This window comes from Eretmochelys imbricata, chromosome 8, assembly GCF_965152235.1.
Source record: "Eretmochelys imbricata isolate rEreImb1 chromosome 8, rEreImb1.hap1, whole genome shotgun sequence".
NCBI classification, from domain to species: domain Eukaryota; kingdom Metazoa; phylum Chordata; order Testudines; family Cheloniidae; genus Eretmochelys; species Eretmochelys imbricata.
The window spans coordinates 86,009,225-86,153,403 of NC_135579.1; positions in this window are offsets into that span (position 1 = coordinate 86,009,225).

Below are 144,179 nucleotides of genomic sequence, written 5' to 3' on the forward strand. Positions count from 1 at the left end.
TTAACAGAGAGGTTTTGTTTTAAATTATCATAGACCCAGGCACTTGCTTTAGGCTCACAGATTTATTCTCCAAACTACTGAAGATTTTTTTTACCTCAGCTGCATTCTGGTATCTAATGCAGAAACTTTACTACAAAATAAACACATTTTTGCTTTGATGTTTTCTAATTTAGATGTAACTGTGCCCAGCAGGGACCTAATGTCTGACCTATTTTTCTGTCTAAAGTTTTTCAAGTTGTCTAATAGTTCACACAGTTAAATTGGCTGTTAGACGTTAATTGAGGAGTGTACAAACTTGTGAATTCTGCTTCCCTGGATGCTGAGGTAAATAGGCTTCTGAAATGATTTTGAATCCATCTCAGGAATTCTGTCAGTACTGGCCAGCATTCATCCCTGTGAAGCATTTAATCTATCGTAATTCTGGTTGTGGAATTCCTTCCTTAGTACTTTTCCCAACCATGGAATTTCTGATTTGGAGGAAGGATACAGATAAGCTGGATGGGAGTTGGATCAGGCTCCGATAAAAGGCTTCACTGACATGTGGAGGCTTCTTAACCTTTTTAAATAAGTATTTGTGTTACTGCCTTTTATTCTTCGATGCTATAAATCAATCTGAAAAATAAAAAGAAGTCTACATAAAATGTCACTCTCTTCTGCTTGGGCTACAAGAAAAGCTGTTCTGAACAAACAAAGCTCAGAAACTCAGGTGCTCAACACTGAAGGAATGCCTGAAAGTCCGGGTCTATAACTCTGTGCACAACTCCCATTGTTTTTAAAGAGGTTTCCTGCTGCTGCAGCTACAGAATAGGGTCCTGAAAAATCTCTCTAGACTTCTTGTATCTCTAAAGTGTAATGAATCTAACAGAACCATGTCATGTGTAATGTAAGCCAATATAGGAAAAGCAGAACTCAGCCATTTTAGGCCTTTTCCTCTTCCATTGAAGTGAAAGGAAGTAGGACAAAAGCCTTAAAAATGGGATGTCTGGAAAACTTTAAAACAGAAATATTATAAAAAGTTTAGCCGATTAAACAAAGGGCAGGCTCTAGCAGAATGCACACCCTGCCACTACCCTGAGTTGGGAAGGGACCCTCCAGGAGTGGAGTGGGAAAGAGACTGTGCTGAGCATCTGTGTTTCACTCCAAATACAAATGGGAGTGAGCTGCTTAGCTGAAGACCTAGGCTTCATCAAGTGACAAGTTCCCAGCAGTTGGATACTCCACATTTCCCAACTGAAACATAATCATCATCAGTCATCAAGCAAGACATTGTCTACTGAGGACTGTTGCTCCAGCCACAGTGACCATTGTTGATGGTGTCACACCAGGCATCAGGTAGTGAAGTTCTAAGATCTGTCTCAGTGAATTCTTGTGAATTCATGAATCTATAGGGTAGCCCTGTGGGAGTCATAATGGGATAGGGATGTGAAGATGTGGTATTGGTGCCCCAGCAGAGGGTCTTCCTACTCTCACCCAGGCCACAGTGCCTTAGCAGGAGGCTTTCTTTAGACAATGCTCCCAAGAGGATATCCCTGTTCCATAGATGATGAATCCTCTGGCAGCAGAGGATTCTGAGAATTCTATCCTCAGAAAATGGTGCCCCAGAGGGTTCTGGGTTCTGAGGGCGTCTGCAGATGCTTCTCCTCAGAGAGGGAGATACTAGGGGCCTTTTCTCCCAGGATAATGGAGGTGGCTTTCTGAGGGATTCTCTTCTCCACAAGGGATGATGGTGGAGCAGATACATGTACCGTGGGCTTACACTGTGTGAGTCCAGCTGAGTGGGTCCACAGGTAACCCACAATGAGCTTAAGTCAGCTCTGCCTATTTAAATGAAACCACTACATCTGGGCTGGAATTTTCTAGTGAGCCTCAGGGCACCTACCTCCTAATCCCACTTCTAACTTTTCCCAAAAAAGGAATTTTTGTTTTGGGGAAAGGGACAGACACAAATTGGCTTTGGTGGGAGATGGATCAGACTCTGATTAAATGCTTCATTGCCACTTGGAGGCTTACAATATGCACTAAACTTTGCTTTAAAAACATATTTCTTAAAAAAGGGGAGAAAAAAAACCAGTCACCATCAAAATAAAGACATATAAACCACTCCCTGCACAGTTATATGCAGGTCAGTATTCCAAAACATGATACAAATTGTAATTAAATTAAGCATCACAACACTGAGGTGGGGAATCACAGGCACCGAGATTGTAAATTTGCCCAAAGTTAAACAGTCAGTGGCAGTAGTGGAACTGGAACATGGGGTTTCTGATTCTCAGTACCCAGTTATCCTAGGTGACACTGACATTTAAGAATGGTGGCATTGTGCACTATTTCAAAGATGCTGTCAATCAGGTGCAAAAAATACCCAAGCTATTCACAAGCCTCTTAACATTTTAATCCCTTCAAGTTCAGAGTTACTTTCATCTCTATGGTATATTTGAGAGTTCATGCCACACTGAAGACTTCCAGGATGGATTCTTCCTCTTCTCCCTTGTTCAAAGTTAGGTGGTATTTGAAAGGCCTTGGGATATGTCTCAATGAGCATAGGTCTGAACTCAGGTGCCTCACTGGGTTTCCATCTGCTTCCGCATTTTGAGTTGACAATGTATCCCTCCTTTTTGTTATCATATTTGCCTCTTTCAAGCTCCTGCCACTGCCAGATGTTTAGCTCTGGCCAAAAGGCAGCACAACCAGCCTTATCAATGGTCTTTATGAATATTTTCTGTGAATCTGACAGCAGCGAATCTCCTCGAAAGGAGCAGCAGAAAGATACCTTCTCCCTGGAGACTGCATTATCTAATTTCAGAAACAAGCTCAAGTTTTTACTAGATGGTCACATAAGAGTTTCCAATCACCCCTAATTCTCTGGTCTCCTATGCCAAACAAACAAAAATGTTAGTTGTCTTAACAAATCAGCAGGAAAATGCATGGTTTAAATTAAACTAACACATGGAATTACAGGAGCAGAGAGTGCATTTTAAATACACTTATTAAATTATGCCATAGAAAAATAACTTGGCATTTTAAACAAACTGGAACTGTTTGTTTTTTAAAAAAACTAGTGTGCCTATAAAACAAATATCTATTTCATATTACATTACATTGCTGAATTATTTCCTTACAGTTCAAAATATCTGAGTTGTTTGTGTTAGCCTACTAATACAAATACCAAATAATTATTCATTTAGCTCTCCATTTTTGTGGTGGGGATTACATTTGGACTTTATCAAGTGTCCTGCTTTTTTTTTTTTTTTTTTGCAAAGAAAGGTATTTGAATCCAATTTTTATGTCATGTTACAGATAAATGAAAGCAAAGACACCCCCAACATGCTGTATGTGAAATCTGTAATACCAGGGCTTTAGTGTAATACCTTAAACAATCAGGCTAAATATGTCAAGGGACTTTTTAATACGCTGCACTGATGAAGCAAGAGTATTAAATTTATTCAGCCATGAAGAAGACTTTGATTATCACACACCTTAGCTGTGCTGGTATGTGTTGACCATGAGAAGAAAAAATAAAATAGAAAATGAAATGTGATTAGTTCCTGATGGGTTGAAATTCCTTTAATACACTTAGCATGGAGTGAATTCATATTAACAACTCCCATCAAGAATTTTTTTCATATCTACTCCACAACACAATGAATAGGTGTCTCCAAAGTATGATAACATTCTTATCAATATCTGAATAGAAACATATGGTACAATTATTGGCATTTTATTGTTTGCTCAGTTAAGTGAGACATGCATTGTGCATCACTGAAGTCCTGTAAATAGCTGCGCCAATTATTACTTTTGACAACAGTGGCTGTGATTGGTGATTTATTTTTTTCTGTCAATAGACAGATTGTGAAAACTGATAAGTTACAAGATTTTTAAAATTATTTTGCAGCTGAAGCTTAACAAAAGCCTTCTTTTAAAAGCTTAGTTAAGGAAAAATAAAGCATAATGCATTTGAGTGAGGTGTGATTTTAATATGCTTAAGCCATTGTCAGTAAATGGAAAACTTATGAGAAAGTTAAAAAGGCTGATAATTATAGAGTCATCTAGTTTTGGCAGCACTATAATATTCATTTTCCTGTTTCTCAGACAGCTGCTGGATTCTGTAGCACTATGGTAGATCTGAATGCAAAAAATAAAATAAATCTTATTACCTGTGTACATTGTACAGACTTTTTCAGTTGAATTATTACAGCTTCATGTTTTGCTTCTCTACTTTCACTGCTGCCTCCACAGTTATTTCACACATACTCTTTGTGAGTAACTGTAAATGATGAAGCATAGAAATTTCACAGAATTTGCTGAGAGGTGTGAAATCAAATTTAAAATGTTAAACATTGTTAATTTGTGTGCATCATTTGTAAAGGTAAGGCAGTGTGATTGCAGTGGGAATGTGAAGCTGGAGGGAAAAAATGCATTCAAGGACGCACTGTACCAGAGATAAGACCTTCCCCAGCTTAGAGAGAGATTTAAAAACTTGGAGTGATAAAATGTACCCTGGCATTTATATATAGTTCTCCTCATCCAACTGGATCCTACACCACTTTTCAAACTTCATTGACGTGGTGTTTGTCCTCAAGAAGAATGCCTCCAGGAGCTCCTGAGCATGCATACAAAAGCTAACATGCCCACTGCTGCACCCTTGTCTAGGTCTACTAGCCAGTTTATGGCAGGGTCCCAGAGCCATGGCCATGCTTCTCCAGGAAGCGAGTCCTCCAGCCACCACCACTCTGATTGAGGGAGTGAGGCTCAAGTGCAGAAGAGGGCTCATAGGTGGCCCCACATCATGGTGCACCTAAGCCCCAGATTGCCTTAAGCTGGTCCTGGGCACTTGGCTGGGGACAGAAGGGTGGCCAAAGCTACTGTGCTTTGTACTTTTTGGCTGTTGAAACAAGCATGAGATTGCAGCTGCCTCAGCTTAAAGCGCCCTCTAAACTGCTGTTTGGGACGAGACTAGCAGCCTGAGGATACCTGAGTCACAAATATAGCTCACAGTCCAGCCAATTTTACACCACTCCTCTTCCCCCAAACTACCCTGGACATAGAAGAACAAGTCTCCTGAATCGGGACCCTTTTTCCTTCATAACCATGTCTTAACTTTTGGACTCAAATATTATGCTGACAAATGTATAACTGTGAGATCTGTCAGAACGTGTAGTAATCTTCCAGAGGAAGTAGTGAAACCACACTGGAGAATATACTGTAAGCAACAAACCTGTGTTGGTGGGAGGATGGACGAGATGGCCTTTAAAGGTGGCCATATCTAATTTCTGTGGTTCCATGTACTGGTACACAGGCAATTATAACAACTGTCTGGAAGTGCACTCTGAAAGTACACAGTTGAGGTTGCCGGCAAACAATGTTTATTTCAGCCAAGATATTGTATTTCAGATCATGCTGCTGTGACACATCAAATGAAGGTTGTGCTTTATGAAATCTAATTGCATGTAACAGTGATACCAACAAAACACACTTCCTAAAATAGTTTAAATTCTTTTCAAATGTTTGATTTCACTACTGGAGCTGCTTCTTTTATGGAAAAAGGCACACTGTATTTTATTATTAGTTATATATGACACTGTATAATGATAGGGTATGCCCATGCCGCAAAGCTCTTTCAATCAAAAGGCAGGAGCAAAGACAACATAGTGAGTGGGGTGTAGCCATTGTATCCAGAAGAGAACAGAACCCTGACAGTATTCATAGATTTTAAGGCCAGAAGAGACCATTGTGATCTAATCTGACCTTCTGTAGAGCACAGGCCATAGAACTTACCCAAAATAATTCCTAGAGAAGCTCTTTTAGAAACACATCGAATCTTGATTTTAAAATTATCAGTGATGAAGAATCCACCCTGATCCTTGGTAAATTGTTCCTGTGGGTAATTATTCTCACCGTTAAAAATTTATGCTTTAGGGATGTTACTTTTTCCGACAGATAAGCAACTACAAAAGGCAGAAAGCCAAAGATCAAGCGTCTATAAAAATGTGCCTTGCATTTTACCTACGTAAAGTCAGAAAAAGTAATTGAAACCTAAAGAAAAACTGTTGTTTGATACTATAAACAAAATGTGGCCTAAGTGGTTTGGTTTATACGCTGTTTAAAAAACCTATATGACCGTTTCCTGCCCAAGACAAATGAAAGTAGTTGTCATAAGGGCTGCTAAGACAGAGTAACGGTATAATGAAAATGTTTGCAGACCCTTAACTATAGGGGCCCTGGTAGACATGGTTATAGTGAACTGCAGTAAATTAAAGCACTCAGTATTTGTGATTTGTAATCTTAATGTCTGTTTAAAGGTAGAGCAGGAGGGTTCATGAAAGATTTAATGTTCTAGGAAATATGTTTGGTCAGTACAGTAAGATTTTTATCGCCCGACATTAAAATTTGAAAGTTGAACTGTACAGTTTATGCTTTGAATGCAAATCATGTAACAGCATGCTGGCTCTACTCTGAGAACACTGAGTGTGACATATGAAAAAGACAGCTTGAGAAGTCTTCTATTTTAATGATGTTTGTGTTGAACACGATAAATACAGTCTGTATCTTTGAGGTTCATAATTGTTTTAAAAATTCTCTAGGGGGAAGTGGCTAAAATATGGTTAAAATACTTTGCCACACTAAAGGATTGTCTCCATGAACAATGAAGAAGGGCAATCTGGGAAACTATAGACCGATCAGCCTTACCCCAGTCCCTGGAAAAAATCATGGAGCAGGTCCTCAAGGAATCCATTCTGAAGCACTTGGAGAAGAGGAAGGTGATCAGGAACAGTCAATATAGATTCACCAAGGGCAAGTCATGCCTAACCAACCTGATTGCCTTCTATGATGAGATAATTGGCTCTGTGGATATGGGGAAAGCCGCGGACATGATATATCTTAACTTTAGCAAAGCTTTTGATATTGTCTCCCACAGTAAACTTGCCAGCAAGTTAAAAAAAGAATGGATTGGATGAATGGACTATAAGGTGTATAGAAAGCTGGCTAGTTCATAGGGCTCAACGGGTAGTGATCAATGGCTCGATGTCTAGTCGGCAGCCAGTATCAAGCAGAGTGCCCCATGGGTCTGTTCTGGAGACAGTTTTGTTGAACATCTTCTTAATGATCTGGATGATGGGATGGATTGCACCCTCAGCAAGTTCATGGATGACACTAAGCTGAAGGGAGAGGTAGATTCACTGGAGGGTAGGGATAGGGTCCAACTATACAAGTTGAAGGATTGGGCCAAAAGAAATCTGATGAGGTTCAACAAGGACAAGTGCAAAGTCCTGCACTTAGGATGTAAGAATCCCATGCACTGCTACAGGCTGGGGACTGACTGGCTAAGCGGCAGTTCTGCAGAAAAGGACCTGGGGATTACAGTGGACGAGAAGCTGGATATGAGTCAACAGTGTGCCCTGGTTGCCAAGAAGGCTAACGGCATATTGGGCTGCATTAGTAGAAGCATTGCCAGCAGATAGAGGGAAGTGATTATTCCTCTCTATTCTGCACTGGTGAGGCCACATCTGGAGTACTGCATCCAGTTTTGGGCTCCTCACTACAGAAAGGATGTGGACAAATTGGAGAATGTCCAGTGGAGGGCAACAAAAATGACTAGGGGGTTGGGGTACATGATTTATGAAGAGAGGCTGAGGGAACTAGTCTTCAGAAGAGAAGAGTGAGGGGGGATTTGATAGCAGCCTTCAAATACCTGAAGAGGGGTTCCAAAGAGAATGGAGCTAGGCTGTTCTCAGTGGTGGCAGATGACAGAACAAGAAGCAATGGTCTCAGGTTGCAGTGGTGGAGGTCTAGGTTGGATATTAGGAGAAACTGTTTCACTAGGAGGGTGTGAAGCACTGGAATGGGTTACCTAGGGAGGTGGTGGACTCTCCATCCATAGAGGTTTCTAAGGCCCGGCTTGACAAAACCCTGACTGGGATGATTTAATTGGGGTTGGTTCTGCTTTGAGCAGGGGGTTGGACTAGATGACTTCCTGAGGTCTCTTCCAACCCTAATCTTCTATGATTCTATGATTGCTGAGTCTGACCAGTGTAAGAAAGGTGTTGTACACAGGTCTGCCGGTAAGAGAGTGATCTTTATTTCCTTGCCCCAGTCACCCAACATAAGCCAAGGTTACAAGGGGTTGTACAAGGTCCAGCTTCTCTCCATGAGCTACCTACACACACCACTTGGGAGATCCCATTCCCTCTTGCTGCCCTCTGTGATTCTAACACCTCAGGAGCATCTGGCAGGGCCTTGTCCGTGTTTGGTTGTGCTGAAGACTCTGCCCACATCTTCAGCAGGGGTTGACATGCTGTTGGTAGAGGAGCCAGTGGAAGGAATGCTGAATCTCCACTCCTATTAGGTTTATGTCCTCTGAACTGGGCAGTTGTGCCAGAGGATCCACCTAGCTATTATTGCACAAGAAACTTCCTACCATTAGAGAGTTGCCTTAAACTTCCCTTGCAAGTTGTCGATCTGCGATAGAGCACCAATATACTCTTCCAATATTTCCCCAATTTTGGTAGTATACCTTTAAAAAGTATGGTACAGAACCTGTGACAATAACAGGAATAATAGAACAACAAGTAAAAGACAGTCATACAAGATTTGAAGCATTTTCCTGCCAGATCTCTTTAGTTCTAAAAGAAAAAACAGTCTTTCTTTGCACTATAACTTTGCATCAACACTCTAATGTCATGTGTTGTACCCACAGTAGCTAATATTTTTATGGCATGGTCTGCTTACTTCAGAGGAGTAAACTAAGCTCTCCTGTTTTCTACAGGTGTTTGCTTGTTACACATCATGCCTTTTCCCCCAGGCTTATACAGACTGTTTTGGCACCCAAAGAATGGTTGGATTGAGGGGGATCATCTTGAGAGCATAGTTTGTTTAACATTCAGACTCTGAAGATATAATGGTTGACATGAGCTTTTATCTTTCATATTCTCTCCACTCATCTACTTGTTCTCAAAAAATGGTCTCAAGGAAGCTCTCTAGACTCTCCTTACTATTAACATGGCTTTTCCAGTTCCTAAGGTTACTTTAGTGGGGAAGGATAATCTAATGCTTAAAGCAAATATTGAGAATTGGGATATATGGGTTCAGTTGTTTCGTCTGTCACTGATTTATGGTTCTGGCACGTCACTTAAATTTTCTTTGTCTTAAGGTGCCCATTTGTAAAATGGGGATTGTAATATATTTCTACTCAGCCTGTGGTGCTATTTCATCAGTATTTGTGACACACCTGAGGTCCTTGGATAGCAGGTGCTGTGACCTTATGACATGTTGTTATACATAAAGGTGAAAAGCAAATGACTTTAAAAAAAAAAGACCTGTATGTTGATAGGGTTCATTTTTTAAGTTAAATTAACTAAATTTTGAGTTAAATTTAGCTATGCACTAAAGCCGTCCATGAAAAAAATCAGGGAACACTTTTGAGGGAGTGTGATTGGGCATCTGTCCCACACTGACAGAAGGAGGAGGAGGCTGTGCAAGAGGCAGCCAATTAGGAAAGGGCTTGTAGAGACAGCCAATTGGAGAAGGGTTAGAGATTCAGCCAATCAGGTCCAGGCTGGGCCATATAAAAAGAGCTGCTGAACAGAGAAGCTTTAGTCACTCCCTGGAGTTTGAGAAGGGAGGACTGGCTGCCCTGAAAGAGGGAGAAGAGACAGCACTATGGTCAGAGCATCATGAGTGAGCTCCTGGCTGACCGCTGCCAGACTGGGGCCCTTATACAAGGTCAGAGAAGGTGCCAGGGGCTGCAGGGAAATGGCCCAGGGAAACAGATGGTGGGGGTTGGGGGTGACACACTGTGTGACTGCCCCCCCACACACACACATACCTTGGCCCCAGTTGCCACTGATGCAGGTGGCTAGACCCTGGACTGCAGCCTGCCACCGGGGCAAGTAGCTGGACAGAGGACTGCTGACCTCCCTCCTCCCCCCACCCGCAGAAGGGGAGTGGGGAGAGAACCGAGTGGGGCACAGCCAGAGGGCTGTGTCCAGAAGAGGACACTGCGGTCCTGAGAGTGACACGGGTCATGACGACAGAAGTGATGCCAGCGAGACACCACTAGATGAGAGCGCACCGATGAACCGGAGCTAATTCCCAGGATGGCCGCAGTGGTGAGTCATGCCCCATCACAGGGAGTTATTTCAGGAGTTAAAAATGACAGGAACAGTTATAATGGGTAAAGAGGATAAGGCATCTTCTTTCAGGCATACCATGAGCAGTAATAGCTGTAAGGTCTTTCATTCTGGTGGAAGAATGACAGCATCCGCAATAAGACATTCCTTAATATCAGAAAGAGTTAATCATCCCCGTCACGTTTGTTAAATTACAGTGCCAAATATTTGTTTTTAAATAACAGCTGCAGACATTTTCCTCTTTGGGGATCTTGCAAACAAGGTCTTTTCAGCAAAACCTTTGCAATTCACCTTTAAAATCTATTACGTTCTTAAATGTGAAAATGGATGGGCCTGGCCTTTAAAGAGATGGACCTTGGTTCAGTTGGGACACATTTGTACTCTCTCCATATTCTGGAACCCTGTTTTTTGCAAATTATCATAGGATGTATTTTTACAAGCAGTTTAAAATTGATTATATGGGTTGGGAGAGCCGAAACCTTATGACAAGAGCATCCTTATGAAACAAGTCTCAAAGTAAGGGCTCAGCAAATACTGTCTGTGCTATGCTACCTAAGAACCTGTAGTTAGTTATTCTCTTAAATTTCTCAGTGACTTTGCTGATTTATTCTAATGTAAATGAGAGTAATAGCTGGCTCAGAATCATTTTCAATGGGATGATAGCCCACAGCTGGTTGAGACCAGGACAGCTGTTTTAGGAAACCTGCAATAGAGCAATACTTCTGTCAGAAAGAGACAAGAACTCTATGGGGGTGACATTCCAAAATAAAAGACCATTGGAAACTAGAGAAGCCACATTAGGATAAATATTAATAAAGATGTGCAGAACAAACACTGTATTTGCAATGTCATATGTAAGGAATCTAGTTAATATTTCAGTAGAACTCAGTCAAAAGCTGAGATAAAATATGACAGATTCATAGTATCATGGAATAATATTTGTTGATTGAGAGGCAAGCAGCTTTTTAAGAACATGGGGACATAATTTGCAACTTATTCTTTGTGAAGGGAGAAGCCCCATGACAGATTTCAAGTCTTTGGCACAGCTTTATAACTTTATCAAAGAAAAGCATCAAAGTAAGAACTTTATTCTGGGGAAGAGAAAAGCCAGAAAAAATAATCAATAGAAATCACAATAAAATATAAGATCAGGATAATCATGTTGTACCATCAAAAGGTACATCTTTGTGTGATGTTTTCTTCATGACAGTTTGGTCTCAATGGCACAGTGAGAAACAACTTTCCTGCCTTCAGAGTGACACGGAATTTAAATGTCAGCAAGCAAATGACAATAGGAAAATATCTTAGATTGCATAATGTCTACCAACACGGAATCCACTTCGTATCCTTTTAAGTTCATGGCATAATTGGCCCCACATGGTACCTGAAAAGTACAGATTTTGGTTTTCAGTACCAGAAGAAATTACCTGAGAAACAATTGTATGTGATGACTCATCAATACTCAGTGCCTCTGCCAAAGCAAGATAAAGGAGAAAAATGGAAACTCAAGAAGAGAAGATAAAAGCAGGCCAATAAGAACAAAAAGTTTTTTAACTGTATAATGCATTTTCTTTATACTGAACTCCCATTCTGCCCATCATAATGTAAGCAACTATTATGGCATTGTTTTGCCATTGCCATTGGAACGTGGCCATTGATAATTTCCAGTCTGCTTAGCAGTGGAAGAAAAAAGAAAAGGAATACTCAAGCCTGGGTGGTGGTTAACAGCAGATGTTCTTTACTCCAGTTCGCAAAAAGAAAAGGAGTACTTGTGGCACCTTAGAGACTAACCAATTTATTTGAGCATGAGCTTTCGTGAGCTACAGCTCACTTCATCAGATGATGAATCTGTAGCTCACGAAAGCTCATGCTCAAATAAATTGGTTAGTCTCTAAGGTGCCACAAGTACTCCTTTTCTTTTTGCGAATACAGACTAACACGGCTGTTACTCTGAAACCTGTCTTTACTCCAGTTGTGAGCCACCGGTGACATCCTCTGCAGGAGACAGTATTGACACTGATGGTACCCAATGGTTGCTAAGTAAATATTGGACTTAGCAACAGCAGCTGAAGTGGTAACGTGCACTTATTCTGGTTTGTTGATAAATCATAAAAAAATAGAGTGCGAGATCTGGTCATTGGCATAAGATTCCCCTCCCCCGCAATCATCTATAGGAATGGCCAAAATAGCTTGCAGATGAGTTATCCATCCCTTTATAAAATAGTTATATTCTTATCTATATTGTTCTGTTTGCTTTAGTTTAAGGATAGGAAGTTATATTTCATGTGTGTTATGTTGTCCCTACTTCTGTATACCATCAAACATCTTTCATTAATGACACAATGGCTATAACTAATGTATTGGCAACATGCATTTTCATGCTTTAGTCCTTTTTATCTATAAAATAATGGAAACCTTTAATAATAAAAAAGGAAATGCTAGCATTCTCCTTTAGGGATACAGATTTTTCCCTTTTTATTCAGTCTGAGATTGAGAATGGGTATTAAGAAATACTGGTTTATTGCAGTGGGCTGGGAGATAAGAGTTTAATAGTGAACACACACACCAGCAGAATGTGTGAAAAATTGAAATAAGGTTTTTGAAGTAGGTTGCTGTTAAGGTGATTGGGGTACAGCACTTTTTTCTGGGGAAGTTGAGGAAAATTGTGATGTAATCAATTAAAATGGATGCCAATGTTCCTAGAACTGTCTAAAAGCTAAATACTAAGTGTGTTTGTGTGTGTGCGTGTGCACATATAATATCCTTTTTTTTTCTTTTTTACTTTATGTCAAGGTTATGTGACTTTGCAGCATGCCTTAAAAAAAAAAAAAAAAGAAAAAGAAAAAAAGAAATATGGGCCAAATCAGAGTTACTCTTTTATAGGCAACTGGAAACTCAGGGAGCTTGAATTCATTCCCTACAGGGAAGGGATTTGTTCCCTGAAGAATACCCATGGCAGCTGTACATTTCCCAAAACCTGCTGGAGTCCTTGGCCATTTGTGTGAGGCCCCTGTAGGTCTATGCTGTATCTAAGTCTGGCCTCCATAGTAGCCCCTAGGTGTTGTGTTATGAGGGAACTAGAATACATCAGTGCTGACCTTAACAGTGACAGATTCTCAAGTACCCTGCAGCTGTGCAAAGTAGCCCTATAACCGGCACAGCTTATTCTCAAATTCCAAATGATTGAGCAGAGTTAAACAGCCACTTTTGCTTAAAATAAAACGGCCTGGGAAATGTTTCCTCATTCTCCCCACCAAAGTTCAATTCCCTCCCCAGCCTCCTGAAAAATGTACATCTGCCTCAGGCCCAGCACCAACAAGGCCTCAAACATCCTTCTTAGACTGTATGCTCCTCAGGTCTAGGAGCACATGTTTCTGTATGGTGTTACAGTGCCTAGCACAACAGGGCTGACGTGGGGGGGGGCTATGGGACCTACTAGAGTAGTGGTTCTCAACCAGGGGTATGCATATCCCTGGGGGTACATCAACTTACATAGATATTTGCCTACTTTTAAAACAGGCTGCATAAAAGGCACTAGCAAAGTCAGTACAAACTAAAATTTCACACAGAGAATGACTTGTTTATACTGCTTTATGTACTATACACTGAAATGTAAGCACAATATTTATATTCCAATTGATTTATTTTATAATTATATGGTAAAAATGAGAAAGTAAGCAATTTTTCAGTAATCGTGTGCTGTGACACTTTTGTATTTTTATGTCTGATTTTGTAAGCAAGTAGTTTTTAAGTGAGGTGAAACTTGGGCGTACACAAGACAAATCAGACTCCTGAAAGGGATACAGTAGCCTGGAAAGGTTGAGAGCCACTGTATTAGAGCATAAATAACAAATAATATTAATAATGATGGCTTTTTTATACATAAAAGTCTCACAATTCCAATGTCTGATATCTCACAGCCCAGCAAGGCTAGAAATGGAGGATTTGCACCACTGGAAGTGAAGATTCCGTGCTTTGCAATGAGACTTAGTAATTGTTTCTAGTTCAAATATAGAAAAGCTATGCATTTTAGAGCTCCGGGTCCTGTACAATTAAACATATCCGGCCAGAACTTCAGACAGCATCAATCATCGTATATCCAGCAGAGCTATACTGATTTACATCAGCTGAGGATCTGGCCACTGCTATCCAAGGCACAAGTGTTTATAGGCAAAGGGATACAAAACCCAGTCTCAATAAATGCATATAAAACTCTTCATTCCTAAAGATGTCTTTCTGTAATCCATGTGTGATACACAAAACAAAGGGTGGTGTAAAAAAATTAATCAGCACTCGTTAAGGGTAATGTGATTCTCATGCAGCAATGTGTGCCGCCCAAATTCATACCATCCTGTATTCCATATCTCTATATTAAACATGATAATATCTTCTTTTGTTATTTTTAGCTCATAAAGTGAACTGGCATTCTAACTCTTGTTTTTTGTGGCAAAATTAATTAGATGCTTTAGTTAATACAGCCATTGTGCCGGAACAGAAATTCCACACAATAATGCCTCTCTCCACCACCACACCAATGTTCTCTCTCAATTACCTTTTTGTTAAGCAAATACGTACGGTGCTTTAGGTGCTGCATCCAATAATTACACGGAACATGTCACTATTGTGTGATGGCTTTCTTACAAGCCCTGTCATTATAAGTGTCAGATGAACTTTAAACACTTGGCATACAGTAAGACTACATTTATAAAAACACTGGGAAGATTATTTTTATACATACTACCTGTTGTCAGATGAATATTCGGGAGTGCAAAATTAAGTGAAATCTGGGCACTCCAAATGAAAAAGCCGGTACATAGGGTGGCTTTTCTAAACTCCATGCCATTTTTTTATAAAAAAGACACAAATACAATTGTTTCTAGATATACATTTATATATGATATATCTACGTTCTCTCTCTCTCTCTCTCTCTCTCACACACACACACACACACACACACACACACACTTTAGAAACTATTGTTCATTGAAACTGCTGTGATTCACATGCCAAGGGTGGCTAATGTTGCAACAAATTGTACCTGAGGAATGCATAGCCCAAGGTTCCTGGGTAAACATAGTTTTATATACAATATTAACAAATAAATGGCATTTCTCAGTTGTTTGTATCTAATTCTGCATTTCAGCAAATAGCTCTATGATGTTTGAATTTTCTCTATAGAACGCTGATTCATCATGAAGTTTATGTTGCGATTATCTGTATTCCTCACCGTATTTATTAAGCTTCTGTAGATAATTGGAAATTTTCAACTCAAGCTGTCAAAATTCCAAAACATCCATGAAGGGACTTAGGCATTGCAACACTGAGTGTAGTGGTATCTAGAATCACAGGAACAACACTCGGATCCATGAAGCCAAGTTAAGCACTCTAGGTTCCCTATACAGTGAATGAGGAGAGAGAATATGATCCACAAAAACCAGCACAGTAAGTGGGGAGCAGCCTAAGCTTGCCAGTGGGAGATGCCAAGCAGAGGGGGGTGAGTTCAAGCTGCAGGGAGGTGCCTAGCTTTCTTTAACAATTCACAAATGGGAACCCTATAGACTTAGGAGGCTTAAGTGCCAAAGCAGTTTCTTGCAGGAATGAGTTATACGCCTGCCTCATCCAGCACAAAACACTTAGAGGAGGAGATGATAGTGGTGCCACCTTATAATTGTTGTCCCAGTGGACAAAGCACTTGCCTGGGATGTGAGAGACCCAGGTTCAAGTCTGCCCTCTCTGCAACAGGAAGACAAAAGGATTTGAACAGGAGTCTCCTACCTCTCAGCAGAATGCACTAACTGATACGCTATGCAAAATTCTGCTGATATTCCTCAGTCTCTCCTCTTGAAGCTGTTGCACCCTGGATACAAAATGAGAGTGATTAGAGCAGGGGGACTGAACCTAGGATGCCCCACCTCCCAAGTGGGTGCCCCAACCACTGGACAATAGAGTCATTCTTTCTCCCTGGCCCAATGACTGTTTAAGTAGTTATCCACAGTTGTACAGTCATTGAGCCAGGAGGGAAAGTGAGTGAGAATAATTCTGTAGCCCATGTACTAGAAGTTATTAATGTGCCCTCAGTGTTCTGGATAGAGACCTCTCTTCTTCAGGAATCCGCCCCATAGTAATTAAGACATATGAAAACACAGTACAGGAAAACTATTTAAATGGAATGTCTCTGAATGAGATTATTTGAGTTTAATGATTAATGGTAAGTATTGCTGCTTAATTGGGTCAGTAATTCTGCTTAATTGAGGTGCCTTTAGGCTATTAAATTATGCATTGGTCTTTTGTGTGTGTCACTCTCATTCTGTGTGTTTGCTTCTTTTTACAGAGTCCAGTACACATAAAGATCCATCTATATCACAATTATAACCTAGTCAGAGGATCCAGACTCTCCAAGGCTTTAGCTTGGTTATACACATTTCAGTCAGGTTGCCAGGCCAGGAAAGAACCATGTTGCAAATGGGCTATTCAAAATATTTGCAGTTAAACTCCAAAACCTAAGTCTTATGATTTAACCATTCACCACCAATTCACAAAAATTGGTGTCAGTTGGTGAAAGATTTGTGAGACTCAGTTTGGGCTCAAAATGGGGTAATTTTTGAGTGGAAATTTTACTCACAAATATTATATTATATATTATCTAGCACCTCTGCCTTTAAAATTTTATGAAGACAAGGATCTGTTTTTGAATTCTAATGTTCTAATTTCTGCATGTTTAAATGATAAAATAACTATTTGTTTTGATGGGGGTTTTTTTGGATGGGGGAGGATAAAAAATAGGAACTGACTTTACCCTCAAAGCAAACCTAACCCCCAACCTTTTTCGAGGTTCAGAAAAGTTTAGATTTTTTTTTTCAGTAGGTGTTGTGACCGATATCCATACAGTATGTTTGTATTAAATTTATGAGTGCTTTATGTATGATTCTTTTCTACTCTATTTGGGAGGGTTACTACAACTCCTCCGGGAACTAAAAATTGTGTGTGTGGAGGGGCAGGTGAGTAAGGTGGGTCACTGAGACTAGACAACTCTAGAGATGAACTACCCCATGGACAGGTTTCAGAGTGGTAGCCGTGTTAGTCTGAATCAGAAAAAAGAACGAGGAGTACTTGTGGCACTAACAAATTTATTTGAGCATAAGCTTTCATGGGCTACAGCTCACTTCATCGGATGCATGCAGTGGAAGATAGATATATACAGACACACACAGAGAACATGAAAAAATGGGTGTTGCCATACATACTATAATGAAAGTGATCAATTAGGGTGAGCTATGATCAGCAGGAGGAAAAAAACCTTTTGTAGTGGTAATCAGGATGGCCCATTTCCAACAGTTTACAAGAAGGTGAGAGTAACAGGGGCAGGGAGGGGCGGAAATAAGCATGGGGAAATCGTTTTACTTTGTGTAATGACCCATCCGCTCCCAGTCTTTATTCAAACCTAATTTTATGGTGTCCAGTTTGCAAATTAATTCCAATTCAGCAGTCTCTTGTTGGAATCTGTTTTTGGAGCTTTTGTTCTAATATTGCGACTTTTAGGACTATAATTGAGTGACGAGGGAGATTGAAGTGTTCTCTGACTGGATTTTGAATGTTATAATTCTTGACGTCTGATTTGTGTCCATTTATTCTTTTATGTGGAGACTGTCTGGTTTGGCCAATGTACATGGCAGAGGGGCATTGCTGGCACATGATGGCATATATCACATTGGTAGATGTGCAGGTGAATAAGCCTCTGATAGTGTGGAGTGGTTTGCCTATACAGGCTGGGTTTTCCAGACTGCAAAAAAAAAGGGGGGGTTGATATAAAAGGATGAACTTGAACTGACTTGCAGCCTTCATATTGATTCAGCAAATGGACAGGTTCTTCTGTCCAATGGGAAGTTGGAAAGGCTTTGACTTACTAGGGCCCTATAGTGTGTGTTTAAATCTTTTAATTATTTTTTGTTTTCTCTGTAATGCTTTTACCTTAATAATAAATGTGCTTGCTTAGAAAGAGCTGTGTGATAGCTTGTAATTGTGGCCAATACATTGTTCAGAGCCCTCAGAAGGAAAGCAAAGCACAAGTGCTGGCCTATGGTCAGAGTGGCTTGCAGGGGATATCAGGGAGCTGTACAGACTTAAAAACCCCCTGATCAGAAAGGAGTGGAACAAGGGTCTCTGTGCAGAGACAGGTGATGGCAGGAGTCCTGAGACCTGACTGGACACTCCTGGAATGGACTGTGGAGGAGAGGATACAGGGGCAGTTACCCTGAAATTATTACAGTCATTTTCACATGTTTCTGAAGTTCCTGGTTCCCACCATGATCAGAAACAAAGCACCAAAATGGGGGAGCTGTTGTGATATTTCTGTCCTAGGAAGAAGGAAGGTGGAATTATCATAATAGAATGCTTATTTTAAGTGAGATCTCTTGCCACTTTTTCTAATCCAAGTGATATAGATCAAACATTCATACATTTGAGTGTTATGCAAACTGAACCAAACTTCTGAAAATGTTCAGGTTCACCCATCAGAAACTACTACCACACTTGCAGTGTCTACCAAAGAAAGTGATTGACTTGAAGTATTTGATCAGTACAGCATGCTACCTTTAACTGTGTGTGTCTATGAAAACGATAGGCATACAGAATATAGCCATTAAATCAGTAAAACTGTTAAAGAGAATGGGGAAGAAGCTTATAACAACATAAGTGGCAAAATTATGTCTAGAAGATAAAGGACCATAGCACTAAAACTGAATCTGTTGATTCAGTGATCAGCAGCAACAGAAGAACAGGAAAGAGATATTACAGAAGCAATTTCTGCACCTGTGACAATAAAACCAATGGCATTTGCATTTCCTCACAGGATGTTGTGCTAAAAGGACTACCCTGAGGATGCATGGCTAATGACAGTGAAAAGCGGACAGCAATTTCTTCCACTCAATCACATGAACTCTTAAGAGATGGTCATCAAAATCCTGTTTTGAGTTTGATCATTCAGTTCTGTCTTCTGGGGGTGGGTAAGACAGAGGAGAGAGAGAGAAAAGTAAAATTTAAGTGAATGTCATTGTCCCTTATATTCCACTGGTGTAATAAATAGATAAAGTACAATGTTCTTTGCACAGAACCTTTAGATTGTGACTCCTCAGGATTAAGTTCATGAGCTTTGGAAGCCAACTCATCCATGGTCATACAGGAGTAAGTTAGCCTACCATGGAAAGATCTGTCACTTACTATCTGTATAATCACACACACAAAAGCTATGGTAAAGTAACATTAAGATTACAAAGTCAAGCACTCAAAAGTTAGGAAATGCCATGTGTAGCATTCATGCAGGGTTCATGCACTTGGCAACATTCAGGGCACACCCGGAGTGTTGTGTAGGAGCTCCTCTCAAGGGCATGAACCTTGGAATCTCACCCAGATGACATGAACCGTGGGAAGCCTCCCAGGACTGGGCTCAAGGACCGAGAGCAAGGAATGTGGTAGATAGATATTGGTAAATAAGAATATTAAAAGCCAGTGTGTTCCTTTTATCTGTTGGAGTATGTAATGCGCGGGGGGAGAGAAAGAATAAAAGAAAGGGTGGAAAGCTGACAGGAGACCAGCCCGTCAGCAGACCAGCCTGCTTGCTTGCTTAAAGCCATGTTCTGTCTTGTATTTGGACCGCAACAACTGGTGCCCAACGTGGGGCCCTCAGCACTCGCCTCGCCCGGCAAGGGTTTCAGATGCGTCACTCATCCGCTTCGCGGATCCCGGTGAGTATTTTTCATTGTGGTAAGTATGGGAAGCTCCCTCTCTGCTTTGCAAGTGCAACACCGCAATGAGCTACAGTATTTGCTGCGTAAGGCTCAGCATGACTGCCCCACTCGAGAACTCACTCTCCTGCTACAGGAGGTGAGTGCCCAATGCCCGTGGTACCCTGAAGCCCGAACCCTTAAGCTAGCAGACTGGGAGCGGTTGGGCCAGACATTGCACAAAGAGCCTCAGGCCCCAGTGCAGGCTTTACATGCCTGGCACCTCTGCCATGACGCGATACAGCGTGTCGCCTCAGAAAGGCCCTCCCTCGCACCAATAGAGAGGCTGGTGATCTCGCCACTCCCGTCTGCTCCTGCAGCTATCCCCCCTCCTGGTGATGCGACACAGCGTGTCACCTCGGAAAGACCCTCTCCCGTGCCAATAGAGGGGCTGCCGATCTCGCCACCCCCGTCCGCTCCTGCAGCCATCCCTCCCCCTGCTTCGCCCCCAGTGCCTCAATTACTGCCGCCTCCTTTGTCTTCCCCTCTGGAGCCGGTGAGTGGTCACCGTCCCCCCTTGGGGCCCCATGCTCCGGGGCCCCCAGGGGGGTCATCCGCGTCTGCTCAGGGGCTTTTGCTGGTGCAACAAATGGTTCACGCAGCGAAGACTCGCCCAGATCTTACAGCAGAGGAATTAGCTGATCTGGTCTCAGTTTGCCTGGTGACCTGGCAGGATGATGGCCAAGGCAACCAGCTTGCAAACTGGGTCAGTTTGCCTTACTCGGTGATCAGAGAGGTAAAGAAAGCGATTCGTGAGTTCAGCCTCGCTAGCATGTATGTACGTGGTCTCCTTGAAGGGCTAGGTACTGGGTACACCCTGGTCCCTGAAGATTGGAAAGCGCTGTTGCGCATGATGCTGACGCCCAGTCAGTATGTTATTTGGCTTAGTGAGTATCGGCAGACGGCGGAACGCCAAGCCCAGGTGTATATATAGCGCAAGGTGTCACTTATGAGCAGTTAGCAGGGGAGGGCCCGTTTGCTACCGTTCAGATGCAGTCTCAACTCCAGCAGGCTGTCTTCCCCATTATTTCTGCCTGCGCCCAGCATGCTTTCCGGAAGGTCCCGGATTCAGGCAAGCCTATCAAAAGCTTTGCCAGTATCCGTCAGGGTGCATCAGAGTCCTTTATGGATTTTACCAACAGATTGCAGGAGGCTATCCTCCAACAGGTGGATAACCCTGCGCAGCTCAGGAGATTCTGTTAAAAATGGCAACTGAAAATGCGAATGAGGATTGCCGCCGTGCTCTCTAGTGTTCTAGAGCTGGTGTTCTAGAGCTGTCGGACGTGCTGCGGGCGTGCCAAAACATTGGCACACAAGCACATAAAGCTGGGGTTCTGGCTGCCGCCCTGCGGAAAAGCAGGAAAGAGGGGAAACGTTGTTATCGCTGTGGTAAGGAGGGTCACTTTCAGCGGGAGTGCCGCTCATCGACGGCGCCCACCCGCCCCTCAAAGAAGTGCCCCAAGTGTCGGAAGGGCTATCACTGGGCTAATCAGTGTTGTAGCGGGTCGGGAAACTGCACGACGGGTCCCCCCCGAACCCAGGACCAAACAGGGGTGTTCCCCGCTCAGACAACTGTTCCTCTGCGTTACAATCCATAGACTCCATGAGGGCGGCGGCTGCTGGAAGTGCAGGGCTTGATTTGATTATGCAGGAGGACGCTGATTTTCAGTTGCCGGGGGAGGTTTGCGCCATATCTACGCAGGTGACGGGACCTCTCCCTGCCGGATTTGTGGGTCTGGTTCTCCCTCACTCACACGCTGGGAAACAGGGTTTTTTTGTCATCCCAGGGGTCATTGACGCCGATTACACCGGCGTTATTAAGGTTCAGGTGTGGACCCATCTTCCCCAGTTGCTCCCGTGTGGACAGTCAATTGCACAGTTGATTTTAGTCCCCTATCAGGTGCCAGCCGCAGAGGATCGAGCCCGGGGCAGAGGCGGCTTTGGATCGACGCTGTCTCAGTCGCTGCCTCACGACACGTCCTCTCAATTTGTTGCTTTAACAATGTCGCTCTGCCCCTTGAAACCTCAGTTAACACTTCTTTTAAATAATTTTCCTTTTACAGGGCTGGTGGACACTGGAGCTGACGTTACGGTGATTTGTGATAAGGACTGGCCGGTCAGTTGGCCAACAGTTCCTTCTAAAGAGTTGTGGGGGATCGGGGGTAGCAAACCCGGGCGCCAAAGTTTGTCTTGGGTCACGGTCTCTAAACCAGGAGGCTGTGCCCTTGCTACAATCCGCCCTTTTGTGCTCCCTGTCCACCTCAATATTTGGGGCCGTGACTTACTTGTAAAGCTGGACACCACCCTCGATATTAATATATAATGGCCCAATACCCTCCCCCATCCACCTTGCCCTCCACATTACCATTGGTATGGCAATCCTTAGAGCCCGTATGGATTGACCAGTGGTCTCTCCCCCTAGAAAAGCTGAAAGTGCTTCATTCACTTGTACAACAACATTTGCATGCACAGCACTTGGAGAGCTCCACTAGTCCTTGGAACACCCTGGTGTTCGTTATTAAGAAAAAATCTGGTGCATGGAGGCTGTTACACGATTTAAGGGAAATAAATAAACGCATCCAACCCATGGGCCCCTTGCAGTTTGGGTTGCCAAACCGGAATTTAATTCCTCAAACCAATCAGCTTTGTGTGTTAGATATAAAAGATTGCTTTTTCACAATCCCCCTTTGCCCACAAGATCACGAAAAATTCGCATTTACGGTGCCAGAATATAATAATCAGCGACCCTCTCAAAGATATCAGTGGAAGGTCTTGCCCCAGGGAATGCAAAATAGTCCAACCTTGTGTCAACTTTTTGTGGATCAGGCCCTTACCCCTTTTCGTGCCCGATACCCCACACTAAAGGTCTACAATTATATAGATGATATTTTGCTTAGTGATCCCCAGGTCACGGCACAACAGCTTGAATATTTGTCTTCCACTCCTCCTCGGAATATTTATCCTTATTTAGACGCCCTCTCTGACCTTGTTCGTAAAGCCCGCCACCGTGCAGTGCAATTCACGGGCACTGATTTAGTTGCCATTGTGTTCCCCTTATCACGTAGTGAATTTTGATTCCTTGTATCACACCTCCTTGGCCTGGCAGGTTGCTCTTTGTGATTATGTGGGAGAGATCTTTTATAATCCCCTGAAAGATCCTCGGTTGGAGATTACGCAAAAGGTGCCACTAATCGTACATCGTTTTAGCCGCTCTCGACCTATTGTTTCAGCCGTCACTCTTTTTACTGATGGCTCTCCACATCGCGGTGTTGTCACCTATCAATTAGGTGGCCCCCCTCGTTAGCATTCTCGTTTTAGGCTGCCTCAGCGTTCCGCGCAGCGCTCAGAACTGGCTGCTGTTATTTTGGCCTTTCAATTTTTTGCTGATTGTCCCTTTAATTTAATTGTGGACACCCATTATGTTTATTAGGTAATTGATTATTTACCCCTTGCCCTCATTACCCCTCAGCTCAATGCAGACCTTCTTTGCCTGTTTTTGTCTCATCACCACTCGTAATTTCCCTTATTTTGTTGCTCATATTCGCAGTCATACCCCTCTGCCTGCGCTACTCACTGAAGGCAATGCGCGCGCCAATCGCGCATTACGTGGTCAGGTAAATTCCCTCTTTTCTGACCCCATTGAAAGCCATTCTTTTTTTCATCAGTCTGCCTCTGTTTTGGCCGGACAGTTTCACATTCCTGCTGATCATGCATGTTCTATTGTTCGTTCCTGCCCCCATTGTGCCGCTGCTGCCCCTACCTTTTCTTATGCCGTTAACCCCAGAGGTACCACAGCAAATCAGCTGTGGCAAATGGATGTCACTCACGTGCCACAATTCCGCCCCTATTCGTTTTTACATGTTTCCATTGATACCTATTCGGGATTCCTCTGGGCGGAGGAAATTTGGGGAAGCCACTCCCAAAGTTATTCATCATTTGCTAGCCTGTTTTGCTGTTATGGGTCGCCCGAGCCAGATAAAAATGGATAATGCCCCAGCCTATTGCTCCACAGCCCTCTCCACCTTTTGTGCCCAGTGGGACGTCCATCTCAAACACGGAATCCCTTATAATTCCACAGGCCAAGCTATTGTTGAACGTGCAAATCGCACGCTAAAAACCTTGCTTGACAAACAATTAAAACAAGGGGAGCTGCGTCTCCGAACCTTAGGAGACATTCAGCAACAATTGCATGTCCTTTTGTTTATTTTAAATAATATTGAATACAGATCAGAAGACCCCCGCGGATTGGCATTTTCATAAGTCCGAGGTACTGGAAAGACCGCGTGTCTATTACCGTCAGCTGCCCGATCCGCAATGGTTGGGCCCAGTACCTTTAATCACTTGGGGTCGGGGATATGCTGCTGTGTCTCTCCCTGCAGGACCGTTGTGGGTTCCAGCCTGGTATGTGTGACCGGCACTGAAACAACATGGCGTGGCACCAGGGGCTGTCGAACCCCATACCGGAGTTTCAGCTGACCTTGGAAGAGAACGCGGTGCCTCCCGGGTCAACAAGGGCGGGATGGAGACAGAGGAGACGTAGCGTCCCAAGCCAGCCCGTGACATGGGGAGCAGTGAAAGCATTGGTTGCCGCGGCCCAACGAAGACTGGCAGCAAACCAACAGCCAGAGACTCCTGAGACTCTGTTTGTGGCCATTCTCGCCCAAATCACTGCTAATTCTGTATTGATTGTGTGCCTTATGTGCCTGCTATTTCCTGTAGGGGTTGACTCAGGAGCACCTCCTCCGTTACGGGCCCAAATGACATATAACCTATGGGAAAGATTGGCTTCAATAGCAAATGTTACCCACTTTTGTTTATTTGATTTTGTAGCAGCTGAAGAATTGTTAGGTACGTGCCTTATTCCAGTATGTCATCACCCTGAGGAAATGGGGAATGAGACGATGCTCGCTGCTTACGCGAACCTCTCTTCCCAGTACTCTAGGATGGCTAATTGGGGCCCGGCCAACTACATTTTACCTTCTTGGGCTTATTTCTTGCTGTTGCTGTGTGCAGTGTATTTCCTTTTTGTTAAGGCTTTGTCGAGAACCGCCCTGGCAGGCTCCACGAGTTATGACCTTGTCTGTCCGGGAGTTAATTGGCTTGCAAAAGCAAATTGATGGCTACCATGAGATGGCCGAGCACAAATAAATAAAAAAGGAGGGGATGTAGCATTCATGCAGGGTTCATGCACTTGGCAACATTCAGGGCACACCCGGAGTGTTGTGTAGGAGCAGAACACACACGGCTCCTCTCAAGGGCATGAACCTTGGAATCTCGCCCAGACGACATGAACCGTGGGAAGCCTCCCAGGACTGGGCTCAAGGCCTGAGAGCAAGGAATGCGGTAGATAGATATTGGTAAACAAGAATATTAAACAAAGACAATGTATTCCTTTTATCTGTTGGAGTATGTAATGCGCGGGGGGAGAGAAAGAATAAAAGAGAGGGTGGAAAGCTGACAGGAGACCAGCCCGTCGGCAGACCAGCCTGCTTGCTTGCTTAAAGCCTTGTTCTGTCTTGTATTTGAACCGCAACAGCCATGGTTAAGGTTGCCTGTGCAACTGAAGAAACAGAAATTATGTCCTATGGCACCATATTGACACTCACATGGTTCACTGGTAGGGTTGGAATTTTCAATTCACCACACAGACCTCTGTCACCTGAACTAATGAAGTAACCAATAGCAGTAGTAGCTTTTTAGCCTCTAAGTGGACCAGCAATAGAGGGGGATGAAATGCACGCTTTGCCATTGGGATTCATAGATATTTGCTGACAGCAGAGGAATGATGAGACTAAGGAATCTTGAGTTCCATTCCTGGCTCTGGAAGGGATTGTGCTCAAGGAGTCAGACCATTTTGCCCCTGTTCAGACTAAACCTGTCCTGTTCTGTCTCTGTGTCTTCCCGCCTGTCCCTGTTCCAGTGCTGTCTTTCCCCTACCCCCATCTTCTCGTCCAAGTCCCAGACTCCGCATTCCATCACAGTTTCTTTGCTTATGCAGTCTTATTCTCTGCCCCTGGGCTCCCCATCCTAGTCCCAGTCTTCTCCTCACCTCAATTCCCAGCTGTAGGCTCCCTGCAAGTTTCTACTGAGCATGTGCACATTGCAATTTTTCAAAGGCTTATAACTTGGCCAAATGAGGGCATTGTTTCACATTAACAGCAAAAGTCACATCCCTGACACAAAGGCCACCTTCCGGTGCTCAGTAACAGCACTGAAGCCAGCTGCCCTCACTCTGCCCGCTCCCCCACTATTGGCAGGCCTGGGTTGCCTCTGCCTTTTCCCTCCCCCATTTGCAACATGCCCCTATACCAAGTGGTGGGAGATGGGTGACATAAAACCATCTGCACTGACTTTGTATCACTTAAGATTGTCCTGTGTCAAGGTAAATGCTCATCAGCCCCTTTAGGGGTTGAGCCTACTGTGTATATGAAAAGAGATAAAGGGTCCTGAAGCGGGTCATGCTCTCAGAAGTCACTGAGATACTAAAGCATTGGTGACTGTATGCAGTACCATTCCAGCATACCTTAGTTTTATTTGACTTTGCTTTGATGGATTTTGCTGCCTCCCTTTTCACTGCAGAACTGATGAAAATGTTAAATACTAAAAGCCTAATAGATCCTCAGCTGGTGTAAATTGGCAGAGCTCTACTGAAGTCAATGAATCAGTTGAAGATCTATCCCAATATCTTCACTCTGATTTTTCTCTGACAAACAGATTGTTTGTTTGCTTTAATTTTTGCATCTCCACTGAAAGGAAAACCTAAATCAGTAAAAGCCTGGGCCTGGTGAAAATAAGGGGACTTATAGGCCATTCTCCTGCAGCTTGTGCAGGCATTTAAACCTGTACAAAATGTGTGTACAAAGCTAGTAAATCAATATGGAGGAATTTCACATCCACTTTCCTGTACTTTGCATGCTATAAAAAGCTACACAGAGTGCAGGGCAGGGAAGAATCAGGCCCATTATTTTTGAGAAACCTTCTACAAAAGCAACATCCTCCCACAACTTGGTCCTAGCTTGCCTATTGTGTGAGCTCCCAAATCACTGGTGTGTTTCTGAATTGCAATTCAATGAACAACTCTCAATACACTTTCTCTGCATTGCAGTCTTAATGAACTTAATTTAAACAAATGTTTCCAAGAAATTTCATGGCAGGAAGGGGCATTGCTCAGCCAAATGTTCTAAATAAATGAACTGTTGCTTTGGGTTTGTAGTGTAGCAATCCTCTATAAATCTGTTCAGGGGGTGCTGGATAATGCTGTATAAAACTGGAGGTGGACAATACCTGCCCACCCAATAGCTTTTAACAGATCTACTCAAACTATAGTTTCAAATATAGTTTAGAATGTTCTGTAAATCTTAGAAGAATGTATTTGGCAGCAGAAGCGGTGCCATCACAATGCATAAGTAGTTCAAGTACAGCAAGATATTCATTTTAAGTGAATTAATTTTGGCAACCCAACTGACATAAAGCTTTTTTAATCTGGATTTCTCTGTTGCCAATTTACTTAGAAAATGGAGAATAATTTATTTTTAAACATAAAGCCTGATCCTCTCAAATCTTACTCATGTGAGTCATCCTTATCCATCAAAGTAGACCCAGTGCAGGTAATGTGGACTACTCACATTACTCATGCGAGTAAGGTTTTGCAGGACTCAGTCTGTGTTTTGTGTTAACAAAAATATAATTATAAAGCTCTATTGCAGGCTCTACAGAACGTTCTCAATTATATGACCGTTGATTTGGAAGCCTGAGGTTTCTCTTCAGTGATTAATATACATGTAAGGGTCGCCACTGAGTTTATTGATGGGGATTTGAACAGTGGCTTAATAAATAGCATAGATAATGGTGATGGACGTGAGCACCATGGAGGGTTGGCAATTTCAGCTGTTAAAGAGTGGCTAAGATTTGCCTTGGTGATAGGGGCCATATATGAACTGAAATAGAATTTCCTCCTGGAGGATATGTGAGCAATGCCAAGAGTCATGACTCCCTAAAGGAGTTCTGTGGTCTGTAGCGTGGTTCAGAATACATCAGAGCTGTCTGTTGAATAGGACTGATAGGAAATTTTCTATGAAAACATTTTTTTCAATGGTTTTTCAGCTAGGTGAAATGATGGAAAGTGCCTACTTACTTGAACATTTTTGATTTTTCAATGGAAAACCAAAGCCCAGTAAAAGTTCAGGGTTTTGCTTTTTTCTATTAAAAACCCTAATTTTCCACTGCAAACTTTGACAAAAATGGTGGGGGAAAAGTTTATTGACTTGGAAAATTTCCCAGGTGCAGGGGAGGGGAATTCCAATCAGCTCTTCCGTTGAATACATTTTTAGGGGCAAATTTTTAGCCAGGCTTTGAGCACATGGAAAACTGCAAGCATACATTTTGGCATGCACACGTTCTGGTACATACCATAGTTTGTTGATGTAAGCACCTGCATTCCCACAAGTGCCACAATCACAGCCATAAACTCATTTGTCCCCATAGATACAAATTCTAACACTTCTGTGGAAATAGATGTTTACACTTGCAAAGAGTAAGCATGTATATGTGTACATGTAAGTGAAGGCTGGGCCCTGGATATTTACTCATTACTGTTTAGAATGACTATTAAAATCTAGTCACCATTGGCCATGTAATGCTATGAATAAGGATCCTGGACCGCCTATGGAAGAACTGCACTAAAGTTCTTGTCATCAGAGGTATTTAGCAGAGCCAGACTGATACTGTACTAGAAATTGATCTCCAACTTTCCATTAAGACATATGTGCCATTGTGGAACTCCCTTACTTAATTAATGGCTTGAACTTTGAATTCTTAGAGCCACATTGATTGTGAGAAAATGTATTCTGTCAGTTTGGAGAATACAAATCACACCAAGCTGCACAGTTTTATTAGATATCACCAGCCTCAAAATATATCTTATCTCTTTTATGAAGTAAGTAAGAAATGTCTACATGAGAGTGGTATGTGTGAAGGGGGGGGTACAAATGAATGTCCCCAGTTTGCCTGCCAGTATAAATATACCATGTACATGTAATTGTCAACATTAGAATTCTGCTGTAATGTGCTTTCAGCTACAATTGTTCTGGTACATTTCTGTGACTCAATTGTCCACTTTCCCTGTTTTCTAGCTTTTAAAAATAGAAACAGATTTATTTGTAAATATCTTCATCTTCTGCATCCACACTCCTCTTCATTCCCTATTCATATGCTTCCTTTCTGTCATTATACCTTCTACTAATAGGCTTTGTTGAAATTAAATCCAGTCATTTCAAATATGAAATGCAGAGATGGGTCCAGACTGTAACCCAAGATCCAGATATTCAACACGGAGTGTAGGGCTTGAATTGGAATGGCTTGTGGCAGCTTAGTCAGCCCACACTCTTTTGGAAGCTGTTATCTGGTGCTTCAGAATTTAAACTGTCCTATAAAAAATGTGTAGATGGTATGGTTGAAGAAATAACCCTAAAAATGTGAAAGAAAGGTAACAGCCTGAAATAATAGCTCTAAGAAATGTGTGAGCTGCCCCATTTATCTCAATAGAAGTGTTATCTCAGAGGCCCAGTGACAATGCTATCACGCAACTTTGTTAATTATTTTGCCAAAAATCCAAGATCACAAATAAGGAGAGGGAAGGACATATTCAGATTTGCACAATCAATGATTGACATCAAAGTTTGCCACCACCGGCAGGTGTCAGTGAAGAACTGCACGAACACATATTTTTCCCAATATGTCTCATATAGCCAACAAGAAAGAGGGTAGAGCTGGTGTCTGAGTCCCATCAAGGAGGAGCCAAGTTCACAGAGACCAGTGGGGCATCCAAGTCTTATCAAAGGGAGCTGAGTTTAAGGCATTTAGCAGGACATCTGATGGTAAATTGAGACTGAGGAACACAGTGGGGTCCAAGTCTAAGTTCAGCACACTATGCATGATATTAGAACATTTGCACTATTTATTACCAGTATCATCTCATTTGGTTGTATCAGACAGAGGCTAAGCTTGGGAGATTACCATTGCTTTTGTATTTCCCAATTCAACCCCTGAATGAGAGGTTTCCAAAGCCAGAGCTAGATCTCAATGTTGTGGCATGGGACTCCCTCTACTATTGCATTTAACAATGCACTGAGTTGTGCTGGCTTGTGGTTTCAGTCTACTTCCCATTAAGTAGCACCCCAACTAGCACCCTCAGCAGAGCTGCCCGGGATTGAATTCGCAGGAAAACCACTAACCTGTCATCCCTAAAATGAAGCACATAGGGAAGAGGCCCAGCAGTAGCCATGCTGCCGCAACTCTACTCTCTAATCAGATAGTGTACAGGGGAGATGTTACTGTTTGCAGTAGCATTAGTATCTCACAGCTTCTAGGGTGGTTCTTCCAATTAGTTTTCAGAGTAGCAGCCGTGTTAGTCTGTATTCCCAAAAAGAAAAGGAGGACTTGTGGCACCTTTGAGACTAACCAATTTATTTGAGTGTAAGCTTTCGTGAGCTACTCACGAAAGCTTATGCTCAAATAAATTTGCTAGTCTCTAAGGTGCCACAAGGACTCCTTTTCTTTTATTCCAATTAGTGAAGCTCCTCCCTTCCCTCCCAAACCTTAGCCATACCCCCCTTCTTGTTTATCTGAATTTTATGCAGTCAAGGAAAAGATTGCTTCACAGAGCGGGAACTGCCTGAAGAGCTTCTTCTCCCCTCTCCATTGCCCCATCGTGGCTTTTCCCACAATTTCACAACCTTTTGTGTTGTGCAATAGAAACATTTGTTAATGCTGAGTTTAGCAGCCGGATTTAATTGTCTAGATCAAATGCTTGACCTCTCTGGGTTACCGAAAGAAGGTTAGCTAAAACTGCCCTCGTTTTCGTATTATTTCTCAGACATTTGGATGCGTGTGAACGCATTTTGGAAGCACTGCTCTTGTACAGAATTACTATTGCACATGTTAATCAGTATATCCTGCATATAGTGGTTCACAAATAAAATCTGTCTCATTTGCCCTCAGCACCTGTAAAAATCTTACATTGCAGTCATGAGGAATATATTGCTTACCGTCGTGAGGAATATGCAGTACGTTGCAGATCAAGATAGGTATCCTAACACTATTCACCTTCTCAAAGAAACCTCATCTTGAAACAATTATAATTTGTCACTTAATAGCATCTCCAATGAAAAAACCCCAAATGGGTATCCTACTTTTTAAAGCTCTGACAGTGCCATTTTATAAGGAACAAGGAAAATCCCATTTATATTAATGACACTAATTTAAGCCTATTGACCAGATAAGGACATATTAGTTATACTGCCATAGGCACCAGCATTACCAAGGAGGAAAACAAACAGAACCCACCAAACCTATTCCTGACAACTGTGGAAACAAGGACTGAAACCTTGGCCCAGTGAAGTCAGTGGCAAAACTCCAGTGGCCAGGATTTCCAGTGGCCAGCATGTTTAGATAACACATCCTTAGGGGCTCCCAGTTTGACAAAGGGAGACATACAAGATGCAAATTGATGTATTACAGTGTTTGGAACACTGCCTTACTGTGTACTACTATTGTCAATCAGTTCAGAGAGTCCAAAACCAATCAGAGAAATGACAAAAGGCCTAGAGACTAGAAGTAATGAGCAACACTAAACCCTAAGGAGTTAGTTATCAGAAACAATAATTAATAATATATTAAATGAGCCAACTATCATTAATTGCAGGATTCATCTCAGATCTTGGATGCCTTGCTGCCAAACTTCCCACACAAACGCTCTCCCTTCCACCTCATTTCTATTGACAGCCGCCCACCATCCTCAGTATTGCCCATTCCTGCAAGTCTTCTACCTGGGAGAAATCTATTTCCCATAAGGTCACTGTGTCTTTAGAATTCCCTCTCCTCAGTCCCAATTATCCTGATGCCATTTCAGCAGTTGGGAGAGGGCCAAGGTGTTGTGGTTCATGTTGTTGTTTGGTACCTGTGTTGCAGGGGATTTTGCATTGTAGTGTTTCCTGGTGATTGGCTGGCTTATGTTGGTGGGAAGGGGAGAGGAAACTGCTGCTGCATTTGTGGGTTTGTTTTCCTTGAATGCTCAAGGTTGAATTTCCCATGGTTAACAGGGTACCCAGAGCCAAAGTTCAAGATCCTTATCCTCCCTTTCATCACTCAGCAGTCTACATCTCCATAGCTTCTCTCTGCTTCATTCTCACTCTTAACAGCTCCCTTTCTTTTAATTCTTGGTTTTGCATCTTTTCTCATGCTGTCCCGGTATATGAAACAGTCAAGAATTTCAGAGGCATAAAATACATCCACCCCATCTCTTTGTCAGTGCATGGTTATCGCTAACAGTATGTTCATTAGTGCTGCAGCTTGCTCAGCCCATTTAAAAAAGTTCCAAGTGATGGTTCACCACCTCCCCAGGCTGTGTTAGCTGGATACTCAGCCTAAATGTCTCCTCTTCATTTCAGCCCATTACTCCTACTAATTCCTCCACAGTGAACAAGTCTTCTTCATCCTTGGTGTTTACACCCTGCAAATACATTTATAGGCAGTTACCCTGATTAGGCATATTTTTCAAATAGCTGTTCCTTCTTTATTTTCATGGTTAAGCAAAGAGTGAGCGATGACTGAGAATAATGCAGCCTGTTGTGAAGTATATTGAAGATTATTCTAATTACTGCACAGAGACATCATATTGGAAGCAGAAGAGTTCAAGTCATACTAACATATTTCCTTCCACTGTATTTCCTTGAACACAAATTTGCAGCTCCACATGCCCATCAAAGGGTGCCTGAAGTATACCGTGTGCTGCGCTCCATAGAACAGAGGGTCCAATCTCCATCAATATCACTATGTGTGTTCACGTAAATGATGAACTGATAAAATGTAGCTTTTCATTACGAATCCATATAGATCTGAAACATGCCCTGGCCAGCACAGTGAAAAGGAACAAAGACACATCTTCTGTAAAAGGACTCTTGTCAGGGGAGATTTATTATAACTGGCCTGAAGGGTAGTCTAGGAAGTACACTTTTCTACTCCTTGGAACAAAAGTGATGTATATTCCTGCCTAGCAGCTCCTGCTGTCTGCAGCAGTCAGTACATTTCCCCTACCCACAGGCTATGCTCCCCTCAATACATGGGCCCTGATTCTGCAATCCCATAATCCTTACCCCCAAAACAGCTGCAGGGGATTCAGTGCTACTGTAATATAAATAAATATTAATAATGATAATAATACAGTAGGGAATAGTCATGTGAATAACGACTATAGACCTGAGTTAAGGGTTTGCAGGAACAGACCCCAGTATGCATGTCAGCACATTAGCAGGCAGTCCAATTTAGCATTCCGTACAGGGCTCGGAAAAGATCCAGCCCTGATACATACGCAGGGAATAATGCTCCTTAAGTCCTCTTACCCATCCTTCTCCAATCCTTCCATGCACCAGGTCAGTAGAGAGCAACATTTAGCTCTGAGCTTCTCTAAACTTAAGGTTGGCAAAAACTTTTATGTTTTGTCATGCATTGACTTGGACTTGAAAGGGATTTTGTACAGATGTCAGGCTTCAGGAATACCCAAAGGGAAAGTACAGAAATGGAGGTGCAATAGGTTCACAGCTGACAGCACATGAAATGCTAAGAAAGAGCCACGGAGAGAAAATATCAAACACAATTATATGGTCAGATCCTGAGTTCGCTGACTTCATTTGGCCTCCAGGTGGACAAACTCCAATTAATTTCAACCAGAGTAAAAATGGAGGTGATATCTCAGGATTTGACCTCGAAATTAAATGCAAAACCAAGGAAACAAACCATTGTTTTAAAAATAATGACAGAGCTACCTGCTAACATGTAGAATTAAATGTGAATAAAGTACAAACACGCTATGTGTTTCGTCATTACAGTAATAAAATAAAATATTTATTTTGTAAAAAAGCAGCAAGAAGAGAAAAGAAAAACATTGAGCTGAGCACGTATAGTCACAAACAAAATCCCAATTGTCCTTGGCAGATATCTGGAATTGGGGCAGAAAGTGAGAGCTTTGCTATTTCAGATCCATAACAAAAATACGTTTTTTAAACTCATTTTGCTCTTAGGGCCTATTTACACTGTTAAAAGCCTGCAGTAGCTGGTGCACACTAGCTACTCCGAATTAACTCTCCTTGTGGACACTTACTGCACACTAAGACTGCCTTTGTGCCCATTATCTTAATTCACTTTGCAAGTGTACTAAGCTAAACCTCCCAAGGGCACTCTTAATGTGCAGTAAGAGTGTCTACATGGGGAGATATAGCGTGGAGTAGCTGATATGCTCTAAATTCACTCCCTAACTTAGTGCCTGCTAGCTTATCTGTATAGGCAAGTCCTAGTGAATTAAAGTAAACTGAAGAAAGGCTACCTTCATTCTGAATGTGAGTGTCTACAACGGAGTTTAATGCAGTTTAACTAATCCACTTTAAATTCACATCTTTAGTTCATTCAGATTAATTTTTCTGAACTTCCTCATGTAGATGAAGCCCGGACATAGTTCTGAATCACAATTCCTTCTTACTCTGAAGGTGTAGTGAGTGAAACACCCTCCATGCCTGCTCAACTGTTCTGGCCAATGAATAGATTGGGGTTGGGGCCACAATGCTGCCCATTCCCCACCCTTCTCACCCCTCCCACCCGCTTTTAGGAACGGGTAAGCAGATGCAGAGCACCTGTATAATCCCATATGCCAAGTCTGGGTAGGCCATGCAGGGGTGCTCAGAGAGTTTTACTTGCTCTTACACCTTAGCAGGGGAGTGTAGTCCAAGTCAGAGTGTAGCCTTTTACGCAGCCCCACTTTCATATATGTGTTCATAGCTTTTAAACAAACAGCTGGATATTGGATTCCTTATGCACCCAAACACTAGACGTTTTGGGTTAAAATGTATTGCAGGAGAAAGCTTGTATTTGCCTTAGTATTGCATATACATCATGACCATGACTCAAAATAGAATAATAGAGCAATGAGGAGAGAGTGGATCTACTATCTGCTTTACATTAATGTTCATTATAGAAGGATAACAGTAGCTCTCTTCTCAGCCATGTAATCAGGGAATTGTACTAGAGAGACCAGTCGTGTTATGCCTGTATTTTCTTTCCAAAGTCTATTCCAATCTTTCAGTGCTTCACAGTTTGCTCTGTTTACACTCCACTCATTTTCATCTCTTCCAAGAGTGCATTAGCAGAATGAATGATCCGGAACATGAATGCTTTATCATCATGGGACACTGAGTTTGGTCGGGTACAAAATCATGGCTTCTGCTCTTTCAATGGCAAATTGTTTCCTCACTCTTTTAATCTGTATTGCTGGGCAGATGCTAGGAAATAATAATCTTGTAGGTGCCTTGTACAGTGCTTGTTGGCTTTGTTAATCTTAATATTTAATAGCTTTCAATACTCTCTCTTTGCTGTTCCCATGTGAAAAAGTTACTATCATGGTAACTGCTGCCTTTCTACTATCAGATGACTCTCTCAGGAGCAATTTAACGACACCGCTCAATTACTCTTGAGTAATTATTTTGTACATAACATTAGTAGTTAAAATCATCTGGCCAAATTCTGTTCTTCTTACACCACTGTAAATCTGGAGTAAATTTCTACTCACAAGCATGATTTGGCCTCTGTTTTCTTTGCTGATATGTGTGAACATTTGTATACATTAAGCAGGTGGTCAATAACTACATTATTCTTAAAATATGTTTTTAAAAGTATTAGAAATGGAATGTGCTAAGCAATTGTCACCCCAAGTTGATTTAAATCATAGGTGTGTAGAAGACAGCCACACAAGCCAAACCATTTCTAGAATTTGTCTGTTTTCACTGGGACTTCACACAAAGCAGATGTTCAGAAATGAGGCTGTCTGGATTGCAAATGAGGCAGCAGTTCAAGTTGAAATTAAAGCTCATCTGACATCATGGGTGGGGCTAATTTTCCTGTACTGAGGAATGATGGCATGTACTCATCCTTCAAATCCATCCCCTGGACCCAACTACAGAAATTAGCCAACCAAAGATGACCCAGATGTGTGACAGGCACAGCTGATTCTATTTATTTTTTTAAAAGGGAACTATTAGGAACCATCAAGGTGAATAGAAGCTAGCCTATTAAAACAAAAACAAAAAATGTGATGATGCTTGACCTCCTTTCCCCTTTGAGTCTTGTCTCAAATTGGATTGCAATTTCTGGGACAGGGGCACTCTTTTCCTTTTGTGTCTCTACAATGCCTGCATACTGGGTCCCCACTCTTGATATGGATCTGTAACAATGCAATGGGATTATTTAATCCCTGAGAAGGCAGTGAAATTTGATTGTGAGTGGCTCTAGAATCCCTTTCTTGCCAAACTCAGGTTCATTCAGAATATAATCAACTGTCAGATACAGAATGAACATCATGGGCAGAGATTACCAAAATTGTGAGCCTAAATGACATATTTTGCAATATTTTATAACAATAACTACAGGCAAACTTAGGTGCAAATTCACCATCCTCATGCTGTTACTAATAAAGTACAATCATGCTTTTGATTTGGAAATATGTGAGCAGCCACTTATCTTCATTTGATTAAAGTGATGTCATATAGAGCTGTGTTAGAAAAAGCTTTGTGTAATATTGTTCAGATATAAACTGCAGATGTGAAGCTTGTGTGGTTTCTAGGTTTTGCAGGAAGAAAGGCTTTTGAAACACAGCAGCCAATGATCAGGAGGTTCTGGACAGAGAGCTATGCAGTATTTGTGACTTTGGCACAGGAACATTTCCCCCTGGTGTTTGGAACTCATTTCCCCTCTTTATTTTTCTCATTTGTAATTGTTTACATGCTGTGGTGTTAGAACGAGAGCTAACTGTGACCTGAAAGTGATTGGGGCATGTACATTGTAAACAATTTTCCCTTAAACTGTGGAGAGTACCTGTTTGATTAGTTTCTCTCTCTCTCTCTCTCTCCCCCCCCCCTTTCATTACTAAATAGCTTTAAACTTAAAATGATGACTGTATTAGTAAATAACTTTGATGTGGGGTGACTCTTACCTCCACTAGGGTGACCAGATGTCCCGATTTTATAGGGACAGTCCCAATTTTGGTGGCTTTTTCTTATATAGGCACCTATTACCCCCCACCCCTGTCCCGATTGTTCACACTTGCTATCTGGTCACCCTAACCTCCACACTGGTAAGTGGATGCACACAGGACAAACCCTGCTTTTATGCACAGCCAGCGTATATAATCTGCTCTGTGACTGCCTTTCAACAAATAAAAACAAGAATCTTTGCAAGGACCAAGCATGATGTTTTCCATCAGGCTGGACATTAAAACCCTATTTCCTGTGGAGCCACCAGACAATATTTTCCCATTTTGAGATTACATCAGTCAGAAATTAATTATTTATGCCTTTTTTAAAGAAATGTGCCAAGAACATCAAAACATTCCACTAACACAGATGAAAGATAATTGAAATCCTAAAGAAATGGGGACCTGATCCTGACAAGCTTTTAGCACCCAAACTTCTACTGGGAACATCTCTGAGGATCATAAACTCTTTTGTGAAAGCTCTTTTTCAAATGCACAACCCAGAATATGAGTTTGGGTTTAGATGGGCTTGACATATTGACTACACCAACATAAGCACATGTGGTTATAGACATCAGTACACTTCTACACAGGTATATGGCTATTTACACATCATTATACATACTCATAAATCTTTTATACCCCTTCATGTTTCACTTGATTTCATTTCTCAGGTGCAAATAATCCAGTGGCTAAAGAGGTATATTGACATTAGTAAACTGCCTGAAGGACAGACTGGGGAGAAAATGGATCTTTCCAGGCTGTTTTCTTAGTGCAGATTTGTAGTGTGGTGCTTATAAATGCAAGTTTAAAAGTGATTAACAGAACAGGAAGTGCACTGGGACCCTACATAATGAAAGCACTGCTGCAAGGCTGTCATCTTATTCCTGTCTAGTGGCAAGAGTAAGGCCAGTGGAGAGCAGCTGGCATCGCAGTGATGCAGGTGCATGCAGAGGATGACAGTTCCTCCACCTACTGATCAACCCTTTTTTACATTCTGAACTCTTGAGACTTACTTCTGCTTGAGTTGGAGAACTCTGCTTAACACTTAGTCATACCTACACGCACACATAATTTCCAATTATACTACAAAGCAACAGCCTTGCCTCCCTACTACCCATTCCACAAGGCCTTGCAGGAATAAGATATTGATTCATAATATATCTTAGATTCCTTGGTAGTGCCAAAGAGCAATCTGAGAGCTGAATTGTTTGAACTGGGAGTGGCAGATGAACATTCCGTGTTCTGTCTTGGAGAGGCAAATTAGGGCTTGCTGCCTTCTCATTGGGCACCTGGGGAGAAGGGCTAATTATTGCTTATTTCTATTCCTCTGCAACGCAAAGTAACCTGTGCCCTTTCCATAACAAGAAAAAAGACCTCTCTAAAACACACATTCAACAAATATGTTGGCTTTACTTGTATTAGTACCTTAAATCTTGGACACTATTCAGGAGCATATTCATTTTCCTACCACAGCACCAGCAGAAAATAAAAAGAGGCTTCTAAGCCATTGTGGATTTACCTGCAACTGGAAGAAATTAGCAGGCAGGTTGTATGTGCTACTAAAAAAGTGAATGCTAATGTTTTCACTAACTACAGTATCTCAGCTCTCCTTTGTGTTGAATATATTTTCAAGTTGTCACCAATCAGTCAAGTGCTGAAAATGTAGTCAGGCATCTCCAGCTGTCTAGTGGATAAATGTGTTTCCAGAATGCTTGCTCTTAACAGTAGTTTAATGAGTGTTAATTTTATGTGTTGATGTATGTTGTAGGGAATATGAGAGATCAGCTGAAGGCGTATTTATTGACACCATATGGCAATCCCATAAATCATGGCCAGTTGCAATTCTGCGTTTTCTTCCCCAGGTGTAAGCTAATTGAATAATATGTATGCATCAGGTGTGTGGTGAATTCGCTTGTAAAATGTAAATAAGTGGTGGAGTGATTTTTGGAAGAGGATCCTACACTTTCCCTGCCTGCTGCGGAGGGCAAAAGGGGAGAAATGATCTCAAGTCCATTTGCAAAGAGGTATTTGATGGTTCAGTGGGCTCACCTTCTAGCCACAAGTTTGGTAACAGGTGTTTAGGTGGAGCAGGTATTTAATAATTCAAAATTGATTAATGGTAGATAACTACAAGGGTCCAGATCCTCACCTTGTATAAGCCAATATAGCTGCACTCCACTCAGTGGAGCTGCACCAATATACATCATCTGAGGATCTTGTCCATTGTATTTAGATGAGTTTGATTACTCATGTGTATTGATGTTTTGGTAACGTATGGACAGTGATTGTGTCTATTTAAATACATTAATTAAATATACAGTTGTGATAAAACTGGCTTTTATTCCTCTCTATTTGTATTTTGACTCAGCTCAGATCTGTCATATCCTAGAGAATAGTAGGTTTCAGAGGAGCAGCCGTGTTAGTCTGTATTCGCAAAAAGAACTGGAGTACTTGTGGCACCTTAGAGACTAACAAATTTATTTGAGCATAAGCTTTCGTGAGCTACAGCTCAAAGTGAGCTGTAGCTCACGAAAGCTTATGCTCAAATAAATTTGTTAGTCTCTAAGGTGCCACAAGTACTCCTTTTCTTTTTAGAGAATAGTAGTTTCATAATATTTGCTTTTCTTCCTGACAGATCCCAAGTCAGTGCTGTACCCTGGCTACAGCAGATTTTAATATTTAATGAGATTTATCTGCACCAATATTTCTTATTCTTTGGGTTAAAATTGATTTTCATTCTCCTTGGCACAGAATGGACTGTTTGCTCTTGGATTTTCCCTAGATTGTGACTGAGGCCAGATGGGCCACAGAGTGTCAGAAGTGCAGTTCCCAGTTCAGCTGAAGGATAATTGCAAAGGGAATTACAAAACAGAATCCCATCAGTAATGTTCAGACTTTCAGCGGGGGACTTTCCTCATTCATCCTAAGAGTGTTCCATTATTCCCTTCGTAGTGGATGCATATTTACATGGTGTAGATTAAAATCCGATTTTAATTAAACACATGCTTGTGCTTTGCCCTTTATTAGGTGAAAAACCATTTGTAATCCTATGGACTTTATAATTTATGACCTAGAGCTAAACCATTGTATGACTATGCCTTTTAAACTCTGGAAGGATATAATTCTACACAAAATAAACATAACTTTAGAAAACCTGCACCGAATGTGGCTCTCTTTGCCTAGGTACCTAGATGGCCGCTAATACGGCAGCATTTGAATACCTCCCCCACACATGCAAAATAGAAATAAGAAGAAGACAGTTACATACCATGGTATCAATACGGTTCCTCATGAAAACTGCCTCTGCCTGTTCCCGATTATGGAATGACCTGTTTCCCTTGATTACATTGAGCCTTGGGAACCTTCTGGAAACCAGTGCCACACAAGTGTCCTTTCTTGACACCAAATGTCAGCAGTTGAGTTTATAAAAGAGACCGATCTAATATTTCTGGGGACTGGGCATGTAAGGCCTTCTCAGAAAGGAAAGCACAGAGCCTTTGCAGCCCATTAGCAATTATCTTTAAAAAGTCATGGAAGATGGAAGAAATTCCAGAGGACTGGAAAAGGGCAAATATAGTGCCAATCTATAGAAAGGGGAATGAGGACAACCTGGGGAATTACATACCAGTCAGCTTAACTTCAGTACCCGGAAAGCTAAGGGAGTAAATAATTAAGCAGTCATTGATATTAGAAAGAAATGTTTCCTCCAGGAACTAAAACTATACTCTACAGCATATCATGTGGCAGATTTCTTTAAATCACAAATCCAAACTTTCCCAACCTTTTGGCCAAGCAGAGATTGAGTGAATAGCAACTGTATATGCCTCACCAGGCACATTTAGAGTAGTTCTACAATACTATCCTAATACATGATCCTCCAGGATTACCTTTTAAGAGCAGCATATTTGTTGCAATGATTCTGCCTATGTGACTTTGTAGATAGTTAAGCCGGTCCTGATAGCTTCTATTTCTTTTGTCTGTGCTTTGTAAGGAGGCTGGAGACTAAGTGTAAAGCCATTTCCAGTTCTATATTTTTGTATACCACCGGTGCTTTCCAAAGAACACAATAAGCTATTTTATTTAAGCTAAGGCATGGGTCTGAAGTTCTGCCATTAGTTATTTGTTGTACTACAATAGTGTGCTTGATGCTGAACTGAACTAGTAGAAGTCATGGGGTCCTGACTTCAAGCAATTTATGGTCAAAGATCCACCACCTACACAGTGCATGGTGTCTACAGGGAGATGCTGAGTGCTTTCAGCTCCCAGTGAGATGAGGGCACACAGCACCTTGCCACTTTAGACTCAGAGCTCAATGCCATAAGGTGCTCAGCATTCTTGTGTGGTACTGAGCACCCTCAACTCCCACTGTCTCCAATGGAGTTCAATGTACTTAGCATGCATTGTGGGGTGGAATTTGCATAATCCGATTCTATAAAACCTTTTTCATCTTTACACATGAGAGTAACAGCTGAAATATTGGGTCCTAAATCCTGTGTATCTGCCATAAAACCTCTTATTTTGGAGTGGCGCATGGTAGGAAACAAAATCTTGTGCTTCTTGGGGAGCAGGGGGAATACAGCTGATGCATTTGTCTCAGGAGATTTGTAGTTATGACAATATAAATTGTGAGGAATGAAAAAAAATCACTTTGGTGAGTAAAATTAATAGTTCACCTTTTAAAGTCATCTTTTTACATAGTCTCCACAAATGCAATTGAAATGCTAATCTTAAGAATTTAAATACCACAAAGAAACAGTAGCTAAACTATTGAATTATAAAGAAAGATCACTTCCTTTGTTTTAACCTTTATAATGAAAATTATTTTCTTATTAAAAAAATCAGTGCTATTACTATATTCTTGGGTTTTTAAAGAGGTAATGAGCAGTAAACATGGCAATTACTCACATACATTACTAAATGTCATTTGTTAAACAATTGCATACTACGAAGAGGAAGAGATATCTATTCAAGGAAGAAACTTTCGTCCGATTTCATACTCTGTGAATTCTAATTCTTTAATGTGATGCTTGAATAATTTTATGCACAGCACTGCAAATAAAGGTAGAATTTGCTTGATGTCTGTTTGACTATGGGCTTAATTGAAATGCTTCTTACACCATCCTGTGTGCTAAGTCAACCAGCAAAAAACCCCAATGTGCTTTTAAACTATACAAAGCTAGATAGTATATCACACTTTAAACATGATATATAGTAATATCAAATAATTTGTGTTGCTTTTACCAAACCACTAGCCCAGAGTTTTGCAGATCTTTTTATCTGCAATAATAATTACTCTAGCAAGAACAGTTTTAATTAAATGTCTCTCTTTAAAATCAAGAAACATGTACTAGGTCAAGTATTCTAGGTGAAACTTGCCAGACTATTTTGGGTGATTATTTCAAAGTTTTCTTTCACACTCTTTAATATTTCTGATGTTATTTAAAGGATAATAAATGTTGTACAATGTTTATTATTTTTGTCATCAGTATTGTATTTTATTGATTGCTCTTTTTGATTAGAATTTGGTCATAGTAAGATCTTCAAATACATTTGTAATGAGGAACTGTATTCGCTGTATAATGTTCACCTGTGCAAAGTATTTAAAATCAACATAAAATGGTTGCTATTAAAAAGTCAGTATAGTTTAGCTGTAGGTTCTGATTCTGCAATAACTCAGATCTTGCAGATTAATTTACATCTATGCAAAACAGCAACCATTGTGATTTGGTAACATTTTGTACTCCCTTTGTACAGGTGTAAATCACTGCACAACATTGAAAGCAGGAAAGAATTGGGGCTCTGGTATTTATAGGAGGCCAATCACTATAGTACATGGGACTCATTATCCGGATTTACATAAGCATAAAAGTGATTCAAAATGAACTCTGCTCATGCCCATGCTCAGATATCACTGCTTGTACTTAGATTCATTCTTTCTTTCTATTTCTCCTGTCTCCAATGTTGAAAGACTTGATCCTGCACTCATTGAAGTCAATGGCAAAAACTCCCATTGATTTTAATGGTGTAGGATCAGACCTTCAGCCTGCGCTATAGTGCTCGCTTAAAAATAAGAGTGTTGCTCAAGACTTTGAAGACATCATGTTGGAGTCATAGAAGTGGCAATGAGGCCCTGGAAAGTTGGGTCCGAGTCCTCTTGTGATGGAGGATGACAATACTCCTTTTCTATGGTTATTTTCCTGCTCTTCCAAAGGCGCCAGTGCTGTCCTTCCAGGCACTCTCCATTCCAGTCAGCTTGCCATCTTCCTTGATGTCTGGACTCACTAGGCTTGGAAGAATTCCTGCCACTCTTGAATCCACTCTGGTGGCCAGCACATCCAGCATGTTTCTGACATTTTTGATTTGCTCCTTGACTCAAGAATATAGAAGTCTATTTTCTCTTGGTAGGTTGTGGGCCTCCTTCATCATCAATGCATGAGTATTAGAACCAGTGACGGTGTAACAGATGTTATTAGCGTTGGTATAAATGTTAGGGTCTGGGCCAAATAGCTCCCTATAGTCACACATGCAGACTCACTGCCTCCCACCAAAGTCTGTACTTACAAGGAAAAATCACGTTAGATTGGCTATTGCAATAGTGGTACTGTAGAGCTTCCTTTAGACATTTGAAATAAAAACAGGTATTGAGCAAATTGTGAGTTGTTCCTTATATTGGGATATTCACATGAAAGGGATTTTTTCCTAGGTGAAGAAATACAGAATACAAAAGTGTATTCAGTAATGTAGAATTGTGTACATGAGAAAGATATAATGTGGCAGTTATTCTTTTACACAATGATCCGAAGTCTAAATGCAGTCCACATCCACTATATCTCCTGTGCTTTTCATATTGTAGAGGCTATTATAATTGATAATGCATAATATGTATCAGTAAAACATCTACAGTGATGCACTGCATTGCATTTGGAATTGGCTAATATTAATTTATTTCACTTGCATGCCACACATTTTCCTTATTTTGCATATGAACCTGATTAAATTAGTGTGGCAACTGATTAGATGTTGTTCATCTCATCTGTGTTTCTATGTCAACTATTTCTGTGGGTTTATATATTGGTCCCTGATTCTGCAAACTCATGCACACACTTTAACTTTACTACCATGAATAGTCCCTTTGAAGTAATTGGGACTACTCATAATAGTAAAGTAAACTTACATGTAAGCGTTTGCAGGATTGGGCCTTGGTTCCTGTAGTAGCTCCAGCTAAGGCCAACCTAAGAAAAAGTAAGGAATATTTGGAATATCTCAGTAATGCTTCATCTCTGTGTCAAATGCCTCATATGGATCTTGGCAACAATCTTGTTTAAGGAAAGCTCTGTGCTGTACTGTGGGGCTAGGAAGGTTATGCAAGTAGAACGGGGATTCTTATACAATGCATTCAATAACTATGTTTTACCAACATACAATTTACATCCAGGAGCAACTTTTTGTTGTAATAAAAATAAACACTTAGCCCATGATTTTCAAAAGTGAGTGGTAATTTTGCTTCAGTGTTTTGATGCCCAACTTGAGACTCCTCCAGGATGGGTGCTCACCACTTTCTGAAAATCAGGCCCCTGGAGTCATCTCAAATGGGCAACAGAAAGTGGAATAATCCAAAATCACTACTTGCATTTAAAAATCTTGCCTCTAAGCCTGTAGAGAACACGAAGTATAGTGTGAGGGGCTAACAGACACCCGACTTTCTGAAAGACAGTAGAAATAAATGGTAACCAGGAGCAGCTGCTGTAAAGAGGCAGGAGAAGAGACTCTAGTGATCCTGTGCGGACTGAATTGTACAGTGTGAAGATATTTCCATTCCCGAAAACTTGCAGATGGATAGAGACTAGAAAGACTTGCTAGGTAAGTAAAGGGATAGCAATGAGATTAAACAAATTACATTGATCTGAAAAGGGGGAAAGTGCTTTGATTGGAAAGAATTAAAATAATTAAGGAAATAAAGGACAATTAAAAGACCCCCCCCAAAAAAAATCCTTGAAAGTGTCAATGATGTGGTCTGGTAAAATGGAGGGAAATCATGTTTCGTAAAATAATTATTAGAAGTTATAAAATTAAAAACAAACCTGAAGCACCTTTACCAATGAGAATGCTATCTAATGAATTTTAACTACTAACAGTGAAAGAGAAGTTTCTGAGTAACAGCCGTGTTAGTCTGTATTCGCAAAAAGAAAAGGAGTACTTGTGGCACCTTAGAGACTAACCAATTTATTTGAGCATAGCTTTCGTAGCTCACGAAAGCTTATGCTCAAATAAATTGGTTAGTCTCTAAGGTGCCACTAGTACTCCTTTTCTTTTAGTGAAAGAGAACTGAGTTATTCTCTGCTCCTTGAGGTCTTTAAACTACAATTTGAGGACTTCAATAGCACAGATATAGGTGTGAGGTTTTTTTTGTAGGAGTGGTGGGTGAAATTCTGTGGCCTGCGTTGTGCAGGAGGTCAGACTAGATGATCATAATGGTCCCTTCTGACCTAAATATCTATGAATCTATGAATCTATTCCAGGAGCACAAAGGATCAGCAGAATTCTTTGATTAGGACGAGGGCACACAAGGCAGGTTTACCTCTGGCTTCAGTTGGCCACAGCCAGAGTGCTAGCATCTGGCCCCGTAGCATCTGAAACCATGTTTGCTTGGTCTTGGTTCTGCAGCTCTACAGTATTTACTTGGGATTCAGACATAACCTCCCATCTATTGCAGCCCATTTAACTTCTACAATCATACAAATTGTGCAGATAAGGACAGAGAAAACATGGCCGTTTGCTGTATCAAAAGTGATCAGCTGCGTTGCCCTGGCTGAATTTAGAAAAAAAGGGTGATTACATGGGGAGCCGTGGTATCTAGCTTAATGGTGCTTATTAGGCCTAGGGGAAGTATGATCTCTACCTTCTGGCAACTGCCAAACCCTGATAAAACTAGATTTTGAGATGAATGATGAATATTGGGTATCCCAACTTCTGCAACATATTTAAACGGAAAGACCAAAAGCAGGTAGGGTTGCAAACCCTCCCAGTTTGGCCGGGAGTCCCCCAGAATCAGGCTTGATCTCCCAGGGGCTATTGAAGCCAATCCAGGAGATTTTGGGCAGCTAAAAGTCTTGTGGCGCAGCGGGGCTAAGGCAGGCTCCTTACCTGCCCTGGCTCCGGGTGGCCCAGAAGCGACCAGCATGTCTGGAGTAGTTCCTAGGCAGAGGCGCAGCCAGGGGGTCTCCATACACTGCCCCAACTCCAAGCACCTACTCCGCAGCTCCTATTGGCTGGGAATGGGGAACTGCAGCCAAGAGGAGCTGCAGGGGCGGTGCTTGCAGACAGGGGCAGTGTGCAGAGCCACCTGGCTGCCCCGAGCATAGGAGCTGCTGCTGGACATGCTGCTGCTTCCAGGAGCCACCCGAGGTAAGTGCTGCCCAGCTGGAGCCTGCACTCTGCACCCTCAACCCCTGCCCCAGCCCCCTCCCACACCCAAACTCCCTCCCAGAGCCCATACCCCAAATCCCCTCCTGCACCCCAACCCCCTGGTGCAGCCCTGAGCCCCCTTTCACACCCAAACTCCCTACCGGATCCTGCACCTCTCACCCCCTCCTGCACCCCTGCCCCAGGCTCAGCCCAGAGCCCCCTCCCACACTCTGAACCCCTCGGCCCCAGCCCAGAGCCTGCACCCCATCCTACGCCCCAACCCCCTGCCCCAGCCCGGTGAAAGTGAGTGAGAGTGAGCAACAGCGGGGCTGACATGAGAAAGGGTGGGGCCTCAGAAGGGGAGGGGTCTTGGAAAAGGGACGGGGCAGGGGTGGGGCAAGGGTATTTGCATTATTAGACAGTTGGCAACCCTAAAAGCAAGCAGGATTTCCATATCTGACCAGTAAAATGTCTGCTGTAAACCTGATGGTCTACAATAGGTACATTTACAGTCCTAATAGGACATTTAACTGGCTCTTGGTTTCCTGTTGTGTTGTAGGCAGTAGAAAGAATTCCCAAACAATACCCTATTCATGTCTTTTTGACATCTCAGTGGAGTATTTTATTTAGTACCAGTCTTCTGTTACAGCATTATATCTTACCCAGAGAAACTTCCCCTTTGCTATTATTTAGACTAGACCTATGGTTTCCATTTCTCATGTTTAAAAGGTTTAACAGAAACTTTTCTGCTATCTTTAGACCTCCCCCAGGACCAGCTTCTTGCATGGAGGTGATTATGATTTGAAGGGAAGTATTTTCATTGCAAATTTCAGCATCAGGATTACAAATATTTTGTACCACACTATACCATAGCAACAGCACCATGTCTGCTGCAGATGTTTGCATAAGAATCGTGTAACACTTTGTTCGACGAGTTAGAAGTGAGGGGACTAATAACTAGGCTTTTTGAAGTATCGCTATTTATTATGAATTGAAAAAAGAGGAAAGAGGGATGAAGTCAGGCTTTAGAAAAGGCTAAAGGTCCTGAAGGTCCGATTGTGGGGAATTATAAATTAAACATTGCATTTCCACAAATTACACAGGACTGCCCGACAATTTTACCAGTAACTACAAAATTGCCTCATGCCATGCTATATCAGAGAGACTAGGCTCCTTGGGAAAGAGAAATGCTTTTTTCAACAGGTCATTAAACATCTTTGGTCATTTTACAGAAACATAGATTACTTTAAATGGATGTGGTGGTTTTAGTACATTTCAAAAGCTTAACTGTTTCTTTTAGTGTTTTATGTATTTATTTTCTTTCATCAACCAGTTGATTTGGGGCTTGAGTCTGCACTTGTTGAGAAGTACTTTATTTCATTGTAGTCCCATTGAAGAGTGTAAGTTGGCATGAATTACATCTTCTTGTGGCCTCCACAGTGTCTAAGCTGCACATGAGTTAGGTCTGTATCCATTTTCCAAAGTGTAAATTACACCTACCTCTGATCTCTCTGAATTTAGCCCACTGAGACTGAGATAGTCTAAGATGATATAACTTACAACCCGAGGGTCTGAGAAAGAGGGAGTAATATGGAAAGAAACTACAAGGAGGGTGTAAGATAATGAACGCCAACTGCTTTAACTTACAACGTTTTTTGGTCCTAGATGTGTAAATTACACTAAGTATTCTTGTTACATTTCACCTCTTTTTGTTTTACTTTGCAAGATTATATGTAATAAAGAATAATTCCAGTTACTTCAATGTGTTCTGATGGATTCAGAATGACATGTGGCCTTGTGGAGGGTGTGGACTAGACAGGCCAGATCTAGGAGTCTGAAAAACCCCTTTTCTATAGTTAAGAAATGTTAAGTTTGCTAAATTACAGAGGCTATATGTATTGCTTTGATTTTAAATTAGAGAATTGATTCTTGCATGCTCAAATGCAATCTGGATATGAAGTCTAAACAGTCATCACAGTAGTAAATATCTGCCAAGTCTCATGTGTTCAGTCTCTCACAGGAATTCCTTATGCATTGAACAGGCATATACTTAACTCTGCTTTTCAAATGGGCACTACAACCCATGGGTACACTTTTATGAGCTCTCTGGGGTCACGCACTGCTTTAGCTTGTTTCAGTCTGATTTCACACACAGGGTAGCAGCAGAATGGTTTCAACCTCTCCAAAAGAAGTGGTTAAATTTAACAGCCTTTATGGGGGCCACAAAGATAATGTACACTCTACAAAAACTTTTTTAAATTGATTTTCTTTTTAAAATTTTTGACAGGAAATTGCTGAAATGATTTCATTGTTGGGTCCCCCAAAATGCAATAACTCTAACATGCCTTGTAAATTAACTATTATGACTTTAATTGGGTCAGAATAACAAGAAGAAAGAAACATGAAGTCATGGCATAAAACATATAGGTTCTTTATAACAAACTTCAGCATAGGTTCCTTCACCAGCTAACTCCTACTGCATTTAATCCATCTTTTAAGTGTGCTACGTAGAAATTGCTTTGCCTTAACATGGAAATTACTTTGGGAAAACGTTCCCTTTTGTCACCTACCTATAATGAAGAGGTGAGGGTGAGAGGTAGAGAACATTTCCATTTTGGGAAGCCTGCTTTGTATCTTCTGCTCCTATGGTAATATTTGCAAAATTCCTACAGCTTATTAGAACTGGTCAGAAAGTTCCCATCAATATGGTTTTGAACAGAAAAGGCTTTTCAACAAAAGGGGATTTTTTACAAATAATTTCCATTATTGTCAAAATTTGGGGGGAAGGTTGTAAAGAAAACCCAAACTAAACCCCATTTTTTTCAGTTTTCAATTGCTAAAACCTTAAAAATATTTGGTATTTACTTTTTTGACAAAGATCTATACATTTTGATGAAAATAAACCTTTATTTTCATCAAAATATTTTGTAGGAAAAAAGTAGTTTACAACTAGGTCTACTTCTTATCACTTTCATTCTCTAGTTTATGCACTTTAGATAAAATGGCTAACATAACAAGGGTCCCATAGAAGATACGTTCCTCTTGCCTTTTAAGAAATGTCTCATATTTTAGATCATAAGGAGACACTGTCTAGAAAATTCCTCTGGAAAAATGAGAAGTGAACAAGAGTGGAAAGAGCAAAGCAAATGCAAATGACTTGCAACTTGCTCTATGATAAAAACAGTGGGTTTCAGTTCTGCGTGAACAGGATAACTGATACAAGTTGTTCAACTGGAGCATCTTATGCTTTCTCTTTCGGTACCGCAGATTCCATTTTTGACAATGTAAACCTCATTCCTCATTCTCTCAATGCAGATGCAGTCAAATTAGCTGTGAACTGCTGGTCGCTGTATCACTGACATACAGTTCAATGAAAGGTGAACCTAATATACAGATATCCTTTCCTTACACTAAGAGCACCCATATGGATGCTTTCTGTCAATATATAATAATGCATCATCATACCTGATGGTGTGTACAGAAGAGATAACACCGAAATATCCCCCCCAAAAGTGTTTCTACATAATGTAGCCCTTCCCTGAGGTGTGGCTCAAGCCTCCTCCTTGCTGATTGCCTGTTGAAGTGATTTCTCCCCTCTCCATATATGGGTTTGGTCCTCGGTTCTTTCTTGTGGCACCTGGTGCCACCACCCAACGTGATGCCTCACTGTGTCCAGGACACAAGGGGTGCTGTCCCTTAGAAAACTGAATAAGGCGACTACTGCTGGCAAGCAGTATTAAAAAAAAACAGTACACAAGAAACAATAAAGTACATTAACACAAACCCCAGCAAAGAAAAGTCACACCAAAAAATATAACAAGAGGGAACTATACTGGGAGCAGGAAAATAGGATATGGAGAAGGAGAGAGTTATGATTAACTAATAAATACTACATTAATAAATCAACAGATTCCACACCTCCAAACTTTCATGATTTTTCCCAATCTCAAGGTCGCTCCCTGGCACCTTCCCAGGCAGATGGTACACTGAGGATGAGTCTGGAGGTGATTGCTGTAGTGCTGTGAATATTGACCGGCTCTAACAAAAAAAAGGGTCCTCTTACAGTGTCTTTGCCTCTGGGTAGGATAAGTTCCTCTCCTACCTTTCTGGTCTGGAGCCATGTGGAGGTCTTGGCTGGCTCTCGGTAGTCAGCACCGGCTCAAATCTCTGCCATCCAAACACGTTATCTCCACAGGGCTGGAACTGCCTGACCCCACACTAGATCCCACAGCAGTTCAGACTCCCTTTGTTGGGAGAGGAATTAATAAGAGACTCCCTGAACTGTTCTGCATCTCTCTCAGCTCCAAATTCAAAGCTCAAAACTGAAGGAAACTAAACCTACCCTCTTTGTCTCTGGGTCAGGCTGTCTCTTCCCATGGAGGGGTCGAGCACCCTATCTCATCATTGGCCCAGCAAACTATTTGTCCATATCACCCCTTGCAGAAGCTGCCCCACTGGCCTCAGCTGTAGTTTCCAGTCTGTTCTGTTTCCATCCCAACTCCAAGCATGCTGGTAAATGGTGTCAGAGGACTCTGGTGGCCATTATGGTTGTAGTGATAGGGTAGGAACCCCTAGGAGCTGTACAGAGTTCCAGGAGCTGAGAAACTTCAAGTGTGCCACAACTGTATGTATTATAATTTTGTTTATTTATTTGAACAGCACCATAAACTGGATTATTGGACTGACTGAGTTTTGGAATGTTGGATACGTCTACTCTAGAAGTTGGAACAGAGGATGAAATATACTTTTTCTTTTTTTCCAAATGCTGTGTAAAAAAAGCTTTGTAAAGGGAGATTCACTCTGTAGGGCTTCTGCCTTGACACCTACTTATTTATGGGAGTGTGGTGTAAATTCCAGTATTCCTTTGTCTTTAAGGTCTTGTGCTGTATTCAAGCACAACAGGCTGAGGGAGAATATGAGATTTTCAGTTTGTGGAATATTTGAAATTAAAGATATTTCTATTGTTTCTTGGCAATGCTGAAGCAATTGTCTAACAAGGAAATTTGCTTGCCCGTGCACTTTGGAGACAATAATGAAGAGCTTCTTCTAACCTTACAGAGCCATTTATCATTGTCTGAAGTAGGGATGTCCTTGGGGAAGCTTTGTAAGTTGATATAATATTAGTGGACCTCAGTGCTGGCTTGGGCAAGTTCAAGAATAATACTTACTATTATAATAATGATGCCCGTTCTTAATTTCCCAGCCACAAGATGATAAAAATCTCCCTTTTTCTTGTCTCATCACTAAGGCTACAATTTAGTCATGGAGGTCCTGGCACTTCCAGATGGCGTGACTTTACTAGGCCTCTGTGACTTAGTCAGCTTCAGCTGTCAGCAGCTGAAGCTGGGGCTGGAGCTGGGATTGTGCACCCCCTCTTCAGCTTCAGCTGGGCCCATATGCCCTCCCCCACAGCAACCAGGGCTAGGGCCTGGACTGTGTGGCATGCATGGTGGTGGGGTTCAGGCTGCCAGTCCCCCCCAAGTGGCTCCAGCTGTCATTTCTCCCCCCCCAGCTCTCTCCCCCTCCCCCAGTTATTTTTAGTAAAGTCACAGGCAGATTATGGGCTCCCGTGAATTTTTGTTTATTACCTGTGACCTGTCCATGACTTTTACTAAAAATAATCATGATAAAATCTTAACCTTCCTCCTGACCAATGAAGACGTGGTTGAAATGGCAAATGACTGTACTGTACAAGGGATAACGCATGCCTTAGTGTAGTTTCTATCAGCTGTAATTAAAATGTTATATTAGTCTTGTGGTACATATTGATGTTGATCAGCAGAGATCACTGTAAAATAAATATATAAACCTATCTTACAAAATTACACAAACCTGTAATTAACTACTCTTAGTAACTATTTTAATCACACTTCTCTCATCTTCCCTCTTCCACTCACTCCCATCTGGTACCCCAACTTGTTGTATCTTGCCTTAATTCTCTCTTGTCTCTTCTGGACAGTGATTGTACAGTGCCTAACACAATGGGCCCCTGACCAATCTGGGGCCTCTGCAAATACCTTAATAACAATCATTAATAGTGACAGTGTAATTCCAAGTCTTCTATCACCTGAAGGTGTGACAGTATGTTCAGCGACTGAAATAGCCTTACTGCTCCTCTGGCACTTTTTTGCTCAAATTTCCAAGCATGTCTTCTAAAAGTGCTATTCCACTTTAGGGCTGTGCATTCAAAGCTGCACCTATCTCTGTTTCTATACATGTTTATATGTTTTCCTGACTTTTGAATGCCCGAGGAAGATGTTTAAGGTGTCAAAATAACATATCTGATCTTCTCATGACAGTTTCCGTATCTCGTGCCCTATAAATATTTTCCTGTGTCATTAAAAAAAAAAGGAAAAATAAACATAAAAAATACTCGCAAACAAATACTGACACCTAGGAAAGCCCCATATACCAGTTCTTAGCGTTCTTGTTTTGGTTTATACTTACATATTCTTTGTTTATATACAATAACCACAACATTACCCCAAAAAACCATTCCATTAGAGTCTGCAGATGATGTGCCTCTGACTTTGACATAGCAAACTAATTTTCAATAAACAGAACATTTGTATCTAAGAGCCATACAACTAGATATTGATTTATTAGGTCCGGGGCTTCTTTGCACATTCTTGGCAAAATTTCATCCCAAAATGTAGAAGCCAAGCTGACGTGCCTGTGCCTATCTCATTATATTAAGAGAGTCTGAGTGTAGCTGACGTAACTTAACAGAAGACCTAGCATAGAGCCCCATTATCATTTCTGGAAGTGGAGTCAGTTCTATTTCCCACCTCATGCATGCTCATGTAGGACAATCTCTAATCATTTCCATTTTAGAAATGAACTATGAAGGGCCTGATTCTCCTCTGCCAGGTGCTTAATGAGTTCCTTTACACCAGAGTAATTTGGATGCAAAACGCTACTAAATCAGAAAGCTCCACTCATTCACATTGCTGCTTGCTTTTTACTATGACTTTGTATAGGTGTAAATGGCTATATAACTGGAAAGTCAAAGGAGAATAAGTCCTAATGTCTCTTATACATCTTGATCCTTTTATAATACAGCTCCTAGATCATGAATTGCTTTGTCTGGCTTGTTTAGGTTCTGATAATAATACATAACAATATTCTGACATGGAATGTAACATCCCATGGTTTCTGCACATTTTGGGTGCATTTTTAAGACCTGATATAATGTATTTCAAAATTAATAACTCTGATTTATGAATGAGAATTTTCTTTTTGCAAATTAAGCTAGCATTCTTTTGTGTGTGTGCTTTCAATTATTATCAGATTTAATAAAAAGATTCTGACCAAAAAGAGGCTTTCCTGCCACGAAAGCATTATGAAGGCTTCTGAATTTATGCTCAAAACACATTTTGAACAAAGACAGAAAAAATAGATATACAGGAAAATAATAGTTTATAGTCTAAATGTGGGGGACACCACATTTTTCATACAGCTCCAATTATTGAATTCCATTCACTATTATCTTTGCAATACCTGTGGTCAATTTCACATTAGGGCCCTGATCCTGCAGTGGGTAAACCTTCATGCTTGCATGGAATCCCACTGATTTCAGTGGGACTTCATGCTGGAATAAAGACCCATGTAAATCCCATTGTAGAACTGGGGGTTAGTTGCTGATGAGGTGGCCTGGAAAAATGCCTATATGTGTTCAAAAAATAGTAGGTCTTTTAACATTATATTTTCTGGAAAAATATTCCCCTGGATAATATATCTCTGAAGACAAGAAGCCCTGGGAGCTAATAAATCAATATTTATTTGTATGGCTCTTTGCAAAAAATGTTCTGTTTATTGAAAATTAGTTTGCAATGTCAAAGTCAGAGACACATGATCTCCAGAATCTAATGGAATTGTTTTTGGAGGTGTTTTGTTCGTTTGTTTGTTTTTGGTTATTGTACATAAAGAAACAATATGTAAGTATAAACCAAAACAAAGAACTGGTACATGGGGATTTCCTAGGAGTGAGTTAAATAGTCCCCCCCACACTTCTTTTTTCTGTTAGTCATAGCAAATTCCTGATTTGAACTATAAGCTTGAACTAAACTAAACAAAATAAGCTAACGTTAGAAATGGGACATTCATTTCCTAAACAACATATAGCTGACAAAATGGGACTGCTCAGATGAGTAAAGATTGCAGAACTAGGCTGAGATATTTTCGTAATGTTAATTGGCTGACTTTCAGTATGTTTAATTGTAATATTGCCAGTATTGTTTTCATTTCCAAACTAAAGGTCTCTCCTAGATGTAAGAGTAAAAGTAGTTACTAAAGTTATAATTAATGGCTAGGACAAATCAATAAGCAAATATACTCTTTCTTGAAGAGTAAACAGATACAAGAAACATAAAGACAAATGAATAGGGAGAGATGTTCAGCTGGTATGAACTGAAGCCAATGGGCTCATGCTGATTTACACCAGCCCATGACATCCACCTATTTTAATTAAATATTTAATATTTAATTTTCTTTGGATTTTTTTTTCTTGATCTCTGCCATTCACCTCTGGGTGTGGGCTCACTGATGTTACTGCTATAATAATTCTGAATTTATTAATGCTTTTTATCTTGAATGATCCCAAACTGATTTATGCATTAAAAAGGATCGGTCACCTTGCCACTGAAATGGAACATGGAATGTGGCTGCCATTCAGCCCCAACAACATTATTCACAACAAGGTTTTTTCAGGAGATGTAGAGAAGATTATCTTCTCCAAATAACATTATAGCAGGAATTTAGGTACTCAGAAAGTAATTATACAAGTTGGAATCTGGCCAGGACACCAAGATTAGCCTAACACCCTTACCTTTACGAAAAGTGACATAGGATCTTTAATGACCGCAGCTGCTCTGGGCCTCTGTTTTACATCTCATCCAGAAGACAGGTCATTGATGGTAATATGGGTTAGACTCAGACCAAGAGTAAATGATGCAACAAGCTAAATTTAGGTTTGACCCTCTCCCCTTTCGATTGTGATGCTCTACTTTGAGTTTAACTAAATGAAAAGAAGTTTCATTTGCAAAAATTGCTTTATATTATAAGCTGCTGTCTTAGAACTGCGTCCAATAAAAATAATGCTCTTTTCCCTGTCACTAAATAAATACAAACATAAATACTATTAGCTGTTTCAATCCATTTAATTTCATTTCATATGTGGCCTTTTTTGGCTGTTGATGGTAAACTGTTATAGGTTGAATAACCTAGCACATTCACGGAAACTGCTTGCCTTTTAAAGTTTCAAATACTGACTTGTCTGTCTGATATGAAACTAGCCAAACACATACGCATTTATTCCACTTTAAACATGCAAGTAGTCCCACTGATATCAATGGATCTATTTATGTTAAAGTGACCATATAGTCCTGTTTTATTGGGATTTTCCTGCATTTTTCATAGGACAGCCCAGTGTCTTCTTTCAGGACCTGAAATTAATTTTTTGCACCTGGAATGTCCTTGTTTTTCATTTAATCAATCAAAACATTTGATTGTTTTATAAGCACAAATGGTTCAAGATGTATTGCTATTCACAGTAGAATTTAGCAGGACAGTCCAGTGGAATAAGTGTTTAGTGTGATGAACATTGTTTGGAGCAAACAGAAAAATCATTATTAAAGTTGTTTCTTTTCTGAAAAGTGAATGCTAATGACAGTTGTTCAGTGTTTCAGAATAAATTCATTCAGAACGCTAAATTAGTGGGAAAAAATCCTTCATTGAGAAATGCATAAATACATTGCTGTTGACTCAGCAGTTGACAGCAGCAACATGAACACACTTCTTTTAGAAAATGGGCACTTTTTTTTGTCTTTTGTAGGAGTGTTAGGTGACTCTGAAAATATTGCCCACACAAAAGTATCTCAGGTTTTAGTTTTGAAAATAATGTCACTGTAATTCATATGCTTAATTTTAGGTACATTCTTAAGTTCCTAGCTAACGAACTAAGAGCACTCGGTATTCAAGGCCAATGTGTCAACTCATCACTGTCTGAAATGTTGATGCCATAGATCCATAATATGGCAAGAGACCACCTAGCTTAGCCAGGAGATCTTCAATGATCTGAAACTCAAAAAAGTGTCCTACAAAAAGTGGAAACTAGGTAAAATTACAAAGGATGAATATAAACAAATAACACAAGTATGTAGGGACAAAATTAGAAAGGCCAAGGCACAAAATAAGACTAAACTAGCTAGAGACATTAAGGGTAACAAGAAAACATTCTTTGAATATATGAGAAGCAAGAGAAAGACCAAGGACAGGGTAGGCCCATTACTCAATGTGGGGGGAGGAGGGGGGAGAGAACAATATCAGAAAATTTGGAAATGGCAGAAGTGCTAAATGATTTTTTTGTTCTGGTTTTCACCAAAAAGGTTTATAGAGATTGGATGTCTAACATAGTGAATGCCCATGAAAATGAAGTAAATTCACAGGAAAAATAGGAGAAGAACAAGTTAAAAATTACTTGGACAAGTTAGATGTCTTTGTGTCACCAGGGCCAATGAAATGCATCCTAGAATACTCAAGGAGCTGACTGAGGAGAGATCTGAGCCATTAGTGGTTATCTTTGAAAAGTCATGGAAGACAGGAGAGATTCCAGAGGTCTGGAAAAGGGTAAATATAGTGCCAATGTATAAAAAAGGAAATAAGGACAACCCAGGGAATTACAGACCAGTCAGCTTCACTTAAGTACCTGGAAAGATAATGGAGCAAATAATTAAGCAAACTTGATAGGCCCTCAAAATTAGGGTCTTACTAAAGACACTGGATTTATGGCTTATTACAACAATCTGTAACCCACTAGTCCGCCCCCCCCCATTTTGACCTATGACTGCAGAGATGTTAACAGCCCAATTCACCTTGTATGGTCTAGTACAATATGCGTTAACTACTTGAGATAAACAATCTGTTCCACTTTGTATTTAGCTGTGACACTCTGAGTACCTTTCCCAGAGCTAAAGAAGAGCTCTGTAGTTTGAAAGCTTGTTAGTTTCACCAACAGATGTTGGTCCAATAAAAGATATTACATCACCCACCTTGTCTCTCTGATACCATAGAAAACAGTTAAAGCTCATGCTCAAATAAATTGGTTAGTCTCTAAGGTGCCACAAGTACTCCTTTTCTTTTTGCGAATACAGACTAACACGGCTGTTACTCTGAAACCAGTTAAATCCTTTAATCTATAGCAGTTTAACACCAAAAACATGGAGAGACCACATATGAAGTTAGCATTAGTGACTGATCAAAGGGTAACAAATTAGCCATCACTTCCTGTTAGGAAGCAAACTGTTGTTTAATAGGGTGAATGGTTTTCACTTCACTTCAGTGACTTCCAAATAGAAAACGTTGGAAGAATAAGAATCAGAGCTGTACAATAAAGATCAATAGAAATGCTTTTATTTCCTTTCATGCAATTGTGGGATTTTTTAAAACTATATTACATAAGCTTATGAATTAATCTTTAAAGCCAATTCTGTATGTGGAATATCCATTAAATATAGTTCGTTAATATTTACCAGTAGTAGAATGCATTTTGTACAATGTTTGCTAAATAGTCTTTATGCACATACTTACTGGTATTTATTAACATATGAATAATTTATGTGTGTGTATGTGTGTGTGTGTGTGTGTGTGTATATATATATATATATATATAGTGGTGTTATATTGTATAACGTTGGAATTGGACCAGGTGGAAGAAAGATCTGACAGCAGAATGTGGTGTAAACATAACCTCAACTTTATTGCATACATACAACTGGTATAATACAGTTCCAGTACACAGCTACAATACCAAACCTATTAAATTAAGGTTTCCTGCCGCTTAAATCAGACTTATTTGGAGTCAGTACATGAACTACATTTCATGTAGTCTCCTGCAATGGAATCCTGGCCATGTTGAAGTCAATGAAATTTTTGCCCACCTGACCCAAGGTGTTTAAAGATAAAACAGCACGGACAAAATCAGTTAAGGCTGAAATTTTCAAAACTGCCTAAGGGTTTTGGATATCAAGTTTCCTTTAGAAATTAATAGAAATTTGGAATCAGCAGCTTTAAAAATCCCACTGAACGCCATTGCATTTCCATTGGTGTCAAAGCTGAAGAAAAAGTCTTGCATTATGCAAAGATGTGAATTGCAACACCCGTATTTCATGGCGTGTATCATTTTCAGAGATTTACCACTCCCGTTTGAATACATTATATGCAGAAATCTATAGTGTCCGGGGGGAAATTTCGGTAAACTCATTTAAAATATACCACACATAATATAATGTATATACTTGTAAGTAATCAATCAATAAACATACAGTTTAGTTAAGCACTCAGTTGTTTTATGCTTTATGATTTTTCACCTTTCCGTTTCCTCGCCTTTCCTTAGTTTCTCTCTGATCTCCTCTCCTCTCATATCCCATTCACATTCCGGAAGAGCTAATTTTGCACAGTCAGGTGTCTGTGGGATGAGTGGAGTGAAAATCAAAAAGACAGTTATAGAGATGGGGAGTTATATAAATCCAGTATGTAATAACTATACTTAAAATGTCTCTACAGTCAATGGGGAGTGACCTGCATCACTGAGTTATGGCTATGCTCCTTGTAGGGATGGGGCCGGCCCATCCCATCGAAATGAATCCCAGTATCTTATTATACAGTGGCTGATGCAAACTACACCTGATGCATATGACACTTGAAAAAAATAACAATAACTGTGAGGAAACGGTTTGACTGAAACTGAGAGAAGCAAGGAAATTCCATATTCAGGCATGCTGTCTTCTTTTTCACCACAGTATTGCAGCAGGTCCTCAGGGAACTGCAATTAATTGCCTGGCTTTGGTTTGTTCCACGTCGAACCCCTGGAGTGTTATGTCAGTATCTTTTTATTTATTTATTTAAACTGATGTTTAACACCACAGTTAGACACTAGTATGACAATAAACTGCCACCGATATATTATTGAATATGTGGCTCCTTTGGATCAGTTTTGACATAAACTGAAACCTTTTTTTCTTTTCAAATTTCCATTGAAATCAAGGGATAATTTTTGTAAAAGGGTGGGATTATCAAAAGCACTCAGCATTGGCCTAGTCCTGCTTTCACCTAGGTCGGTGGAAAATCTCCCATTGACTTGAGAGGGAGTAGAGTTAAGGTAAAGATGACTACTTTTGAAAAATGCTATCCTAAATAGCTAGGCATCAAATGCCTGGAGCTTCATTTCAAAGAAGTTACATCTGCATAACTCCGGTCTATTGTAGTGGTGAATTAGGCGCATAGTATTGGATATTTCTGTTAATGTTGTATTGAATCTGTGCATGACACAGCTCTAATTAGAAGTGAGTTGTAAATTCTCTTATAATTCAGCAATTTTCAAGGGAGGGGTTTTTAAAGAAGACCAACGGACTTAGCACTCCGAATCCCATAGAATATCTGATTGAGAGGACCATGGGCACCGGAACAATTTTATATAGAGGGGGGTACTGAAAACCGTTGAACAAAACTATAAAACTTGAATATGATGGAAGCCGCTATTATTACATCAAACCTGGTGCCACACCCCCAGGACCTCTAGTTCTAGTAACCCTGCCAAGGAGCCGCAAATCCAATATGTCAGTCCCAGTTTATTGGCATGCTACTTTCTAACATCCCAGCCCCAATTCTTACTACTTATTATTTGATACAGCAAATGGGATACAATCCTGGCCCAGCTGAAGTCAACGGTAAAACTCCCATTGACTTCAACAGTCAGGATTTGCCTTAGTGAGCTAATCATTCTACAAGAGACAAATATTTACAGTCCTGACCTTAAAATCTATAGGGCATGTCAATGGGATTTTACATAATAAAAGACAACAAATAGTTGGGCAAATAGTTTTAATAAAAAAATGAACTAATTCAAACCCTGTGAGTATGTGTTATCCAAATGGCATATGAACTTTATAGGCAATGCTCATGGAACTTGCAAAGTTAAAATTACTTCTCAATTTAGCAACCCCAGCGTACACTGTGAAGGCCCAGAGATGTAATAATAATATGCTCTGAATGTTACTGCAGTAAAATGCTGTTATAGTATCATCCCATTTTGGTTACAAACCTGGACTGTGCTCCCATTGAGGTCTTCAGTGGAGCAAGAATGGGTCTCTCTATGATGAATAAAGGTCAAACAAAGGTTCTTCCAATTTCCTCTGCTGACATGACTGCTCTAAGTGATTGCTAATCTTTACATGGTACTGAGTGCCCACTGTAATTCAAAGCAAATTTGAAAAAGCAGACACAAAAGCACAGCACGAGAAGAAAGGCATTTATGTTATGATGGATGAAATTAAGCTTCCATTTCCATTGCAAATGGTTGGACATATGGACTGTAATTGGGGAACTTTTAAGCAGAGATTTCAGCTCTATCTCACTACAGCAGTTAGTGCAGCTGAAATGCCTGACAAATGAAAAATGGCATTGCTTCTCACAACTGCAAGGTCACCAGCAATTGATAGCTTGAATACATTTACATACATTTTTCAGCTTCTCTGTAAGGAGAAGCAAGGAGAAAACATACTAAAATGGAGGTGATTTTTGCAAATATTTGATGTATGCTGCTCCCCATAGAGAAACGAGGCATATACAAAGCTGTGTCTTCAGTAGTAGAACAAAGCAACAAAGAGATGCAGCCATTTGATGCTTTCGTCACAGATCAAAGATTTATCATGTAAGTCTAGTGAAGGCCAAATATCCTAAGGCAAAAGTACAAAGCTTAATGCTACCACTACAAGCAGGGCCACCATCGCAGGGACAGGTGTGAATGTTGTCCTGGGCCTAGCATTAGCATGGGTCTGGGACATCTGCTGAGCTGACTAAATGACACTTTTTAAGGCTGCTGGTTGCCATTCAATTCAAACATGAGCACAGTGCATGGGACTGACTCCTTTTAGCACCGAATATCTGTGTCTTCATCTCTCCCGTTGGATCCTGCCCCAGATTCAGGCAAATAGGGAAAGGACCCAGGGGATGATAGGGGTATCTTTCCATCACGCTCAAGAAGAGGAGATAGGAAATCAGAACTCTCAGCACGGTCTTCCATGGGGAGGAAAAGAACATGTTACTCCAATGACCATCCTTGAACGGGACAAGATGATCCTAGCTCCCACTCCTATTGCCTGTGGGGAAATGGAGTGGAGATTTCCCCACTCAGACTACAGAGGAAAAGATTTCTACCGAGTAAATGGGGTGGATGGTCATGTGCACGTGCATGTGACTGGCTGAGGGCATGATCAGTGTACAATGGATGTACAGACGTTTTGCTGTAAAACCATTACATGGGATTTTGAAAATCTAGTTCATTATCTAGTCCAAAATCTATTATGTAGCATCTATAAATCATGATTTAAAAAATTAGAGCCCAGTAATGGGGATCAGGTATCATGTCTGAAGGAATAACTGTTCTTCCAATGTTGTGGTACTTGTCACGCTGTCAAACACAATGAGCTAAACTCTGGCTTCACTTCCCCCATGGAGCAGTGCTCCATTTGAAATCTGCAAGAGTCCGGTGCATAGGTCTCTGGTAGAAGTAGGCCTCATAACATGTAGGATTATATTTCTCATGAAATACATATTGTGTAATCATTGAACTTTAGCAGTCATATCTGGTGATTTATTCCAGAAAAAGCATCCCTGTCAACTAATTAATTCACACATGTCACATAATGGAGTTCTGACTATGACATAATTTATGTAGCACTATATTTGTGCATGCTGCTGTACAGTAATTAAAAAGATACAGGCTGGCATTTTCAAAGGACACATCATGGCGAATTTTGGTGGTGTTTGGGTGCCTTAAGCCCCTTAGGATGATTGAAAATCCCAGCCACAGTCTCTTACCCAAGGACTTTATGTTCCAAGTTACAGGAACAGAATAATTGAATATAGTTGGAAGGGAATACTGCTCTTGGGAAGTATAGGTTGCCCACAGTTGGCATATAACATGCATCAATTGTTTATCATGGTTTTGTCAGTTACACTGGGACAGGATTTGTGTTTGTGCATGTGCGTATGTTGCTTCTTAGTTGTTGTGTCTAACACAATAGAGCCCCATCCTCTTTGGGGCCTTTGGGTCCCAAACTGCCATAAGGAGCAGATTAACTAAAAGATTTCCAGGTACACTCTAGTAAAAATACTTTACAATACTTGTACACCTGTGTTGACTGCATACCTGGAGCATGTTAATTACCTTCCTTTCTCATCCAGCTCAGCGTGTCCCTAATCCACATTGTTTCTCCTGTAAGCTGGTGTCTGTATATAATAAACTTTCTCCAGTCCTTTTTGGTTGGTAACCTAGTCTGACACTTCCCCTTAAATTCCCCCTTTCCATATGTCTGTGTGAGTACAGAGTTTCCACATCCGGTTAACAAGCCCCTCATATGACACAAGGGCTCCTCAAGCTGTAACACCTCTCTAATCGTTGCACATTAGTCTCTTCACAACTTTTCATACACCCACACAAAGCAATACACCGTCGATGTACTGATGTCTGCATGCAGGGCCTTTGACACATATCATGATGCAGTATGGCTCTTATTTTCTTTGCTTTGGATTTGATTGCTTTTAAAGAGCATTTTTCAGGTGACCCTTTGTGTTTTTCAAGATTTAAAATATGGGTGAATTTAGTGCTCAAAAACTGGGGCTCTAGTTTCAGCCAGGGATGTTGTGGGCAAACGCCAGGAAAGCTTCCGACGCAACTCTGTGTGACAGAGAAGAGGCTATCCGTGGCCTGGGTCTCCCTTGAGCAGATGCTGCCAATTGTATGGAATTGTGCCCAACTCTGTGTTGTTGGATTTTTTTTTCAATGTGGCCAAATGGGGAGTAGGACAAGGCTGCCAAACTCATTTTTATTTGTAACCTAAATAAGGATTTGAACCTAAGTCTCTGGAGAGGCAAAAGCTATTGTAGTGACCTATGGTGCTATCTAGCCTCAATAGCTCTGTAATTAACATTTGTTGTACAACTGTCTGTCAATTACTTTTTGCTTAATTATTGTAGATTATGTGCATTTTTCATTTGCAGCCCAAGTCCAGTGACTTGCTTTGGCAATTACAGCTTTCCTTACAGTACAAATCAATCTATGCATTTACGGAAGAGAATGAAAAGGCAGACTGATAGCTGTCCATCAGAGATAAAGCCCATAAATTATCCTTTACAGTGAACATAAAATGCAAGACAGTCTTTTCAAGGGCTCTGAGATGAATAATGTCTGAGAGGATTCTATTTTTAATAGGCTACATTTATGTGTCTTTGTGAAAAGCTTTGTGAAATCATGAAAAGTCAAAAGAGAAATCATCCCCTAACGTATTTGTTAAAAGCATGATCACTTATAGCTCAAACAATAGTGTATCACCATTGTAAACTCCAATGTTTTGGACTGTGGCTGTATAACATTGTGTTTGGCTTGTTTTGGTTTTTAATGATGGTCATCAGTTGAAATCAAACTGTCTAGAATATTCTGTTTTGTGTCAACTGGTACCTTTCAGAACCTGAACAGTAATATGATTGGTAGCGACCATTAAGCCATTTCTTGTGCTTTGACACAATTTCCCAAAGTGTTCCCTATTAAACAAGATCAGCCGGTTATTTTCCAGTATTTTGAAATGAAGCAACAGCATGTGTAACATGATATGTACCTCTTTGGCAGCACATCTAATGTTTTAGCTGTTATTAACTACATACCTGTGGCTCTGTGGGCAGCCCCTAAAGGCATGCATTCAGGGCAGATGTGAAGAACCCCTGTGTTCTAGTCCTGGATTCACCACTAATTTCTTCTATGGCCTTGGGCTAGTCCCTGTACCTCAGTTTATTGAAAATAAAAATCTAGCTTGGTGGGAAAACAGCAGTAAAATGGAGATTGTATGGTGATGATGAGATGATCCTGTTTAATTGAGAACACACATGACATTTAAACTAAAACACTTTGAATTGTTGCCTGTTTTGTTTTCTGTGAACCCACAGACAGGTGCGCCTCCCATGGGTTTTATCACCTGAAGAATTTAAATATCAAGAGTGTGAGTTCACCACGGGAATCAATCCACACTGTCACAGGAAATCTCTGCATTTGCTGGTACCTCATTGTTTACATATCTCCCTTTCTACTGAGAAATTGTAAATTGTACATTTTGTATCATGCTACTTTACATAATATAGACATTGAAGCAATGTGAAGTGATTTTTCACTACACAGCATGTAATGCAATTTATTTGTATGTAATTTCCTTCACATTAAATATCATAAAAGGCTTTGCATAAAGTGTTAATCATAAGTTAGATAGAAAGGGCATGTTAAATGGAACGGATTCTGATGAATAACATTGCTCTGGGTTTACAACAGTGTAACTGAGATCCGACCTGATTTAATGAAGTTACATCAAGGATGAATTTGGACCCATACCTCAGAGGGGAGGGAGGGAGTTGTAAATAATAAACTAAAAGAAATGCTTAGAGAAAAAGGCAAAATAAGAGAATGGTGGAAAAATTAGATTTTTGCTTGAGGCACACAACAAGGAAAGTTGCACTGAGATTATTAAGTAGAATGAGGAGAGAGAGAGAGAGAGAGAGAGAATCTCTGAACAGAAGAAACAAATAGGTCATTACTGCTGGGAAACGGGTAACCTCAGCATTGTGAAAAGACCAAGGGCCATATTAAAAGTACAGATGAGGGAATAATTGATTTTTCAGTTTGCTGGCCAAACTGAAAAATCTGAAAAAAAAAATTGGTTTATTTTAACCTGAAATACTTTTTTTTCCCCTCACAAAAGGAAAAACAAAACAAACAAACATCATTCAGATCAAAGAAAATGGTTCAAGTGTCAAACTGAATTGACACTGTCTAAACAAAATTTCAATTTTAACCGACAGCTTTGGAGTATCAATTATTTTAAAAAGTTTTAAAATTTAAAAAAATGCAGGGTTTTTTTTTTTTGGAGGGGAGCTAAAATATTTATTGAATGTAACGTGAATTTGCAATTTTTTTCAGTTTCCCAAAATCCCCCACATTTTTTGGAGAATAGTCAATTTACCAAAAATATTTTACCCACCTCTAAATAAAAGTCATCAAGAAAGAAAAGTTTGAAGAAGTGGTCATAGGGCTAAGAGGACAATACAATATTCAGAACTTTTCTAATGAAAGGGAGGGTAGATAGGGTAGCATTTAGAAAGTGAAAAAGACACACAGGAAGATTTGGGTTTTTTCCAACGTAAAGGGAAACATTCAGGCGAAATAAAGTGGTGGTTGGGGGTTGGATCTAAGTGGCAAAGTCAGAACTGGTGAAGAGTTACTTTTCTCATTGATTAAATGAGACTGATCACATTGAGATAAAAGCTGATTATACTCAGTGGTATGGGGATGGGTGCCATACTATTGGTAGATAAAGGAAATATGAGGCACCTGGTGCTCAAGTCAGTAATGGTGGAGTGTATTTGTAGCTGTTTAGCAACAAGACTATAGCAAACTTCACACAATGGTCAGTGGGGAAGATATTTTGGGGAGCGGGGTAAGGAGTCATCAGGAACATGAGCAATGATACACTGGAGAGATTGAGTTGTGCATTCCACATGGTTAATGGACAGTAAGCTCTGGCATATGGCCCCAGTTCAGCCAAGAATTTAGGCACATGCTTAACTTTAAATATCCCTGTTCAGCAAAGTACTTAAGTATGTGCTTACCTTTAAGTACGCATTTAATTCCCATTTGATTTTAATAGAACTTAAGCAGGTACTGAAGTTCTTTGCTGAATCAGGACCTGAATCACTGAATCTCCTGGAACTTTTAGCTGGAACAGGGTTGAGTAAAAGCTAGCTTGAGGGCTATCACAGCATATTTAATAGATGTGAGGGGACCATCAAGGCAAAAAAGAAGTACCAACTCTAATATAAGGCCCAAAGCTGCCTTCAGAATAGACGGAGACTGGAATGAGGGGAGTAATTGCTAATGACAAAGTCAGAGAAAGAGTGGCATAAACAGCAGATGTAACTATTGACTATTGACCCTTACAGAGGGGATGAATTTTGCCCTAGGGCAAGATGAAATGAGACTGAGATGATTGCTTAAATCAGGGGTATGAGGTGGAGGTGGGACATTTACAGCACCTAGATTTTCCAGGCTATCAAGTTTGAATATTAGACTGTGAGACTGCAAGAGTATCCAAGAGGAAAGGAGGTTTACAGGGAAGATGGCCAGAGGTGTCACCTGTGAACTTCCCAGTGTGATACAATGCATAAGAAATGTGAAAAAAGAACCTCTGCTTTTAACTGAATAGCACTCCCTTGTGATCACTGAAGCCTGTAATTCAGTTCTACAATGTGTCAGCTACTTATTATTCCAGCCTACCAAATTATAAAACCGGCCATCTTAATGCTTCTCCAGTCTATGCTATTTTATACATTATTTTAAAAAAATTAGCCCAGACAGAAATACAGCACCACATAAGGAAACACATATGCTTTTTAGGAAAGGGTCATGAGAGATAAAAATGACGATGCATACTGCTGTGTCATAATCAAAGTATAATGGTCTCATTAATTAAGATAAATATGCTGTTATATATTGGGTCCGAGAGTGATTATGACTCAAACGCCTGCTAAAATGTGTGAATTTATATTCTGGTTTACAATTTGCAGCCACACAAAGCATTTGGTGGAGGTTAAAAAGTTCAATTGCTGCTTTAAAATGTACTTGAACTTTAGGCGTGAGTAATCGTTGATCTGCTCTTCAACTAACCAATTCGCAAATTTCAGTGTGGGGTGGATTGTTGGGCTCCCCCCGCACAGCATTCTAATTACTTTTCCAGCACCGGGAAATCTATTTGCTCTCTTCAATATGCAGTGACATAACATTGTACATAATGCTGCCTCACACAAAAGTGTTCCAAGTTACCAGCACCAGCTAAAATTTACTGAACATCCATTGTTCTGTCTGTGATATGCGTCTCTTGTAGTGGGGCCATTACAACCCACCTCTTGAACCGTAAATCATGATGAATGATTTTGTGTGACATAGAACCACACGGAAGATTTACGACTCCACTTATTTCAATGCAAAACTGAGATACTGGATATCAAAAAGTTAAAACACAGATAAGCGACATAGTTGTTGAAGTGGGAATTGAATCATGAGCCAGCTCATTCATTATTACATAGATAATTTGATGAGCACATGTAACTGCAAACACCTAAAAATTCTTTTTTCACAAAATCTTCTGACACTGATCAAGCTAATTTTCATGAATTCCCTGCCAAATGTGAAAAGCTTGTAACTCTGAATGTTCAGGAGTAATTAGATCAAGATTTAAGCAATTTGCTGTAGGCCCTCAACTCAGATCATCCTTCATATGTCTCGCTGCTAGATCTGTCTTTAAATTTGATATAATGAGCTCAGCAGCACTATTAATAATACAGCAAATCATGGGAGAATATGGTTTTATTTCATTGGTATTATACGCACAATCATGAAGCTTTTTGCTTATCTAAAGTAGGTGACTGCTCAAAGCTTTATATCTTTTAATCATGGAAACCAAATATTAGGACACAGATATTACCAAAAAATAAAATACATTTGCTCATTTTCAGCAACAGCGATGGGTTTAAAACATAAACTTTAACAGATTATTTGGAAATGGCATCATTTAGATCAAATATTATTAGGGCCCTTTCTCTGTCTCTAGAGATTATTTTATTTAAACAGTGTAATTCCTGGTCTTAATAAATGTAGTGGCTGAAAATTGATCCCCTCTAAATTATTCAGTTTCTCCATTTTTGAGTCACAATTGAAAGATTACTGTGGCTGATTAAATATGGGACAGCAGCACACAGTGATTGTGACTTGTCAGCCTAGCGTGAAAGTTATAAGTTAGTTAAATATATCTTATGACAGGAGATGGACTGAAGTACTTTGGAATTAGTGTGACAAGTATATTTGCTTCACTTCAATTAAAATGAAATGGCCCCTTCGTTGTGGATATTAAGAGTGCAGGGACTGAGATAATTGCCTCTGTAGTTTAATGTGTCCCCTATCAGTCAGAAACACAGGGAGGTGAAGGAGTTTAAAGTTCATGCTACTTGCTTTTCTGGAAGATCAAGAGGGAGAACACCTGTAGGTCAGCTCACCCTCGCCTGTGGAAAAATGCCTGGGAGAGGAAGTAAAGCCCAGTGAGAGTTCTCACAGCGAGATTTCCCACAATCCAATCTCCCTTCCCATCCTCCCCAGATCCATGAGGCTCCCTCTGCAGGATGGGGAGGCAGAGTGTGTGTGATGGAAAGCTGACATCCCCCTACAGTGCAGCCAGTAGCATATCCACACAGAGCAGGTGTCCTCTGTACCCAGATCTAGGAGACACATTCTATCTGTTGTGGCACCTTAGAGACTAACCAATTTATTTGAGCATAAGCTTTCGTGAGCTACAGCTCATCTTCATCGGATGCATGTAGCTCCCGAAAGCTTATGCTCAAATAAATTGGTTAGTCTCTAAGTTGCCACAAGTACTCCTTTTCTTTTTGCAAATACAGACTAACACGGCTGTTACTCTGAAACCTGACATTCTATCTCTGTTTATCCACTGCATTATTCATTATATGTTGAAGGGATTGTCATTAAGAAGTCAGGGCTTGCCAAGGTGCAGTTCACACTGCTATCTGAAATACCACTTCTAAGTGCCTACGTCACTTTTCAAAATGGGACTTAAGCTCCTAAATCACTGAGTCACTTTTGAAAATTGTACTCAGTGTGTCTTAGAAGTTCCATTTTCCTGCATATTTCTGGAAGACCATAGAACCTTAATAAAGACAAACTATTTCCAAGACTTCTTCATATAACTGAACAGATATTTCTAAAACACAAGCCTCTCGGTCCGAGAGAAATTTATTAGTTCAGCAGTGGCCTAATAAGGGTTGTATTTTGTTCAGGTTTCTACTGTCTCCCTGTTTTCAGTGCCACCATGCAGAAGACTCAGGATGATCTTACCGAAAGTTAAAAAAGCCTCAAGCTGAGTAAAGTCACCTCCTCTCCCAAAGGCTAGGATTTTTTTCTTCTTTTTTTTTCTTGGCTCTTTGAAATCTATCATTTTAATTTTTGATGTAATAGCATGAAATGGTGAAGCTAATCATTGATTAGCTTGGCTTGACTCCTGGCGAGAGAAGTGTATTTCACTAATTGTGTTGTTCTGGGGCCATGCATTGACCTACCAGTCATTTTTAGTGCCATGCAAAGTGAAACACCTGAGTAAGTAATGTGGGTAATTTAAAAGCACAAGTACCAAGAAGCTGTGTTTAAACTGCTGTGCTCTGTGTTTGCTGAAAAGCACAGCTGAGCAATTATTTTAAAGAGTATTTGTTTTTAACTTTCCTAAAAATGTTTTTTAAAGACTCCGTTGGGGGCCACCTGTTGTGTGCGATCATTACACACTGAGCTGCTCTGATTTGTAGCTGAGGCTTAAAAACCAAGCCATTTGTTTGAAGTTTTCCATACTACTGTACTTGCAGTGGGGAGGAAGGGAACCACAGACATTCAGCAACAAAATATTTAAGACATAGGCATCTAGGGAGCATGTTTCTAGTCTTGGTATGGTGATGATTTCCTAAGCATCCTCAATCTCTTTCTACTCTGCATGCCTTGCTATTACTTAGACAGTTACTTCAACAGTTGTCTTATTTGCTCTATGCGAAGGCCAACAGCAGAAAAAGAAAAAAAATCACTCAGGAGCTGCCATTCCAAGAAATTAGAAGACTCAGCCAATTTGCGGGTAGACTGAAGACTCTGTCTCCATCTCAGACCCTCTTTATCAACATGGACAGTTAAGAAGCCTACTGCCCCTAAAGGAAAGATAAGCTAGAATTCACAAACACAGGCATAGCTTCCTCTGGCATTTATTGGAGTAATATGGTTCCTCTGCTGTCTCAAGCAAAAAGAGATTTCTAGTCCAATTTATACCACTGATCACAGCTCTTATGATTGAGTAGTGGCCAAACGAATGCTGCCACTGGGTCGAGCAGCTAACATTATTACGGAAGGATGTGGGGTGAGGCCATCAAGGCCAAAGGTCATTCTTCATTTTGGGATGGTTACACCCAGATTCAAAGAGGATGCACTGAACAGTAGGCTCAGGTTTCTGTTGTGTTAGAATTAAGTAGCATTTACATGAAAGAATGGAATTGTTAAAATACAGGCTCTCTTGTTTTAATGTAAAGAACAACACTGCTACCACCAAAGATAAGAGGACTTGAATTACCACGAGAGATATAGAGAACTCAAAATATAAAAGAACTATAGGAAAGGCCAATGTTGTGGCTTACATGTAACATATCATGCTGCTAAGGACTTAGAGTGCAATTCTTGAGTCCATTCTTTCACTTAGTTGCCTGGCATGAGGTAGGAGATGGAGCATCATGGAAGTGATCCCCTTAATGGCAGTGGAAAAGTGACTAAGTCTACATCTCCACATGGAGCTGAGGGTATGATTCCCAGCTTGAGTAGATATACTCACGCTACCTCTCATCAAGCTCTCAGTTAGAAGTAGTAGTATAGCTCTGATAGCATGGGCAGCAGTGAGTGATGGTATGGGCTGGCTGCCCCAACTATGTACCCACAAGGTCTGGGAAGATTTTTATGTGGCTAGCCCATGCCACCACTCGCCGCTGTCCTGGCTACACTAGTATTTTTGGTGCACTAGCTCTGTGAGTGCTAACATGAGTATGTCTATTCAAGCTGGGAATCACACCCCTAGCTCCAAGTGTGGACATAGCTGTACAGTTCTTGTGGTTGCCTGTATTGGACAATATATGGGAAGCGATGATTTTCTGGAGAGGTCTTAGTGCCTGGCCTCAGAAAGACCCAATAGCAGACATTACTGAAACATTTGTTCTAGATCTCAAAGAGAGAATAGTGTCCTCTTGGATAGGAATGCTCTTGGGAGGAGGAAGGGACTTGAAGAGTGAAAGAATACTTTGTTATGAAGCCAAGAGTTGAATTTCCCCTGCTTCCTGACACCTAAATATTTCTTCTCAGAAGGGCCATGTTATGAAATCTAAGGAGCAGAAAGAAACCAGACAGCTGTTGTCTGGGGAGCGTGCACATTTTGATGAAAGGCAATGTCATTCTTTTTCAAAATAATGTTTAAAAAGCACTCTAAGTCCTTAGCAGCATGATATGTTACATGTAAGCCACAACATTGGCCTTTCCTATAGTTCTTTTATATTTTGAGTTCTCTATATCTCTCGTGGTAATTCAAGTCCTCTTATCTTTGGTGGTAGCAGTGTTGTTCTTTACATTAAAACAAGAGAGCCTGTATTTTAACAATTCCATTCTTTCATGTAAATGCTACTTAATTCTAACACAACAGAAACCTGAGCCTACTGTTCAGTGCATCCTCTTTGAATCTGGGTGTAACCATCCCAAAATGAAGAATGACCTTTGGCCTTGATGGCCTCACCCCACATCCTTCCGTAATAATGTTAGCTGCTCGACCCAGTGGCAGCATTCGTTTGGCCACTACTCAATCATAAGAGCTGTGATCAGTGGTATAAATTGGACTAGAAATCTCTTTTTGCTTGAGACAGCAGAGGAACCATATTACTCCTTTAAAGTCCAGAGAAGTCCTCTGCTGGTTTGAGTGACAAGGACGTGCAATGTGGTCAATTACAATGGAACATTACAGTATTTGACATAGACCAAGTGTTGCCTGTGCACTATAGGCCCATAGGGCTCTGAACTGGTTAAAAGACACTTCTTTCCAGGGGGTTGTATTCCCATTATTATTTTGTTTGTTTTTTAACAGCTGAAAGTTCAGGGATAGTCAGAAAAATTACTATGTAAAATTACCCGCTTCTTACTCAGCAGCTCTGCTCCTTGTATGTCTGATTCATATCTTCTCACTTGAATGGAATAATGTGTTCAGTCCTGGTTAACCTATCTCACAACATGAATAGCAGAAATAGAGGGGAGATTCAGATCAGGATAATGAAAATTATCAGTGGTATGAACTGACTTCTATTAGGAGAGATTGAAAAGAATGGGACTGTTTAATTTATGCTCTGATTGCCCTGAAGACCAGTGTGCTTTGCATCAGACCCTTAGAAAGGGATCAAGGTATACAAATTAATGAATGGTACAGAGGAGGCATAACAGGTGCTGCTATTTACCTTTTTATGATACAAGAGTAAGGGTAGATTCAATGATGTTGAAAGGCAACACATTTAACATTGATAAAAGAACATGTATGGAACTCAATGCTACAAGATAAAATTGAGACCAACAGCTCAGTAGATTTTAAAAAAAAGGATTAGGTATTTATATGAATAATGAAAACATTTTCAGTTATATTATATTAAAGGGTAGCTTTAGAAAGAATATAAACTTTTATGCTTCAGGGCATAAATATACCATTAACTAATGTGGGTTGGGAAGAATTGACCCCTATGAGCAGGTTTTTCCATAATGGTTCACTACATGGTTTCTTACACCTTCAACTGAGGAGCTGGCCACTGTCAGAGGCAGGGTACTGGTCCAGATGGGTCTCTGGCCTGATCCAACATGGGAATTAGAACTGGTTGGGAATTTGTCAATGAAAATGTTTTTTATTAGAGAAAAACTGATTTGTTGAAAGGGTTTCTCAGGCTCAGGATGGAAATTCCTGCTCAAAAACACCAGCAAAACAGACAAACTGAAACAGACCCCAGATTAGCCAAGGGGTTGTGGCACTGATGTGGGAGACTCAGGTTCAAATCCCTGCTCTGCCTAATTCAGAGCAGAGATTTGAACCAGGTCCTTGGCATCCCCACACAAAGGTTAACCATTGGATTATGCAGCTAGCTGCTCTCACTGGTGCAATGAATATTAAATTATTTACACAAAGTGGAACAGCTCTACAAAGAGCAGTTGGGACTGATTCTATAGTTTGGTGGTTAGGGCACTCATCTAGTATGTGACAGATCCAGGTTCAAGCCTCTCCTCTAAATCTGGCAGAGCAGGGTTTGAGTCTGGCTCGCCTCCTTCCCCTGTGAGTGCCCTAACCCATCCTATTAGCTATTCTGTGGTAGCCCACTCTCTTCATTAAAAACTTCAAATGCAAAATGGAATTCTTCTTTTTCAGCCTGGTCTAATGAGAATACAGCTGAGGAAGTTTGATCCTGTTCAACCTGGTGCATCGTCAGTATAAATTACGAGCTAAGCTCCATTACAGAATTTTTGTTTTCATTGATTATAGCAGCAGATATTGGACTCTCAGATCTGCAGTTGAATTTCCAGGGCTGACGGTTAGAATAATTGTCTTCTGACCTGTAAACTGAGCAAATTTGATATGAATCTTTGAGAGAGACTAAATGTAGCACCCCAACATGTCATGTTCATTGAGTCATTTTCCTGGTGATCATTGTACTCCCGTTCCTAGATAAAAACCTCAGATTATTTTATTGAGTGAGGAATAACCATGCACAACACAGTGTCTCTTCACTTCGCACTAGCAATCATGAATTATGTACTCATCCTGCTCCTTTCTCATGAGAATAAAACCACTCTGCTGGCTCTCATGTAGATTATCCCTTTATCTATCACTATATCCATACATAGATGTGTATATATTATATTGGTAATGGTGAGATCTGTCACAACAGTAAATTACAGTTTGTAGTATGGAATAAATCCATCTGAAATAATTGATTTTTTCTTAGCTGCATATGTTCAGTTGGCATTTATGTTAAAGGGACCCATGCCTGTTTACAGTGAAAAAAGTAGACTCCCATCAGTATAATTGCCTGTCAACCACACGTATGCATTTGGCATCACTACGCTGTCTGTTATTTTGAAATGTAAGTGGGACTTGTTGTAATGTTAATCCAGATATTGGCAAATACTAACTCAGCAATGTTAACTAGTCTAGTTGCTCATGCTGCTCATGCTGCACTTGTTTTGTGGTGGAGGATTTAAGTCTTCTGGCCAATCTGTTTCCAATTTTGAGCACTAAATTGAATGGAGCGGCCAGTCCCTTTTGAAGATCAACCTTGCATATTTGAAGGAGAAAAGTAGAACATTGTTTTAAAAAATGGTTCCTAATTTAAATCTGCCAGGGGGTGGATCTAATTTCCACTTTGAATAGAATATTGCTTCAGTAATTATCCTACTATTTAAGAACAAGAATGATTAGTGTAGTAACCTCAAAGTCTAATAGTACTCACAGCCTGCTGAAGGAATAAACCCTACAATTAGCATTGGGAACGAATATGAAACTTTTTTTACATAAGTAACTGTTTCAATGCTTTGCTCTATAAGTAGATTATCATTATTTTTAAGGAAGAAAAACCTGGCAGCTTGGAAGGAAAAAGAGTGGTATTTAATCAGTGAGAAACCTATAAGAGTTTTTTTTAAAAGGACCTTTAAAAATACACCGTTCCCAGGTCACTTTGACATGATCCAACTTAATGGTACATACGTCTCTTCAGTCATTTAATGAGTCAAGCATAACACTTTGAAATCAAATGTCTTTTACTTAGGTTCTCTTCTCCCTTCCTTTTTAGGTGCATCGTTTCCACTGATGTCAAACAGAGCTCTACTCACAAGGGGAGATGAGTTTTTTTCAGCATTATACAAATGTCTCATACTACAGAGAACTCTTCTTTGAACCACCTAACAAACAGATCTTTCTCAGCAACTAACCAAATCAGATTCATACATCATATCCCGTAAGCAGACATCCCTATATTTTTTCTAGGTTTCCTGAATTCCTAGTTCTTCTCTCTTGAAGATGGAACCCTATGGCTCAGGGCTAGATCCAAAGCCCATTAAAGTCAATTGAAAGACTCTGATTGTCTTCAATGGGTTTGGAACCAACCCCTCTTCCCTCTAATGCGAGAACATCACAGTTGACATTGGATCACAGTTTCTTCCCTCTTTAGGGAACAGCAATATGGATAAGCAGTTTTCACTGGCATTGTCTTGTGGTCATCTTGTGTTCAATTTTGACAGGGGTTTATCAGGATCTGCTTAACCATGTTTCATTTAGAATATTTTATTTCTACCTTCGGATAAACTTTTAATTGACTTTTTTTAAGAGAGAAAATGAACTAGACAGGGATCCAGATAACTCAGGGGGATGCACATCCTTTCACATCTGTATCATTGGTTCAAAGGTAATGACCAAATTATATCATTGCCATCTGAATTCCATATGGATGTCAAATTAGTTATAACTCTCAAGTCATTTTTCAGTGAGTAGATTAACAAAAAATACCATCAGAATTAGTGCCATGGTTGGTACAATTAAAATTATTAGCATAGAGGCTGAATACCTCTATACCAACATTTTGATGCCTCACAACCACCTCATTGCCTTTTGTGACCCCCACCAGTTGAGAAACACAGTCTGATACCTATTATGAGAACTAAGTTGAATTTTAAAAATGGAAGTATACCCCTTAAATACAGAATGAATGTTCTCACACTTGGAGCAAACACACATTTTAAATTTAATGTATAAACTTCCAGTTAGTAGGGACTTTTTATTGAGGTAAATCTATAATGTAACTCAGACACTCTTGGACAGTTGTTCAAATCTCCAGCAAAATGGCGCTCATAAGGATGTCTATACATTCTGTTGTTCTAATGTCATATTATAGTGTCTGTATTTTTAAACCATGGTGCTTGTTGTGGCTGAGATATGGAAATAAGTATGAAGTTAGCTTACATATTGAATGCTGTATCTGCTCATCTTTAGGCATTTCAGCAAGTCCTCCTAGTAATGTATGAGCTCTACTCTGTAGGGCAATCACAGAACTCTTTAATGTTCATTAAGATACAAGGTGTTTCCATTGTATTCAGCAAAATTTCACTGCATTTTAATGAGTACCACCATATCCAATGGAGAAAAACTCCTAGGCCCAGATAGGAAAGAGGTGTACTTTTGTACAGAGCATACTGTGTGTGAAATTAAAACAAGGGAGAGGTGTTGGAAGCAAGATTTTCAAAGGCTGGATTTGTAAATTATAATTAGAGTGGGCCCATCAGTTCACATATGAAGCAAAGTTTGTAATTTTGAAGTTGACGTTCACTCAGACAAATGGAGGTGGATCTCAGCGTTGCCAGCTCTGACAACTTTATCAAAAGTCATGCAATGTTTGGTGCTTTTCAAGCCTCAGCTGCTGGAGTCAGGTGATAACATGAGAATCTTAGCCTTCATTTTTCTTAAAAAGAAAAGTTTGTAGCAGAGAAAACCTTGAAAACATGCACCCCAAAGGCTCCAAGATAGAAGGCAAAAAAAGTATCCAAATATTAATATATAAAAAATAATAATTTTAAGCCATTGTTAGGGTCTGATGCATGATTTTTTAATGCTTGGCTTGCCGTTACTGAGATCGACCCAACGGATTTGACAAAGAATTAATGAAGGGCATGTAACTTTCAAAATCTGGGGTTCCTTGAAGGCTGTCATACTTGACTGAATTTCTGAGCAGAAGGTGAAGGAAATCTATAAAACACTGATTCATATTCACTGTGTTTCTTATGTTTGACAGTATTCTTTTCTCTTTTTAATAAAGCCTTATATTTCTAACAATACAAAGCACATCACTGAACATGGAATTCCAGATGCACTTGTCTTGACAATATGTCAGTTGGCATGCCAGATTTTGTATTAGTTAAATACTCAGGCCCTTGGGCAAATGTTCAGAGAACTGGCCCTTGGGCAGATGTGACTGGCCTTTGTGATTGGCCCGTGGGCAGATGTGCAGAGGATAATTGGGTATAAGAAGCCTCACTGCCCTACTCAAGAGCCAAGGACAGTCTCAATTCTTGTGCTCAGAGGAGCACAGGATCTGCTCCCTCTGCACGCACTATGCATAAGCAGGTGGGGAGGGGCAAGTAGGAAATGCAGGGATGGTCCCATCCCTCTCCATATTAGGCCAGACGTAGTGTGTGAGGGAGGCTGTACCATCCTAAATGTTGGGTACAGCATATACGTTTAGGAGCTTGAGGAAATCTGTGCTTATCTAGGAGGTCAAATCATATTTATCTAGAACCTTTGTGGAAATTTCTTCATACAACCATCACTAAATACTGTACAAAGCCTGATGTCTATCCAAGGTCATAATGTACTTTTGTCACGCTGCTAATTCCTAAATACACTTTCAGGGAAGCCCTTTTCCTGCGTGGAGGTCGAGGACTGACAAAAAAGTAAAATTATTTAATAAAGATAATATCTATTCGTCTATCCTATCCTCCAGTGCAGATCCTTAAGAAGTGTAGTAATGTATTTAAAATTCGTTGTTTATATCACCACAATGTACAAGTCTATGTTTATGGTTGATTTAGTAGATTTATTTAAAAATAAAAGTAGGAACATTATTTAGAAATAACTGTTCTCTACAGTTCTGAGGTCATTATGTTACCTCCAAAACAGGAGTTCACATACTGGGGCAAACTATTGGTTCAAGAAACGTATTAATTATTAATATCATTATTATTGATTCTAGAGATACCCAACTAAGATCAGGACCCCCACTGTGCTTCAGCACATTACAAACTCATACTAAGAGATAATACATGCCCCAAAGAGCTTGCAGTCTAAATAAACAAGGCAGGCAAAGAGTGGTAGAGAGTCCCGGTTCCTGTATTCAGCAATAGACAATGAGGAGATAATTCATAAGAAGACTACACCTACCTAATTATACATTGCAATATCAAGAAGGGTTTGAAGGAGGGGGCAGAGGTGTAAGAGGATTCCTTCCTGACCCTTGCAAGTAATTCACCCTGAAATTTGAGAATTTATATCCTTTATAACTGTAGGCTGAAACTGCAAATGATCATGTACATATAGATTTTTATTGCAATGATTAGGGCAAATTGTCTTGGAGAACGCTACCTGCTGTCATTGCATTTCACTTAAGCTCTTTGGATCCTCATAATACTGAAAACCAAAGACATTTAAGGTTGATGAATTTTGCATAATTTCTCCCATATGAAGAATTTTCACCTATGAAAGAATAAACTGATCCTTTTTGCCATAATATATTGTTTTTTCCCTTGTATACAGATAACAGCTGAGCTTTAATTCATTTTAATTCTCATACTGTACATAACCATAGTGTGATGTGGTAAGTATCTCTCCTATATTAAAATTGATTTTGCAGTTTATGTTAATCATAAGATTCATATTGCTAAATTTTACAACCCTAGGTCCAGCAATAGGCTAACTATTCAAACCTTGTACTAATTGCTGGGCCCTATTAAGCTGCAAGCTTATTGTAAAGTATTTCAAATATTTTACATCTGATTTTCCCCTGCTTGCATTGTAACTTTAATTGTTTTTATTACCACTTCCTTAATCATCTTAGGTTTTCCTAACATATAGATTATAGTTTGATTCTAGGTATAGACCTCTCACAACCATGTCTGGAGTCAAAGATCAGCATACCTAATCAACAGTTTTGAGTTAGTCCAGGCTTCTGGAAGACAAGAATTAAAAGGAAGTATAGTGCAAGTAGACTCATTCATCCTCTTGTGAATGGATGGGGGTAATAAACTAAATTAAAAGGAAACCAGCTTAATAGGAATGTTTTCACTTTTCACAAAAACCATGTGTGTAAAATAGAGTATGGCTTGATACTGGATATTCACTCCTTCCAATTAATTGCCTACTAGGCATGCATGGTTACTCACGAGAGATATAGGGCTAGGTTCAGTAGGAGAAAGTCAGGCAGGAGCAGGTACTGGAGTAATATAAGGTTCTCATATAACTAGGGCCCTACCAAATTCATGGCCATGAAAAACGCATCATGGACCATGAAATCTGGTCTCCCCCTGTGAAATCTGGTCTTTTGTGTCCATATATCCTATATATTGTTACATATGCAGCCATCAGCACCATCAAAAGCCTGCCTGTTATGAACCAACTCAACGATGAACCGAATGTTGAGGAGCTTAGCCTTGCCATAGATGGCCTCCCCCAATGGAAAGACCCCCAGAAAAGACAGCATACCATCCGAGGTCATAAAATGCAGAAAACCTATTCTACTGCAACATCTTCTTGAGTTGCTCTGCCTGTACTGGAAAGAAGGCGAAGAATTACAAGAAATGAGAGATGCCAACATCATCACTCTCTATAAAAACAAAGGTGACAGCAGTGACTGTACCAACTATTGTGGCATTTCCCGTCTTAGTCTTATGGGAAAAGCCTTTGCCCGAGTTGTCTGAACAGACTTCAGAACCTTGCAGACAGAATCTATCCTGAATCACAGTGCGGCTTCAGAGCTGAAAGGTCATGATTTTCTCACTGAGACAACTACAAGAGAAATGCAGAGAACAAAAAAAGCCCGTCTACATAGCCTTCATCGATCTCACAAAGGCTTTTGACTTTGTCAGTAGAAGTGGACTATTCACGCTTCTAGAAAATATTGGACGTCCCCCCAGGCTATTAAGCATGATTCGATCCTCCCATGAAAACATGTACAGCACAGTTCAATATGATGGCTTAGTGTCTGAGGTTTTTCAGATTTCCAGCAGTGTTAAGCAAGGTTATGTACTTGCCCCAACTCTGTTTGGGATCTTCTTCTCCCTGCTACTGAAACAAGCTTTTGGTTCCTCAACCACGGGAGTCTTCTTGCACACAAGATCTGATGGAAAGCTGTTCAATCTTGCAAGACTCAGATCAAAAACCAAGACTCGGGAGGCCCTTATCCAACACCTCCTCTTTGCTGATGATGCAGCAGTGACAACCCACAGAAGCTTATCATCAAAGCCTAATGGATGGTTTTTCCAAAACCTGCCAAGACTTCAGGCTTACTATAAGCCTAAAACAGATGAACATAATGTGCCAAGGAGTTGAGGAAGCACCCTCCATCAAGATCAACAATTATGAACTTGAAGTGGTGAACAAGTTCACATACCTGGGGTCACTATTGCAGTCAACCTTCATGTGAAACAGAACTCAACATCTGCATTGGAACAGCTGCTACAACAGTGTCTAGACTGAACAAGAGGGTATGGCAAAACAACAAACTGAAAGAACACACCAAGATTTGTGTGTATTGTGCATGTGATATCAGCACACTTTTGTATGGGAGCGAGACATGGACCTTATACTCTCATCAGGAAAAGAGGCTGAACAGCTTTCATATGCATTACCTTTGGAATCTCCTGGAAGGACAAAATACTGAGGTGCTCAAACAGGCCAGCATATGCAGAATGCAAACACTCCTCAAACAGAGACACCTCTGCTGGCTTGGGCATGTATGCCAAATGAATGATGCATCCCAAAGGACATCCTCTACAGTGAATTGGCATCTGAAAAAAGACCCAAAGGATGTCCAAAATTGTGTGTGTCCAAAATTCAACAACATGTGCAAGCAAGACCTCAAAGAAATGGATATGGACAAATGGGAAGATCGTACTCAAGACTGCAATGTTTGGAAACAAGAGCTTAACAAAGGTCTCTGGAGTTCCAAGAGGAAGCCGTCTAGCTTAGCAGAGGAGAAAAGAGCTCACAGAAGTCAGAGCCCAAAAGGTCAAAACATCTCCTTTAAATGTGACAGGTGCTGCAGAGATTGTCTCTCTCGTGTGGGTTTCTTCAGCCACGTTTGCTGCTACCATAAAACCAACTAAGTAAATCCTTTACCTCTCAGGGTCGCATACCCATGGTCTCTTGAGACTGAAGGATACCTACTACTACCTACTACCTATCCTATAGTATACAGATTTCATGGGGAGACCAGCGTTTCCCAAACTGGGGGTTCTGACCCAACAGGTAGTTGCAGGGGAGTCCAAAATTATTTTCAGAGTGGTAGCCGTGTTAGTCTGTATCAGCAAAAAGAATGAGGAGTATTGTGGCACCTTAGAGACTAACAAATTTATTTGAGCATCGGCTTTCATGGGCTATAGCCCACTTCATCAGATGCATGCAATGGAAAAATACAGTAGGAAGATATATAGATACAGAGAAGATGAAAAATGGGGGTTGCCATACCAACTCTAACGAGACTAATGGATTAATGTGGGCTATTATCAGCAGGAAAAAAAAAACTTTTGTAGTGATAATCAGGAAGGCCCATTTCAAACAGTTGACAAGAAGGTGTGAGTAACAGTAGGGGGAAAATTAGCATGGGGAAATAGTTTTTAGTTTGTGTAATGACTCATCCACTCCCAGTCTTTATTCAAACCTAATTTAATGGTGTCCAGTTTGCAAATTAATTCCAGTTCTGCAGCTTCTCGTTGGAGTCTGTTTTTGAAGTTTTTTTGTTGAATAATTGCGACTTTTAGGTCTGTAATGGAGTGTCCAGGGAGGTTGAAGTGTTCTCCGACTGGTTTTTGAATGTTATAATTCTTGACTTCTGATTTGTGTCCATTTATTCTTTTGTGTAGAGACTGTCTGGTTTGGCCAATGTACATGGCAGAGGGGCATTGCTGGCACATGATGGCATAGATCACATTGGTAGATGTGCAGGTGAATGAGCCTCTGATAGCGTGGCTGATGTGATTATGCCCTATGATGGTGTCCCCTGAATAGATATGTGGACAGCATTGGCAACGGGCTTTGCCAATGGTTCTTGGGTTAGTGTTAGTGTTAGTGTTTTTGTTGTGTGTTGTGTGCTTGCTGGTGAGTATTTGCTTCAGGTTGGGGGGCTGTCTGTAAGTGAGGACTGGCCTGTCTCCCAAGGTCTGTGAGAGTGAGGGATCGTCCTTCAGGATAGGTTGTAGATCCTTGATGATGCTCTGGAGAGATTTTAGTTGGGGGCTGAAGATGACGGCTAGTGACGTTCTGTTACATTCTTTGTTGGGCCTGTCCTGTAGTAGGTGACTTCTGGGTGCTCTTCTGGCTCTGTCAATCTGTTTCTTCACTTCAGCAGGTGGGTATTGTAGTGGTAAGAACACTTGATAGAGATCTTGTAGGTGTCTGTCTCTGTCTAATTTAGGGGTTCACGATATTGCCACCCTTTCCTCTGTGCTGACTTCAGAGCTGAGTAGCCGGAGACTGGCGGCTGTTGGCCAGGCACCCATCTTTGAAGGCAGCAGTGCAGAAGTAAGGCCATCCTTCCTTTTGCACTGCTGCCTTCAGAGCTGGGTAGCCAGAGAGTGGCGGCTGCTGACTGAGGGTCCAGCTCTGCAGGCAGCAGTGCAGAAGTAAGGGCGGCCATACCATACCAGGCCATCCTTCCTTCTGTGCTGCTGCTGGTCGCGGCTCTGCCCTCAGAGCTGGAATCCTGGCCAGCAGCTGCCACTCTTCAACTGCCCAGCTCTGAAGGCATTGCCACCACCAGCAGCAGTGCAGAAGTAAGGGTAGCAGTACCACAACCCCCCCTACAATAACCTTGTGATTCCCCCACAACTCCTTTTTGGGTCAGAACCCCTACATTTATAACCCCATGAGATTTCAGATCAAAAAAGCTGAAATCATGAAATTTACAACTTTAAAAATCCTATGACCATGAAATTGATCGAAATGGACCCTGAATTTGGTAAGACCCTACATATACCCCCTCCTACATATACTTTGCACTAGAGGGCCCACACTCATCCTGCCACAAAGGTAGGTTGTGTTGACCTGCAAGAAGGAGCTGAGCACATTCACTCACCAGTCCTGCCCTGACTACAAATGAAAGGTGACGTCCTCATTTCTGCCTTCCCTTGCTCACCTCTTTAGAGTCCTAATGGGTAGATTTTTAATGATGATGCACCCCCCCTCCTTGAAAATCCTGATCATCTTCTTGATCTTGCACCGCTACAGACTAGGGACCGAATGGCTAGGCAGCAGGTCTGCGGAAAAGGACCTAGGGGTGACAGTGGACGAGAAGCTGGATATGAGTCAGCAGTGTGCCCTTGTTGCCAAGAAGACCAATGGCATTTTGGGATGTATAAGTAGGGGCATAGCGAGCAGATCGAGGGACGTGATCGTCCCCCTCTATTCGACATTGGTGAGGCCTCATCTGGAGTACTGTGTCCAGTTTTGGGCCCCACACTACAAGAAGGATGTGGATAAATTGGAGAGAGTCCAGCGAAGGGCAACAAAAATGATTAGGGGTCTAGAACACATGACTTATGAGGAGAGGCTGAGGGAGCTGGGATTGTTTAGCCTGCAGAAGAGAAGAATGAGGGGGGATTTGATAGCTGCTTTCAACTACCTGAAAGGGGGTTCCAAAGAGGATGGCTCTAGACTGTTCTCAATGGTAGCAGATGACAGAACGAGGAGTAATGGTCTCAAGTTGCAGTGGGGGAGGTTTAGATTGGATATTAGGAAAAACTTTTTCACTAGGAGGGTGGTGAAACACTGGAATGCGTTACCTAGGGAGGTGGTGGAATCTCCTTCCTTGGAAGTTTTTAAGGTCAGGCTTCACAAAGCCCTGGCTGGGATGATTTAACTGGGAATTGGTCCTGCTTCGAGCAGGGGGTTGGACTAGATGACCTTCAGGGGTCCCTTCCAACCCTGATATTCTATGATTCTATGATTCTATGATTCTATGATCTCAGGGAGAAGAGCATTAGTTAAATGACTTGAGTTCTAATGGACAATTCTTATCGAATCTTTTTTTTTTAAAGGAAGTATTGCTTCCATTTATTAATGAATTCATTTGCTTTGAGCAGAGCTTACCTCAGGACTCAGGGAGATCTCCATTGATCTTTAAGCTAAATAAATACCTTAGAATCACCATTTATGTCTCCACATAGCTGGCATAACAGCTGAGGACAGAAAACTAGTTAAGTACAGATCTAATTAAAATATTTAAATTTGCTGTGTAGGGGATGGATGTGCTTTTGCTGTCTCTTCATAGCCTTTGCCCCTGGAGCCATGTGCAACCCCATGTGTGCTCAGGTTTCAATGAATTACAATGCTGCCCTAAAAAGTTGTGCTATCGAAAGAACTGGAGTGCCTAATATAGAAAGACACTAGATTCTAATTGCCTGTAAATTTTAAAATGGAGAAATGTAAAAGGGAAGCCTGTCCAGGAGATCTGTTACTGGCCAGCCTTCTTCAACCAGCCCTGTCTGTGCCATAATTAGCTGCCTCTCAGGCTAAGCAGTGTCAGGTGACAGCCTGGAATACCTGGGCTTCATAAAAAGCCTAAGAAAACTCAGCTAGGGTGAGGGGGGAAGTCAGAGGGAGTTGTGTTGGTCCCAGGATATGACAGATGAGGTTTTATCAGACCAACTTCTGTTGGTGAAAGGTAAATGCTTTTGAGCTACAAAGAACTCTTCTTCGGGTCTGGGGAAGGAAGCAGAAGAGTTCTGTGTAGCTGGAAAGCTTGTACCTTACAACATCAGAAGTTGGTCAATAAAAGATATTACCTTGCCCACCTTCTCTCTTGTAGCCAATTAGTTCATTTGATCATCTATTTATTATTGTGTTACCATGGACACATGTTGTGTATAGATGTTCATGAGAATAAGGGGAACTAAGAAAACAACCTATGAATAATGGAGGAACTGAACATTCATGGGGTGTGGAAGTACAAATAAGGAAAGAGGCTTGAAACTCCTATGCATGTGCATAAAGTGTAGGTGTGGTCGTGACAACAGGATAAAATAGGTTCTCTGGTTAGGCTAAGGAGGGAGGAAGACCCTTGAGAGCTGCTTGGTGAAAAAGTAGACATTTCTGCAATCAAGGCTGGCCTCAGTGTCAAAGTAAAAGTAGGAGATGACAGCTCAATCAGCAAGTGGGTCTGATAGATAGGGCAGGGTTATAAGATGAAGGCCCTTAAAGGCAATTAAATCTCATTGGGATGACTCGAGCAGGAACCACCCCTTTCTCGATGACCACCTATTGAGAGATCCACCCGACTCTATGAAATCTTTGGGTATGTGAGTATGGGTATGGCACTGACCAGTGCATGGACTCTCTCAGCTTGTACAAATGGGTATGCAGGTGTACTGGGTATGTTTGCACAACAATAACCATCCATGGCTGGCCCAGGTCAGCTGACTGAGGCTCATGGGGCCGGGATGTGGGTCTATAAAATTGCTGTGTAGATGTTTTGGCTGGGACTGGAGCCTGAGCTCTGCCACCCTACTGGGAGGGTCCCAGAGCCTGTGCTCCAGCCACTGCCCAAACATCCATGCTCCAATTTTTAGCCCTGCAAGCCTGAGTCAGCTGATCCAGGCCACCTGCAGCTGTGCTGCAGCCTTCTGTTCCAATGTAGACGTACCCTTTGAGTCTTGGGCCTTAGAACTTGCCTGTGTCCCCAGATCTGATCAAACCAACCTTGAAAATGGACTCAAGATTTGCCCCGAAATCCCACTTTATTAACACTATAAAAATAAATGGCATCAATCAAAAGAATCAAATCAAACACATCCCGTACAATAAAAGAGCTTGCTTGTAGCTAGGTGTCTGGATTCCCTCTGCACTAGTTGAGTTCTAGGCTAAAAGTGGCATTTTTATGAATTTGGACTGGGAGTGGGTGGATTTCTCATATGGCGGGTGGCTTGAGAGCTGCTTGGCAAAAAAGTAGACATTCCTGCAATCAAGGCTGGCGTCAGTGTCAGTGTCAAAGTAAAAGCAGGAGATGACAGCTCAATCAGCAAATGGGTCTGAAAGATAGGGTGGGGTTATACGATGAAGGCCCTTAAAGGCAAATAATTCTATTCAATTGAAGTAATTCAAGCTTCAGTTTGAGTATAAAATATATGGAATTGAAATTGGTTTGGTCCCAGGTGTGTGATCCTTTGAGGTGCTGGGCACTTTAATTCCCACTCATGTCAATGGTAGCTGAGGGTGCTGAATACTTCCCAGAACCAGGTCTTTACCTTGTTAGAGAATGCTACATACAGTACATTTGATACCCTTCTTAGCAGTATATTGCCCTCTACCTATCCTACAATCCACTTACTCTTTTTTTTCCCCATCTGTTGATGATTCATGCAGTATTTGGTGAATAAAACATTTGACTATAATAAAAATGATGCTGCTCTGAGTTTATTATCTTTTATTTCTTCCACCAGATCTTTGCATGGTTTCATAAAAGGCTTTTCTTTCCACTTAATATTCATAAAGTTAAAGTAGTTTTCTGTGCAAATAATTAAACATGCCTTTCTGCATTCCCTGGGTCTTCACCTCTCTTCATAAAAAGCTAAACAGGGGAAAAAACATATGGAGGTGGCAGTTATAACAGGATAAAATAATGTTGACCTGTTACCACTTCCACTGGAAATTAGCATTTATTTTTTTTCTCATCTGATGTACTGTCATTACAGGGATGGTGTGTTCTGGTATTTTCATCAATAAACTTCACAATTTAACAGCTAGGTTAATGGCAATTTTAAAGAAAAATAATAATAATTAAAAAACAGTGACAGCTTTGATCTGGTTTTCTCTTCTTGAAACAAACTGATTTTTAGAGTCTCCTGCATGTAGCCACCCTGTCTTCCAAAATACACAACATATGTGCCAAGGTTGGGGGGGGTTGTTTAAAAGTTGACGGTTAATATGCACGGTTTGTACTATTTGGTTGGATATTTTCACTTCACAGAGCCTTTTGGACAAATGCGGATTCATGCTGCTGCAGCCATGGTATTTACAGATTGCTAAATCTTAAAAGGTTTGCATAAACAGGCATCTTGCTATTGATAAGGCAGACAATATGACCATCTGTCTTTTTTCTGTAGCCAAATGAAAATGACATGAAGTATGGGTCTTGTCATTTGAAAAGAAGTAATTTCCTAGCTCTTGTTAGTATTAATTTAAACTCTTATTTTGCAATGTGCTGCTAAAAGGTGATTACTTTCAGAAAGTGTGGCATATCAGACTTTGATTTAGCTGCACCACAAATCGCTGTTGGAGAAAGCAAATGGAGAAGTGTTTGATTCAGCTCTCCAGAGCTTGCCCCACCCCCCGCCCCCCATGAAGATCTTGAAATGTTGATCACAGCACTCCCGGTTCCCTGAAGAATTCAAAATGCCATATCCCAGCTGTAGAGTTACCAATATAACAGTACAAAATCACGGCATAGGAACCTTAATGTTTTTTAATAACTGAGTCAAAAAGTCTGTAGTGTTAGCTTTCCCTCTAACCTTATCTAAAGATAGCTCAACAGTTCAGTGTTTTGAGAGTTCTTTTATGCAGATTCCCAGCTGTGTCACTATTAGTAAAGACTTTAAGGTTCCTCTATTGAGAGCCAGTCTCTAGGGAAGTCCAGATTTTGGCTTTGTCCTTCGCCTTTTCTTTCTCTCTCTCTCTCAGCTCTTCCTTTGCACGAGGGGTAGTAACAAGTTCAGCATGTACAGCTAGAAAAGAAATGCTGGTTTTCGGCAAATCAGAACACGGCATGTGGTAGCAAATGATTCAGTGACGTGTTTTGACTAAAGGTTCAAGGTCACTCACATATGTCCCTGTTATTTTTCCTTCCACTCTCAAGAAAACTTCTCAATGGACTATCCATCTTGCTTCGTGTGCTGAGTTCCTAAAACATGTACTAACTACTCTGGCTGCAATTCAAGACCAGATCTTTTTTTGCCAAGAATAAGACAGTGGGCCCTAGAATGCACAAACAACAAGCTGGCCCTTGGCTGGTTAAGTCACCATGCTGCCACTTCATCACAGACACATTTAAGTTCCCCACAGGTAAAAATGTGTATATATATATATATATATTCAAATCTGTTTATAATTAAGAGATGCTGAACAGGCAGCAACAAGCTAAATGTGCCACAAAGACAATTAGAGAATGTTTTCTTTTTTACTGAAAAAAGAAATCATCAGGTCCTCCAACCATATTGCAACAAGCCCAGATTTATGTTGAGTATGATAACAATCTACAATGTATACTGTATCAGGGATTTACAATATTGTCTTAATGCTGCATAGGAGCATTATAAACAATAACAGTATTTAAGGTCTCTCTATAAATCTTGGGATGTTAATAAAGTGAAACTGAAAATTTACTGCATGTAATTCCAAATTCACCTCCAAACGGATAGTGGATTTTTGTTTGTTTTTATTATTGTCCCAGTGTCATTGTGCACACTGATCATCAAGAGACTCTGCTGAGACTTCCTGTCATTAAACGGGGGAGCATGGGTGCATTGTCCTCTTTCTCTTACCCCCCAGTTCATTTCATACTACCCCATGGCTTTCATATATTTAACTCCAAATACAGACCTTGTTCTAGCAAGTCACCCAAGTGCTGTCTGCGCTATTGCACAAGATGTCAAGAGCCCTAAAATAATAATAAACCTTGACTCTTTCATTCTGACTTGTGTAAGTGTCATGCGATCAAGTTACCATGTGATCAGCTTTCCTGTGATCAGAAAAGCTTCATGCCCCTGTTGGAAAAGCCCTTTCTCCAGTTAATTTACTGATCCCAGGGACAGTCAACAGTAAGGGCGTGTCTAGTTTCAGAAAATTTGCACTTGTGTAACAACATCAAGGTCACTACCCCACCGCAAATCCTGACTATAGTTACTCTGCACCCATGCTATTTATCCTTGTATGTTACCACAGTACATTGCACAGGTGTGTTCCTCTTCTTATACTAGTACATCTACACTACCAGTTAACACGGGTGTAGCTACACCGGTGCAAGACCCCTCTCTCACACACACACATATGATTTAGTTGGGGATGAGCCTGCTTTGATCAGGGGGTTGGACTAGATGACCTCCTGAGGTCTCTTCGAACCCTAATCTTCTATGATTCTTCTATGATTCTATATACGTTATATAGAAGAAACCCAGTATATTGACTCTATTGTTGGAACTATCGATTGATGCAAATAGCAGTCCTCACACTTGTAGGTGCAGAAGGCAGTGAATGGTTACTCCTGCTGTTAATTGATTTATCTCATTAGACTGACCTCACACTTGGTAAAGCAACCCCCATCCTTTCATGTATTTATACCTGCTCCTGTATTTTCACTCCGTGCATCTGATGAAGTGGGTTCTAGCCCATGAAAGCTTATGCCCAAAGAAATGTGTTAGTCTCTAAGGTGCCACAAGTACTCCTTTTCTTTCTGCGAATATAGACTAACATGGCTACCATTCTAAAACCTACTCCTGTTTTGGGTCTAAAGAAGGAAAGAAATGTTGCCAGGGAGGAAGGTGACCTTGCCTTTATATGTGGATAGGGAAAGAGCCACACATGGAGAGGACCCTCCATACAGCAGCTGATCATGGTCATTTCCAATTCCTGTTATGTATTATTAAATATGTAATGAGCCTATCAACAGAGTAGGGGTTTGTCATTTTGTCTTTGGCCAGAGTTCCCTCCATACCCTCACTTCACATGTTGTCATGCAATTTTAAGTGGGGCAGCTGTTTGCCATCCTCCACCCCAGTTGTGGCCACCCATAATTGTGTATTATGTGCCATATATATGGCATGATCCTGGAATGCCCATTCAGACAAGGAATCCCATCGAAGTCAAATCCTGAGAGGTGCTGAGTACCTGCAGGTTTCATTAACCTCAACGGGAGTTACAGCTGCTCCTTACCTCTCAGGAGCTGGTCCAGTGACTAGAATGTAAAAAGCAAAATTATTATCATCGCTAGTTCCAAATGCTCTGAAAAATTAGCTTCATTTATGCATGCAGTCCATTCTCCCAGTGATGTGTCACATTTACATCCATAACTCCCATTAGCAGTAATAGGAGTTAACAGCATAAATTCTCCATGAAGCAATAGATGAATGGACTCTTATAAGTGAAACATTGTGAAACACATTAGAATTTTAGTCTTTTCTGATATCATATAGCTCTATGAAACTCAGTTCTAGTCATGAGCAGTATATTTATAAATGGACGCTACAACAGTTTTCTAACCTTTCTTAGATATAGCAAGAAAATAAATAGCACTGTATTAGTTATCATTCTAAACAGATGATCTGCTAGTGATTCGTTTATATCTCCCTTTCAGTCATTTTGTCTATAAACAAAAGTTAATAAGCCTCTGAATTGTAACTCAGCTAAGATAGGTAACTGTGTGTTCCCCTTACAAGTCACCTACTATCAACTGTCTTTTATGTTATGATGGTGCAGTGCACAGGAAAAGAGAGCCATGATCCTGATTTGTATCTTTGGGTACATCTGTAATACAAATAATAAATAATGTAATAATAAAGTCAAGTACCTCCATATGTTGATAAAGAAACACAAAGCTGCAACTACTATAACATTTGATTAACCAGTTAATTTTTTTTATAATCTATGTAGTATTTTAATTGTGCTAGGTCCCAGAACCAGAGCTGGCTGGGAATTTTCCACTAGATTTTATTTTAATTGCAAATGTAGTTTCTGCAAAATTGAAATTTTCCAGGAAAAAAATGTTAATTTTTGACTACATTTTCAATTGTTTTATGGAAAATCAAAACATTTCACTTTGGGTCTGGTCGATATTAAGCTGCATCCACCTGAACTGCCACGGTGCATCATGGGAGTCATAGTTTAGGTCTCTCATATCCCCATTCTCTCCTTCAGGCTGGCATTCTTCATTGGACTACATCTCCCATGATGCACCACAGTATCTCCTTTGGCTGGGCCCCCATAGTGCCTAAGGAGAGCTATAGTCCAGTGAGGGAACCAAATTCTGCCTGGCCTTTGCACAGAAGCACCAACTGTGGGGAGGGTGCACAGAGCTATTCACCCTTGCAGAGGAACCAGGCACAAAGATTACTCTTTGCTTGTGTCCCGTGGGGCATTAGACCCTCTCCTAAATTGTGGTGCAGGGAGTGCCCTTCCACTGTACACCAGGGAGTTCTAGGAGGCCGTTCCCCTCCCTGAATCACAATGTTTCCCGTACCTCTCCTTGGGTTGGCGCTGCTCTGGATTCCCCTCAAAGTAAGTGTGTGGCTAACAGGCCTAATCTAATTGTTAAATATGGGTTTAATAATGTTGGTATTTTGCTTATTAAAAACCAAAGTAAATCTTATTTTAACAGTTTGTTTTTTTAAAAGATGATTTTAGCTTTTCACATTGGGATGGTTGGGTGTGATAAGGCACTATGTAAGTCTAAATTGTTAAAGGGCTCTAGTCTCTTAATCTCTGTGCATGAACTTCCTTTGTGCTGAAAATCCTTAGGGCTGGTCTCCAGTACTGGGGAGATAGATGCTGCTGCAATTAGCGTGACCAGATGTCCCAATTTTGTTGGGACAGTCCCAATATTTAGGGCTTAGTCTTATATAGGTGCCTATTACTCCCCACCCCCGTCCCGATTTTTCACACTTGCTGTCTGGTCACCCTAACTGCAATCAATTCAGCAGGGATCAATTTAGTGGGCCTAGTGAAGATTGCCCTTTGTCCATCCCCACATAAGTTGTGGAAGAAAATCAAATCCCAGCTCCAAATACACACACAGTATATAACAATTCACACAGTGAACAAGTGTTGATTGTTGATGGCAGGCAACAAAGGTGAAAAGTAAAAACAAGAAGAACAACGCTCGTAGCAAAAGAGGTATGTTTAATAGAAGCTCATGGGTCCTTCTATGATTATGATTTCTTGCATGGAGGGGAGTACAGAGACTGTCACGGAGCGAGACTCACCCCTGTGGCACCTCCTGCTGGTCTCTCAGGGAATTAGCTCTTCCAGCCTCCGGAGCACCCCCTGCAGGCCTGTGTCTCGCTGCCTCTGGCCCCTGTGTCCCTCCCGGACCCTTTCCCACAGATCTGGGTCTCCCCTCCTCAGGGAACCCCCACCCACTATCCCCACCTCAGTCTTTGGCTACTGCCAGTCACCACTGAGCCCACACACACTGGGGCAGACTGCAGTGTATAAGCCAATCATCAGAGGCAAGGGGGGTTTGGACCTGCTGCCTCTGCCTACCTTTGGGCTGCCCCCTGCAACCCCAGTACCTATCTTAGGCTGTCTGCCAGGCCTGCAGCCTGAGGCTTGGGGCTTTTCCAGTCTGGAGCTTCCCAGCTCCTCTGGCCTTCCCAAGCCCTGCTTCACCTCCGGCATGCTCCCCAGCAGCCAGGCCCATCTCCCTCCACAGCTAGAAGAGACTCCATCTGCTCCTGGCTCACTTCCCTCTTATAATAGACAGCTGAGCCCTGACTGGGGTGTGGCTACAGCTGAGCCTGCTTCCCCCAATCAGCCTGGGAACCGCTTGCTCCCAGCCACAGCCCTCTCAAGGGCTGTTTTAAGCCCTTTAGCAGGAGCAGATGACCACCCCGCTACAGAGACCATAAACATATTTGCTTTCATTACAGTCTTACCCAGACAGCATTAAATTGACAATAATTGGATCCCTCAGGAGGGCTTCTGGGGCAGATGCGTCATGTCCCTTGCTGGAGTCACGTTTCCATTGAGCTGGGGGCGGGTTGCAGAGCAAAGGAAGTAGACACATGACATCTGCAGATCCCCCAGACTCCACCCAGATCTTTGGCGTTCTACTGGATTGCAGGGGCTAAGCCCCTGTGCTGCTTGGAAAGGGAGACGCCTATGATTAGATGGCATATGAAGGTTAACTCTCCCATTTAAGTTTTAGGCCAGATTCTTTGTTTCACTGTAGGAGCATTCTCCGTTACACCTTCTTCCAATTACTTTCCATTTTCCACCTCAGCATATCTCTGCCCCATTAGCACACTGTATATCACCCAGGCAACCTGAAAATCCTGAAGGAAATATGGACAGGAAGACATTTTTTTCTGAGACACATTTACATTGGTTTGCAAATATGTGACTTCTTTTCTTTTTGCAGGTGATAGTCATATATTTAACGTCTGACATGTTTTCCCAGCCAAAACATCCCACAGCAACCCAGCCAAAAGAATTTGCTGGTGACCTCCTAACCATGTAAATATAGGCACAACTCAAACAAGAGTTTTAGAAGGTTACATGACTGCTTTACCAGCCTAAGTACCAGAAATCTTCACAGCTACAGAAAGGGAAAGGGAAGGGACGAAAAGGCAACTCTCAAAAAGGAAAGAAATTTTGTTGCTTTTTAGCAGGCTCAAATGGAACTTTCTGAGAATTCTGTATTTGTAATCCAACTGAGGTGACTCCAATTACCCTCCAAAGCTAGAATTTCTCATTGTGCCATGTTATAAAAGTGAAGCAAAAATTTCAGCCAATCAGAGGCCAAAAAAGAAGCATCAAGTGAAAGTCTAGAAAATTAGATTTAGCAGAGTTGATAAGAATCAAGTTAAAAATTCTGCAGTGTATACACGTTTGAAGATTATAAGACCACTGATAAAGAATTCAGAGGACAATATCTTATTAACATAAACAAGTTATTATTTTCACAATAATTTCTAAAGCAGCGTTTCACATAGCCCTGAACTAGAAAAGACAAAACATCTTTGTGATCTAATTACTTTTAAAATTCTATTAACATAATTCAATATAGCTGTTTTCAGGGTATCCCTGTTTAGGACTTTAGTTCCCATGACGACGGAACAGTTTTTAAATATAGCTTAGAACACCAGGAAAGTTCCAGGAGTCTGGATAAAAGCTAATGCTCTGCTAATATTTTAAAAGGATAAGCGGGATGACCTGGTAATCATAAGCCTCTCAATGTGACGTTGACCCAAGGCAAGATGACCGAATGGCTGATACAGAACTTAATTAATAAAGAATTAAAAGGGTAATATAATTAATGCCAATCAGCGTGGGTTAATGGAAAATAGATCCTGTCAAACTTGCTATCTTTTTTTGATGAAATTACAAGTTTGGTTGATAAATATAATGGTATTGATGTAATATACTTACTTAGACTTCTGTCAGGCATTTGACTTGGTACCATGTGACATTTTGATTAAAAGACTAGAAAGATATAAAATTAACATGGCAAACATTAAAGGGGTTAAAGCTGGCTAACTGATAGGTGTCAAAATGTAATTATAAACAGGGAATTATCATTGAACAGGTGTATTTCTAACGGGGTTCCACAAAGATCAGTTTTTGGTCCTATGCTATTTAACATTTTTCTTAATGAACCAGAAGAAAGCATAAAATCATCATTGATAAAATTTTCACGGCACAAAAATTGGAGGAGTGGTAAATAATGAAGAGGGCAGATCACTGATACAGAGCAATCTGGATCGCTTGGTATGCAGGGCACAAGCAAACAGTATGCATTTTAATATGGCTAAATTGTAAATGTGTGCATCTAGGAACAAAATATGTCGATCATCCTTTCAGGATGGGGAATGCTATCCTGAGAAGTAGTGACTCTGAAAAAGATTTGGGGGTCATGGTGGATGATCAGCTAAACAAGAGCTGCCAGTTCTACGTGGTAGCCAAAAGGACTAATGCAATCATTGGATGCATAAACAGAGGGCTCTCATGAGGAGTAAAGAAGTTATTTTATCTCTATATTTAGCACTGGCGCAACCGCTGCTGGAATATTGTGTCCAGGGCTGATGTTCACAAGTCAAGAAGAATGTTGATAAAGTGGAGAGGGTTCAGAGAAGAGCCATAAGAATGATAAAGGATTAGAAAATATGCCTTATGGTGATAAACTATGTAGACAAAGCTCTCTGAGTCTAAAAAAGAGAAGGTTAAAGGTGACTTGATTATGGTCTATAAATAACTGCATGAGGAACAAATAATTAACTATGGACTCTTCAATCTAGCAGAGAAAGGTATAACACAATCCAATGACTGGAAGTTGAAGCTAGACAAATTCAGACTGGAAATAAGGTGTAATTTTTTAACAGTGAGAGTAATTAACCATTGGAACAATTTACCAAGGGTCATGGTGAGGATTCTCCATCACAGGCAATTTTTAAACTCAGATTGGATGTTTTGTAAAAGATCTGCTCTAGGAATTATTTTGGGGGAGTTCTATGGCCTGTGTTACACAGGAGTGCAAAGTGGATGATCACAGTGGTCCCTTCTGACCTTGGAATCTATTAATCAGTTTTGTGGGTTTTGGTTTTTCTTTGGCAGAAAATTTCAACAAAAACTAATTATTTTTTGTTCAAAGTTTTTCATGGAAAAACCCTCCCAATTTCTGAGCAGCTTTAGTGCAAATCCTAAAGTACCTTCCTCCAGTGAGTGGCCCCATAAACAATACATCTATGCTGAAAATGAAGGTGTGATTGCAGCTCGGGTAGGCAGACCCATGCCAGCTTTCATCTAGCTATCATGACTAAAAACAACCGTGAAAACATGGTGGCGCAGGGTTCAGTGCAGGCTGGCAACATGAGTACATACTGAGGTGGGATTGTACAACCCACACTGAAGCCCATGCTGTTGCATCTTCACTGCTATGTTTTAGCCCTGCTACCGAGAATGAAGCTATTACAGGGTTTGCCTACCTGAAGTACAAGGACAGCTTTGATTACAGAGTAGACATATCTTTCATGTCCCAATGCTTCAAATCAGCTATTAGATGTTCAGGTCTATTTCTGAGGAATAAAACCATTCAACCAGTTGTACGCTCCATGGACTTCAATGGAGTTGAGTTAATATACTCTGAGGATCAGGCCTATTGTATTCCCTCCCACACCCCTCTCTCCCTCCCTCTTTCCAAATGAATTTGATGTCATAGGGTGGTATATTTTATGCTGCAAAATCATATCTGAAAAACGAATGGAACATAGTGATGGATTTTCTTGATAGCAAGTTCCATCCCCAAACCCAATTTCAGGGAATAAGGCTAGAAAAACATTAGGGTCCTCTGGGATTCCCCCCATTGCAAGCATGAAAACTGGGTACCCTTATTTGAACATTGCTTTTTCATGTAAAATAGAGTCTTTGATAAACTATATACTCATTCATAAATTAAAAGGCAGCATAGTCCAGCGGTTAGCACAGGGAACTGGGAGGCAAAACTCCAAGGCTGAAATCTTGGGCCCATTGAAGTCAACAGCAAACACCCATTGACATCAATGGGCCCAGGATTTCACTCCCAGGTTGTATTTCTCATTTTGACATTGACTTGCTGTATAAGCATTGACAACTCACTTAATTGTCCTGCACCTCAGTTTACCTTTCTGTAAAATGGGGATAATACTATTTCATAGCAGTGCATAAAGATAATTAAATGTTCATTATCCTCAAGTGAAAGTCATTCCATAAGTATTATGTTATTATTTACTATACAATTGTGACATATGAAGAGGCTCACTGGAAAATAAGTTTGTGGAAAGCTTTGTGAGAAAGAAAATGCTAGGACTCACTTACAGGTAGGAAGAAGTAGTTGGGTATAGTTCAGGGATCGGCAACCTTTGGCACACAGCCCATCAGGGAAATCCACTAGCAGGCCGGGATGGTTTGTTTACCTGCAGCATCTGCAGGTTTGGCCGATCGCAGCTCCCACTGTATGCAGTTCACCATTCCAGGCCAATGGGGGCTGCGGGAAGCAGCGTGGGCTGATGTGCTGGCAGCCCTTCTCGCAGCCCCCATTGGCCTGGAATGGTGAACTGCATACAGTGGGAGCTGCGATCGGCCAAACCTGCAGATGCTGCAGGTAAACAAACCATCCCAGCCTGCTAGTGGATTTCCCTGATGGGCTGTGTGCCAAAAGTTGCTGATCCCTGGTCTAGTTTAGCCTCAGCATAGGCTGTCAAACAGATTTTTCTGCCAATACATACAAGAATAATTCCTGTCATCACATGGATGAACACAACAAGAGTTTCCTGAGATGTATAGTGTATGAAAGCATTGTTCACAGGCCAGTCAGAATGCCCACTGCAACTGACGCAAAGCTAGATAACAGGTTGTTTTGTACAAAAAGATTTGATGTAAAGTAGATAATCACAGGATACAAGTTACACAGCCACAAATAGTTCTAGGGAGGTGATGAATTGGTGCTGTTCAGAATTCAGCTTCAAGCTTCTGCTCAAGTGGTGTGGTGCTGGGTTGTTTAATACCCGGATGGGATTCTTTTCAAATAGCAGTGGTGATCCACCATAATTAATCCTCATGCCCTGCCAGTTTATAGGAAGCAGCTGCACCCAGCATCTTTGAGGCTTCAAGGTTTAAATGCCAGGGTGTGAAAATAGTCCCCAGATTAAAATGGAATCAGCAAATAACATCTGACATCAGGTAAGATCATGTAACACAATGGAATTCAGCACAACTGAATGAGAATAAAAGGAGACCGCATCATCTAGAAATGAAACAAATCCAAGAATATTAAGCAAAATGAAGAAATGGAAAGATTGTCAATTGGAATGATAACAACAAAATCAGGGACTATTTAGTTCTTAATTTAGTCCATGGAACTAAAGACTGGATTAGGTCCTCGGTTATATGACTTGCACCCACGTAACTGAGCACAAAACTGGGCTCCCTTTTTTTATTATTTTACAGAAATTTAAATTGCTAATAGTAGTAGGAAATAATAATACTTGCATATTAGTCCTACATCTTTGTCAGTCCCTGTACACCAATTTGAGGTAATCCAAGTATATATTCCTTATTTGAAACCTTACTTCTCATGATGCCTTATTCTGAAAATCAAATCTCATGAATAATTGAGGTGTGATGTGCTGAAATCATGACTTGTAGTTTTTAGGTAAGTAAAGCAAATCAGTTGTCTAGTCTATGGGTTTATGAAATGTAATAATAGAGGGCTGCTTAACTATTTGCATTTGATCCTTTGTGGCATTCTGTCATATGTAGAATTATAGGGTATGTAAGGAACAACTGGCAGAGAAATGTCAAGCAATATATGCTTCTTGCTTTTGCTTTTTAGATCCATATGAATTAAATCTATACGTGTTTGGTTTTGTTCCTCACACCCAAAGGAAGATTAAAGGGGAAAAAAATCCTGCGGTAAAATAGATGCTGAAAATGTCTATCAAATGATTTATTAAATTCCAGAAGAACATCTTAATGAAAGTTACAAAGGCAACCAAGTTAGCCTATTTCTTAATGCCTATTGGGCTAAGTGTAAGACCCAGCAAGTCTCAAACGTAGGTCTGCAGAGTTGCCAGGCAATGAACACCTCCACATAGCTGTAACCAGCTTGCACTCCACTACCTACCACCACTTCAGACACACCTCAAGGGGTGAGATAGGCAGCAGTCTCATGGCTCCTGATTGGCTTGCCACCCTATATACACCCAAAGGGCATTCCAAGAAGTGTCTAGGCAATGGTATGGATCTCCTGTAGTTGTCATGACCATAACTACTCTTGAACTCTGGTCTTGAACCTTGCCTTGATCTGGACCTCACCTTCTAACCCAGATCCTGAAACCCGATTTGGATACTGATCCTTGGTATTGGGCCTGGAACTTGACTGCAGACTTCTCTGCTACTCTTGGCTTCAGGTTTTACACTACTCTGACCCTTGGTCCAATTACTGTTGTCACAATCCTGACACTGAGGAACCTCTTTTTATTACATATATCTTCAGAAATATCTTCAGTCAACTGTGTAGACTGGCTTTCAAGCTGGAAATATATTTATATTCTTTGCAAACCATCACAGATAAAAGCTGCTTCTGAAGTTTAAACTGAATTGGTTTAGACCCTGATTCTGCTCCCATTGAAGTCAATGGGAATATTGCCATGGATTTCAATCATTGCAGGATAGGATCTTATACAGAAACTATTTCTATTTATCAAAAACCTTTTAGGATTTTCATTGCTCTGTTTCTTTGACCAGATATCTAGATTCTGCAAATGATTACCATTTGACATCTTTGTCACGTCTTCAGTATGATTCTTACACTTTTTATTTCGAAAAAGAACACTCTTTTTCATTCTAATATATGGTTTTATGTCTTTAAGAGCCTTTTCCCCCTCCATTTGCCTACTGGTGCTTTCTTGACAACTTCTCACAAAAAGGGTGAAAATGTCAAATTCAAATGAAGTCAAGTATATTGTTGCCATATAGCAGCTATTCAAAACTTTGCTGTAAGTAATGATTACAGTAACAAAAGTGAGTTGCAAAGATAATTTCTAACGGTACTCTCACCAGAGCTCAGATTCTATAAGCACATATAGATCCACAGATATATCTTCATCATTTGTTTCTTCTTCTTTATGCTCTACATCCTCATGTGTATAGGATGTTGACTAGTTTCCACCATTTACTCAGGCCTCTGAATGTCATGTTGATGGATTTGGCTTCTTTCTCTGTTGTTCAGCATAATGTTTCTCAAGCACATTAGCTGACCTCTGAAATTTCCTGGCTAGAAGGCAACACCTTTTAGGAAGTTTATTGTACATGGGTCAGTTACAAGGTCTGTTGGGTGGAGACATAGGGCCACACAGCTTGATGGAGTTCTCCATATGTTAGTATACTTTGAATAAGCATCCATCACTAGTCCTCTATAACTGGATCCATACAGGCAGCTTCTTGTGCTTCTGGACCTGAGTGGATCAGATTGCAGGTTTGGGACCTAGAATAATATATGCAGTTTTGCTATGAAAAGTTGATTTAAATGTGCTTTAAGGAACACTGTTGCTAAGGTGAGGCTAGTTTCAAGGGTATCTGCTGAAAAAATACTGTACAGGGAGCAAATTGTTAAGCATACACTAATTAGTGATTCTTCACTCCATTATACCAGTTTTAAACTAGTTTCAGTGGAGTTACACCATCATAAAACTGGCATAACAGAATGGAGATCAGGCCCTTTATGAATAAATATTGTAGGAATCAGAGTAACAGCCGTGTTAGTCTGTATTCGCAAAAAGAAAAGGAGTACTTGTGGCACCTTAGAGACAACCAATTTATTTGAGCATAAGCTTTCGTGAGCTACAGCTCACTTCATCGGAGCTTCATCCGATGAAGTGAGCTGTAGCTCACGAAAGCTTATGCTCAAATAAATTGGTTAGTCTCTAAGGTGCCATAAGGACTCCTTTTCTTTTATTGTAGGAATATAAGGTTAAATCCACAGCTCAGATAAATCAGTGTTCTTCCATTGAAGTCAGGGGAGCTACACTGATTTACATGAGTTCTGGATCTCATCCATTATGTGAGTTTATTTGATAAATCTATTGTATAATTCCCAATTAATGAAAAACTGTTTTAGTTAAGTGATTTGGTTAGTAATTGACACAATCAGATCCTCTTTTATTTTTCATTTTTTCTACCAAAGCAATACCTTTCATCTTTCCAGGACTCTGAGGTAAGGCTGCTGCTTCACATACATTTACTTGTTGCCAGGCACAAAAGGTTCTAATCAAGAAATGATTGATAGCTGTAGTTAAACAGAACATTAGGCTAATGACGTACCAAGCTGCAGCACAGTTAACTTATTTTTAAGTGTATTCTTTATAGAGGAATTGAAGTTGCCTACTTTAAATCCAAAAGCCGTTAGGCAGTCTCTCTACAAATGTGTCCTACAGCTTAGTAGGACTTCTCAAAAATTGTTTTGACAGAAAATGAGGTTTTTGACTTAACATTTTCTGAAAAAATATGTGTTTTCCTAGAAAAATGCATTATTTCACTGAAAAAGTCAACATCCCGAAACTGCTAACCCCGGTGACTCAAGGGGACTGCAATTCAGTTGTCTCATGTCCCCATTCTTTTTTATGGGGCAGGCTCCCAAGTGAGACTTTCTCCCAGCCAGGGAACATCCATGATCACTGTCTTGCCACAATAAGAGGGGAGACTGTGGTCCTACCAGCGAGGCCTATAGAGGTGAATGAAAGCATGAGGCATTTTGACAGCCTTCCCAAATTGAAATATTTGGGGTTTTAATCGTTCACTGAAAAGTTGAAATTTTCCTACCAACTGTACTACTTAACCTTCTTCTGACAGGCACTGATCAGACACAGTCCATCCAACTGCTTATCACTTAACACCAACCATGTCTGCACAGAGCGCTGAAGGAATGTCTGATGGTACAAGTTGTGAGTGGAAAGGCAAGAGCAGTCAAGATACCATTATTAGTGTTCAGCATTAGTATGGCTATGTTCCAAAACATACACATTGCCTGTGTTCTCTGTACATTTTGCCTCTCATTGGCTCACTCTTCAGACCATATTGCTTCTTTTAAAATGTTTTTGAATGCATACATGGACTGAATGTTGTCACAGTTTTTGGAAAGACTGTTCACTCTGAGCATTGAGGAATGATGGAGCTTTAACAATCTGAGTGTTGCTTTGGCCATGTCTACACTACCACTTATGTCAGCAAAACTTATGTTGCTAAGGGTTGTGAAAAAACACCTCCCTGAGTGACATAAGCTTTGCAAGCATAAGAGGTAGTGTGCACAGTTCTCCTACCGACATAGCTACCACTGCTCATTGAGGTGGTTTTACTATGTCGATGGGAGTGCTCTCTCCTGTCAGTGTAGAACGCCTACATGAGCGATCTTACAGCGGCGCAGCTGCATTGGTACAGCTGTGCCACTGTACGTTTGCTAATGTAGACGTGGCCTTTGGGTGTATTGGTGAAAGCGTGGTGCAAATCTGCAAGCGGAGATCCCATGTAACGCACAGAAAGAAAGACATTAGAACTCTTCTCAGTGGCTTGACTTATTTGGTGATCCTCCACTCCGACTTCAACTGCCAGTTTCAGAGCAACTTCTTTTATTTTGATTAGGCTGATCTCAGCAGTTTAACTCTGTTGCTTAAGTGGTCCTGTTAGTTCTCTGATGTCAGGGTGCATTTGAAGTAGTTCTAATGGCACAGCTTGTAGTGTTTGAGTCACACTGGCTCAACCACCAAAGAAAACTTCACAATAATAATCCAGCTAATGGTAAAGTACAAGGTGCTCAATACACAGCAAGAACCAATGTGTATACTGTGTTGTTTTTATGTTTCTGTATAAGCAAGGTATCCCAGTTGCATAAAAATGGGTATATTTGCAATAAAAGTATGAATGCTCTTATAGTTCTCCAGCCAGCATATCTCTCATAGAATAGGTATGGTAGGGATTAGCCATCTCCTTAGAGTACTCTCACACACAAACACCCCCCACCCCCCGAAAACAAAACAAAACAAAACAAAACAAAACAAAACAAAACAAAACAAAACCACACCTAGATAATTGCTTTGACAGTTCCAGTGATGGTGCAGATTTCATTTATACTGCTTGAGTCATTAATAACCTGATTTAACCTATGCAATGAGCAATGCTCAGTCATTGCTTTGGGGTATTTCTTTTATGAACACCTTCTACTTTTCCTGCCCTCTATTACTGCCGTGGCAGTCATATCTTTGAACATCTAATTTGAAAAGGTCAAGCCCAAACTCAGATGCACTTGTTAAAATTGTTATTGGCTACAGTTTTTGTACTCAGTGCAAATACTGGGACAAAACCCAAGAATTCCTCTTGAATACAGGCACTTCCACACTTCATTTCAACAAACCTCATTCCTGGAGACATTTGTTCACTCTCCGCAATGTATGTCGGCTCATCAGCTAAAATAGAAACCCTACTGATGCATTTGCTGCCTCAACAATATACTTTCTCACTATTTGACCACAGATTTCAGATAATTCATTTTGCGTTCAGGGTGATGTGTAGTGCACCATAACTGAAGCACTTTCCAGATATTCTCCTTGGCTCAGTGCAGAATTCAAATAGTGTTTGCACATTCCCTATGGTGCTGTCCTGTGTAATCAAAGCATAGTGACGGACACAGTTGGGTGCAGCTTTTGGCAATTTTCATGATATACACCACTGAGAATCCTTCATTTAGCTATTCCTCATGGATGCTATCTTCTTGGGCAAGATGTATGCAAAGTGGGTTGCATGCTCATAAACAACTCAGAGGCATCCAGATATTGTATGGTGCCTCGCTGCTTCATTGAAGGTCTTGTGTTTGGAAAAATATCTGATGATGTCTCAAGTCACTTTTGGCTAGAAAACAGCATGGAGCTCCTTTCATAGTGGAAGAGTAAGAAAACTGTAGTGAACAGTGGACAAGCAGTAAACGGTGAATTGATCTGGGCCCATCTCACTCTTGACATCATAAATGGTGCGTGGAGTCTATTATGCAGTAATGAGATCATGCTTCAATCTGTGAACTAATAGGTGGAACTGGATCACATATTCTCAGTATCAAGGTGTGTAGTTGATTCTGAAGGGCATGGTTTTCTATATAGTCTCTTTGCCTGAAATCGTTCAACAGAATCTGTGGAGCCTTTCTTGGGCATTGGAAGTTTTCTGCATCTTAAAAAAATTGTGAATATTCATAGCTAACTCAAATGGAAGAACTAAAAAACAGATTTTGAATTTAAAAAATCCAAAGTCTTAAATACTTCGAGTTTAAATCTATAGTTCACAGGGATCTATTGAGAAGAATAGGTGTCACAGTAAGACAGGCTTATTTTCAAAAATGACAAACCAGGCACTAATATCCAAGAATGAGTTAACACAATTTTAAATATTATTTACATCTTCGAAAGATACATAAATCAGTTAATGAGATCATAGGGCATGCTGCAAAATTCCATTCAAAGACTTCCATTTTCATATCTCTCCACGTCCATTTCCCCATCTTACAAACTCTGCTCCTGCTCCCATCTCACTGGGCCAAACTTCATTTCCTCCAAACCCATGTTGGACTCAGATTCTCCAGGACCCTGCTTCATTCCTGCCTCGTTCCATCTTGTGTCCTGGGAACTCCGACCACCTCAACCCATGTTCTGTCCCCATCACTATCTGACTGTATTCATGCCTTAAAAAAACCAGCATTCCAACTCGCATCCTCTAAGAACCCAACTTACCTCTGCATTCTTCCCTTACTCATCCTCAGGAACCCACCCATCTCCAAATCTAGTCATTCTGCTACCTGCCTCCTTTATGGCTAAATAACAGCTGACATCTGCAGCTCAACTAAGCTGTAGCAAGCCCAGGAACAGGAGCACATTCCCAATGAAAAAGGGGTGAAAACAGTTCTTGGGTAGACAGATTCTCCCCACCCCTCCCCAGTGGTAATGACATGTTAATAACAGAATTTGTAGGGGCCATTATGCAGCTGGGGATAACCTAATCTCAATGCACTCTGGGCATGCTTCATCCTGCTTGGGACACTAAGCCTGGATATGGCTGAGAGGAGGTGGTGAACAATCAGCTAAATTAGCAACACTAGAAGGGTTCCCTCATGCCAGTAGAATCCCCATGGCCCTGCTCTTAGTGTACTGCATAAAGGGAGAGCAACATCTTCTTTTAAAGTAACAGTACCGGTGAAAAACATAACCATAGTTGTCCAAGGTCAGCTAGTGAAAGCAAATGGCAAAGCTATCTTGTGTGACATATGTTTTAAAATTAGTTAGGGAAAAAGTAGCCTTCTATCTTTAAGGGGGGAAAAACCCATTTACCCATCTCTTTAATGAGATATTTTCCTCGCAGATGCTTTTCAAACCACATGCTAAAAAAGAAACAGATTTGTATCAACAAATCAAAATACTCTTAATTCATTATCTCAGACCAATAAGTGAAACTTACTATTTATTGGGTTACTTTAATTTTGTCTCCCACAAAATTTTAATGGCTACTTGTTTCTTTGCCTTTAAAGATGTACTTTTTCAGTTTTATTATACACTGTAATATAATATGCATTGTTACACAGTGAAATGTATTTTCTATCAAAACTTTCACTATGCATATTACCCTACATTACATGTAAATATTATGGGACAGATCCTTAGCTAATGTAAACTGGCATCCTTCTGTTGACTTAGTGGAGTAACACTGATTTACACCAGCAGAGACTCTATTTGTTTAATATTTATGGGGAGTGTTTTTTTCTAATACAAGTAAAGCCATATCATATCTATCCCAAGTGACTGCTGTTCTTCCTGACCTGGTGTTAGTCTATATAATATATTCTAAATGAGTGTGTGACTCTCAGCCTCTTCTGTCCCTTCCTGTTTTTCCTCTACAAGCTCAAACTGCCAAGAATTGAAAGCCCATGGGACTTCTGTCTGAATTCCCAAATGTGAAATTTGACAACATTTCACACCGGAAGACGGATTTTGCAAATTAATCTATGAAAATGGTTTGGGTCCTCAGAACTTAATGAAAAACCACTTCAGAGAGAATGGGGGGGGGGGGAATCACATGGAACTTAATAAAAAACTTTCACTATCTTCCTTCAGCTTTTCTAGTGAAGCACTATTGGAAATTTTGCCCATGCAGGTACCCAATTTGGATAGCACATGCAATCATGGAAATTACACCAGCATTTATACGTACTCTTTTATGTAGACATATTTATTGTACAGCCATTGGACATTTGATCATTAAATGTAAAATTAGAATGTGGGAGCTGCTCTGGAAAACCAATGCCAGATGTCATTCTAAAAAAAAATATAGCGAATAGAAATTCAGACACTTTTTGATATCTTGAAGTCCATATGCCAAACTCAATAAGAGGTTAAGCTTTCTGTGTTCTAAGGGTGAAGATAATCCACCTTGCTCTCAGAAATCTAGAGAGTAATAATATAAATCCAATAAATTAATAGATTTTTCTTAGGAAACCTCAGGATGATAGCCAATATGGCAACAGGCAGTGAGTTACTTTGGTGTCCTACAGTATTCTGGAAAGTTCAACAGTCACCTATTTTACAAGCCAGAATTTATAGTTCAAAAGGAATGGGGGTGGGGAAGACAGAAATGAGAATATTTCCTATGTCTCAAGACAATTCTTTTAGCATGACAAACATAACTGAGGAGCTGGAAGAGGATAGCTTGCTACTTTCTCAGCTAGAGGCCTGGAGCCTGCCAACTATAGTTACTAGGTAGGCACACCTAAGCAGGAGTCATATGATTTCCCCCTACAGAAGCAGCAGGACGCTGCAGAGAAAGGAGATGTACAGGGAGAAACAATTAGTATCAATGGTTTTTTGGAGCAAGGAACCCTGAATTTTCAGGGAAATGGCTCCAGGCAAGAAGGCCTGGGAGACTCTCAGAGGGATGACTGGGAGCAGGGACTGGATGGGGATTTGAGAATTTTTATTTTGAATATTTTGTTATGTTGATAAATTAGACCCAGGGAGAAGGGGCATTATGGACAAAAAAGCCAGTGTAGAATTTATTTAGGAAGCCCCTTGAAGGGAGAACTGAGGCAGGCTGCCCGTAGAGTGATCTCAAGCCATGAGAGGGCAGATGGGAGGCAGCACACTCATTGACACTAGCATAGTCAGCAGGCTCAGAGACTGCTCCCTTCTCCTAACATGAAGGAAGTTTTGAGGGTCAAGAGGGAGAAAAATGAAGGATGTGGTCTGCGTACTGGCCAAGCAGCAGTTGAGGATTCAAGCCTTCCTTCTGCAGCTCCTGCAGAGTCAGCAGGCAACCCAGGCAGTGCAGCTCAAGGCACAGCGGTGAACTGTTGCCAGCGGGTAAGGAAGATCCTGCTATGCTTTAAATGTGGGAAGCCCACACCCAAACTGGAGTGCCCCAGCGGGCAGTGGGTGCACTCAAAGTGGGCTCAGGGAAGAGACCCTCCAGGGGCAGTCTGGAGGTAGAAGACCCCATCCCAGTGTTTTAAGTGTCGAGAGGAAGGATCTGCCTCTTTAAGCACTGTAACAATATAAAAGCAAAAGAAGATGAGCAACAGGCTAGCTCAACAGTGTCCCCTGTGGCATGCGAGATGCATCCAGCTAGGGCAAGGGTGGGAGAAGATTCTCTTCCCTCTGAGACGTCATTTGCTGTGGAACAGAAGGACATGTGGTAGAGACTTGTCCAGATATGGTTCAGGACCCTGGAGAAAAGAAAGATGGGGTCTGAGACAGGGAAAACCAGGCAATCGCAGAGGAAATAGACCCCAGACCTGCCAATTAACACAGGGAGTACTACATGTGCTGTTAGAGAAACTTGGCAAGCTCTAGGTGTCTGAACTGAAAAAGGCCCTTTCCCAGCTCAGGAAGGAGAAGGAACTTTCAGAACTGATGACCAGTACCACTGCAGAGTTGAGGTCTGAGACAGAAGTAGCTGTGGGGCCACAGCTGTTCCGACCTTATACAGAAGGGTAATTAATGCAGGATGTCAAGAGGAGAAAATAGAACCACTGAAGGCTCAGATAAAGGATGTTAAGTTGGAGACAGGACCAGTCCTGGAGATGCAGGACCAGTTCGTGGAAATGCCTAAGGAGTGGCAGGACAGGGCTGCTGGATGTGGAAAGATTACATACAATACTGTTGGGAGAGAACATTAGTGGTTTACTCTCCTTGAAGGAGAGCTATCAGAAGGAACTATCTGCTTTGGAAGAAGCCAGGCAGCTGGCCCTGAAGGAAAGTGATGAGCTAGCTTCAGATAAATGGGGCATGGGGTGGCAGAGTGGCATGCTAGTGGATGAGAGAGACAGGCTTTGCCTCCAGGCAGCACTGATGGGGGCAGCTTGGGAGAAAGAATGGTTTCTCTTTGAACATAGAAAAAAGGAGAGCTGGACAGAGTAGAGTGAGAAACAAATCTGTAAGGGGCAACAAAGAAATACAGCATTTCCTTAAGTAGAACTTGCCTTGTGGTGGGCAACATTCGGGAGTGAGGGCCGAATAGAGAGGATGGCCCCAGGTTAGGGGGCCAGCCAATCCTAGTTACTAGGTAGGCACACCTGAGCAGGGGGTCAAGTGATTCCCCTGTAAGAGCAACGCGAAGCTGCAAAGATAGGGGGATACTTAAGGAGACCAAGTGGAATACAGAAGCTGCTCGGAGAGTGTGGCCCTGTGAGTTAGGAGTGAAATTATGAGGAAGTAAAACTCCAAGGAGAAAGTGGTGAGAAACCAAAAGATAGACCCTCAGGGAGGAAGGACTGGGCCTGGCTTGGGATTGGGTGAAAGAAAGGGACTTTAAAAAGACAGAAGGGGTGGAAGACTGGCATGGAAAAGACTTTATTTTTAATTTATTTTATATATTCATAAACCAGACCCCAAGAAGGGGCATTGTTATTGAAAGCTTTTTGTGAGTTACTGAGGACCCCAGGAAAAGGGGAAATTGAGGCAGGGCACATGCAGCAATACCTCAGAAAGTGGCCAGCCTGTTTACAGGAGCCAATGTTCTATAAAAATGTCTGGCAAAAGTGGTTATGCATACGTAATCACAGAGCTGATGATATTTAACTATAATGTGGGGACTGTAAATTTAACACAAAATGATTAGTAGAGAGTGTTAATAGAAGGTATTATGACACGAGAGTCTTTAATTATGATCAATTACAGGTTTTTAAGCATCAAGTTAATACTTATAAAGTAGCTTGTACCCTGACAAGGTCTAAGTATAGTTATACATTTTATTAAAATGATATAAAATATATGATTTTTTAATTTAAATGACATTTTTGATAACAGCAGGAATGATGGGAGTTCATATAGCAGCTGTAGAGTCTAGAGAACATATCACTACTTCCACCTTCTCTGTGTTAGTTTAAAAGAGGAATAATTATGAATACACTTTCCTCTCCTGCTTTTCCCACGTATATGCTATGACATACACCTCTGCAATCATTCCATAGCCAAACTGTCACTTACAAAGCTAGACTTCACTCACTCATTTTAGCACCATTCTCACCATAGCGTCCCACAGCACAGAACAGTACTATCTAACCCTTCTATCTCTCAAAAGAAAGAAAAGAAATCATCACTTCTTGCACACTAGGCATAAGTGTAGTAAAGGTCAAAGTCATTCAAAAACCACTTACTATCTTCTTTTATCTCAACCCTTTGTGAGCCCTGCTGATCCTGGGAAAGAGAAGTTTCCTATTCATTCCAAAAACAAACCCCAGACACAAACCGCAGACACATACTAAACTACTGGACCTTATTAATCATGATAGAATTTATTTTAAAATAAAATAAGGAATTCAAGATAACTTTTTTTTTTTTGCTTTTTCTTCCACAAGGAAGATTTGTTTTATTTATCATACTTTGTTGATCAGATATAGAAGACAAGAATCTATTTTGTATTGCTTCATTTAATCTTGCATTTGCAACAGTCATATTCCTCTTAATGATTAATTTTGTTCCTTCATCAAAAGAAATACAAACATTAATTGCACAGTTAAGGGAGAGAAGGCCATTCAAAATGCCTGTCACTTATTCTCAGTGATTAGCATGATGCCAGGATAGTCTTTTGCTCTCTCCTTTCCTTTTCATATCCATTGTTGGTTGGGAAAGTCACAATCCATAGCTTAGTTGTTCTCACTTGTACCTGCCAACAGATTGGCTGTTGTTCGTAAATCAGATTCCCTTGCTTCCTTACTTTTGCAAATGGTGTCTTTTTATTATGTATCTCTATGGAATATCAGCATGTCTGTACTCTGCATGGAAGGCAAAGCATTACACCAGTACTTGGTCTTGGCAACTGGGAGGTGCACTATGAGGGATTCTGCAGCAGCTGGGGAGGGAGAGCAGGAATATCCCAAGTAGATCTCTCTAAAAGGATCACTTTTGCTGTGCTGTTTTATCTACCCCAGGGTGGAATCTGTGGTTATCCCACTCTTAGACCAAGGTCAGGGCTACACTGCCCTGTGTGCCAAATGTGATCCTTCAGCAAGCCCAACCAGGTATGGTGCTTACAAGTCTTCCCCTGGGGAGCTGTGACCAGCAATGAATAGAGTGACGCAAAACAGACTTTCCAAAATGAATTATTGTTTAATCTTAACAGTAGGAACAAATCATAAGAAGAGAAAAGGGTGTTAAGTACAATAAAAGGCCTTGGCATTTATCTATCTATATCTATATCTACTTATAGGCTTAGGTAGGCCTAGCTTATCCCAGATACCCCAACCTTTGGGACTGGGGTTCAGCCTTACTCTGTGCCCTGTCCTTCAGCTGTTGTCTTTTTATCAACTCAAAGTTCTTCGTTCCAGTTTCCTTCACTTGGCTCCCTCCCTCCATGGCTACAGGTGCCCAGTGAACTCAGCTGGAGTTTTCGGTTAATGAAGGCACCAGCACCATGCCTTAATCTTGACTTCTATTTCATATGTTTCTGATATCAAAATCAACATCTTTGATGCTATCATCAAATATACAATGCATAGATTTAAAATGTGCAATTTATTTGACTCATTAAATATATTTTGGCATATAATGAAGAGCAAACATGAAGGGACCATATTAGGGAATGTTAATGAGAAGAGGGCCCTTTAGTTTTAGGTCAACAGTTCAAGTCCAGCTTAAATTTGCAGTGAATGAAAGTGATTCTTATTACCATTCTATGGCTATTTGGCCACTTCCCAAGTGTCAACATTTCCAAAAGACAGTGGTTTTAAACTGCTAAGTGGTCAGCTGAGTGACATTCTGAGCAGAGAGGCCATTCTCTCAATTCTCTCTATCCGCTTAACCTTAGTGATAGTGCCTCTAAATCTTGGTTGAGGTATGTTGGCAGGAGACTGGGGGGAGTGGGAGGGCAGATTTACATTGCCAATGTAAATCCTGTATTTGTTCTGTTGATAGAGAGAACTTCATCCTCTGAAACTGCCAAATTTGATATTGTTCATATGCACTGCAAACTTCTTCTTGCACCTCTAAAATCAGTGGAAGTCTTATTATTGACTTCAGTGAGGGCAGGGACAGGTGCTATATTCAAACATACAAAAAAAAACCCCACTAGTAGGGACAAATAAAAGATTAATAAAATCAATGGCTTGAATACATCTTCCAGACTTTTGCTATTATTCTTTTCTTCAGTCCTACTCTTTCTAAATTGCAGTCAATTTAGGATGCACAGCATGTGTATGCCAAAAAATTCTAAACAGCACAGAACAAATATGGTGACACATTATCAAATTAAAGATTAGAAATGAAAATGTTTCTTGTAAACTATAATCCTTGCCTTGACTCATGCATTAAAAAAAATCAATAAAATAATCAGGCAACCATGCAAGTCTTCTTTTAATGACTTGTGTCTTAATAAATACTATATTCATTACAAACCTCCATTGAAATATATTATCTACACTTGCACCATGCTACTTTCCCTTGATTAGAAAGCTTCACCTTGCTAAAGCATGAAAAATGGATTTCAGTGGAATGGAATACAAAAATGCTGCTTATTGTTGATAAACCAGCAAGGTTTGCTCTTGTACAGTAAATCTCAAAATTTTAAATGTGATATTATAATGGTGATACATTTCCTCGAGCACCACCTATATTATTTCAGTTTTACTTAAACCAGGAATAACTGAGTGAAGACTTAATTGGTATTATAATAATGGAAATGGTGGATCTAATTTAGGTGCCTAATATTGAAAACAGCATTCTCCAATTCTGACCCTGGTTTTGCTGGAGGGTGGGTGGCAATGGAGCTAAGGGAAACATTGTTCCAGACGTGATTCCTTCCCCACAGATCCCCAAAATTTGTCAGGTTGGAAGGATATCACTTCCAAATGCCACAGTCCCCCAAACACCTTCATCAGAGGGACAGTGCCAGGTCACCTCCATGAGAGGAACCTTGTGGTGTTTTCCTCTCCCTGGCCCTCCCCTCCCTGACATTTTCTGCCAGAGGAGGTTGTCTGGCCCTTGGCTGATGTGGTTAATGCCTATTTTGCTTCAGTCTTCACTGAAAGGGTAAATTGTGACCAGATGCTCAATACAATTAATATGAACAACAAGGGTGAAGGAACACAAGCCGAAATGGGGGAAAGAACAGGTTAAAGAATATTTAGATAAATTAGATGTATTCAAGTCAGCAGGGCCTTACGAAATTCTCTCTAGGGTACTTAAGGAGCTAGCTGAAGCAATCTCAGAACCATTAGCAATTATCTTTGAAAACTTAAGGAGGATGGATGAGGTCCCAGAGGACTAGAGAAGGGCAAACATAGTACCTATCTTTAAAAAGGGGAACAAAGAGGACTCAGGGAATTATAAACCAGTCAGCCTGACTTTGATACCTGGAAAGATACTGCAACAAATTATTAAATAATCAATTTGTAACCATATAGAGTACAATAGGGTTATAAGGAATATCTAGCATGGATTTGTCACGAACAAATCATGCCAAACCAATCTAACTCCCCTTTTGACAGATGACAGGTTTCAGAGTAGCAGCCGTGTTAGTCTGTATTCGCAGAAAGAAAAGGAATACTTGTGGCACCTTAGAGACTAACAAATTTATTTGAGCATAAGCTTTCGTGAGCTACAGCTCACTTCATCGGACGAAATCTTATGCTCAAATAAATTTGTTAGTCTCTAAGGTGCCACAAGTACTCCTTTTCCTTTTGACAGAGTTAGTGGCCTCTTGGATAGGGAAAAGCAGTAGATTTGATCTGTCTTGATTTTAATAAGGTTTTTGACACAGTCCCACAAGACATTCTCATAAGGAAATTAGGGACACGTGGTCTAGATGAAATTATTATAAGGTGTCAGCAAAACTGGTTGAAAGACCCAATTCAAAGTAATTATGAATGGTTCACTGTCAAACTGGGAGGATGTATCTAGTCGGGTATCGCAGGGGTCAGTCATAGCTTCAATCCTAGTCATTATTTTCACTGATGGCTTGAATAATGGAGTGAAGTGTATGTTTATAAAATTTGCATATGACACCAGACTGGGAGGGGTTGCAAGGACTTTGGAGGACAGGATTTAAATTCAAAATGATCTTGATAAAATGGAGAATTGGTCTGAAATCAACAAGATGAATTTCAATGAAGATAAGTGCAAAGTACTTCAGTAAAGAAGGAAAAATCCAGTGCACTACTACAAAATGGAGAAATACTGGCTAGGTGGTAGTACTGCTGAAAAAGGTCTGGGAGTTATAGTGGATCGCAAATTGAATGTGAGTCAACAATCTTATGCAGTTGTGGAAAAAAGGCTAATATTCTGGGGTGTCTTAACAGGAGTGCCGTATGTAAGACAGTAGGTAATTGTCCCCATCTTCTGAGCACTGGTCAGGCCTTAGCCCTGCTGGGATGGGTTTAATAACAGAAATAATTCTTTTCTGGGTTAGTGCCACCCCTATCTGGGGTTGATTTTGAACAGAAACATTTCCTAATAATTCTCAGAGTCCCAAAATAGAGTATGTCACCACACAAAATCTCATACTTGGCTCTGTAGTCTTCTCTCATCACAAGAGCTCTTTTTCTGTCCCAGACTGTTCTCACAGCCAGTCATAGAATCATAGAATATTAGGGTTGGAAGAGAGCTCAGAAAGTCATCTAATCCAACCCCAACTAAATCATCCCAGCCAGGGCTTTGTCAACCCAGGCCTTAAAAATCTCTAAGGACGGAGATTCCACCACCTTCCTAGGTAACCCATTCCAGTGCTTCATCACCCTCCTAGTGAAATAGTGTTTCCTAATATCCAACCTAGACCTTCCCCAGTGCAACTTGAGACCATTGTTTCTTGTTCTGTCATCTGCCACCACTGAGAACAGCCTCGCTCCATCCTCTTTTGAACCCCCCTTCAAGTAGTTGAAGACTGCTATCAAATCCCCCTCACTCTTCTCTTCTGCAGACTAAATAACCCCAGTTCCCTCAGCCTCTCCTCATAAGTCATGTGCCCCAGCCCCCTAATAATTTTTGTTGCCCTCTGCTGGACTCTCTCCAATTTGTCCACATCCTTTCTGTAGTGGGGGGACCAAAACTGGACACAGTACTCCAGGTGTGGTCTCACCATTGCCGAATAGAGGGGAATAATCACTTCCCTTGATCTGCTGGCAATGCTCCTACTAATACAGCCCAATATGCCATTGGCCTTCTTGGCAACAAGGGCACACTGTTGACTCATATCCAGCTCTCATCCACTGTAATCCCCAGGTCCTTTTCTGCAGAACTGCTGCTTAGCCAGCCGGTCCCCTGTAGTGGTGCATGGGATTCTTCCTTCCTAAGTGCAGGACTCTGCACTTGTCCATGTTAAACCTCATCAGATTTCTTTTGGCCCAATCCTCCAGTTTGTCTAGGTCATTCTGGACCCTATCCCTACCCTCCAGCATATCTACCTCTCCCCCCAGTTTAGTGTCATCTGCAAATTTGCTGAGGGTTAAATTAATCCCATCATCCAGATTTTTAATAAAGATGTTAAACAAAACCAGCCCCAGGACCGAGCCCTGTCTTCCCAGGTCTCCCTACCTGGAGCTCCTTTCACCTGTAAAGGGTTAAGAAGCTAGGATAACCTCGCTGGCACCTGACCAAAATGACCAATGAGGAGACAAGATACTTTCAAAAGCTGGGGGGAGGGAGAAACAAAGTGTCTCTCTCTGTTGCTGTGAAGCTTTTGCCAGGAACAGAAAAAGAATGGAGTCTTAGAACTTAGTAAGTAATCTAGCTAGAGATGCGTTAGATTCTGATTTCTTTAAATGGCTGAGAGAATAAGCTGTGCTGGAGGGAATGGATATCCCTGTTTTTGTGTCTTTTTGTAAGTTAAGGTTTTGCCTAGAGGGATTCTCTATGTTTTGAATCTAATTACCGAGGTGATTCATTTTACTTTTTCTTCTATTAAAATTCTTCGTTTAAGAAACTGAATGCTTTTTCATTGTTCTAAAGATCCAAGGGTTTGGGTCTGTGGTCATCTATGCAAATTGGTGAGGATTTTTATCAAACCTTCCCCAGAAAGGGGGGGGGTAATGTTTAGGAGGATTTTTTTGTGGGGAAGATGTTTCCAAACGGACTCTTTCCTAATAATAATAATAATACCTGTTAGATGTTTGGTGGTGGCAGCAAAAGTCCAAGGGCAAAAGGTAAAATAGTTTGTACCTTGAGGAAGTTTTAACCTAAGCTGGTAAAAGTAAGCTTAGGAGGTTTTCATGCAGGTCCCCACATCTGTACCCTAGAGTTCAGAGTGGGGAAGGAACCTTGACATGGTGGCAGCATAGATCTCACTGTCCCCAAGGGGGAATCTCTGACCTTAATAGTTAGAGCACAGGGACACTGAGAAGGTGACTTCTGGTACCTTATTCCCAGTTGTTGCCTCTGAGAACAATAGTTCTGCTTGCTCAGACTTTGAGCTGAGCAGCAACCACTGCCTCATCCCCTCAGAAACCCAGCTACCATGCCTCCCTCTCAAGATGTTGAGCTAGACTCAGAACCTTTGAATGAGAGTTTCAGGTGAGCCAACATTTTCTGCAGGAGTGCAGCTGAAGAGCTGTCAGTCAAATACGGAGGGTCAAATCCTCTAGAAAGTTAGACAAGCTAATGTCATGCAGCCAGTGCACAATTGTCTAAAAGCCTAGCCTCAGATGATCTCCCCTACATAGAGCCACCATAGCTGCTCTTGCACCAGCCCTCTACCTGGTGAAAGGGGTGTGGCTGCTAGGGGCCTGGTTTGGGCACCCTTGGTTACTAATGATCCCTGGCTGCTATAATGGTCCCAAAAGATCACTGGCAGCTGGTTCAAATGAAAACAGCCCTCAAACTGATCAAATTTGTGAAGAGCATCTCCAGGATCAGAGGTGAGCAAAGTTGGCTAAAAGCCACCACTGTACTCTCCTCTGCATCCACAGTAAGCCCTCCTGAGCTGCAGCAGCAGATTCTGGTCCAGAGAGTCTGCCTGTAATTATAATTTGACACATGTGTTTTCTCACTGTGCATAAGGTATTTCTGCTAGCTCATGAACTTGAGGGCTGTGTAAAGAATTTCTCAGTGAGGCCTGGTGTAGACATACCCTCAGTGTGGTATCTACAAATAGCGCATATGTGTTTTAATTTCTGTTTATGTTCCTTTATTTGTTCTTTTGGTGGCACACCATACATTTTACAGAATAATAACCTGCAGTTATTTGTTTACCCCAAAACTATCTGATTTAATCAATCTTTCCCTGACTGATGAGCACAAATACCAGGAGACCTGATTTCTACTAGACATCCATAAAAAGATTTAATAATGATTGGATTCGATTGATCAAAGGGAGCAAGCCATTGTTTTACTTGAAACCCTTCCTCCCTCCCTCATCTCCCTAGACCTGGTTATTTGACAATCAGGTATCCAGAATGAGCAAATTACCTGGTTATTTGACAATGAATTAACTAAAATATAGCCCAACCCACCAAATATTCTAATTTCTTTAGAATTAGCCCATTTTTTTCTTTTTCTCAACAAAAAGATAATGCTCTTCCATCTGCTTGTTAGGCATCATAGTTTTTTTAAAAAAGAAAATACTGCAGTTTTAATTTCACAATGAGATTTTTATAGTAAAGATGAACTAAAGCCTGGAATTTGCACATTTTTTAATTTTGAGGTAGAGATTTGAGACAACTTCTGACTTCCAAACGCTTCTCCAGTTTTGTTACCCTTCTGGATCATGTCCACAACAGGCAGGGGATCTTCTGAAATACCCAACATCTTGGGCTGAAATCTCAGAAAAACAACTTATGACATTTCAGCCATAACCTTACCAAAACCTTTATTTTGACACTGTCGTATCTGAACCAGAACTCTAGCCTAAATCTGATCTAGATCTGGATCCTCACATTGCTTCTGCAGTCCATCTTTCCCATACTATGTACTCAAGGAGCTCCTACTCTGGACAGGTAGAGTTTTATACTTGCAGTTTGTTTTCATATGATAGAACTACTGACTTTTCTACAGAAGGAAGGAGGAATTTGCATGTCAAAGCATTTCAGCACCACCTCTTAAGTGGTAAAAATGACCGCTGACAGAATAGGTGGGGGGAGGGATAGCTCAGTGGTTTGAGCATTGGCCTGCTAAACCCAGGGTTGTGAGTTCAATCCTTGAGGGGGCAATATAGGGAACTGGGGCAAAAATTGGGGATTGGTCCTGCTTTGAGCAGGGGGTTGGACTAGATGACCTCCTGAGGTCCCTTTCAACCCTGATATTCTATGATTCTATGTTGTATGCAACTGTGAGTCCTATACAAGTAGAGTATGTAGCTGTTCTTCACATTGCTGCATATCCATTAGATAAATCTGGCAATTCAAAAAACTAATGTTAGTTTGACTGTGTATCCAATCAAGTAAGCCAGAAAGTCATTAAAAATAGAACCAAAATAATATTGACAAAAATAGCCTTCATCCAACCATTGAGCTTCTATTTAGAGTCCATTTGGCTATATTAGATATCTAAAATGATAAATCATATTCAATGGCAAGAAACTTGGTTAACAGAGTAAATGTTTCCCAGTGACAGCTCATGTCCTTCCAGGATGTTGAACTCCGCAAAGCTCCAACTTCAGAAAACCAGGAAATACAGAGGTAAGATAAGTGCTCACGTAACCTTGACGCTCTCCCCCTGGAACTGGCAAGCACCACTGGCACTTATCCGCATGCAGCAGCTGCATTCAGTGTGTGATTTGTAGCTGTACTGAATGGCTTGAATAGTGGAGGCAGGAGGTGGGACAGGCTGGCAGAGGTGCGTTGGATCTGAGGAGATGGGAATTACTCTGAGGAGCATCACAGAGCTGTGATTCTGATATGAGTAGATCAGGGTTTTGGGCCCATGCTATGTATACTCGTAAAGGAAAAGGAAGCATGTGTACACTGTGGAGCTATTCTGCATCATTTTATTGAAAAACTGGGTAGGTTGTCTCAGTAGCAAGGCACGGGGGGTGAGGCTTGCCATGGGAATTCTCAGTAGTGAGGTGGGATATATGAGCAGTCTGTTGGTTTAATGATAGGTAAGGAAAAATATAGGTTTAGATGGTATCGTGTGAGTCAGTGTGAAGTGGTTGTTGCATTTTACAAGTGTGGCATTCTGTCAGGGGAGCCGGTTAAGTGTTTGCATGTAGGGCAGATGCAAGTAGCTACCTGCAAAAAGTAATATAGCAAAATGGCAGAATGTGAGTATGTGTGTGATGATGAGCATTTGGGAGCACAGCTCCGAGAGGGCAGTGTTAAAATTACGTTACCTTATCTCTGTATTCCCTGGTTTTCTTAATTTCTGGGCACAGCTTAGCCAGTCTGGGTCTCTTCTCACATCCTCCAATGTTTTGTCAGTAGGTGCAGAACAGGGGTGTACACATCCATGTGCAGCACAGGAGGCTCAGAGGTAGCCTATTCATCTCAACGTGATGCTCTCACCTAAAAACAAAACACCTCAAGGAGTTGAATAAAGCCTGAAGCAATAGCTCTGAGATGTGTTATCTCCTCCATTTGTGTCAGTGGGTGTTCTCATCCTTTACAATGCTGGAGAGTGTCTGGTATGTGTCAGTCATGCCCCTTCTCAGCTCCTCACTCCAGTGTGTTCTTGGCACATGGTCTGAGCATGCCTATTCTGAGCTATCCACTCGGGGGGCAGGGCTTCCGCAGATCCTGACTCACATGGGAAAGGGAAGTAAAGAGAGGGGGGTCAGACAGCCCCAGTAAGTCAAACCCCTCCCCAGGACTTGGGTCCCATGAACGGCAGCAGGGAGGATGGTTGATCCCCACAGATGGGCAGCTCCCCCAGATCTTGTCACACATGCACTGGAGCAGGGAGGGGACTCAGACACCACTGGGGCAGGCAGAGTTTGCCAGATCCTACCAAACATGCGGGGCAGGGGGTAGGGGTAGGGAATGGGTCTCAGACTGTCCATATCCTGGCACATGCACACACAGAATGGCAGAATATGGGGCTGACAGGTGCCACACCCTATTCTCCCCCAGCCCCCTGCCACTCCCCCTCACCTGAGCCTCCCCAACACCTGTGATAATACAGAATGATGGATATATTTCAATTATTCAAGTTATTGCTTATGAATAGTGTTGTAAACTAATAAGGTTTATGTCTCGCCTCCACTGATGTAAATTAGTAATAGTAACTCCATTGAAGCGAATGGAATGAAACCAGTGCAAAATTGATGTGAGAAAAGATTTAGGCCCAAGCTCTGTCTTGAGGATGTGTTTGTTTTACACTCATCAAGTTGTCATGGATTGCACTCACATAACATAGTGATGGGCAACAAAGATGAACTGGATGGATAGATTTCACAGAAAATGTGAAGTTGATTATTTGCCATGAAACACACAAAACTTCATTGGAAAATGTGAAAATTAATTTTCTGCCTCTTTTTCACTTCGAGCAGTTTGTCTGGCATAGAGAGTTTACCTCTCCCACATCAAAGACATAACAGTGAAAATCTTGAAGAACAATGCAGTCACAACATATTACCTCAACTGCAAGGTACAGTATATAGGTATATAACGTACTGCAAACAGGTATGTGTGGAAAGCCCACATGACTGAGCTGGAATTTTCTAACCTACAGCATATTTTCCTATTGATGCACAAGTGCAAGCCTTTTCAGCAGCTCCTGAAAGATAGAAACCTAGTATTTCACAGAACTGTGCTGCCCAATGTATCTTTGATGGATGCCTGGCTTAACTCTTTCCAAAAAACATTTTGAAACTCTGAAATAGTTGAGGGGAGGGGAAAACAAGTGTGCAAATAAACAGTTTTGTTTTTTAAAAAAATGAAGAGGATTAGTGCAAGTCATATCCTCTTTTCTCATATTTACATTCAGACTTTTAATGGCACTTGACTCTGAAATCATTCCAGTAAAGCGGAAAATTAATATTTTAATATGTCTACCTCTCCAGCAACTAGAAATAAGTAAAGTGGAATAAGTATTAGAGAAGAAAATATTTTACTATTAACTATATGTATGAATATCTATCATCACTTAGAATCATAGAATCATAGAATATCAGGGTTGGAAGGGACCTCAGGAGGTCATCTAGTCCAACCCCCTGCTCAAAGCAGGACCAATCCCCAATTAAATCATCCCAGCCAGGGCTTTGTCAAGCCTGACCTTAAAAACTTGCCATCACACATCTGCTTATCAGGTGCCCTTTCACTTATATACACACAGTAAATCACTATGGGAATCACAGTAGCAATTATTTTTATGTTGAACAGAAAAGAGGGTGATAATTTATTTTGTATATCTTTGATTAGATTTTACCATAGTTTTTCACTGAATGAATCCAGTGGTATCAAGCATATCTAATAAAAAATCATTATACAAGGGAGTCACGGAATTATACAATTCTCCTTTACCTATAATAAAAAGTGTATTTTGGTAGGGGGATAGAATGCTAGAGGAGAAAACAAATGCATTTCCTTTCAGCCTTCAGCAATGTCTACATTTTTGGTTCTGCTTAAGGGTTAGACTTGCAGAAAAATTACCCACCTGGTTTAGGTCTCTGTATCTTTTTTAATGAGTTTGTTTCAGTGATTCAACAAGTAAATGTCAGTTTTACAGGAGCCTGAACTGGTGGGTGGGTGGATTTTAACTGAGTATGTTTGTGCAAACAAAGCAGCTACAGGCGTTTGATGAAGAGTAATGCTTCTGCCCCACAGAAAGGCTAATTATACAATCAACAGCTGGATTGTGTGTAGCCTCTTATTTTTCAATTTGGTGGTAACTGGAGGGGATTTTAAGTACTGTGAAATAGACAATGAACGTTTTGGCTAATGCTAGGGATAGTGTTTCCAGGCACTGTGTGAACTTTGCCCCCACCTGTGTTTCTGCCAGCACAGAATCAGACTTGATTTGAAATACCTCTGCTATTCCAGCACTGAGACTCTCCGGAACAAAGGAGTAAGACCATTAAGTCAAGAGGAAAAACTTGAAGTATCAATAGAAATCCAAACCACCATCTGTGGCTATGAGTCTTGCCAAGACCTGGCTGGTGCAAGGCACCCATGAGCATCTAACTTGCTACTAAATATAAATTGTTGATGCTTATTTGGAGAAAGCAATGTGCTACCCTATCTTAAAAAAAAAAAAAAAAAAAAAAAAAAAGGTAAAGGGCTTCCAGTGCCAACAAAATAATGAATGTTACAACTAACCTTACCATCTAATACCACATGCCTAACCCCAGTTCATGAGCAAGATAAATGAGAAGCTAGTGATGAGTCAACTCCATTTACAGCTGATCTCCACCAATGTCCAGAACCCATCACAATCAGTTTTTCAGAGTAGCTCAGAAATGGGGCTGGTGGCACTAGTGGAATATTTCCTCTTAGCCATGTCCATGTTCATAACATTGGCTATCTGAGCAGCATTCAGCATGGTCAATCATAAAGACTTGCTGGTCCTTATAGACTTGGCACTGTGAAAGATGCAGTGAACTGTCTCAGGCCCTTCTTCTAAAACCTGTCCCGAATGCCGGTGATGGGTGATTACGGTTCTGTCCCCACAGCTCTAACTTGTAGACTTCCTTCTTTTCCCTGTCACATCTGTATGTAAAATTCCAACAGTATGTGGACAATACCCAATGATAAATCTTCTTAACTTCACATGCTAACAACACCTGCACCCATGTCCCCCAGTCCATAAATGAGATCCGTGACTGGATTAAGAGCATCTGGCTGAAACTACACCTGTAGAAGACTGAGGTAATGCCCACTGAAAAGGAAGGAATATTTCAAATGAGATGGTCTCTCTCCCACCACTGCCCACTCTGTGGTCTATTAAGGATAGCCATGACGCTGCGACAGCACAAAGACACTTTGCTCCAGACCCCTTGATACTACACTCCTCCCAGTGTGTTGGGGAGCCATAGGAAGGCAGTGTGTGAGCACAAGAACAGCCCTCCTGTAACAGAAAAGAGAGAAGAAGGAGGGGACAAAGATGGCAGAAAGGAATGTTGACAGAAGGATGAAGGGAGAAGTACTGGCTCTCAGGAATCTATGTCCCACATTTGGTGGAGTGTCTGTGTTTCAGATAGCAGCACACCATAAGATGTATGGATGCAGCTAATCTACCTATTTCAGATAATATGGGGCCAAATCCTAGTCTTTTCACACACTTTTTCCCCAGGCAGTGCTCCCATTCATTTAAATGGGAGTGTTGCTATGATGGGGTGGACTAGATCTGGAGGCTCCCTGCTGGAGGCCTCGTGACCCTGTCTCACCCTGCCCCTGGAAAGATCAGAGGAGAAGTCCTCCAGGTGGCCTAGTGTGGCTGAACGGGGCCAGCCAATCGGAGGGCCTGCTGGAGCAGCCAGTCAGGGGCTAGGAGGGCCATATAAAAAGAAGAAGCAGAGACAGAGCAGTCAGTTGCTTCATAGAGCTGGAAGAGATAGCACTAGGTTTCTAGCTGGCTGGAAGAGCAGCAGGGCCATGGACAGTTCAGTGTGGGCAGGGCTGAGCCTGGGGAGGGTGGCTGCCAAAGGCTGGGGGAGCTAAGAAGGAGCTTCTGGCTGGCTGCAGGGACCAAGCAAGGACTGAGCTCAGAACCAAGCCAGACCAATCAAGGGTACTGCAATGGGCCCTGTTGCTCTGGTTACAGACTAAACCCGGAGGAGGGAGAGGGGGACTGCTGAATGGAGGGTATCACGATGGGCCCTTTTGGACTGGTATAGACGGTAGTGTCTCCAGGAAGGAAGGGTTGGTGGAAGGTAAAGACTATTCCCCAGAAGGGTTTGTTCTGTTCCACTCACAGATGGTGTGTGTGACTTGGCTGGAGGGCTGAGTCACTGAAGACCAGCTAAAGAAACCATTGGCCAGGTGGGGGACTGCTCATGAGATGTAGTTGCCACCCTATTCTAAGAACTAAGAAACAGCAAGCTCACACTCAACCAGACGGGGTGTGGACCCCAACTTACAGTTGCCCATTTAAGGACTGAATGAGACAGGATTCCAGAATTTGGCCAACAACAATGCCAGCTTAGACATTGCTCTGGGTGTACCTAAGTTTTCTGGAGGAAATGGGAAGGGGGAAGGATGCTCTTCAAGTTGGCCTGTGCCAATATGTCACCTGCCCACTCAGTGACTACATAAATCCATAAACAAAATCTAAGGCTCCCATTTGTTGTAGCTCAGAAAGTTGACATTTCCCCAACTTGTGATTAGTTTAATAATATTTCAAGCATTACACAGCTCTGTTATCCTCTATCTTTAAAATTAAATAAAAATCCATGAAAATAATAGTCTTGCTATTTGTAAATACAAATGGCTCTGAATGTCAGATGCACGTGTCTAAACATCAGGACCCACACACACCACAGCTGTATTTGCTTGTGTAGAAACCCCATGTTGTGGTTGTGCATATCTGTAAATTAGTCTTTCTTCTTTGGATTCTATACAGCTCCCTGATTGCTTGTAAAATATAGGCATGTTTAGCTGTTATTCTATCTGAAAGAGAGGCTAATGTGCTGTTATGTTCCATAAAAATTATGAGTTGTATAATATATTATGTCTCTGCCATAGATAAGACCCTTTTCTGCTGTATCACAGGTTATAGACATGCTATTCTTTCAGGCAGTCTCAAAACTCAAAAGTTTAGGATATCAGTTTGTTTCTTAAAGATAAGTTTAATTTTCTGCTGTTGACTGATGTTAAATGTGGCTAGGAAATAAATGCCTCTTTACTCATTATCTGTGCAAAGTATTTATTCTACACTAGAGTCCAGTTAAAATTGTTAATGTCTATGTTTCACATACTTTTCAGAGTTGTTCTAATTTGCCACCATTTCACAGAGCTCATTATTCACTATGGTGATTTTCTGGAGACTGTTTCTAAATATACCAGAGATGATGGGTATATTACTTGCATAAAAACCTTCCAACCTATAAAAACCTGATCTAGTCTTGTCTGAGGAAAATAAGAATGACTGAGACCATATCTAAGAGCTCTCCCCATAAATGTCTTGCTTTCAGTACTACAATTATATAAAAATCCCCCACTATCAATGGAACTGGGGAAAATCATCACATTTCATAATTATTTTCACAAATCAGAAAACTTTCATTTTATAGGGATGAGCTGTAAAATGCCTGTGCCACTTTCTGCAGCTCCCATTGGCCGGGAACGGTGAACTGCAGCCACTGGGAGCTGCGGGTGGCCATACCTGCAGACAATCAATGTACATAAACTGTCTTGTGGCCCGCCAGCGGATTATCCTGATGGGCCACGTGCGGCCCGTGAGCTGCAGGTTGCCTACCACTGGTCTAACTGGAATCAAGTGGCTACCTTTCTGCCTTTTACTGTTGACATTTGTTAAAGAAATCAGGTGCACATTTTAAGAACAAGAAAACAGAGAGATCTCATCAAGGAATGGTTGAAAAAACAATAGCCCTTCCCTGTGTATCATTCATTGCTAGCTTCACACCTTGGCAAAGTCGCAGATGAAGGCTGTTCTGCTTTGACTATTGCCTTACAAATGGCTTCCGGTCTTCACTGATGTGATAATGCTAGAACTTGTTGCGATAGCTGATGCCAAGAGACCAGTCAGCTGTAGTTCCTACAAACAGAATTAAGGGAATGATGATTGTTTTTTTAATACCTAGTTCCCAGTTAATTGGACTGAGAAGAAAGAAAAATACTGACTGCATTTCTTAGAATAGGTTACTGGTGTCTATGACCAAATTATGCTTTTTTACTATTCAAACAAAAATGGTATAAACTATACTACCCTCCTGCTAATTTAAATAAATGGCTGAGGTATGCTCATTAATCTGCCTCTGCTATGTTCTGTTTTTAGAAGGACAGTAAAAATGGCAGTCTTCAGCAGATAGTTAATAGCACTGACACCTACTGATGGTATTGTGTTTCCAAGGTTGGTTGGGTCTAGGCTGAAATCATGTGATATGCTTACAGCTTCTGGAAGGAAACAGCATGCCAAGAAGCGATATGTAGAAACAAGGGACACTGTCTTCCATAATGAATAGAGACGGGAGCTTGAAGTCTGGTGCTTGGGTTCTTTTCCTAGCTCTGCCACAGACTCTATGTACTCTACATAGGGACATAAATCAATATACTTACCAGAGTTCTTCTACAGAGTTCTTCTCTGACTTAAAATATCCTTTAATTTAGGAACCTTCTGTATACTAAAGGTGGAAATTATAATAGGATTTATTTTCTTTCCCTCCATAGGAATCCAGTACCAGTTTTTACTATAAAAGAGTTATGCACACACAAAATTAATTTCCTTTGTCTGAATAACACTCAAAAGATAAATCATTACAGCAGAGCACTTACACAATGCACCCTAGCTAGACTAGCATCACTAACTACAGATTTGTTATTTTCCTTTAAAATGAAGAATATAACACCAGGCCTAACCACTTCCCCTCCCCAAATATATGTAATACCTTACAAAATAAATACAAGGATTGGAACTTCTGCCAAACTGGCGATCTTCTGCTTTCATGTAGGCTTACCCTGGGTATTATATTAACAATTAAATAAAACATATAGTTGTACAACATACCCAATTGTTTCAGCATCTACACTATTGAATGTATACAGAATATCAAATAAAAAGAACTTGACAATTATGTCCAAATAACCTATAAAATTACAGGAAACTGCATTGAGATCCACCTCACAGATTCAGTCTGGGTTACTCCAGGCAGCTCTATGTTCTCCCTGTAGGGCTGGGCTAGATCTGAACAGAGCTCACACTGGCTACCAGTGTTGTACCCTGACACAACTCACTACTGACTGGTCAGGAGCTTCTAGCTTCTAACAAAGTGGGGGAGGGAGTGGGGGAGGTGTATGTGTGTACATGCAGAAAAGTCTGCCCTTAATGAAGCCTTCCACACCAGCTTCAAAACTGCTACTGAGCATGGTTAACAACTTCCTGCACTCCTTCTAGTATGCTGAAATAGCAACTCCTTCTTTGCAGTCACTCAGGGCTCTGTACTTGTCTGGGAATGTTTCTGTTATCAGCTCAGAGCAAGTAGAAACAGAAACAGCAGCTGTAATTACAGCAATCAGTGTTTTTGGCTAAACACCATGAAATAAGAAAAAGAAATAGGGAGTTACATAAGACATAGGGAATGTCACTTAGCCTCTGCAGTCCTAAGAGGGCCCAGTAGTCTAGTGGGTAGTGCCCGAGTATCCTTTAACCCCTTTGGGCCTTTGTGATGTCGCAGGTCTGGTTTGTGTCCCCTCCATCCTGTGAAAAGAAGTCCACATTTTTATTTTCTATGCCCGCACAATGGGTCATCTGGAAGCTATACGGCAGCATTGAGAGGTACCACTTCATAATATGTGGGTTGTGGTCTTTCATCAAGTTCATCAAGCCAATGGAGTTGTACGTGGTCAGCTATTAGGCAGAAGAGCTGCTCACACAAGTAATAGTGTAGGGTATTGATGGCCCATTTCACTGCCAGGGCCTCCTTCTTGATGATCAAGTATGTTACCTCTCACAGGAACAACTTCCTGCTGAGATAGGAAACAGGATGTTCTTCTCCAAATTCTTGAGATAGCAGTGTTCTGAGCTCAACATCAGACACATCTCTATGCAGGATAAATGACTTTGAGAAGACTGGGTGGAATAGGGGTCACTTTTTCAAGTTCTGGGGATCTAATACTTTATTTGCCTGGATGAACTGCTCATAAGCACTACTCAGAGTTGAGTCTGAGTTCTTTTGTTTTTCCATGAAGTCTACCTTGCTGTACAGCAGGTCCAGACTGAGAGGTGGCAGCAGACCCCTGCTGCTCAGGTTGGGTTCAGGTGAAGGGTCCTTTATCTATGAGGATGCTCTCTCTCCTTGGTCTTCATCCTCCCTCAGAGCCCTCTCTTTCAAGGCCCCCTGTCAGCTACTGCAGCCATCTCCAGCCCCCCTGGGTCTTCCTGCTCTGGCTTAGCCTCTTCTATGGATGTGCCCCAACAACCTTTGACCACTACTTCTAAAAAAGGTATAACTGGGTAATGCAGGTCTTTAGCTACGCCAGCCCATACTGTTTCAATGTGTTTTTGCACAGTCAGATGTACTTCTCTGATTGGATAGGGTCATATGTCTCCATGGATACACTGAATTTAGATCATGCCTCCAGATTTACCTCTGGACCCCACCAACATCTCCCTGTCTAAACTCCGGCTACAGTCTGAGTCTATCAGTCCTGTACTGCTACTCCATCCACTTGCATAGGGACTAACATTTTCCCTGGGCCCCTCTTCTGAGCCCAGTTTTTAACTGTCCAGGCCTGCCTGTAATTACAGTCCATGAACCGGCAGTATCTTCTGAAATGTCCTTGTTGTCCACATGCAAAACAGTTCCCCATGGGAGAAGCTGTTTCTGCTGTTATTCTCCCAAGTGGGATGGCCTCTTCAGATAAGGCTGCTCAGTTTGATCAGGATCCCTCTTAGCTAACTGACAGTTGGCTTCCAGGGTCCTCTCTTGGCCTTTGTGTCCCCCTACACTAGGGTTGGGTGTCCAACTTCCCTGAGGTACACTTCATGGAGTTTAGGTATCTGGGTTACAGCGGGAGGGGGGCATGCAGGGATGACTTTTGGTGTTTCCACCTCCAGCCCAAGGGACACCAAGTCATTCTCCACCAAAGACCCATCCTCTGCCAAGGTTTCCAGCTGATGTCTTACCACCCACTCATGCCCCCCCATCCCCCACCAGGGAGAATTTGGATGAACTGTTCCATGACAGTCATCTCTGCCACATGAACTGCCATGCATCCCTCTTGCTAGAACCAATTCCAGCAATTCTCCTTCAGGTTCTGGGCAACAGTCCATGGTCATGCTCCAGGGATGGGGGTGGGGATTTCTAGTGGCAGAACCGCTGCCAGTAGGTTTCAGGTGAGATGTCTAGGATGGCTGCCTTGACATGAGTATAGTCCTGCTCAGCCTTCACATCAAGGCACTGATATGCCGCTGGGGCCAGTCCAGGCAAGTAGGGGGCCAATAGCGTGACCCAGCTTTTCTTGGACCATTGGATGCAATGGCATCTCTCTCAGACATGATGCCTCTGGGCTGTCCATGGGGCCCATTTTTGTCAGCTTTACAGGGATGGGTGGTATTGGGTTAGCATTCCTCCCTCCTGTGGTTAGATTCAAGGCATTAGGTGGCATTAGGAACATTGCCATCTGCTGCATGAGCCACTCCTGTTGTTCTTGCTGCTGCACTGCCATTTTCCTAATCAGCTGCTGCTGTGATGCTGGCAGCTGTTGTTGGGCAGCAAGCTGCTGGAGCAGATGACTGCTATTGCTGGGTGGCCTATTGCTGCTGGTTCTTGAGAACCCACTTCAGCAGTTCCTCAAAATCCATCTCTTTTCTCTGTCTCACACTCTCTGGCCTACCATCAGTCTTGGGATAGTATGTTGCCCACATTCTCCACCAAATGTAATAGCGTCCTTACAGGGCCAGATCATGATGGTCTAATGGGTAGCACACCCAGTATCCAGACTCTCCTCACAGTGGGAAGGCCTTTCAGTCCAGTTCCTCAATTGTGTAGGAGCTTAGCTTCACCTGGGGTTTTCAATGTGCTTGCCCTCTTCTTATCAGAGGGGGAATGGGGTGGGGATGAGGCTACTTCCCCTCTTGCAACAGGGACTGTTGGTAGACCCAGGCTCTGACCCAGGCTCTTATGGCAGCCAATAGGTGTTTAGCACCTGGGAGTGCCCTCAGAGTTGTCCCTGGGTCTATCATCCATCTCTCCCCATAGATAATCTGTCTGTTTATCTAGATAATCCATCTATTATCCCTATCATCCATCTCTCCCCACAGCTCTAAATCCAATATAAGTTAACAAAAGAAAAAGAAAAGGCAACTAAACCTTCTGTCCTAAACAATCTCAGCATGCAGTCCTATTCCTCACAGGGAGGCTTCTTCAGCACTTTTGCTCAGGAGCCCTGAGGGTAGGTTTTTCTTTCTTCCCACTGTCCTCCTTCTGAGCTGGGTTGCTCTCTTTTAAGTCTCCTCTCCAGTTGGAGCATATTCTGAAGGTCAGGAAGGGCAGGACTACCTGGGCCCAGTACTGTCTTTTAACCCCTTTGGGGCCAAGTGTGGGGTTTGAATACCCCATCACAGGATAATAATTTACATGATTATAATAATGCTGCACAGATATGTTGTGAGGCTTAATGACTTAATGCTCATAAAATATATTAAGGACATTTGACTACTAAAAAATGCCATCAAAGTGCTGAATAGGGCTGTTGCTGAGAATTAGGGGTTTCCAAGGAAACAAAATAGGTGATACCTTTCAGTAACTCAACCAACTTTTTTTATTTATTTTATTTGTAGTTACTGATCAGTATTGTTTACCTTCTATAAATGCTACTTGGTGTAAAAATTTACTAATGCCATCTAAACGTTTTCCCTTCAAATACTGACATTTTTTACCACAAGTGGAGGTGAACTACATTGACTGGTTTACTGTGATTTGAACTGATACTATATATAAAAGGGTTACACTATAGGATAGGATAAAAATTCAAATATTCAGACGCTAACATGGCTGTAATCCAAATACCACAGAGAATGAATTGCTGTACAAGAATCTAAATTGCAGGCAAAACTGCTGCACTGTAAGCCCTCCATCTCAGAAAGTTGAAGTTGATATTAGATATCTGTTATTCATAATATTAAAATCATTGAGGTGTAAAATTGTAGGTGTAGTGTCAAGCACAATGTATTATTTCTCTAGTCAGAAAAGACATATCCTTTGGGCATACCTAGATCTGCACTGCTGCTTTTTTTTTCTTTCTACCAGTGCTAGCTTGGGGCCTACAAATCTTTTGAGGGTATGACAAAGATGTCTTGGCTTGGTCCCCATGAAACTGTGATAATTAGGGGACTCCTGTTGGAGGACAGCTGCTTCTTTACATCCTTCCGAATGTCCCACCATATCCCACCGAATGTCCCACCATATGTGCTCTAAGTTCCATAGGCTGTGTGGAATATAATCAAGGCAGCTGCCAGTCCTCAAATATGGGGGTGTTTCTTGGCAGAGTCCATTCTTAAGACTTTGAGACCTATGAATGGACAGGTTTCCATAGCTGCTGATCACCCTGCCACATCATAATACATTTCAAACCACACTTTTAATAATGTCTTGTAAGAAGTTTTCTCTCTCTTCAGGCTGCAGCCACTACCTTGACAGGCTCTTCACCTTGAGAGGTTGTAGAAAAAGTGGAAAGCCTGGAAACTCTAGATGTTGCAGACATACGTTATTTTTAGTTGTGTGCTAGAATTAATGCAAGGGCCCTGCCCAACATTTGTTAAGGGAATAATTGGGGCTTAAGTGATGGAGACAGCGTTAGTCACAGGAGAGAACTTTTCCTTTAGAAATTAAATATGTCAGTGTCTTTTGGTCAGCTTCGGAGAGCCCTTCCTACTGCTAATGTCAGTACTTTTTTCAGCATGTAAATTTCATGGATTATATCACTGTGGGATAGAGGTGCAGCTTCAGGCTTCACAGAAGACAGAAGGTTTTTGCCCAAGCCCGAAAATTCTGTTGTTTAGGAATTACAGTATGTAGCTTTTGGCTACATAATCAGAATTAGTCTTCATGGGTGAAATCCTGGCCCCATTGAAGTCAATGGAAGGCTTTATATTGCGGTATTAAATTGTCTCCCAAAAGGCATAATAATTCACTGAAAAGTTATGTCTCCAAATAAATACCAGAGTCCTGGTTCTACTCTCAGTAGAGTCAATGGTCTTTCTGTTATTGACTTCAAAGGGAGTAGAATCAGACCTATGGTCACTGAAGAAGTGAAAAGACTCAGCTACACTGATACAATAAATTGGGAGTGATTCATCTTTAACTTACACTGGTTCTACACCAATGTCATATCCACGCAGTTACTTCTGTTTTATGCTGATGAAAATGAGAGGACAATTATGTTTGCTAATGCTCATTATATATGATATAGTTCCACAAAGCCCAATCTATAATTGCTAAAATGCATGTCTCTGGAAGGATTTAAAAGGGATCTATACATCATGTTTGTATGCTTCCTATACGTCATGAATAGATCAGTTTTGTAACTCCCAATAGAAAACACCTGTATTAGATGCAATGTCAAATTTCCTACTTGTCAACAAAAAAATTCTATACATATTCCTCTGAGAAAACAGTGACCCACTTAAGAATGATTGACAAAATATATCAGTCATAGCTAGATGACACCAGACATGTTTTTATTTTTTAAAGCGAGTTCTTGCATAAATTGGAGATGCAAAATTCATCCTGTAAGGTACATTATAATTAAAGCACAATCTAAAAAAATTATAATGTTGGAATGCTATTAAATAATTATGGTTTATTCACATTTTCCCCATATTTCAATGTCTGTACTTTCTCTGTGATGGCTGTATGTTTACAATGAACCACTCATTTCTAAGTGTGAAACTGTAAGACTGAATTATTGATATGAATCCTGTTCAGCCCTATTTCTATTTATATTTTTGATACTGAAAAATATTCTTCAAAGATTAAATTTAGTAATTAAAATTTAAAGAAGCAATTTGACAATGCACATTATTAAATCATAAACAACTGGGACAGAAGAAACTGAAAAATAAAACAGTGGTGGGTGTCAACTAGCTCTGATGTTTTTCAGTCATTCATAAGTATTAATATAGTTTATTTTAATGGCAAGCTCTACATTTGAAATTACGTACAATAGTGACATGAACATAACTCCTGTTGAATTAAGTGAATGTGGCAGTCCTGTCTCTGAGAGCAAAGGGACTGATCTTGAAAATTTATCAATAAGTAGCCCTTAAACACATGAGTAGCTCCACTGTTATCAACAAGAATGCCCCACTGAATAATATAGGTCTACTAACATGACTAATAACATATAAGCCTGTGCTCAGAATCTAGCCACAAATTACTGAATGTACTGGTGTTTGAGCCTTCTGTGCGTGAAAACTACCTTGCGAAGAATGGTATTGGCAGTGTATGGGATTGGAAACTCTTACACAATCTGATGTGTGTGATAGAAATAACCTTAATGGTCAAAAAAGTAAAGACATTTTAGACATGTTTAGACATTAGGGCCAGAGCCTCTTGAACAAATTCTGTTGACATGAGTGTGAGTAACATATACAGATCAGCAACAGTATATGACACTACTTTGCATTTGACCATATTTTCAATTTATTTTAATCTGGATTTACCAATTTAATATTAATGGAATTTATACAGTGAAAGAATGAAATTTCTATTCTATTCACATTGTATTATGCTGTAGGTCAGACTAGATGACCATAATGATCCCGTTTAGCCTTAAAAATCTATGATTTTATGGGAAGTCCGCAGGCCACATCCTTAGCTAGTGTACATAAGTGCAGTTCTGTTGTCTTCAGCATAGAGCTATCCTAATGTATACCACCCAGGATCTATCCCAGCACTAGGAGCTAAAATTCAGAGATAGGCAAAAACTGTATTTCTGTATTTATCCTAATCCTTCAAACACTGGTGTCTGGCTGAAGTGGGGTGTGAATGTGAACTGTCCCTGGTTTTGGAAACCCAAAAGTTGATTGGCATGGTTTTGAAAAACAAATCAGACCTGTTTTTGAACTTCATTGCTAAAAAAACAGCTGTGGTCAGATCTGCTAGAAATTAGGTCGATTTTATAGTAGTCAATTTTTAGAATTCAGTTTCATACAGTCAATTGCATATGTCCACACTAACAGCATTAAGTCGGCGGAGTACGTCCTCACTACCGTGGCTAGCATCGACTTACAGAGCGGTGCACTGTGGGTAGCTATCCCACAGTTCCCGCAGTCTCTGCTGCCCATTGGAATTCTGGGTTAAGCTCCCAATGCCTGATGGGACAAAAACATTGTCGCAGGTGGTTTGGGATACATGTCATCAGTCGCCCCTCCCTCCGTAAAAGCAATGGCAGACAATCGTTTTGCACCTTTTTTCCTGGGTTACCCATGCAGATGCCATACCATGGCAAGCCTGGAGCCCGCTCAGCTCACCGTCACCACTGCTGTTGTGGGCAAATCTACTGTGGGGGCTGCTGTGATCCAAGTAGCCAATGCAATCATTGATGTTCTGTTGTCGGGGTGATGACTCTGGGAAATGTGCAGGCCTTTTTTGATTTTAGGTGCATCATATTCCTGTCCTTTGTCGCTTGTGAAGAAGTCTTGCAGCCATACATTGCAGTCTGGTCAGCGCTGTAACACCCCATAGCACTTCTGTGGTTGACACATGTAACAGCTCCAGGGCTCTTGCTCTTTTGCCTTGGCCGAGGTACTTTGCCCTACCTGGACCTCCAAGCATTCAACACAGAAGCACCTGCGGCAGCTGGCATTGCTACATAGCAGCAGCTCTTGGGTGCCTTCACAGCAGATGGTGCAGTAGGACTGCTAGCCGTCCTTGTCCAGGGTGTATGACTCCACCACTTCCGCTGCAACTCTGCTCTCCTGCTCTCCTGCAACTTTGCAGCAGATGGTGCAGTAGGACTGGAAGCTGTCCTTGTCGGACATGTAGGTTGGCCGGGGGTTCTGGGAACGTCTTCCCTGCCCAGCTCCTAGCAACCTCCAGGGCATGGTATATGGCTCCATTGCTTACTCTGCAACTCTGCTCTCCTGCGAGCTGGAGGCTTCTGTCTCAGGCTGCTCTCCCAGCTGGCAGCACCGTACGGTCTCACCTACCCCAGCCTACTCCTTGCTCCCATGGCTCATGAAGCTTGAACAGTAGTAAGGAGCAGTTCAACTATAGGCTGAGCAAGTGCAGAATGGTAGTAGAATGTGCCTTTGGATGTTTAAAAGCTCGCTGGCACTGTTGGTCAAACCTCAGCGCAACATTCCCATTGTTATTGCTGATTGCTGTGTGCTCCATAATATCTGTGAGAGTAAGGGGGAGACGTTTATGGCGGGGTGGGAGGTTGAGGCAAATTGCCTAGTGTTCAATTTTGAGCAGCCAGACACCAGGGCGAGTAGAAGAGCACAGCAAGGCATGCTGCACATCAGAGAGGCTTTGAAAACCAGTTTCATGACTGGCCAGGCTACGGTGTGACAGTTGTGTGTGTTTCTCCTTGATGCAAACCCACCCCCTTTGTTGATTTTAATTCCCTGTAAGCCAACCACCCTCCCCCCTTTGAAATAAAGTAACTATTGTTTTGAAACCATGCATTCTTTCTTTATTAATTAAAAAAAATGAGATAATGGACCCGGTAGCCCCGGTGGGGTGGGGGAGGAAGGAAGGACAAGGCCACATTGCTTATTGTAGCCACACTACAAATCAAACTGTTTGAATGACAGCCTTCTGTTGCTTGGGCCATCCTCTGGAGTGGAGTGGCTGGGTGCCCAGAGCCTCCCCCCACCCCCGCGTTCTTGGGCATCTGGGTGAGGCGGCTATGGAACATGGGGAAGAGGGTAGGCGGTTATACAGTGGATGCAGTGGGAGTCTGTGCTCTTGTTGGCTTTCCTGCAGCTCCAACAGATGCTTCATCATGTCCATTTGGTCCCCCAACAGAAACTTCATCATGTCCGTTTGCTCCCCCATTAGCCTCAGCATCGCCTCCTGCCTCTGCTCTTCATGCTCACTTAATTCTTTCCTGGCCTCTGCCACTGAATGCCTCCATGCATTAAGCTGTGCCCTATCAGTGCGGGAGGACTGAATGAGCTCGGAAAACATGTCATCGCGAGTGTGTTTTTTTCACCTTCTAATCTGCGATAACCTCAGGGACGGAGATGATAGGGGGAGCGTAGAAACATTCTACGATTCTGGGGGGACTGCATGGTCACCTGTGTTGAGTGCTGCTGAGCTCGCCACACTGATCAAACAGGAAACGAAATTAAAAAGTTCCCAGGGCTTTTCCTGTGTACCTGGCTAGTGCATCGGAGTTCAAAGTGCTGTCCAGAGCAGTCACGATGGAGCACTCTGGTATGCCTCCCAGAGGCCAATACCGTCGCATTGCATCTACGCTACCCCAAATTTGACCCAGCGAGGTCGATTTTAATGCTAATCCTCTCACCGGGGAGGAGCACAGAAATCGATTTTAAGAGCCCTTTAAGTCGACAAAACAGGCTTGGTCGTGTAGATAGGTGCAGGGTTAAATCAACTTAATGCGGCTAAATTCGACCTAACCCGTAGTGTAGACCAGGGCTCAGGGGAGATTTTGGCATTTTATCTTTAAATACATTTCACAATTTCTCTCATGGCAAGGAAAGCCTCTTATATTTGACCTTTTGTACTGAAGGGGTGAATAAAATTGATGCTTTAAGTTTTTACCTTTGCAATGTAGACACTCTCCCCACTATGCAGTAGGAACAAAGCTTGAGCATTAGCTTCAACATTCATAACTGGGTACCTTAAAGTTGTCCAGTTTATATTCAGATATGCAGTTGTTAAGACAACGTTATGTACTGGTATTTTAATGTATGGTTTATTGCAAATAAACAAGCTATGCAGTGTTATGTTGCAGTTTTAAACATGTCAGGAAATGCAAAGTTATAGTTCCCACACCAGCAGTTACTGGGTCCTCTTATGCATACTCTATGCAGTATTTTATTTGACTGTACATATTGTTAACTTTTATGCTTTCAAAAACAACCATAACTCCTACCCACATTTGACCTAACAGGAACAGGTTTCTATCATAACAATTAAAATTTTAGGGCCCCGTCATGCAGGCTTTGGATATGTGAATGCTTCAACAATGAGTAAGAGCTGCAGAACCAGGCCCCTAGCCACTTACATTTTCATTTGTAGGCAAGGGTAACATACTCTGCACATAGGTTGATTCCTCTCTCTCCTACCTGGTAAAAAAAAGTAATGTATTTGCCTTGTTCAATGAATAGGCTACTCTGGGATCTGTAGCCAAAATTTATCGAGTAGATGGGGGAAAAACTGGATATATTGTGTGTATCTGTAGGGTGATGTGTCTGAGTCTCACCATATGAAGGAGGAAGAATGTGGAAGGCTGAGTGCCACCGCTTCCACACAGCTATTACTACAGATTATGGCCTAGAATAGCTGCTACACAATTTCTGTCCCACTCAGAGGGGTAGTGTTGTATGCAGAGCCAGTCAGAAGACTCCCTCTGTGACACTCAGGGCATGTGAATACACATACACCCCATGTGTTCCAGAGTGCACACCAATTGAGACCCATGGTGGAACTACAAGTGAGTTTCACACTGGTTTACTGCAACTGAGTATGTTATCACTGAAATAAACATAGCTGAGTTTACCTCACCATGCATGGGGCCAGCTATACTGATGCTATGGGGAAGGAAGGATTTTGGCACCTGAGTACATTGCTAGAGTTTGAAGAACAGAGTTTGCTGTTCTTAAGTCATAGCCAGCTTAGACTAGCACAGAGCTGTGCATCTGGCATTCTTTACACAATCTTCCTTTTCTTAGCTGAAGGATACTTTTCTAATGACCTAAATCTGATTATTAAAAACCATTACATTTTTGCTACTAATGCTCCCTTCTAACCTACATAATAGTGCAAGAAATACTGAAATAAAAAAAAAATAATTTATTGTGTTAAAATACATGGATAATAAATATTTATATGAATATGGCAATTTTTTTCAGAGACCCAAGATAATACATATCTTAGCAATTGCATATTAACATCCTTTACTTTACATATGACATTGTGCTGGTTTCTTTTGAAACAAATTAAAATGGAGAGAGAAATTCTTCTGTCTCTTTCATATTTGATAGTAACAATTTCCAAGACATGTTGCAGATGATTTCCTCAAGCTGGTCTTTTAATTTTACGTAACATTAACAGGTAGGGTATTGATAGCCGCTGTAGGCTATTTTAGCTTCTGTCAAAAGCTTTGCCATTAGTGTATCTTGTTTTATGCTACGCAGCATACTAGGATAATGATAGCAAATGCATTTTCACCTTCAAGAGCAGAGATATACTGTACATAGTATTCTACTTCATTTCTAGAAAACTGCAGGGTGTAATTTTAATTCATTTTCTGCCTTTATATCTTTTTTACTGAATTGTTTATAATCCACTACTTTTCTATACCTTACCTAACTCTATGTACAGAACATGATATTTGTTGCTGACATATAAGCCCTCAGGAACCTATTTGGTCAAACAATGGAAGAATGTTATCAACTTTAATGACAATTTCCCCTCTATATAAACACCTGCTTTCCTGGTATATTACGTTAAAGCATTTCTAACAAGGTCAGTGATACTATTTTATCTTCCATCACTTTGAGGCATAAATATCAATCTTTATGAGCAATAAAGATGTATGAATACCAACAGTTTCTGTAACAGTCTTTGTTACATGTGTAAAGCTAGATTTATATTTTCTTTATGATGTATGGATGCAGAAATTCAGAAATAGAATCTGTGTCCTTAGAGAGAATATTCAATATATGAGGCCAAATCTTCAACTCCACACATAGCCTCTCTGGCCAGACGATGATCTGGGGATTCCTGGAGAGACACGAAGGAAGGCTAGGAGCCTAAGGAAGTTAGGCATCCAAATCCCATTGAAATTCAGTTAAGTCAAGCATATAACTCCTTGTGGTGCCTTTGGAAATTTCACCCTGAAGGAATATTCCCCACAGACAACAGAGGCAGTAGCCTCCATGACCTGTGTGCTCTGCATCTCTGGGAGGAAATAGCTGGTGGATCCACACTTCAGTGCATCCATTGCCTCTGTCCACAAAGCCTTTTGCACCTTGGGATCTCCTGTGGAGTAGGGGCTCTGTGGTGGTATCCAAATTTACTCCAACTTTCTTAGTGGAACACACCAGTTCCATTGGCTCAGGGCTGTCCTGAGCTGTGGAGAAGATGAAAGGATGAAGCCCACAGAAACATATTTCGAGTGTTTGTTATTTAGCTACAATAAATATATATATGGCTATTTACATTTTTCTCTCTTCCCCTGAATTTATGGGTGTATCGCATACATGTATCCTGGAGTAGTTCTTGAAAAAGTATCTTGCTTACTATTCCCTCTCTTAATAAAGTACATTCTGACATCCAAGGCTGCTGTTAAGTCCATACTGGCTGCTTTGTTTGCGTACATAGGCACTGTATCAGCATTATTTAACTAACTACTTTGTGAACTACATGAGTTGGAAAGGCAAACTTTGTTTTCTGCTATATTAAAAGACTGTTAATGTTGTGAAGTCAAGCACTCTCAAGTTAGAGAATGCCAGAATTAAAAGTTATTAGTGCAAACTTAATTCGACTCCCTTGTGCATATGCATGATGATAAGAACTAAGGTGAGAAGAAGATGATGCTGAGGGAGGAAGAAACAATAAAGAGGAGAAGGAATGGGTTCTGAATGGGAATGGGAAAACCATCTCCCCTATTTCTGAAAGGTGTAGTAAAATGGCTAGGGCAAAGTAAAAACAACTGAGTAGTGGGGTGAAAGTAACCCTGAATGGGCTATAATGACTGAGCCTGACGTTCTGGGAATTATTCTCTCTTCATTCAGATCTTTTGTTCCATGTGACTTGTTTATCAAAACCTGCTTTCCCCTAGCCTTTGCCAAAACTAAAATAAATGAAGTATCAATTAATACATTCAGGATTCAAACAAACTAAAATAACGGTTTAATTCTTTGGATCTCCCAGTATGTTTCTGTGCCTCATCTTTGTCTGACAATTTATAGTGAGACAAGGCGGATGAGTTTTAGGTCAACAGTTTAGGTGGAGCAGTGTGGTGGCCCTTTTCATTTTCTGCAGCCCAGGTCCTGGTCCCCCTGCCCGGTGTGGAGTGTCACAGGTCTCTGGTATAGGAGCTTTGGCTCCAGTGGCCCAATCCCTTAGCTGTCCATGAGCTTGTTACTAAAGTACACTTCTCAGTGTTCTCCTTGGAGCTGTATTGTTGCTGCCCGGCACGTAATGCAACCAGGTACCTTTTGCTGCCTATTCTACCATGAGTGAGCACTATACAGTCTGTGGAGTCCCAAATAGACCCTTCATTTGGAGAATTATTCCACTATGTTAACAGCTGTGAATGGTGCGTGGAATTGCGATGAAGGTCAATTTACTTTACTCTGATTTATGCTCTCATTTTTCTAAGTTAGGCATTACCTTGAGTGCAAGGTGCCCCAATGGCAGAACTTCCACTGTCCCTGAAAATGCCATTGCATCAAATAATTATTGCTTAAATGAAGGCCAAGTTGGTTGGGATGGAGAAGCTGGTAGTCCCTGAAATTCTGCAGTAAGAGGGAAAAGGTGATTTTGAACTTCATAGAAAGATAATGTTCTGAGCCTCGTTCGTTTGGCAGCAATTATCTAGTTTACACCTTCCTGCAATCCCTACTTCTGTCCCTGCTGATGAGCTTCAGAACTCATAGGATTTGCTTGCTTTATATGGAGTCAGTTAATTGGTATTGTTTTAAGCTTTCCCATTCTCTACCTGCATCCCTTCATGTCCTATATTTGTATAACTTAGGGCAGGGTTGGGCAAACTTTTTTGGCCCAAGCTTTTTGGCCACATCTGGGTATGGAAATTGTATGGCGGCCCATGAATGCTCATGAAATTGGGCTTGGAATGTGAGAGGGAGTGAGGGCTTTGGCTGGGGGTGTAGGCTCAGGGGTGAGGCTGGGGATGAGGGGTTTGGGGTTTAGGAGGGTGCTCCGGGCTGGGATCAAGGGGTTCAGAGAGCAGGACGGGATCAGGGCTGGGGCAGGGGTTGGGGCACAGGGGGGTGGCTCAGGGGTGCAGGCTCCGGGCGGCACTTACCTCAAGCGGCTCCTGGACACAGCGGCGCTTGGGGTTGGGGCGGCGTGCAGAGTGGAGCCCCCTGGGTGCCCCTACACGTAGGAGCCAGATGGGGAACATGCCGCTGCTTCTGGGAGCAGTACGGAGCAGCCCCTGACCCTGCTCCCCGGCTGGAGCACCGGAGTGGCGCAAGCCCCAGACCCTGCTCCCCAGTGGGAGCTCAAGGGCCGGATTAAAATGGCTGGTTGGCCGCATCTGGCCCACTGGCAGTAGTTTGCCCACCCCTGACTAAGGGGATGTCTATACTGCAATTAGAAATGTGACTGTGGCTCGTGTAGGCATCCTGCACAAGCTTTAATCTAGCTAGCGATGCTAAAAATAGCAGTGAAGAAACAATAGCACCGGCTTCAATGCAGGCTAGCAACATGTGGCCATACCCATGGGGACTGGATGAGCTTGTACAGCTTGTGCTCAAGCCTGTGCTGCTGTGGGCTCCATTGCTATTTTTGGCCATGCTACCACGGATATATCTACTTGAGCAACAATCACACCTCTGACTGCAGGATAGATACACCCTAAGGTTATATACGCTTCAAGGCAGGGTGAGTTTCATTTTCTTTCTTTCTTTTTCTGTGTCACGCAAATGTGCTGTACTATAAAAATAATAATAGTAATAATCCCAGGTCTGGTATGTGTTTTACTTTATATTTAAATAAATACTGCCCATTGTGTACCAGGTTTGTAGATAAACGGAAAGCTTCTGTCAATCTAACACCTTTCCTGAGCACTCAGTTTACTCTGAGCATTAAATAAAGGACAGAGATAAGTTCTGGGAAGGGGGTTGTTGCAGCTGCGGTCTCCTCTTCATCAGTAACTGTGTACACTACAGCAAGTTTCAGCTGGATTTTAGTCAGGGCCACTGAACCAAGATGAAAAGGAGTACTTGTGGCACCTTACAGACTATTGTTAAAGTCTGTGGAGTATTCTTTTGTTACAGGCTGATTTCAGGAATTCCTTGATATTTATATACATTTACAGATCAGATCCAATGTCTTCCAAAATCCATTTCAGTGCATGTGCAGTGACACGTGCCTGCATTTTTGTGATAAAAATCAGGCTCCTAGACTTGTATTAAACACCACTGACTATAGATCATGAGGTCCTTTCAGATCAATTGAAACATCTTGTAGGAGTGCCTAGTTCAGTGTTTACCTGGTTTTCTGCTTATTTACTTAAATGGTCACGATTTGTATCTTATGCATTGAAGTATTCAGCTCAAGTTAATGTAGTTCCCCCAGGGCTTTGTTCTTTGTTCAATGCTTTTTAGTATTTATATGACCCTGATGGCTTCAGTTTTCCAACAGTATGGACTCAATTTTCACGGCTTTGCTGATAAAACTCAACTCTACCTGGCTTTTTTTTTTTCTGATTCTGCTTATCCTGCCTGACAGAAGCTCAGACATAAATGTCCCAACATTTATTTTTAAATTTAATGTCTCATAGGAGGAATTTTTATGAACTGGAGCACCTGGTTACAGAGGCATTGCTCATTCTTCTGAAATACAGATTGATGGTGAAAACATTGCTTTTACAGATGTTGCTGTAGTGTTTATCTTAGTTATGTCTTTTGTTCAACATGTATCATCTGTAGTTAGAAAATTGTATTACTATTTAATAAATATTTGGCCTCAGATGTCTTGGTGCGAGGAGATTTATGCATTGTTTGCTTCATCTGTTTTACTATGACACTATTTTACTTTACAGACCCCCCGACAGAGCTGCATGGATTACAAGCTGTGCTGAATGCTCCGGAGTCTTTTATCATCACCAGGCATAGTCTTTATATACACTGAAGTTATCACGCTGGTGCCCAATTTTGTATTGTATTTAAATTGCTATTTTGGGTCTGGATCCTGTGATTCTTGCCTACATGACCTGTATTATGTAAAGTCAGTTTCTCTGATATAGTATCATCAGGGACTGATCCAACTTACATTGCAGTCAATGGGAGTCCTTCGATTGACCTTAGTGGACAATTGGAATAAGTCCTTAATTTGCAATCAATTAAGTGCACAAATGTGGATGAGATCAGTCTGAAACTGGTTGAAAGCTTGCCTCAGCACACCTGAGGAAGAATTACCAACTCTTATCACTCCCTGCAAAATGGAATCTGAGATGGGGCATATCAGAACATGGGGAAATATTTTTATGAAAAGTTGTATCAAAGCCATTTCCTACTTTATTCCAACATTTTTGAAATTTTCTTATGACTACCTGTCTGAGCATTTTGTATAAGTTATTTGCACTCAGAGCAGTTCCAAAACCTAACTATTGTGTCCTAATTGACATTTTGGGCAAAAATCCCATCTCCCCACCCTGCTGGGTCAATGTAGAGTTGGTGCTTTGACCTATGCATTTTATCTGTGCTACTCACAGAAGAAACAGAGCTAATGGAAGACAGCAAAATCCCCACCAGCTTAGAAAGCATCTTGAAGATGTAAGGTATTATACAAATGCTAAATATCATTATTAATAGTAATCATTAATATATTTCCAATTACATTCTAATATTTCTTTGGCTTCCTTTACAAAATAACTTCTATACATTTCTATTTTATGAATAATTGGTTTGTAAAAGCAACCTTTACCAGTGCTTGAAAACCTCATAAGAAAGCAAGCCTACTAAGAATCCTATCAATGTGTAAAGCTTTATTGTGTTTATATGGTATTTCTCAGTGTTTCTAGTAAAACTGGATCATTAAAATAAAATCTATTTTAATTTGGAGCCAAGCTAACAAAATTATATTTTAAGAAACCTACTAAATTTCTAACAGGCTTAGGAAACACTGAGGGGCAAAAATGCTGTGGGACAATAAGAAATGTGTTTAAGAGGTGAAAGTTAAAGATCACATAGGGAAAAAGATCAAATATACTTTCATCTTTAAACATAGCTCTCTTCCTTGGCATCTTGGGTTTTCTTATGCTGCAGTCAGAAAGCTTATTACAATATGAGATCTCCTGGTTTGCGTCTTTTGAATGAGAACCCAAGCTGGCCTCAGCCTCAGACCCCTCATCATGGTGGTAGAAGGGTCAGTTGCCTCTCTTCGCTATACCTTGCAATAATTACCTTCAGAATAACCAATTACTCCTATTTGGGTTAAACAAAACAAAATTTATTCAACACGGAAGAAAAAGAGAATAAATTAAATTCATTGGATAGCTTCATACTGCTGCTAAGGTTGACACAAGCCTTTTCTAGGAAGGCAGAAAAAGTCTTTTCTATTACAGATGAAATTTAAGTTGAAGGTCAGACATCTGGGGTTAAGCCACTGTCTTCTTCAGCTCCCCTCTCACATACTTCCTTCTTTTTACTCTCTATCTCCCTCCCTTTCTACCCTTTCCCGTGATGGGTTTATCCATCTTGTCGGGACTGGTTATAAATGCTGCTTTAATTCTATCCATTTATTTGGTCTTGATCTTATTCCCATTGACTTCAGCAGCAGGATCTCTATATATTCAGACATAAAAGCTGCTGCTACTGAAGGCAACTGGAAAAATCTAAGGAAAGGGTTGGATAGACTTTGGGACAGTTACTGTGCAACAGGGAAGAGAAATGTCTAATGTACATTTCAATATTTGTATATAGTGTCTGTAAAAACTGTCTTGTGACAGAGTGTATACCCCACACAACCCCTGAAGGAGTTAATGTGGGCTTGAGAGGACAATTAACATACTTGGCAGCACCTGGGAGAGAGAACAAGAAAACCAAACTTAATTAATGTTGGAGCCCAGATCGGGAGAGGGCTGGGTGCTGATTATAAAGTCAGGAAGTTTGGAGCAGTCAGGGCCTGCAGGAAGGGAGGCAGAACCCGTATTTGGTCTCTGGGGGAATAGAAGCAGTTCGGGGAGGTAGCAAGACCTTGAATGCTCGCTACAGGGTCCTTAGCATGAAATCCAGCGTAGAGGGAGAGCCTGGGTTCCCATACCAGCTACCAAGAAAGGTGGGGTGAAAATCCCAGAGAGCTCAGAGACAGATGGAAGACCTGTTTTAAGGTAATTGGACTATAGCTGGGTTGATTTCTGTGCCCACCTGGAAGGGGTGGACTAATGCATGACCTGTCTAGAAGTCCAAGTTGCTAGAAGAGACGCTACCCCAGCAATGGAGTGACTGTTGGCAGGGAGTGCCAAATAAGGAGGTATCTGTCACACCTGGCTACCAGGAGGTGCTCCTGTGGTGAGTGAACCCTTTTACATACCTGATTCTGTGGAAAGTGATGAAGTGAACAACTAATAGACTCAGACCAAGGTCCTGTAGCCTGGTGTAGTGACACAGTTGAGTGAACAATAGAATAACTCAAAGGTGTAGTAGCTAACAGCACCATGGGAGTGCTTCAAGCACTGATGCCTCAGAGCAGAGGCATTAGGCATCCTCACATCCCATGTCATCCACACAGCTCTGCTCCCTCCATGCAGGCCCCCTAACCAAAACCCTGATCCTTCAATCCTTCCTCTGTATTCCCATTCATCCCCCTGCTACTCCAACATCCCCCAGTGCACTATTTAGGAACTTCCTGCAGAACAAAGAAGCAGTTTGAATGGCTGTGTAGAAAGGGAGTATGAGGGTGATGAAGGATATGGAGAGGAGTAGGGAGTGGAAGGAGCAGTGTTGTGGGGTGGAGACCTCAAGGAGGAATAGTGCTTTATGGGGGCATAGGGATTCACAGTGAGCAAGACTTTGTTTACCTCCGTCTTCCCACAGTTGTGTAGGAGGAGATAAGTGAAAAAGCATAGCTTGTGCTGGAAGGGAGAAAGAGGAACCAC